A 144179-nucleotide genomic window follows, 5' to 3' on the forward strand; every position below is an offset into this window, starting at 1 on the left:
ACCGTGTGCTCTTTGTGTACATTTATTTTCTGCCGTGCGTCGCGTGTAACCTTCCTCTTGTTCGCAGCGAATGTTGATTTCATCCAATAGGCGATATTTGCGACGACCGTGCGCTGTTTCGACCTTTTTTTTTTTTTTTTCGTTTTCCTACCAGCCATGCAAAGTAGATTTAATATCCCCTGCATTGTACTCATGCGTGCACGAGGGCTCCGTGAAACGCATGGCCGATCGCGTGTGTTTGATCGATCAGATGGATTACGTTCATTGATTTAAAAATAAATAAATAAATAATAATATTTAAAAAAAAGCCGGCTGCAGCGCAGTGACAACGGTGGGCATTGTGGTGAGAGACGGCTCTCCGGTTTCACGGAGCTGACGCAAAACTTAGGACATTTTCGTTGTTGTTGTAGTTGTTCTTTGTAAAGCAGCGAGTGAATGTATTTACTTCACAACATGTGTCACATCGGTCAGTGTCCCCTCTTTACAGGTACCCTCGTTAAATTATGCCCCCCCCCTCCACTAAATAGGTTAACAATGGTGGGCGAGAGCCCGGAGCGTAAAGTTCAACAAAGTGTCGCTCGTTTCCGGTTTAAAAAAAAAACAACAAAACAAAACAAAAACAAAAGCCCCCAAAAAATAATGGTTAAAAAAAAACTTTGAAAATAAAGGATTCGTATGAATAAAGTTTTGGCCAACCTCCTAAAAAGCAGGGGGTATACTTTATTGGCATATCGGACGTCTTTCCTGGATATTTGATGTCTTGTCTTTGACGTTTATTCATTGGAAAACATTTGTACTTACCGTAAATACAACTTCTGCTTCATTGTGGAAATTGTACTTTTCTCCAAGTTGTAGTCCTGTTAATAAAAACTCAAAGTTTTAAATTTACACACCGAGTTATCCATTGATTAACATTTAGGAGCACCGTGTTCTCTTTTTAAAAAGCGACTTCACACATTATTTACTTTTTGAAAAACTGTATTGAAATTCGGTGCTATTTGCATACTCACAATGTTCAGGACACATTTCTTTCACAAACTCTAAAGTATATGAAACTTATGCTACGTAGCCTGTTTCCAGTCTGAAATGTGAAAAATATTGATCAAAACCTTTTATTTTGACATCGAGATTGAACACTAAAAGTTGAAACAAAAAAATTAAACTATTCAGTTTTGACACACTTCCTGGATCATCTATACTTCTGAAAATGGATCAACTGAAAATACTGTGCCACAGTTCCAACTGTATTCAATTACAAGTTAAGCACTACTGTTGAAATGTATCACAGTTAATATAAACATTGAAGAAGACGCAGGACAGCATTATTTTTGATCACGTGAGATTTCGTCTGTTTATTTGCTCAGCATCTAACCCATCCCTTCAAAACCCCAGGAAGTAGTAATTAATGTAAAGTTCTGTAACAACAAAGCTCTGGACAGGGGGAAAATACAATTATCCACGTATTTAACAACATGCAACTTAGTGGATATTCTCATTATTCTTTCATTCTTTCTTTAAATTCAGTTTTATTTTTATTGCATTACTTAGCCAACCAGAGATGGAATGGTGTCTCCTTCTTTGTTTTTGTCTTTCAGCTGCTCTGTTTCAGAATCACCATAGTCAATCATACTCAAGGGAAATGATTCATATCAAAGATTTAACCATTAATAAACATTTAAAAGTAGAAAGTACTCTTCTCTTTAGACTTAAAAAAAAAAAAATCAATGTTCAAAGCTAATTTCCCAAGAGTATATAGTCATTATATGATATCCATTTGTTTTGTTGGCAAATATGAATATCAAACTAAATATTTTAGAGAAAAGAATCCAAACAATCAAAATGTTTGACAATTCCTTCAAGTTGTGTCCATAGTCAAGCAAATATATTACATGGTATAAATACCTACCTGTGAGTAAATGACACACTTGAAATAAATACCAACAATGGTTCTTGATTACATGGAATGTGAGTATTTGTGATTGGGGACTTCCATTCAAATAGAATACAAAAGAAAACCTCAGCAATCCCTCATGAACAACATGCATGAGAGTGAAAAGGAAAAACACCTTTTTTTAGAGAATCCTCCAACAGCAGCAGTTTATGGCTGAAAAAGCTAGTTTGTAATTTATAAGTAATACATTCCAAAGCCAAGTGTGAATTCTCAAACTCAAATATGCTGAAAGACGTACTGTAAATCTATAAAATTATATTATCTATTTTGTTTTTACAAGTTGCCACCTTATATTTACTTATAGCGGGTACTTTTATATGCTGACAATAATAGTTTACAAAAAGTATTCATCAACAAATAAGCTCAATTGCTTGATGGTACTGTTGCTTTATGTTGATTGCTTGTCTTGAGTGTCTGTTGTTTACTGAAATTGTAAAAAAGTATAAAATTTTGGAGTACATTTGGATGCAGGCGGAAACAGAACTGATCAAAACCCTTAGTTTTTGCAGAATCATCATTTTAAAAATGTGCATAACTTCATTAAAATAGATTTCTCCAAGTCTATCACAAAGGATTGTGTCTTCTAGTCTTGGTCCTGGAAATTGACATCAGGATTTTTAATGGGCACCTCATAACTTCTAGTGTAAAACAGACATTGGACCCGAGATAGGAACTGCAGTCAGATTTGTGAAGGTGTATATTTCACACATTGACTTGGAGGAAGCAAATGTAAAGGCACTTGATCGCAAAAACAACACCAAGAAGCAAGAAGGCCGTGGACATAAACTGTCAAACAGCTTTAAACCCCTGATTATTCTGATATATGAAGAAGGAAATCCTATAGACAGAACCAGCACTCTCTGATATGCCACCAGCTGGCCTGCTTTACATTCCTGACACAAAACCTTATCAACTGTGTAACAAACCAAGAGTCTGACCATGAAAACTAGTGAAAACAAAGATGAGAAGCAGGCCTCCTCAGAGAAGTAAGTTGCAAGCTGAAAAAAAAAAAAAAAAAAGATTTTATCAACTGCCGCAGAACACTGGGTCTTCACCTGATGAGCTTATTCAAGCTTCTTCTGGGGGCGTTTCTGTCAGGCAGATAAACTTTACTTCAACAAGACACAGACAACACAGTGGAGTTCCCATCTAACTCGCCACCTGTGGCCCTTATCTGTTCCTGCTGCCAAGGACAAGAGACAATCACAAGGGGGGCAGGGGAGCGAGAATCCCGCCTTCCACTGAAGGCCTGAAGTCTCACAATGGAATCAAGCAATGTAACATGAGTTACAGTTTGTAGTTCGTTAGTAAAATAATTTAACATTGTAGCTATTCACAAATGTCAGACTGTGTACAGGTGTTACCAAATCAAAGAAAAACAAAAAACAAAAGACAAACAACAGAGTGAGGTTTAAAAGAGACTAAATAAAGTAAAATATCGAAAGTAAAACACAACAGAATAAATGTATGATTTAATATTTACCTGAGGTCTTGGGGGGCTCTCTAGTGGCTCTGGTGTGTATTTCAATGTATTAATTGAAATGTCTCTAAAACACTGTGATAAAGAGTTTATTTCAAGGTATAACATATTGAATTCATGCATGTTGATGAGACTCATTATTAGTCATTTTGATTCTATAGCTTCCCATTTGCCTGCTACTTTGCTTTTTGAAAGTATAAATATGTAGAGTTTCATGAAGACAAGTGAATGAAGCAGTGGCATCAAACATGCCTGAGGGTCCTTTCTACAATGGGAAGACCTTGCATAGTGCAGAAATCTCAAATAAAACATTAACTACAGTTCCGCATGAGAGCAACTGCGGTTTGTAATTCATTCACAGGGCTTCACACTTTTACAGTAGCAGCGAGTCGTGAAACCTGAGCGGAAACACCAGAGACACGGTCGTAAATGGAGCGTCAAAGGAAGTGAAGATGATTTTGTGAAATACTGAAGGCTTTAGATTTGTTGCACTGATTACATAAAGTGTTTCTGTATGCCACAACATCCATCCAATAGCCGAGCTGCTCATAGAAGACGGGGATTCTGCAAATGTCTCCACTGTATTTTGTTGAGGAGAGGATTGTTGAAAAATTACAAAATGTTTGAACTTTCACTTCTGAATGTTCAGTTAAAAAAAAAAAAAAGATTTAATTTGGAATGATTGTTATGGATTGATTAGTTAAACCAATTACCCACAATTTTGGATTTTTTTTTTTTTTTTTACCAAAATGAAACAGTTGGGAATTACAAAAAAGAAGAACATAATCCATCGTGATTTTTCATGTGTAGAATCTAATGATAAAGTTTGAACCTTCAAAGTAGAGGGTGTCACCCCCCCCCCCCCCCCCCCCCCCCCACCCCTTTGAATCTCGCCTTTATTCTGAAGTCAATGCGCGCGGGCTTCCTGTCACGGTGTCTTCAACGTCGGCGCGCGGCGGCCTGTTTTCTTGGCGGATGTAGCCCTCTGGCCCCGGTGTGCAACATCCGCGCGGAGCGATCCACACGACGACAAAGAAGCGACGAGATGTGGCTCGCGCAGGGAGATCCCATTACTGAGGGAGGACGCGTGTTGTAACATGGTCGAAACAAAAGCGTAAAGAAGCGACTGGCCGCCAACCCCACCAAAAACAACAACAACAACAACAAAAAACAAACTCGGCCCGGCTCCCCGTTAACCCAGTCTGCTATCCGTAGCGAGTTTTAGTGGATCTTAGAGAGCGACTCGCGTGGGAAATGGAGAAGAAAAGGTGGGATTGCACTGCTCTCCCCAAAGGCTGGAAAATGGAAGAAGTGACCAGAAAGTCGGGTTTGTCAGCTGGAAAAAGCGATGTCTATTATTTTAGGTACTAAAAACCAAAGAGGGCACGCAAAAAAACGTTACACACCGGAGTTATCGGCGGTTCGGGGGGGAGGGAGGGAGGGGGGGAGGGACGGCGGGCAGGAGCGGGGTAAAGTTTTTGGGATGAGGAGGGGAGGGTTTGTTGGCGGCGGGGCGACAAGGCCAGCCGGGCCGTGTGTGTGTGTTGCTCGGCGGGGGGGGAGCCGCGCGGCCCGGGGCCTCCTGCTCCACGAGGGCCCCGGCGTAATCTCGGTTAATATGCTCTTGTGATCATTTTTCCCCCCCATTGAAGTGAACCAACAACGCCAGATTTGTTCTCATTTAAGCAGAGGAGAAGAGCAAGATGAGGATCAGAGGCAAGAGAGGGGGGAGGCGGGTCGGTTGTATAGTTTGTGGTAGGCTGACTGTACAATCCTCCTGCTGTTGACTGTGGTGTTTGAGCTGTTGCGATACATCTGCATGAGTTACGAAGCACGTATCCACCCGCAGCTGTTTCTTTTGTTGACCATCGCTCCGGCTCCCCGGGATGTTGTCGCTCCTTCAAAGTCGAGCTACAATGTTTCCATTTTCGAAACATTTGATCAGTGTTGCCATTTCCTCCCCCACCGACTCGTGCAGGTTCTACTTTCAGAGCTGTGTTGTGAAACTCACTCAGATGTGGTTGATTTCTTCCTCATTTCACCTGAATTTTGTGCAGCTTTCAGTACGACAGGGTGGGGGTGGGTGGGTGGGGGTGGGAGGTGGGGGCTTGGGTGGAGTGCATTCATTTCACAAAGTGTTGGTAATGTGGTTTCACTGTCGTTGCTCATTTGGATGTCTACGTGTTTCGTGTTTTCCAGGCTGTTGCATGTTGTGGTTGTCCGTGTACCTTTCAGTCTGCCTTGTTGACCCGTTTGTGTTTGTGTATCTTTCTTTCTGTGTTTGTTGTTTTTTTTTGTTTCGTTTTCGTCTGCCGTGTTTCCTTTCTTGTGTGTTTGTACTTTGTAAGAGATTGATTAATTGTGTTTCTTCGTGTTTCCACCTGCCTTCAGTCCATCGGGGAAGAAGTTTCGGAGCAAGCCTCAGCTAGCCCGTTACCTTGGTAACCAGATGGACCTCAGCTCCTTTGATTTCCGTACGGGGAAGATGCTAATGAGCAAGCTGAACAAGAACCGACAGAGACTGCGATATGATAACAACAACCAGAACAAGGTGACACAAACCAATACATAATGACCAATATCTTCCTGTACAAGACTCGCGAGGTATACTGATACCGAGGCCACATTTACACATACCTGGGTTTTTACAGAAACTTTCTTCACCCCTCGACATTTATTAACAAATCTTCATTGACACAGACTCGCATATATATACCTGGTTGAGAGCTGCTATGAGCATGCCAAACCTGTAGGGGGCAGTGTAGCAAGAAGCATGAGGTCTTGATAGCCAATCACAATCCTGGAAAAAACACAACTTCACAAATTGGGATGTAAATCTCTGACGACCTCACTTCAGATGGAATCGGAGACAGAGTTTCTCTAAGTTTCCACTATGGCCGGAGTTTTCAGGAATCATCGTTTTTGGTGACTCATAGCTGCGTTTATGTGTAAATGCACGGCCCAAATACAGAGAAATATCACAGTTTTTTAAAAAACCTGGGTACATGTAAACGTGGCCTATCGACTTTACTGTCACAAATCGCGAGATTGAAATCTGTAGCTCAGAAAGGTTCAGTTAACTTAAAAAAAAACACACATCCACTGCTATGAAAAACATCTTGTCCATTTTGTAAAGCATAGTATTTATTTCTTGTGAACTTTATAACACATATAATTGTCTCTGTACTTCTCAGCAGAGCTGGCATAAGGCCTTTATAACCTGCGTCATGCTGTTTCTTGCCCTTATTTTTCAGGGCAAGCCTGACTTGAACACATCGCTCCCAGTCAGACAGACGGCCTCCATCTTCAAGCAGCCGGTTACCAAAGTCACCAACCATCCCAACAACAAGGTGAAGACGGATCCTCAGAAAGCCGTGGACCAGCCCAGACAGGTGAGTTCACACGGCCGCAAACCAGAAAGGCTTGTTAAGTCGTACTCCGGCTTGTAGTATCACGTCAATTAAAGGGTACACAAAGTGAACACAGTGTTTACCCGAGAAACTGGATGAACCAGGATTCAATTTAGTACGTCGGTTGTGGAATTGTTTGCTCTCCTGGAAGCTGCACTGGATCGTTGTTCATTTGCGTTTGGTTAAAGCCCTTGTGTTTGTCCTCAGCTGTTTTGGGAGAAGAAACTCAGTGGTCTTAATGCTTATGACCTCGCAGAGGAGCTGGTAAAAACAATGGAACTGCCTAAAGGTCTGCAAGGTAACAGCTGGCAAAAAAAAAAAAAAACACTGTTCGATAAACTGACGTGGTGGTATTTTCCTCCCGTATATAACCACCCCGTTGCTCCTCTCAGGTGTCGGTCCGGGCTGCACGGACAAAACTCTCCTTTCGGCCATAGCGAGCGCCCTGCACACCAGCGCCGCTCCCATCACGGGGCAGCTGTCGGCGGCCGTGGAGAAGAACCCGGGAGTGTGGCTCAATACTGCACAGCCACTGTGCAAGGCCTTCATAGTCACAGACGAAGACATCAGGTGAGAGGTCGTAAACAGTATGCTGATGCCTGATAACTCTGACCGGCGAGCCCGTATCTCTGGCTCCTCCGATATCGGTGATGTATGCCGCACTGAAGGGAAAGCGATGCAAACTGGCAGCATTCAGACTTCAATTAAATTACAACACTTATCCATGCAATCTCAGCAGACTAAATCGGGTGTGACACGTGTAAATGCTGCCCTGACACCGCGTTGTACATTGTTTGTTTTGGTTTTTTTTTTTTGCGGATTAGACTGATATTTGTCAGCACGCTTGCCTGTGAAACAATCGTGCCGCTTGCAGATCTCGCTGCGATCTCCCCTCTTGTGTTTTCAAAACAGGAAATAACAGCTCAGGCACAGGGAACCATGCCACGTCTGTTATCTGCTTTGCCAGTTCCTGTGATATTTGGCTCTCCACGTATACACGGAAACACAATGTAATCCATAAAAGGGGGTTGAAAGCAAGTTAAAATGAACGCGACTGCCAAATCTCAAGTTGAGCCTGCCGCTTTTTGCCATCTCTTGTGTGCACGATGTGCCCGGCAGATTTGATTCCGTTTGAATTTCCAGTTCGTAACGAGTGACCCCTGATCACTGTAAAAAAAACAAAACAAAAAAAAAACCCAACAGAACCGTACCATCTGCTCTGTGCTGACTCAGTGGCTGTTATGGGCAGCTGTAACGGCCAACTGTAACCGCTTCCTGTTGTGTTTGTGTGTAGGAAGCAGGAGGAGCTGGTGTACAGTGTGAGGAAAAGGCTGGAGGAGGCGCTCATGGCTGATATGCTGGCCCACGTCGAGGAGGCCGCCGGCGAGGGAGAGGCTCTGAAAGACGAGGGCAACAGCAGCGAAGACGTGGAGAACGTATAGCACAGGTCGGTGGAAGTGTCGGCAGTTCACAGCCTGTGGGGGAGACGTACATAAATATCCTTAGATATAAATTCAAAGCGCTTCTGCATATTATAAAGCCGGTCATAGTTTTGATTAATTGAACATAATAACTTAGAAAGTCTGGTTAAAAATGCGATTCTTGGTCCAGAGCCTTGAACAAATTGATTTAATTTTGCGTGTTGCTACTTTCTTTGTTGCAGGTTTCTACGGCGTTCCGATGTTCTTGTTCGCCTGCACACTCCAGACCGTGAACAGTACGACACCCCCTGGCAGTCCTGCCCTGAAGAACTGCCCCTCCCCCCACCCCCTCAATTCAAACCTGAACCAGACTTCTTCCAGTGCAACTTAAAGAGTTTTTCCTTCACCTGAGAGAAGAAAAGCAAATCATGTCTGAAACGCACCCATTCATAACAAACTCCACTGGATGGGACTCCTCGATTGAATTCCTGAGCCCCATTCTTTTTTTTTTTTTAAACGAGAACATTGAAAAAAAAATGTAATGAATTTTTAATTCAACAGACCATGGATTCATATTTCAGCGTTGGGTGATAATTTTATACTGAATGGGTTTGTAGTTTTTACGACAATCACCTCAAATCCAAATGTCAAGATCTTATTCCTGAGGCTGACTGGGAATGAATGTTTTGTAAGTTTGGCTTCTATATTTTTAAATGAAATTTTTTTTTTCTTTTTCCAACACACCGTTAATAATGTATCGTCTGTTCTGGTGGAAGAGCTGAATTACGTTGGTCTTAGTGCCAACCTGTGGGCGGCTGGTGTTGCTAATGTGTATGGTGTAGTTTTAAGATTGTGTGTATCTATTGGTGTGCACAGAGTCAACTTTCTATTGTTGTAATTTCAAGGAAATATTATCTTTCATGTCGGTTGTGTTGTACTATGAGCTGTGTTCAATATTGACCAAAGCAGAGATGTGTCATTTTCAAAAGGATTTTTAAGGTTCCCGACTTTCTCCCTCTGTAATTTGATCCCGCTGTTATTCGGCTGAACAGTTAGAAAACTATAAAAGTGATTCCGAAATGACGTTAACCCTCGGTTGGTTGTACAGTTGTTGAGAGAATAATGACCCGTTACTGTTCAATATAGGTGCTCACCGATGTTCTGAGACGTTGGTCTTCAAGTCTTTGTTCTTGTCGCAGCTTCAGGTCATGTTTTCATTTTTGTTCATCTGTTCATGTTGCCACACGAACTGCCTCCGTTGTAAACCTACGCACAACAACAATGACGCAGTAAAAAAATCACAGTTGAACATTCGTTTTGATGTCTTCATTTAATTTCTAAGAAAAAAAAAAGAATTTTTTTGGTTGTATTTTTTAATTCCCGTTATATGAATATTCTAACCCAATAAAATCATTGGATTCTCCCAACAATATCAGCAGGCTGATCGCGGCACAGAATGTGATTGTATTACTTATTAAAATACATCAATGTGACTGTCTTCCCACAGTGTTTGGTGTTCAATTTCTGACATTTCAGTGAGTTACGGTGAGTCAATGGCTTCTAAATTTAATACAACTTGTTAAGCGTGCTGGCAGTCTGAGTGGGAGACGGCGTTCACACAGGAAGTCTGGTGGAGGTGAACATGACCAATGCTTCTCTTTGAATCTGGTTAATAAAGTAGGAATTGAGGTCCTTTAAATTGGGATTAAAGTCTTGTCAGTCTGTTTTATATCTGATGGTGAACCTTCATGGAGCCCTGCAGGTAATTTCCCATTTCACCAATATCATTTACCTATTTGTTAAGCACATCCATACAATGTACTTTTTATATTTTAAAAAATCCCCTACCTTAAAATACTGCTGAGCCTGCTGACTTGGAGCACCTGTTGCATCTTATTTGACATCACATCAATTGTTTCGATGAGCCCTTGAAACATAAATGTGCAGACAATGGTGACCCGATCATAATCAGCTGACACTTCCTGTTGTTTGGACACGTGATTTGACATGGTGAGACTGACAATGTACAGCAGTGTTTCTTTAAAGAGAGCCCCTGCAAAGCTGTCTTTATTAGAAATACTGCTCAACCAATCACAGCATTCCACTGCAGATTAACAGTTAACCTGCCTTTATGTGAACCTGGACAAAGTGCAAGACATCGGCAGCTGGATGAGAAGCAGCTCTGCAGAGAAAGGGAAGGCACAGACTGTTCCTTGCAGGGACTGAGAGATGTTACCTGGCATGTAATTATAAATAATGTCACCTCGCACACTCTAAAGAATTAAAGATGACAACCCTGGAATTATACAGCAAGGTAAGACTGACTGTTGAATTTCTAAATAGATACTATTTTATTAACGATATAGCTAACTTTAGAACATGATTTTTTTTAGTTTTAGTTTCTTTTTATGGTAAAATAAAAGCTTAAAGTAGTTAAAATAAACAAAAACAATAACACATTGCTCATGTTGCTTGTATAATAGTGCATTTGTTTATATGCTGAGCAAGGACATTTTCAGAAAAATAGTTTCAATGCATAAATGACAACAATTTCCAATGTGTACATGCTTCTCTCTTTTTACAATGACGACAGACCTGTTATATATTTGTGAAAAATGATCGGTGAAATCTGTTTCTCAAATCGTGAACATTAACACTTATTTCTGAAATGATCTGATTGCCAATAAATGATCTTCAAATTCTCGCTAGATTGGAAATGATCTGTAAAATATACACGCGTACAACTGAATTAGTGAATTAGGCTTGTTGGTGGTAAATCATGACAAATCCATGGATACGGTTTTAGTTTTCGAGAGAGGATGACCAATGTTAATTTTTAACACAGTTTAGGAGCCTTTTATGCTGATGGGTGAAAAATGACTCAACTGGGTTTGGCCAGGAAGTGTAACGGCCACTTGAGTGGTGCTTAAGGAAATTACACATTGTGTAATGAGATCTCTCTGACCAAATAAATTTGGATTTATTATGCTCATCGATGCAGTTTTAATCTTTGTGGTTATGATTCAGTTTTGACTTTTACCCACGTTGTTTTCCTGTGCAAGGGGGCGAGCGTGTGGGTTCCTGACCCGGAAGCAGTCTGGGTTTCAGCCCAGCTCCTCAGTGACTACAAGCCTGGAGAGAAACAGCTGCTGCTTCAGCTCTCCAATGGAAATGTAAGACACAAAGGTTGACGTGAACATCAACCGTCCTATTGAAAAGACGCAACTTTCTAAATTCAAATCACCTCACTGGTTATTATGTAGAATCCGTGTTTGCCAATTCAAAGATGGCTCACCTTCACCTCCATCGACAGGAGGTCCGTTACCCTGTGAGCTGCCCCACTGATCTCCCCCCTTTGGGGAACCCTGACATCTTGGAGGGCGAGAATGATCTCACAGCTCTAAGCTTTCTCCATGAGCCTGCTGTGCTTCATAACCTCCGGGTTCGATTCCTCGACTACAACAGCATCTACACTTACTGCGGTGAGCGCTCTCGGGATGGCTGATGGCAAATGTCAAAGGAAGACGACAAGAAACGTCACGCGGGAGGAGGCATCTGTCCGGCTCCTCGTGAGATTCAGCAAAATGAGGCAGGAGACCAAGGGTTTTTAGATGGCAACAAGAAGATTCTCCATTCTGCCTCTTTGTGTCTCTGTAGCCTTGTTATAAGGTTTAAATATGTGATGTAGAACGTCAGCGATCAAGACGAGGAGCCAGCTCCCTCACAGACACACTGCCACTCTGTAAAAGCTGTTTTAGGTGTAGTGGCAGAATCTATGAGAAATGAATGTCACTCCGGTTTTTAGAGCAGTTTTGATACACGATTGTTCTCTGCCTTAAACATGACTTTGAAATGAGCATAGTTTTAGTAAATAATGATCAAATATATAAAATGTTACAGATTACGAATGCGGATTTGTTGTTAGGACGAGCGTAGAGGAAAAAAGCTGCACGATTGATGAGAAAATGTTTATCCAGTTAAAAGGAGTGATAATGTAGGATACTTCTTCTGTATTTGTTTACTTTCTCTGTCCTGTCCATTCAGGTATTGTGTTGGTTGCGATCAATCCTTATGACCATCTTCCCATATACGGAGAGGAAGTGATTGACGCTTACAGCGGTCAGGACATGACCGACATGGAGCCTCACATCTTCTCTGTTGCCGAGGAGGCTTACTGCACCATGACCAGAGAGGAGAAGAACCAGTCGATCATCATCAGCGGGGAGTCGGGCTCGGGGAAAACCGTCTCAGCCAAGTTCACCATGCGATACTTTGCGGTGGTTGGTGGAGCGTCGCAGCAGACCAGCGTGGAGGAGAGAGTTCTGGCCTCGAACCCAATCATGGAGGTAAAACTCCCCTCATAATGTTACAGACATGGACACAGAGACTGAGTCACTTTTTTTTTCTTTTTTTTCTGTTTGCAGTCAATTGGAAATGCCAAAACCACCCGGAATGACAACAGCAGTCGTTTTGGGAAGTACATTGAGATCGGATTTGGCGGAAACGGCGACATAATTGGGGCAAACATGAGGACGTATCTCTTGGAAAAGTCGAGGGTCGTCTTCCAGGTAACGTTTCAATAACTACCCTGTCTTGTTACTGTCACAAATATCTTCTAGTGTAATATTAACATTCTCAACTGGTGCTTATATGTTTATGAAAGGCGTCAGCAGAGAGAAACTACCACATCTTCTACCAGCTGTGTGCATCCAGAGATCTGCCTGAAATGAGGTCCCTCAAGTTGGGTGAGGCTCAGTTTTTGACAACCTTTAAAGTTTTTAACTTTCAAACTTCCCGTGTCCAATTGTATATTTTCTAGCCGTGCATGTAGTCTGAGGGAGAAGTGTCTCGTTTTCCCCAGATGGACCTGAGTGTTTTCGCTACACCAACCAGGGAGGAGAGCTGCAGATACCTGGGACTGACGATGTGGCCGACCTGGAGCGCACACGCAATGCCTTCACTATTCTCGGTAGATGAACACGAACACATGTACCTTAAACATAGTCGGAGAATTGACTGCCATAACCAGATGTAACAGAAAATACTCTAACCTCAACTGTAACCACTCCTACCTCGACTTTAGTCTCACGTTAAAACATGTCTCTGTATAAAACCATTTTTTTTCCCTTTATGAGAAATTTGATTTGATGTCAAATCTAAATTGGGTGGATATAATATAATGGATCCGATAAAACTAAAACTGATTTAAATTGAATCGGGCTTCCCTCAAGGACATTCCCCATGTTGTGTCTTAAATCAGATGTCAGTCTCCAAAGTGCATGCACAGACTTCAAAACAAAACTTTCCTCTCATTGGGTGTGTGGACATTTCAGGTGTGCAGGTTGACCAACAGCTGGAGCTCTTCAGGATCATGTCAGCGATTCTGCACCTGGGTAACGTCAACATCCGAGCCAGCGGGAGAAGTTCTGACAGGAGTTATATTGATGTAATAGAGTCTCACTCTTTGTGTTTTATCAGCTTTCGTCAAATGTCCTTTGCATTGCATTACAGTATTCCGTTGGTGGGTTTCTCTTCTCAGGCCGATGACCGCTCGCTGGCCATCTTCTCCAAGCTTCTCGGGGTTGAGGGATCTCAGATGGCTCACTGGCTGTGCCATCGCAGGTTGACCGTAGGAGGAGAAATGCTGGTGAAGCCCATGACCGGTCAGCAAGCGGTGGAAGCAAGAGATGCGCTTGCGAAGCATATCTACGGTCAGCTCTTTACATGGACAGTGCAGAGGCTCAACTCCGCCCTGCGCACCCAGAGAGGACGGGCCAAGTCTTTCATAGGGGTGTTGGATATCTATGGGTGAGTGCAAGCGCTCTGTCTGTGTCCGTTTTACATGTTTGATAATATGTTTGGAGTTTTGTCAAGGTAGACTGATGCATTTCTCCCTTCTGTTGCAGATTTGAAACCTTTGAGCGGAACAGTTTTGAGCAGTTCTGTATAAATTACGCCAACGAAAAGCTGCAGCAGCAATTCAACAGAGTGAGTCATGTGATGGACAAAGATGTTTCATGCATGTATTTGTGTTAACTGTCACACATTGAGCTACTTTTATGCTTTGCACAAGCCGCCATTCTCAAACTGTGGTACACGTGAGCTCCTTCTAGTGGTCGATGGAACCAAGACATATATATCTAGTTATTAACAAAATGTCTTTGAAAATATATAGAATTATCAAAATAGTATTAAACTTTGAGTGAAAACACATAAAAGATATTAGATTTATATTTGAAATAAGTGTATGAGTCGATGATCGGTCCAAGGCTAATGGTGTAAGCCTGCGCTGCTGTAAGTTCAGGTCAGTCATAATGGTTGACGGCTTAATATTTTCTCAGGTGGTACACACTGAAAAGTAGGACAAGCACTGGTTTAGAATGTTTGAAATGTTCTAAAATGTGTGACAGTTATAGAATGTGAGACAGTTCTAAAGGTCAGTCATAATAAATATATATATATATAAAATCCATTTGTGTATATTGTTTATATATGTACTATATGAACAGTGTTTGTGTATATACATGTAATGTATTTAATCTTTGAGTGTTTTAAAATTTTGCATACTGTTATAAGAATAACTGGGAATTTAAATTTACATTCATGTTTCTGTGTAGCACGTGTTCCACCTGGAGCAGGAGGAGTACATCAGAGAGGAGCTGGCCTGGAGCAGGATCGAGTTCAGTGACAATCAGCAGTGCATCAACCTCATCGAGGGACAACTGGGCATGTTGGACCTGCTCGATGAGGAGTGCAGGGTCGGTCGGATTATTGCCTTTTCACACATCCTGAAATGGTCTTTCTATAGATCTCCACTTTTGGAACTGTTTGAAGTCACAGTGATTCAGTGGTAATGAAATATGCTTTCTGAACTTCTTGTGATCCTTTTTTTTCTTTCTGATTGATCCAGATGCCCAAAGGTTCAGATGAGAACTGGGTGCACAAGCTTTACGACCAGCACCTGACCAGCACGCCTCATCCCCACTTCCAAAAACCACGCATGTCCACCAGCGCCTTCATTGTTCTGCATTTTGCTGACACGGTGCCGTTTAGCATATTGAGTTCTTTGGTAAGCTTTCAGACAATCTGACAGCAGGTTTGCACTGACGTTTGTTTTTCCTCGTCAGGTGCAATATGAATGCGAGGGCTTTTTAGACAAGAATCGAGACACGGTATTTGAGGAGCTCATTAACATTCTCAAAGCAAGTCAGGTAGAGTACATGTGTGCAAATCATTACAACTTTGACGTACTCACTTCGAGTCCATAGTGTTGAGGGTGCCTTTGTATCTGTGTGGGCTCCAGTCTGAGCTGGTGGCTGAGTTGTTTCAGCAGCTGGGAAATGTCCCTTCTGTCATTGGAAGCGTCCGCTCAGGAAAGAGAACCACCAGGGAGCATAAGCTGACCGTGGGCTTCCAGGTGATTTTACATTTTTTTTCAGTCGTACCTGGTTTAATTTCCAATTGTGTCAAATTCCCACGTCGCGTTTGACATCATCGTACTTCGTTTTTGTTTGTCAGTTCCGTCAGTCTTTGCAGATGTTAATGGACAATCTCAACAGCACCACCCCTCACTATGTGCGCTGCATCAAACCCAACGACCTCAAAGAGCCTTTTATGTGAGACAGATTATGACTTTCCTTCACAGTAAATGTCTATTGGGTTGTTATGTTTTTTTTTTCTTCCTTAAATATATTTTCCCTTCATTAGGTTTGACCCCAAGAGGGCCGTCCAGCAGCTCAGAGCCTGTGGGGTCCTGGAGACCATTCGTATCAGCGCTGCAGGTTACCCATCCAGGTGCTGAACCTTTCCATTGACGTTCCATCTTACTTCCATCAATGTCTTATAAGAACAGAGTGGACTCAGAAGGTCATGAAAAGAAGACTTGAGAATGACTTTGGCAATCAGAAAATCTACTGTTGCGTCTTGAAAACTGCCGCGAAAACAAACTCACTACCTTGACAGAAATATCAACATTCTCTGTGTATGCAGGTGGACCTATGAGGAGTTTTTCTTCAGGTATCGGGTTCTTCTTCATGGTCCTCAGAGGCTGGACCAGGCCTCAGCCTTGTGCAGAAAGGCTCTGCCTCACCTCATCACAGACCCAGACCAGTACTGCTTTGGAAAGACCAAAGTGTTTTTCCGGGCGGGTCAGGTGGCTCTGCTGGAGAAGCTGAGAGCAGAGAGGCTGCATGTTGCCGCTGTGATCATGCAGAGCAGAATCAGAGGCTGGCTGGCCCGGATCAGATACACCAAGATCCTCTGGGCGACTGTTACCTTGCAGAGATACAGCCGAGGAGCCCTGGCCAGACGGTGAGGAAAGAAATCTGTTGTTGTCTGTTTGTGTTTATTCTGTGTTCATGCCCCAAATATAACAAGATGATCTGCAATGTAAAGTAAAAACACTGCTGACATCGTATCTTGTTGTTTCTTCTAATACTTTGTAACTGTGAATGTTTGTCAAGATTCAGAGCAGATAGAACCTTCAGTGAAGTCGATTGTTTACTTTTCTATTGTATGTATTTGAATTCATCCTGAGAAACTTTGAAAGCATTTTACACTGCACTGTTGTCTTTTTTAGTCAATGAAAATAGTGTCTGTTCTTTGCATAAACAGCAGTTTCCTAAATGACCTTAAGAAACTTTTGATGTATAGCAGAGAATTAAAGATTTAAATATTTATATAACTATTAGAACTTCATCATTTTGATTCACCACATTATATATCATTTGTTCTAATTTTAGATTAAAGCACCAGACCGTTATGAACGAAATCTGACATAAAACTTCACAGAGAAGTCCTCTGTACTGCTTCTATCCTGCTCGGGGTCGAGGAGTGCGGGAGCTGAGCCCAGCTCACGATGGACGAGGGCAGCGTACACATGGACAGGCTGCCAGTCCATCAAGGAGTGATCAAATTAAATCATTAACATGTGAAAGTAAAGTTAATCTGTGACTCAATTAGCACATTAGTCCGGAGCAAGAATGCCACCTCAGAAAACAAATACCACAGGAACATGAACTGGTTTAACTTTCAAATTAGTAATTGATTGTTAACAAATAAAGCAAAAACATTGTGATGTTTTGGTTATGAAATTGCTGTTTAATCAATTCGATGTTTTCCTATTGAAACTGTGTCGTACTGGCCAGGGAATGAATTGATGACCCCTGGTTTACATAATAATTAATCTAACAAGAAAAACAACTTCACCATGGACCTGATTGAATATTCTGACGTAACTCGTGTCTCTGTCACATGTCGACAGACTGGCTCTGACCTTACGCCACACCAAAGCCGCTCTGGTTCTCCAGAAGACCTACCGCATGGTGATGGTCAGACAGCTGTTCCTCATGATCCGACAGGCGACCATCATCATCCAAGCATTCACAAGAGGCACGATAGTACGCCGCAGATACAGAGAGGTACGTATTTATTTTGCCTGATTTTTCAAATATTACTTCCACCTATCTTTGATATTGTCTTTGATATTGTCTTTGATATTGTCTTATGCAGTTTCTCGTGAAACTGTCGGGACAGTAATTAATAATCGGTAATGAATAGTTCACTTGACATCTAAGTACATTACGATTATTGATCCGAAACAAACCCTGCACCTATTTCTCAGTTATTGTCCGAGAGGGCTGCCGTGCTGCTGCAGGCCAGAGTACGTGGGTGGTTGGCGAGGCAGGCGTACAGGCGGGTGCGTGCGGCGGTGGTGTTCATGCAGTGCTGCGTGCGCCGCAGCGCCGCCAGGAGAGAGCTGCTTCAACTCAAGACCGAGGCCCGCTCCGTGCAGAAGTACCGAGAGCTCAACAAGGGCATGGAGGTCAAACTGATGCAACTGCAACTGAAAGCAGACCAGGGGGTAGGTGGTGGTCGCAGAGGGATCGAATGTTTTCAAGTCTTAACAAGGAGGAAGATCTCTCGTCTTTTCTCCCTTCAAGTTTCCTCTTGACGTGATTATTCTCTTACCTTCATCCAGGCCAGGGAGGGCGCCGCTTTGAAAGAGACCCTGAATGCAGAACGAGGGTTGCGAAGTGCTGAACTGGAGGCTCTGAAGACGACCATACAGAAACTAGAGTGTCAGATACAGGAGAGGCCTCAGCCTCAACCAGCCATCAGTGAGAAGGAGGTGGAGGAACGGAGGCGAGCAGAGGAGAAAGCTGCTCAGGAGATACTTCAGCTGACACAAGTAAGTTTCTGAACTCCCTGCTCTCTCTTTTCCTTCGTCTTCAGCTGAATATTCGTGGCATTCAAGGATTTTTTTGACTCACTTATTTACCGCCTCTATTGTCCTTCAAAGGAGCTGCAAGTACTGCAGAAAGAAAAGGACAGCCTTAACAAAGAGAAAGAAGATCTCTCTGCCTGTCTGCTGGAACAAGAAAAAGCACAAGAAGGTGGCCTTGCGCTTTATCTGAATGACTCTGTCTGTCTTTGTGTATCTCATGACTCTTAATTTTCATCGTTTCTTTGTGTGCACAGAGACTGTGAATCAGACCGTGTCCAAGGCAAGTGCAGCTCTTCAGGCAGATCTGGATGAGGAGAGGAGAAAGTACCAGGGCCTCCTGAGAGACTTCACCAGACTGGAGCAGAGATACGACAACCTCAGGGAGATGAGTCTGCTCACAGAGGTTCAGTACTACAATTCAATACACATCCCAAACGCTTTTCCGGTTAAAATATGGAGTGCTTTTACTTGACGTGTTTGTATTCTCTTCCTCCACACAGCGAACCAAAGGCCACAGGAGGACTGACTCTGCTCAGAGTTTGAGCTTCGAGCCTCTCTCTCCCTCCCCGACTCCTCTCTCACCCCAGTCTCCCACCTCACTCCCCCTGTCACCTTTCGCATCTGCTCTCCCCTCCACAGAGCAAGTCCGCAGGGTCAGCGTGACATCGCCCTCGCTGGAGAGACAGTTCTCAGCATGGCCCTCAGATACATCCTCGATGGTTAGTAGATGTAAAGTTTACGGAAAGAAAAAAAAGACATTTTCTGAATAAAAAACCTCAAAATACAGGTTGAACAAATTCACATTGTTTGACTGTGTTTATGTTCAGGAGCATCTGATGGAGAAGATGGATGTTGTCAAAGACCCGGCCGTGAAGATGAAAGGAGAAGACCTGGCTCACGCCTACGATGCCGTACGAGTCGCCAACAAGTCAGTCGGTCTCTCGTTCCTGTCAGCACGTCCCTTTCTTCACCTGATTCATATGTGGTTACGCCGTTTGAGATCTCTCTGTTTGTGCTTCAGGTTCCTGGAGAATCAGCTGCGTAACCAGCGGAGTCAGTGGGAGGAGGAGATGGATGCGTTGAGGTGCCAGCTTGCCCAGGCCCTCTCAGGGTCTTCCACAGCTGCTCGGGGACAGGTACGGTGCTTCAGCAACAGCAAACCCCCCCCCCAAAAACAGTATTTTTGCATATTTGAATGTGTCATATAATTTCTTCCTGAGTTTGATCAACTCTTACTTTCCTATAACTGGACTCTGATCTTTGTAAAACTCTTGACAGTTGATTCCAGGGCCCGAACTGTAGTCGTTATCATTCATCTTTTATGACAACTGTGGCATCATTACACATGTAAATTTCCAATTTGTTTTTTTCAAAGCAGCTGCAGGAGCTGCTGGAGGCCCGTGAACACGAGTGTGTGAAGCTGAGGAGAGAGCTGAAGGAGCTGAGGAGCTCGGTCTCCTTTAGACGGCTGCTCACACAAGGTGGGACTTCAAAGTTCAACTTCGATTTCTCTCTGTGTGTTGAGAAAATCATGTAAGATTTTTGGTTTGTACCTTACGAAAACCAGACTTCTGTCTTGGTTGCAAAAACATTTAAGAAAACCAGAGCAGTGGCATTAAGTGGAAGGTTGCCAGTTTGCCAGACACTGAACCCTAAACTACTCCCAGCGGGTGGACTGAGTTCCTTGCATAGTAGCCACTTCTATTGGTGTGTGAAAGGGTGAATGTGATTAATAGTTTCACGCTTATGCGGTAGAAAAGGGCGACATAAGCAGAATCCATTTATCTTGAGAAAACCTCAACTTTCTTTTGCTACCTCTGCTTATTTATATTCAGTGTTTTTATGAGGTACTATGCAGTAGTTTGGGTTGACGTTTTTTTTTTTGTTTGTTTTCTTTTTATAGTTTTCCCGTCGGTTCTGTCCAGAGAGGACTCCTGTTCATCTCTGTTGAAGGCGGCAGCGCTCTCTGGTTTAATGGAATGTAAAAAAAGAGATGAACCTAAACTCCTCAAAAACCTCATCACAGGTGAGACTAATCTCTACATTTTCCATTCACCCCCCCAATCACACACAGATTTGTTGTGACGCTTCTAAGTATGATGTGACTTACAACCGACTTTCACTATAACAAACTCTAACCGACAAATATGACCGCCCTCGGTCACTCTGTCGCCGTCGTTTGTGTTTTCTGTGCCACAGACATCCGCGTTGACAGCGCCCTGTCACTGCCTCCTGGTCTTCCCGCCAGCGTGCTCTTTCTATGTATTCGCCACACTGACTGCAGTGGAGACCGAGATCGTGCCCGCTCGCTCTGTAGCGCCACTGTCACGGCGATGAAGACGGCCCTGAAGGTAACCTGAACCCCGAACCGCCTCAGTGCACCATATGGTCCAGGTCCATGCAGGAGGGCAGTTCACGACTTGTCAGGGTTGATGGCCACTTTTGAATCACTTGCCTGTCTGTTTTGACCTTCCATATATGCTTGTGCAACTTCAGAGTTCAGATTTTTTTTTTGTCTCTTCAGAAACATGTTAAGGATGTAGATATGTCAGCGCTGTGGCTGAAAAACATCTGTCTGCTGCACGATCTGTTGATCCATCATTCCCAAAAACAGGTATATCTATCTATCTATCTATCTATCTATCTATCTATCTATCTATCTATCTATCTATCTATCTATCTATCTATCTATCTATCTATCTATCTATCTATCTATCTATCTATCTATCTATCTATCTATCTATCTATCTATCTATCTAGAATGTTGTCAGTCCTAATCTCAACTTAAATCTCAATGTTGATTCTTATTTTTATATGATTTGTTTATATCTCACTGTAATTTCACACACACACACACACACACACACACACACACACACACACACACACACACACACACACACACACACACACACACACACACACACACACACACACACACACACACACACACACATATATATATATATTTTAAAGACAATCATTGTTACACTAAAAGGATTCATAAAAGATGATTTACGTAATGTCAGTGAATATTTCTCAGGTTTTTTATACAGTTTTCACTTTGAAGACAAGAGTTGAAACGATATTATTAGTTTAGATTTTAAATCACAAATGGTAACAAAGATTTCTGTGCATTTCCGTTGCTCTTTGAATATGTGGCTTCCTTTTCAGAACCTTGACTCAGATGACGTGGTTCCTCTTACGGCTGACATGAACGACTTGATCCGCAGCTTGAGTGACCTCAGTATCCAGGCCTACCAGCAGCTGCTCACGGTCACTGGAACTAAGCTTCAACCCATCATTGGTACCACCGCAGTGACGACAACTGATGATGCCCGATTGCACTCCTCTTTGTTCCCCTTACCTGCCCCCTCCTCCGTCCTCAGTCTCTGCTGTGATGGAAAGTGAGACGATCCCGAGTCTGTCCGGCTCTGCGGTGAAGCTGGGGATTTCCAGGAAGCGAGCGGGATCAGACCCCAGGCCCACAGGAGGGGATTCACCGACTATGGCGTCTGTTCTAAGAGAGCTGGGAGCCCTTTACACGGCCATGACCCACCAAGCCTTTCCCAGCACCCTGTTGGAACAGGCCTTCCACCAGCTCACCCACTACATCTGTGCGGCTTCATTCAACAGCATGCTGTTGAGGAAAGACATGTGCTGCCTGAGCCGTGGCTTGCAAATACGGTACAAACAAACACACCGTGATATATACAGCTGCAGCATCATGTTATTGATAAACCACACCCAAAAATACTTCACAAATATTCATACTTAAGTACTTTGTTCTTTCACATCACCGATGAATACGATGATTGCATATCTGATTTGTTTATCAGTTGTCTGTACATCATTCTATCTTTCTGCATTTCAGTCTGCTGGAGGTCAAAGGTTTTGATTAAACTGTGACGTCTCATGTTTTAAGTTTTGTTTCAGAAAACTCTAAATCAGGTCACACAATCCCCATGTCACCTGTGTTTTGATGACTGCAGCTTAGCCTCAATGTTCCCCGTTATGCAGTTTTTGAGGAAGCCTCACATGTATTATCTTTCTATCACATTCTTGCAATAACATATTTGCCACACATTCTGCATGTGACTGGATAGGCGATGAAGCTAAATGCAATCTTGGTTAAATGTCCAACTGTCCAACCAGAAGCGGTAATTCAACTATCACTGTTTATGTACTATAGCTATATTAATCTCGCCAGCAAAGTCATTTAGATAATATCAATGGCAGTGTATAACTTCTAACATTTAATATTAGTAGACAGCAGGTTAACACACAGTGGAATTCCAGTTCCGTGAGCTTGTTATAGTTCTAAAGAGAGATTTTGAACATCAGTTCATTGCAAAGCTGATGATGTTATGTGGAAGTTAAGTTAATTTGTCACCTCCTGTTGATGTTATTGCACTCATAAACATATTACTTTTCTTCAAATTAATCAGCATTGTTGGTTTCTCTCTGTGAAATTATGGTGTTGTATTTGCTGTGTTCTATAATGAAAGTTGAATCTCTCTCTCTCTTTCTCAGTTACAATGTCACCCTGCTGGAGGACTGGTTGCGGAGCCGTGGAGTGCAGGCAGGGGGCGCTGTTGCAACACTGGAGCCTCTCATCCAGGCTGCCCAGATTCTCCAAATGGGGAAAAAGACCGAGGAGAACGCACAGGCCATTGTTCAGACCTGCACCGCCCTTTCCAGCCAGCAGGTGGATCTGGTCATCTCTTTTTTCAAAAATTGATTTTAGACAAATCTGTAGTGAGCAATGGAGGTTTTTAAAGTACATTTCATCACCTGCCCTTTTTGTTCTGGTCAGATCGTTAAGATTTTGACCCTCTACACTCCTCACTGTGATCCCGATGAGAAAGTCACAGTAAATTTCCTTCGCACAATCCAGGTACTGTGAATGGCAGTGCATTTAAAAAAAAAAAAAAAATCTTTCTGCTTTTATAACAGGGTGTCTCATGTCAGTGGTTTCTCGTCTTAGGGGCTCCTCAAAGGTCATACTGACGGACAGCCTCGGCAGCTCCTCATGGACATCAGGAGAGAGTTTCCTGTCACCTTCCCCCATGTGCCTCCGCCCGTCCTCAGTGCTGAGCAGTTAGTCATCCCAGAGTCACTCAAGATTTCCTTTCTACACAGAGCTTGAAGACAGCAAATTGACTTCAATCCCGACTTCAGTCCTGAAAAAAAATATACTTTGCAAATAATTCTTGTGAATTTAAACCCACTCTCAGATGTTCTGCGGCACTAATGTTTTTAATCTTAGTGAATCTTTCATCACGCCACATTATCATTATGTTTGTGTGTCTTCTAACTGGAGTAATCACTACCAAGAGTAGTTTTCAAAGGGTGAGACGGGCCTCCCCTGGGGGCGCTAGAGAGCTTCAGGGGGGCGTGCATAAATGTCTGGGGAATGCCTTTTCCTTGTATGTTTGTCCCCCCCCCTTTTTTTTTGGAGAAAAATAATCCAATTAAAAATAATTAGGTGAAGTTAAAACGATCTAATTATCTTTGACATAATGTATTCTAAGTCCAAACTATTAAAAATATAAGATTTTATTAAAACAACCGAAGAGTAACAGTTGTGACAATGTCAGAACGTTTAAAGACTTGGCAGAGATTTCAAATCATGAGCATTTAACAAGCAAAAGAAAAGTAATGATTTTATTGTGCTGAATGCTTTTTATTACCTATGAATCCCAAGAGACTTCAAAAATAATTGGGAATGATGAAAAAAAAAAAAAACTGGCATTTAGACAAAAATGACCACTTGGCATGAGACAAATCATGTTGAGCAGAATTTGGGGGCAGAAATGTGTTTGAAGCTTTCAGAAAATTGAAAACTCCTACTTTACAGATGAATCATAGATTTGCTAATTATTAAGTATTACGATTACGTCAAAATCATTTGTGTAGTGAAAAAAAACCCTAAATGCTGCCCTGGAGCAGCACAGTTTGACAAAACAGGAAGTGATGACAAGCTGTCTTCATATTTTATTGGAAGCAGAAACACAATGAGACTGCGATCCCAGGAACATCAGCCCCAATAAGAACAACCATAATAAAAAAGAAAACCAAAAATTAGAAACATCTCGTGTATAAAAAAATTCTCATGCGAGTACTTTGTACCACTACACATCATCAGTAATACATATTTATATATTCACACACATTTGAAAAATAGAAAAAAAACAATAATGAAATATCAAAATAAAGAAGACAACAATTGCCAATTAACATCAAATAATTATGCGTGCTGGCACAATATACGATTTTTTTCTTTTTGTCTTATTGATCCTATCATGCACCATTCCTGGAAGTCACCGGATCGGCGCCGCCGTGCAGGTGTTTGCCTCATGTGGGCTGGTCAGCCGGACAGAACAGGACAGGACAGCTCATGCATGTCTGTCCACTTGTGTCTGTGTGCTTTTCTTTGTGCTTCATCGCATTCCGTCCTTCACTTCTGTGTGCATTCCTGCGCTGTGTGCCAACCTGAGAGCTCAACACACAAACTGAGCCTCTGAAGACTAAAGCATCATTGTCAACAGCAATAAATAGATTTATAATTTTTTGTTTTCGTGGCACTTCCAGCTTTGTGTACCTGTTGTCATTAAAAGACTGTGCGTGATGTCATCTTTGAGTAATTGACCCTGTACACACGGGATTGTTACACAAAATATCTATTTATAGTTTGAGAAGGCTGTGGAAAAAAAAAATGCGTGGTTGCCAAAGAAGGATAGGATGACTCACGAACAACCTGATGCATCATTCATTAGGACTTCCCTCTTAAATTCTACACTGCAAACAATTGTGAGGTAAAATTGCTGAATAAAAGTATCTCACTGTTGTAATAAAGAATAATACAGGCATTCAGTTTGCCAGTAATTTAATGTAAATTTTACATTTCCCTTGCGTTTATAGTATAACATTATATAATATAGTACTCTGGAGTCCAGCACATGGATGTATTTCTTGATTTTTAGTGTCGCCTGCAGGCAGTGAGTTGTTCTAAAACAGAGCTTGTAAACATTTTGTGGAGTATGATGATGATTCTAACATCACTCCCAGAATGCAATGCTGCAGTTTACGGTCCAGCATTACTGTGCTTCCTAAATTGTGATATATTATCTCTACTGTAGAATAACCATTTTATGTTAAACAGTATGCAAGGGTAAGGATTTAAGTTTCCTTACAGCATTTTGTGTAATTAAAAAACAACAGAAGATAACATTTACCAAAAACCAAGAGGGAGATGCCATTTTTTGCCAGCATAAAGCAGGTGACTGGTAAATTGGATACCTGTCACTCTAAGATCCAGGAAGAAAAATATTGTCTAACAGTGTTTTCAAGACCTATCGCACAGCAGTAGACCAAGGTAAGTATCTCCAAGTTGAGTTGATAAACAATGGCGACTGTCCCAAATTAAAAGTCAGTTGAACAGAATTAAAAGAACTAAAACCTGCAACGGTAACCAGGCCATTTATGATTTATTCCTCTGCTGTTCTTTAACAACCACCCATTGCTTTTCACGGAATATAATAATCTAATGATATATGTTAGATGCCAATGTAAAAGTCAGAATATAAAGTGGCACTTTAAAAATCTTTAAAACCAGGCTCTCTGAAGAAACACAGAGGGTTTGTTGTTCATCTCCAGTGTGTACATGGCCTCCCGGATACCTCTCAATTGTAAGCTACATATCCAGATTGGGCACCCACTCACACGTAAATATGTAAGGCCCAGTCACTCAGAGCAAAATTCAAAGTCTACAAAAGAGCAGCAAACTTCACTTCACAAATTCTGATGTGTTTGTTACACCCGAGTTATTTACAACTCCCCAAAAACAACAATCAATCTCTGTCCCAGATTACGTCCCTCGGCGCTGTACAAACAAATTTCCGTCTCTAATCAGCTCAACGACAGCTGTGATATTTGGCCCATTACAATAGAGACAGCATCAACGACATATCAGACAAACACTTGTGCTGATATAATTAGAATAATAATCCACAATGTAAACATTATAAGACTGCTTCAAAATGACTCATCTACACAGATGCTTAGAGATCAGATGCATAGTGTTCAGTTGTTACACCTTGTTCCAATTATTCAGTTACCATTCATTAGGTTTTTTTTGTGTGTGTTTTTTTTTGGGGGGGGGCTCTCATTAATGGTGACCCAGAAACAGCAAGGAAACACCCTGTCCTGTGTCTCTTTTCAGAGTCCTGATCAACATAATCAACATCAACATTTCTTCCTGGATTAGTTTTTGTTCACAACGAGCATTCGAATCTCTTACAGACAAAAATAACCCAAAAACCCAATACACTTCTTTTCTTTTTATATAAAAAAAGGCATTCAGCAAAAACAGAAGTGGCATCAAGAGACATGCTGGACAGCGAATACTCAGAGTCAAAACAGCTTCATGTGGAAGTGACCATATTTTCAACTCAGTAATTGGATTATTTGAAACGGAGTGTAACTCCTGTAATCTTATGGACACATACTAAAAGACAAACAAACCAAGACCAGAGTAGAAATGTGTCACTGCGGGTGCAGCAGAGAGACCCTGTGCTTTGAAATGTTCACACTACATCTCTGTACTCCACACTGATTAGACTAAAAGACTCGACTGTAGGCCCTCTTTGAAAATGTCAGTTCCAGACCTGCTGTTGATCTGGATCTGCAGCCCTTTGGCAGAGGTCTTGCTTCTCAATCAGAGTGGTTACAGCACCTGTAGCTGGCTTATAGGGACCATGGGTGTAAAATCCTTAGTGTATTGTGCCCTCCCGTGGGTGTGCAGTGTGTGTGTGTGTGTGTGTTGTGTAACTCAAGTGACGATGCTGTCTCAGATGTTTCTCCTTTGTAAAACAGGGTCCAAACCACAATATTTTGAGTGGTGCTCTGTGAAGGCCCACCACTGGGGAATGTTTGCAGTAAAAAAAAAAAAAAAAGACAAAATAATTGTCACAGATATCATAAATGATAAATCCAAAAATAAAATTCTTCTAACTTTTGTCAGGATAGAAATATCCCTTCACCCTGTGTGATGTTTTCATTCTCCTCTTTTTTTTTGTTTCTAGTTTCTGTTTTTTTTTTTTTCTTCCTTTTTTGCTTGTGATGGCTTTCCGTGAATACAGTTGCAGGTAACAGGCAACACGGGCGGCGACATGAGGTCAACATTAGAAGAACATTACTACAAACACACTCGCGCATTGTGCTTGGATCACATATTCACACGTGCCTCCTCTTCCACATGTACTTACTGATGAATCACAGTGCTTGAAGGCGTGTTTTCATCAGATTCAGCGCTCCATACGGTCCTTACAGCGGAAGCAGTCATACAACGAACGAGACAGAAGGCATTGAGGGTGGCAGGCAGTGTGCTCTGTTACAGGGTGGACGGACAGAAAGACAGACGAGGACAATCTTTCAAGTGCCGTACGTCCAATAAAACATCTTGTATGTGTCTCAACATATGTTTATATTATATATATATATTTATTTATATATGATGATATATATAGATTTTGTTAAAATATAAATATAATCTGGAATAAAGAAGTAAACTTATCATAACTAAATAGTGCTTTTTTCCCCCCTTGGATGTGTTCCCCACCCATTATGTGGAATGTATTTGGCCGTCTGGCCTCAGTTGTTGTTTGTGGGTCAGTCGGACTGTTGGTCCCGTTGTGCTTCGGGCTGGTCTTGGCATATTTCAGCGATATTATCTGTTGGCACTTGCGGTCCCTTCGCTAAACAGGTGAAAAAAACCACGAGAGGGGCAAGAAGAGGTGGAAAAGTAAAAAAAAAAAACCGGTGGAAAGCCAACATGTCAAAGGCTACAAGATAGATCCCACCCTGACCCGTCAAAAATGAGGAGGTGTGTCTGTGTGTGTGAGAGAGTGTGTGTGTGTGTGTTTGGGGGGGGGCTATGTGCATGTGTGTAATGGCATAACCCTCCTCTTTCATTAGAGGCATACATATATAATCATTTTCTATGTTTTGATAACATTGACAGCAATAAAGTTTCCTTTTATGTGTTTTTTTTTTTTTTTTTTTTAAAGAAAATGTGTGATCCTCGGTTGAGCAGGTTGTGTGTTTATGTGTGGTGACTCTTATCTGTGCTTTTACAACACTGGATGATCAGGGCAGTGACTTGCAGCGGCTCAGGGGAGCTCAGGCAGTGTCTCGCGGTGAGCCTCGGACCGGGGGCGTGTCAGATCCTGCGTTTGCGTCTTAACTGCGGCCCTCCTCTGCGGAGCGCTGGTCGGACTTGAGCTTGACAAACTCCTTGGCCACGTCGTCGTTGTTCCGCTGGGAGAGGATGCGCAGGACGGTGAGGCCAGTCTCGTCCATGTGAATGCGCTTACCCAGGGGCAGCCAGCAGGCAGCGCTGCCCTTTGAGGCCACGTCTTTTAGCTGCAGGACGGCCATGCCCACGGTGCGGTCCTCTCGGGCGAAGCAGTAATCCTTCACACACACTTGAAGTTCGTAGCACTCGGGCCCCACCTCATTACTCAGTGTGCTGCAAAAAGAAGGATCCAACGTGTTAAGGCTTCTGCAGATTTGATCTAAGACTGGGAACTGCAACAGCTTACGTCAATAAAAACAAAAACTGTAAAATAACAGCAAGAATAATAGTAATGATAGGTAGTGGTTGGAGACAGATCACTGGCGTCATCTGGAGATAAATTAATGAAGCTAATCTTTGCTTAGTAGCATTTACACAGGTACAAGAAGAAGCTCAGTATGAACGGGTCCTACAGTCTACCTTCATGTAAATCTACAAACTATTATCTGGATGCAGTTCTGGTGATTATCAGGAGATTCTGAGCTGCAATTCTATTGGTTGCTGAAAGCTGTGCATCACAGTATCACACTGTGCAGTATAACGAGATGCTGGAGGTGAAAATGTCACTGGAAGATTAAACCATGTTCCATCTATTCACCTTCTCCATCACTCCATATATAAGAGAGTAATCCTTTATGAAACATGCTGAGTTGCATTGTCACTCATAGATTCTGCTCTTCATTTGTGTGTGTGTTTTGCAGGTTAAGTAAGAGTAACACTGTCATGTGCAAACAGGAGTATTCATGTGCATTATTGTTTGTGTTGTCCATGAAGCACTGAGCCCCCAAAAGCACAAAATGAATTGTGACGATGTGGAGTTGGAAGTGTTGATAGATGAAGCTATCAAACATCAGGTGTTAAAGTAAATAAATCAGAAATTGGCAAAAAAAAAGAAAGAAAAGAAAAGAAAAGGCAATAAGAAGAGACCAAGCTGGGGAAAAGAAATGCAATTGGAGAGATTCTGAATAGATTCCATAACCTAAGATGTACAACACAAAACATAACTTACAATAAAGTCCACAAATAAAAGCTGCAGGTTGAAAGCTGAGGAAATTCCTCTCACCACAATTAGAAACACTTCTGCTGAGGACTGAGGTGCTTTGGGCTTCATTTTGAAAAGCTTCAAAAACATTTGTAATCATAAACAATGTAAACATTATGGATTAATCTATTAGTATAAACTCTTCCAAACACTGGAAACAATCTGAGGTGTCCCGGTAGCATGAAATATCGAGTTTGGCCCATTTTTACGTGCACATGACCCTGAGGAGAGCATTCCCTCAGAGTGACAGAGCCAATCCCGCCTGACAACGAGTGAAGTCTGGATCAGAAGTCCATCACAGAACACACACAGAGACACACACACACCACCACACACACTCACATTCAAGCATATATACAATGTAACAGTCAAAGATTAATAAATTAATCAACAATTAAGTGCCAGAAGTCAGGATCAGTGTCAAATACTTACAAAGTGAAGGTTTCATTGTATTTGGGAGCCCAGCTGTTGTTTTTAGACTTGGTGGCGTACTTCCTCTTCTTGTCGCTGAGATGAGGGCCGATGATGTAGACCTCCACAAATGGCCTGAATATTCCTTGAGTCTGCCACCTCAGGTCATTGGCAGCCACCACTGACAGAGGTGGAGAGAGAAGGGAAGACAGTGGGAAGGTGTGGGTGATTGTGAGAACGAGATTCATGTGGAGAAAAATGTGTGATAATGTGGAGACGTGAGAGAGATTCAGCGAGGAGGAAATTCAGATCAAGAAATGCTGGTTTTCCCTGAGGCCTCATATTCAAGAATAAATGGATTGTTATGACTTTTCAGTTAAATTTGGCAGCTGAAAAGTCATTTGATACCGGAGCCCTGTTATGTCAGCGTTGCACTGCCCACAGTTTATTTCTGCCACTGACATCCAAACAGTTTTTTTTTTTGTTTTTTTTAAAGTTTTTAAGCTGTTTGAACGCCCACTAATTTCGCTTTTTTTGTTGAAGATTTTATTCCCTCTTGGTTATTTGCGCCACCAGATTTTTGAAGAGTTTTATTTCTAACTTATTCTGTTAACATTTAGGGGGACTCATCAGACTTTAGATAGATTAGGAGTAAAGAACCAGTCTTTCCTGCCCAGCATGCTGGAGATAATTTTGAGAAAATTCTTTTTCATTATTAATGTGTGCAACTCCCAGAGGGACAGCTTGTTAGCAATATTATATCTTGTCATGCAGATAGACACGCACCACAAGTTAGTGAGTGAAACTCCGTAATAAGCCAGACTTCCCAACTACGGATCGGTGATTACGTGGAAGAATGTAACAGTATAGTCTTGTCTTCATCACTCATGAGATCACCAAACTAAATAAATGAATAAAGGCACATGACCTGGATGTGGAATATGTATCATTTCCCTGTGTCCATGTCGACCCTTGGCGGAGGTCAGAAATCCCTGATTGTCTTGTTTCTTCTATTTCTTGCAGAGCCCTTTGGTTGTGGGACTGTTCAAAAAGGTTTGGGTGTTTTTTTATTTTTTTATTTGTGTGACATTAGGCAGTGAATCAAACCCTTATCAGAGAAATAGAATGCTTATCTACTGTATGCTACACACCGTATTGTTCTCTATATATTGTGGTATCATTATTTATCCTTGCACAAGTGTAAGAGGGTGGATAATTCATGGACTTTCTTTGGTATACTTATATAGGAACAGATCATATATGCTTAAACTAAACTGAAGGAAATTAAACAACAACACCGTTTATGTACTTCGATTATCCCCTGACTTTCTTGTCCGTCTTCCAAAGACAAAAACAAAACTCTTCTCCCGTTACCTTTGACTGTGACCTTGTGCTCCCCAGTGTTCGGATGAGTAAAAACCTCCACATGGATGGACACTTCTCCTACGGCATCATCCACACCGGAGCCTGACAGGGCAGAAAGAGCAAGAGGGGAGGCTGTTAATACCCATGAATATCAAGACATGGAGTGTTTGCCCCCCTATCACAGACCAAACATTAACAGAAGTCACTGTTCCCTCTATTTTAAACTCTCCTCTGGGTGAAAACAACGTTAAAGACCAATTCCATTTCAGAAAAACAAACATTGAAATTAACTCAAGTCAGAACCTTCCAGATGTTTGATTAGTTACTCACCACATACACATTTCATTTTGACATAACCAAAGTATAAAAGGAGGAGTCAAAATAAAGCACAGTGATCTGTTTGTGCATATGTTGTGGTCTGAAAGTGGACATTTAGACAAAGCAGCTATGAGTGGGCGTCAGTGAAACATCTGCAATAAGATCACCCTCTGAGCTGCAGAGGAGCTGTGATATATTTGCAGATAGATGCAGATAGATGTTCTTCGCGAGGCGAAGCAACGTCTCTACCAATACAGTCCGGCGAAAAGTGTTTCACTGACCTGAATGGAGTGGAATTATTTTATTCAGTAATGATGCGCATACTGATTAATTTGCAAGCAGGAGCCTTTGTAGATTTTCAGCAGCTGAAGGGTAGTAATTTTGGATACAGCAAAGATGGTAATTTGTGCCCACTCATAAATGCAGGGTGTCTGTTCGGATGCAGGGTGATTAGTAAGAGGCAGAGAAGAAGACAGGAGAGATGCTGGAGGAGTTGGTCAACCAACAGTGTGGAACCCCCCCCCACGACAAAGATCAGGTCAGGACATGCTCTGATGGATCTGGACAGGTGGAGACACCCATTTCTTGGTAAAGACGTTTACCCAAGCATGGTAAGAGGAGGGACAAGAAAGGGGAGGATCATATGCAGAGAGAGAGAGAGAGAGGGAAGCAGATTAGCTTCTCAGATCTGTGAGTGAAGGATGGTACAACTGCAGTAACACCGGCTGCCTAAACAAATCTGTACAATGTCATAAGTGACGGAACTAAACCGAAAATGTAATAGTTGTTCTATTCGCAATTATGCACAAAGAGAAGGTTTCGTGAAGAAGTAAATAGAAATCACCACCTCATGTCCTGCTGCAAATTCAGTGGTTGGTAGGAGCTGTAGTTCAAAGCAGCAGTCACTGTCAGAAATGTCCTTTATTCTCAGTAGATGAACTAAAGCCCATTTTGGGTGTAGGACCTTGAGAATTGTCCTCCGACCCCCTTTTTACTGTGCAACCTAACACCACAACTACAACAAGAGATATCGTCATGACTGCTTATCTTGTGTCGGTGATGGGCTGTAAATCTTGTTAATGATCTGCAAAACTGTTCAGTGTAAACCTGCCTTAATATGTGACTCTGCTCGAACACGCCTGAATCAAATCAAAGTGTCATCAATAAGCTGTAGATCTGACACACTTGAAAGCTACTGGATAGAGGCTTCTAATTAAATGTTTGGTTGGATATAAATGAATCCAGCAATTTCTCTGTCAGTTCATTTGTGAAACTGACAGACCACATGTATCCAGCCGAGAATGTAAGGGTTATGTGAACCTGGGTTTCCAACACAGCGGTTCTTTGTAGATGGTGGTATGTGCAAAGAAGAACATTCCTCGAGGTATTTTAAGACTTTGAAGCTGTTGGTGAAGATTATCTCTATGCGACTACATTGCATTGCATTGCAGTTAACTTTGCACCCAATATTGTTGTTAAAGTGAAGAAAAGTTTACATTATATAACGTGCAACTCAGCAGCACTAATTTTTTTGTTCTATCTTTAGGATTAATGCTAAAAAAAATGCTTGTGAGAGTACAAAGTGAATCGGATTAAACTGATTTTTTTTTTTGTAACTTTGTTCCGGGGAAACAAACCACATGTGAAAATCATTGTCTCAGAAAGAATGTAATCAAAACCTCGCTGGATTGTTTCAATATGGCTGTGACTCTTTCGTCAGAGGGGGATGGTGAAAAACCTTTTTCCTCTTTGTGGTTTTAATGCTGCATGTGAACAAGTGGTTTGTATTCACATACAATACCAGAACGATACGGCGACAGATGGACATTAAATCCCAATGTTTTAATTAGTGTCTCCACTCTGTCAACGGTATCATTGTCGCGGTGACCGGCAGCCTGTGTGTGTGTGTGTGTGTGTGTACCAGCCGCCCACTAAACAAGGTGTCTGCGGGAGTTAGACAGCAGAGTGTTCCTGGCATGCTGCTCTCTGCATCCCAGGGGAGCATTATGGGATTGTTGGTCTCACTGCCAACAGGACCAAAGAGAGCAGCAGTCATCCATCTGGCCTCGTCTGCTGTGAGGAGGATGTCCATAGGAGATGAAAAAGAAACTTTGCTGGCAGACTGGCGGGACGATGCTGCCAAGAAAATGCTGCCTTTTTCTTTTTCAACAAAAACAGCAATTAAAGGTACATATTCGGTGCCATTTTCCAAGACACCTCAAGAGAAGATGTTACATGTCAGTATTGAGGCTTGTTAGAATCATTAAATAACCTGCTGATGATTAGGGCTGACTGCAGTTGTCTTGGATGTGAAACAGCTGGATGAAACAAAAATTTTAGGTTTGCTAAATTCTTTTTCATTTTTATGATCTGCTTTTTTTTTTTTTTACCAAATGGACTTTCTGTCTATAATGACGAGATTCATTTTGATATTCGTGCTGTAGAATATAATAGAAATAATTATGCCAAATCCAGACTAGGAATACAAACATACTAAGTACTGGATTTCATGGACAGCAACATCAGAACCCAGTGGAACGAGATGATGATAAAGATGATGTGTGCTCCACTATAATAGAGACATAAATAGTTAGACAAAAAGTAAATCAGGAGATTTATCACACTTATTTGCATGGCACTTGGGAACTACATCCATAATTGTGACAGCCGTGCCTGTACTACAGTTGTTTAGGAGTCTCTCTTGTTTTCGCTTTATACTTATTAATGACTTTGTAATGTTATTTCAGTTAGAAATAATGTTGCTCACAGCCTGCAGTGACAGTCAACAATGATCAAAGTCCACTTTCAGCAGCAACCAACTTCATGAGAATGACTTCCACAGAGCCTCCTTCTCTAATCACCTGCTGTAATGTGGTTGGAGAAACTATTCACTGTTTGACAGGGCGATAATTATCTTTCCAGAACCCGTCAAGGACGTCCACCAGCTGGCGGTTCTTTTGAAGACACACAGATTTACTTTGACGGTCTTCATGAAATAATAGTCATTGTATGAATAATTTTATCTGTCTGTAAAATGGAACCGCAACAGAAAAGTAAATGTAAATGCCATTACAAAAAGAACATTTATATCAATCAAGCCTAAATGAAATTATTTGTCTGTGTGGACTGAATTCTTCACTTTACTGGAATTTATAATCCTAAAATTTGAATGTCCGAATTATAAAGTCAACGTTCAAATTCTTTCAGAGTATTATATTTCATAATCAACATCAAAAATCGAAATAAAATGTTGACATTTAAAATTGTTTTGTGTCTCAAAGGGTCTCGCAAGCTTGAAGTTTGAACCTGTCCAGAAAGTTCAAGCAACTTTTAGCCTATAAAATAGTATCATTGTCATCACGGACGTCTCAAAACTATCTTGAACTGTCTCTTTTAGGAAGTTCATAAATGGACACTCTGCACATCTGTCGGGTGTATTTTCAGGTCACAGTCCTCCTCCAGCGACTTAATTCCTTTTTTTTGACTTCTTTTGTTTGACATCTGATGACAAAATGATAACAGGACTCTGCAGAGACCCACAAGCACGTGCGGTGGACGCCTCCGAAATGTGTCATGGCTGTTTAAAGTCATTCATTTGTCTGTTCCAAGACGAACACGTGCCAAAATGTGTAATTCTACCTACTAAATACAGTGGAAATCTCTCATATGGTGCGAACATCAAGGCGTACATGTATGTAAAATTCCCTGGTAAATACTGGTTGCTGTAGTACAGTAAGACAGCAGCTTTCAATTAGTCACAAAGGAATTAATCAGTCTTCTGCCTTAAGTTATTCAGATCTGAGCCAAAATGTTATATTTCAGCTCATTCTTGAATTATTTAGTCATTCTTTGCATTATTTACCACACTCCTCTCTCCCTGACATCTTTAGAAAACAACAAAATCCAGTGTCTAATAGATGGATTTCAGATTCTGCCTTTCTGGGAAATGAATCACATTTATCCGTCTATCAGAGACGGCTGTCAGTGTGCTGGAACGTGCGCAGGGCCGCATGGAAGAGCTGCACACAAACACTGATTTAGCTGGATGCTATCTGAATACTGCATGTGGGACAGACTCAAATCGTTTCATCACTAATCTAAAGCGACGGAAATCAAACCACCGGACCTGAGGGACTGTTTCCGATTGGCTCAATCTGTGTGCGGGAGGATGAGTTGAGCACCCTTCCTCATCATTGCTCCAGGCTGAGCTGCACAGTGTGTGGGAGCTGTACGTGCGTGTGCGTCAGTTTGTGTGTCTGTGGCTGTGCGTGTGTTTGTGTGAGACGATAGATAAGAAGGAACCCTCGCAGACAAACGGAGCCAGGAGCCTTCAGAATATTCCCACCCCTCTTCATCAGCGCAGTGGGAGGGGCGGTGACACTGGGGTTGCTCTCTGTGTTTGTTCTGCACTTGGAAACAGACAATATTCTGCTTCGGCTGCCACGACCTTAAGGACATCCTCATTCAGTCACATTGCTCGACTCGGTCAACCCCCCCCCCCCCCCACAACACGTGGATTCACACATCCTCATACACGCACTCACTCACTCGGCCCCTCTGGCCTCTCTCGGTGACATCATGCTGCATCAGAATTTCTATCCACTTTAATGCATTTCTATTCTTTTTGTCTGATGTCCGCACATCATGCTTTCGTGTCTGCTCATACATACTGTCCATGGTGTATGTATTCAGCGCAGCTCTGTAAATACAGACATCAGTGTGTACATATCATGCATGAATGCATAAAGTCAGTGTTGCTATTGTACATGTGTGCAAAAAAAAAAAAATGCAGAGCGAGGTTGAGGAAGTATGTTCAGTCGGGGCATTGCATTTGTCTATTGGAATGAGTCTGAGCAGGCAGGGGGGGTTTCAGGATGCACATGGGGTGAGGGGTGGAGGGTGTAGGGAGCTGGGCTTTTGGTTTGGAGGCTTCCTCGCAGTCCTGGATGTCTCAGACTTTGAGCTCGAGTGCGACATACCCTTTTCTGGGTAAACATCCTCACTAGTGGTGAATCTCACCCCCTTCCCGCCGAACACTGGCAGGGATAGGGAGTAGACAGAGAAAGGAGAGACACGTAGAAATATGAGGTTTGAATTGAATAAATTACAGAGTAGAAAAAAAAAGAAAACAGACCAACAATGTACGAGCATTTTCCCTGAAGTTGGGGGAAACAAGGAAGCTTCCTTTTCCTCTTTCTTTTCACCATGCAGATGGCCTTGCAGTATGCAAAGCTGGCGCAGGAATACTTCCGCTAAACACATCCAGATACGTTAAGCTGCTTGGCATTTCATTAAAGTAAATATTTAGCAATCATCCACTGAGAGGACGTGTCTACCAGCAGTGCTCATTGATGACATGTTAACACCGACTTCAACAATCACGGTGAGAATTAACGTAGCTTTCTGATGTAGGTGTGTGTGAGAGCAACAGAACCAAAGACTGTGGAAAAAAACAAGGGATTAGGTGGGTTTTTTTCATTGCAAATTTCTGTCAGATCATGTAAAGAATAGTGTCTCTGGAGGCTGGCTGGCTACCGGGAGAGTCAGCATTTCAGTGCATCGAGAAAAAAAAAAAAATATTGTGCTACCACAGTCTCGACTTCATGCTCTGCAAATCGTGTGAGGTGCTGTCAAGATATGGAGCTCAGGAATTGGAAAACCCTTCCAACAACAGAGCAGTAGGAGACCCTGGCTCCTCTGACGGCACCAAGCAGCAACAACTGCCATCGGATACTACAAAATAATGGAGGGAGTTACATCTACACGCAAATTAAGCTACTGAAGACCGAAGAGGTAGAATAAAGGGAGGGGTGAGACACTGATTGAAGGTGTTTCGGGTACCTTGTGCATTCTGCGACTGGACAAAGGTCTTGATGAGTTTATCTGTGGCCTGCGTGTAGAGGGACAGGGCGTAGTGCAGAGACAGGAGGTCGGGACTCTTCTCCAAGAAAGTCTTCTTCAAACCCACACCACCGGCATGGAAGTATTGCTGATGTTATGTAAAGAAGCACACACACACACGCACAGAAAGAAAGAAAGAAAGAAAGAGCTGTTTATCATTAAAGAAAGAAAGCAACAAATGACTGAACACAGCAGAAGGTTTAACGGCAGTCAACTTCTGAGATGTTCTGATGTGGGATTTCCTGGCAGTCCCTTTGTTCTTCTGAGGGTACAGTTATTTAAACCTTCATACGTTCACGCTGAGCTATAATGATCACACTTTATATAATTTGATGATTCCTTTCAGAGAAAATGGAAAACTATTTCGAAATACTTTTTTATTCGTTTCAAATATGGCAAGATTTTATAGAGTTTTTTTTCAGGTTTTGCATCGTGAAATCATTATTCAATTGTGTTCCATGTTCCAATGATGCATCCTTACATCTCAAACAGTTATTATGTTGGAAGATGATAGAGAAAAGACGTTAACGATAGATAATTGTCAGGTGCTGCACTACTATTCTATGTATGGTAGTACAATGTTGTCATCCTTTCTAATGAGTGATGTTATTGTTTCTGTCTCTATAGGAGATACTCAAAACAGACTATACTAATATCTAAAAAAAGAATGAATTAAAAATGTATTAATGTGTTCAATCCTGGGCATGTTAGAGCCCCTGCAGTGCTTCTAACATTGAATTATTTAGGTGCTATAAAGGCACTTGCAATGTCTCGAAGGAAAGAGGCTTCATGATTTGAAAGTTTGAATTTATCTTATTTCATTTTTAAATGCAAGTATTTTTTGCATTATTATAAATATTTACAGATGGCATAATATTCACATAAACAAAAATAATAGAAAAACAAAACATCATCTCAAAGAAGTATGTATCTTCAGTCTGCCACTTATTGGTATGTATTTAAAAAAAGGTTGCAATAGCTCAGTTAAAGGATTTCCTCTTGCAATGCTGCACAAAGGAAAGTCTCATTTATGTTTCTTTGAAATCTCCTCAGGCTTTAAGCATATTTTACTAACAGATAAGAAAGGCAGCATCCGAGCAAGCTTGTTCCACTTTTGGGATTTCATGTCAATACATGAATCCTAATTCGTTGTTTTTGTAACGTACAACTATATGCCCTGTAAAACTCCTCCATGCCGACAATCATTGTAAACATTACAGTGAAATCCTACCTTGATGGTGTCCAGAGCGAGCTCGATCACAGCACACTGCTTCGGCGTTAGTGCTTTGGCCTCCTCACGAACCATGTGCTCCTTAAAACGACAGAGCGAGGAGCGCAAAACAAAATGAGTAATATGCCCACGTGTTTTTTTTGTTTGTTTTTTTGTAATATTTATATATTTATTGATTCATTCACAAGCATTGGCATAAGGTAAAAACATGTTGTACCTTCAGCTTGGACAACTGTCCGAGCTCCTTGGCAGCGTTAAAGATGAGCTGAGTTCCCTGGAAGTTGCAAGAGAGGAGAGGAAGCAAAACGAGAGAGAGAGAGAGAGAGAGAGAGAGACAGACAGACAGACAACTGTTATTATCATCACATTATGTGCAGCAGTAAACGGCTTAGTGTCACACAGAGGACAGTGACGTTTCTGACACACACATTCATAAACAGTCACTCTAAGCAGCTTTAAAGGTGTCAAGGTACTTTTCCCGTAAGTGCTGTTACTGCACTTATCTTCTTTTTTTTTAAATCACACACACACACACACACACACACACACACACACACACACACACACACACACACACACACACACACACACACACACACACACACACACACACACACACACACACACACACACACACACACACACACACACACACACACACACACACACACGTACACAAGTAGTGGTTATACAGTTGCACTGTGATGTGTATGCTAATTTATGGGACATCCAGCCTAATGCGGCTTTCTGGATGGAGCATATCCCCTCATGAAATCTTATCTATGTTCATAGCTGTAGACACGAAGTATGTTTTTACTTAGGGATGCACCAATACCTAGACCTATAATATTTTTTTTTTACCATGAGTACAAGTACCGGTACTTAACCTTTACCTACTTGCCGATACTGAGTACTGATAAGAGTACTTATTAAATTAAGCCTAAGTTCTATTCCATACACAAACAGCACGTGAAAGCTATGCGTTGCTATGAACCACCAGCGCACAGCCTCTGTGTCGATGCTACGTACGCCATCGGGCCAACTCTGCTGGTCCAAATGTCTCTGCTGATTAAGTTGCTGGTGTTGTACGAACTAAATTTCGCTATAGCTTAATATTTTGGCCGAACATAACTTTTTTAGTCAGCCTTACTTTTGTGATTCTAATTAATATTAAAGAATCTCCAAATCATGGACATCGCTCGTGCTCTGTTGCACACTGGCAACGTTGCTGAGTCACGAGATTACACAGTAATCACCGGGCTGCACCGGGGCTCTGTTTTTGAATCTGAGTACCAGTATGGGTACATCCCTAGTTTTGCTGGGTTAAGAGCATCGTGAGACAGGTTGTTATGACCCTACTGATGATGTGTTGTTCAATAATATTCCTGGTCACATGGACATTTAGGGAATTGTATTAGTTCTATGAAACCAACCAAAAAATCAAACCTATATATATCAAGTTACTGTGAGGAATTCATTATAAAAACACTTGAATGTCCATACTGTTTTCATCTTTTATGTTGAATTTTGGAATTTTCATTTGGCTAGATAATGCTCCAATTTTACACTATAGTAAAATATCAGAAAATGAGGTAGATGTGTTAGGGTAGAAGAAAAGCACAAAATATCACTGTTGGATGGAGTTCAAATTATTTTACAGTGATGTAATTTGCAGATAAACCTCAAACAGTTTTCCTCTGTGCTGTAGCGACAGCCAGTTATGAAACAGGCATGTTTTTATTATAAAACAAAACAAAACAAACAAACAAACTGAGATTGTGTTTTGTGCCGTGTTTAAATAGCATATGTCTGCATGAACAGGACCTGTGGTGAGGCAAGAAGAGCAGACATCGGTGTGGGGATTTTCACACATATAAACAGCACTATATTGAGTGTGGTGTGAAAACAAAAGTGAAAAAACAAAACAAAAATCAATATCTCCGCTGCTGTATTTGACTGAGGAGCTGAGGGAAAGAGACAGACACACAGAGAAAGGACATGGAAGAGAGAGACAAGACACATTGATCTAAAGGGGATTGAATCCTTACATCACTGTGAGAAGCACTCTTCAGCCTCCCCTGGAAAGAGAGCATGTGGTTAATACTTCAAGTCGAGGCCAGTCCCTGCTGTCTGGCTTCACTCTCATGGGCGAGATGAGAGCACGCAATCAAAAAGCATTTGCTGTTTTGCAACGTGTTGATACGAGTTGAGGACACTTATCACTGTCAAACATGTCTGTATTTGTTTCTGGTAGATTTGTATTGTATTTTCTTTTTGGGGAAAAAAAAAAGAAAACTGCAAAAAAATTCCAAACAAAACAAAACAAGAAACACAACAAAAAAAAACCCAAAACAATAATGTTTATGTCTCCAAAAAAAAAACCTGAAAGGTAGTTGAAATCACCGGCTGGTGAAGTGGAATAGTAACATAATGATAAGAGTAAATGGATGTGACCAAAAACATGTTAGAAATCTTAGAAACGCAGGTTCAGCCAATGTTTGCATTGGCTGAATTGAGCTCAAGTCAATTTTTTTGGTTTCTATGAGATCTGATACAAGCATTATACTTATAATAATATACTATGATCTGATGTATTTATCAACGAGGCTTTAGAGTTGCAGGTAGTCACATATTTCTTGTTTCTGCATTTAATTTATCAAGATTGCTCCTGTTCCATATTTAGCAAACAGACGCGAGATATTTTCTCTCTTGAGAAACAAAATTGCTAATGTTTCTTCCTAAAGCAGAACTCTGAGAAATGCATAATTCAGAACTTTAAAGCTCTATGTCATAACTTCTCTTTTACTGTTTTAACATGTTTCATGAAAAACCAGCCCTTAGGAGCTTCTACTCGCGATTCTATTCCAATATGTATCATGATTCTTATTTCAGATTTTAGTGAACTGGCATTGTTTGATAATACTCTTTATATATTTTGTTTACAGGTGCTCCACAAATTAAATGGCTGTGCAATACTCTCTGGTCTTGAAGAGCACATTATTGACCACGACATATAGGATAACGATAATTGAAAAAGAAGGACATTGTTATTACAGTAAACAAAAGATTTGTAGGTCAGATTTGACCACAAAGAAGCCATACCATAGAGCTTTAGGACATTGTGAGCATTTTCACACTGAACACTGAATACGCCTTGTTTGGCCAACATCAAACCCAAGCAAACAAAATCTTGCAAGGAAAACACACTCTCTGTATCAGGACTGCTGATAATACCACCACTACAATAAATGCTCATAGTCATAATAACAACAGGACATGAAACCAAACCGGGACAGACCAACATGACAGGTCTGCAGAGACATACAGTGTTGTACAGTATACTGAGAGAGGACTGCAGTGTTGAAATAAATCAGATGCAAGCAACAAACCCACAGTAGGAGGTGGGAGGACACAGTTCAAACAGGTAGGAAAGGCAGGACAGGTAGGGAGAGTTGGAGGGGAGGACCGGAGGAGCAGAGAAGGGGCTGCAAGTGAGTCAGGACACCAGATACCAAGCCACCGGGGGATCAGAGTCACCCCACAGAGTCCCAGTTAAAAGGACACAATGCATGAGTCAACAAGGCAACACCAGGGCGCAAAAAAAATGGAGGAGTATCACTTCCCGTTGGAGGAGAGTGTTCAGGAAGAAGAGACAGCAGAAAAAAAGGGGGTGGGGGGTGGGGGGGGCACTGATTGGTGGAGACTGCTAACAGGGGGTGGGACCTATCCAAACAAGTTAGGAATGCACCATGCTTCTGTCTTCTCAAATGAGAAGAGAAGAGAAGAGAAGAGAAGAGAAGAGAAGAGAAGAGAAGAGAAGAGAAGAGAAGAGAAGAGAAGAGAAGAGAAGAGAAGAGAAGAGAAGAGAAGAGAAGAGAAGAGAAGAGAAGAGAAGATGGGACAGGTGAGAGAATCGAGGCAGACTGAGATGCGGGGTCAGAAACGGGGGAAGATCGCAGCCACATATAGCAGAAAATCGACCACTGTGGACTGACAGACAGACAGACACGCAGGAGTGCTGTACTTACAATCATCTGTGGAGGGAGAGCGGTGGGAGCAGGATGTAATAGTAATCACAACAACAACAACAACAACCAGAGAAAAGGGTCAGTCAAGCGGCAAAGAGCCCCACATCAATCAAAAACACAAGTTTGGGCCCCAGGGCTGCAGGGACGAGGACAAATCGACGCCTGTCTCGAGTCTGTTATCTCGAGTACAGGCCCACAACTGGACAGGCAGCCACCACTAAACTACTTCACTTTGATGTATTACAAAGACAGCGTTTGAGTGTTTAAAAGCAACTTCAAATAAAGAATTTTTTTTTTTTTGTTGAGATAATTGGTAAAAAAAAAAAAAATCCAAACAGAGCTTTTTTTGCTTGTTGGCTTCTTATTTCCCCTTAAACAAACTCAAATGGACCAATATGGGTCAATACTGTGGCCAATAACCACAGATTATCACATCATTACAAGTGATATGAGGCTCTTTAGTCAATAACTAAACATAAATAACACATATATTAAAAACAAAACAAAAAAACAACAAAAAAAAACACACAAAAAAAAATAGAAACACAAGGCTGCTTTCCAAAATGTATTTTTCATTTTCAAAGTGGGCCAGATCCTTTGGGCAAAGAAAAACCTGCCACTTTACTGTGAGTTACTCAGAAATAATAATAATAGCTGGCTGACATGCTGGAGAGCAGCCATGAGCTGGTGTTAGAATGATATGGTGCAATCCTTTTTTTCTTTCCGTCTTTAAGGGTTTCATCTTGATTGCTCGGATGAATGAAGGCACTGGGGGGGGGACAATGCTGTATATCTTGTGTGCGGAGGTTGAAAAGAGGATTGAATGCCATGTAGATGTGATGTGTGATGCAAAAAAACCAGCTTGATCTTTCTTTTATACATAAGGGCCATCCTAATTCTCAATGCACACAAAATCTCTGTCTTCTTTTTTTTTTTTATGCACACTATTTGATGTGTACGGACGTATTTGTGCATGCGTGCATCGATGTGCGTTGCGTGGCTTGCACATTTCTTTTTTTCTTCTGCTGTCTACTTTATCAGTGGGCTGACAATCACGACATGAAATGTTCTTCTTTCTTTGTAAAAAAAACATGACTTATGACGGTGATTTTCAAACATAATCCACGTTAAAAACATTTGAATTCATTATGATTCCTTGTATGCGTCAAAGTCCTTAGCGTTCTTTTTGTTCGGATTCATATGACTGTCCGTGCTTCAGTGCGTGTGTGTGGTCTCACCGTTTGGTCTGTGAGCGGCGGCAGAACAATGGTCTTCTCCATGGTGTTCATCACCAGCTTCCACAGCTCCTTTAACACACGCTTCAGCACAGTCTTCTCACAGATCTTAGCAAACAATGTCAGGCTGACAGGAGGGGGAGACACCAGAGAGATAAAATAGGATTAATATTAAAATGTAGATGGAGGCAGACATGATCTCCAAAGGAAAAAACAAAAAACAAAAACTTGAATCATATAAACCCTCCCCCAGATGACTCAGATCTGGAATATGTCACTTCTTTAACTGTGTTTACAGTCAACAGAAAACAGAAAACAAACAAGAAACAAGGATGTTTTCAACGAGTGTTAAATAATTCCACCACATTGTTTCAGGCATTGGCCTGAAGAATTTTCCCCCTCGTTTGCAACCATCTCTCAGGGTTTTGTTGAAGATATTGAGAGAAGCAGTTAAAAACCGGGACCTATATTTGGATTCTGGTTTCACTTTTGTAAAACATGCAAACAAGATAACCCATCCCGGCTTTACTCAAATTTGACGAATCCTTTTTTTTTTTTAATACTGTCAGACATTAACCAAGGTTTTATTTCATCTTGTTAATATTAGATGTGAACAAACATTAATGACAAATCCTTCAGTGTATAGCAAGCTCTCTGGAATACAACAGCAGGATTTTAACTAAAGGACAGAGAATTCTAGTACGCCCAGGATTTAAATCTCTTTACTGGTTGCCTGTTCGTCACTGTATGTTATTTGATGATAAAATAGGTCACCTTTTTATGACTCAGTACACTGGCATTATAGTGTTTATAGTATTGTAAGAAATGTGTATCAAAATAAATGTATGTAATGCATAAACATACACAATTAACACCTTTCACGACTATTTTAAATGTTCTGTGGTTGTCAAAATTTAACATCATTGGTCATGGAAATCCAACAAAGTCATAAATGGTCTACTAATTTTTATGAAAGGGTCTTCTTCTATTTAAATTTTATTTTTGTGTGTGTTTTATATGTTTTTGAACAGCACATTGGCATTTAATTGGGACATTAGCTCTGTGGGTACATGAGCTCCAATACAGAAAGTGAATTTGCTTGTTGGACTTTACAGTTTCAACTACAACCTGCAGCAGAACGTTTTGTGCGATCAGCTCATGAAGCAGCTTGTTGGACAAGCGGGAGTATTTTTTGTTCCAATCGATGATTTAAAAAATAAATAATATAGTAGCAGGGTCGATACACAAATGACAAGTTTAGATGCCGCCTTCTTCCAATTAGTAGATATTATGATGACGGTGGATTGCTCTTTCAACTGAATTTATACTTACTCATCTTTACATTAAATCTACGTCTGCTGAAGCTTTCACAAGTTTGGCTTGAAAGTCAATACAATCACAAAATTGAACAATCCTGCAGACAATCAGTTGAACGGGCAGACTGACTCACTTGCTGTCCAGGAACTCCATGATTGGCTGCAGGACGTTGTCGGCATCTTGGGCCACGCTGCTGGCATTTCCAACATTTGAGGTTCCCTTCACCTGGGCCAAGATGTCTCCCATCTGCTTCACATTCTCCTCAATATGAGGCTGGAAACTACCGGGGGTGGGGGGGGGGGGGGGGGGAGAGGATGAGGGAGCTTTTGGTTAAATGCGCAGGCATATTTCATTAAGTAAATAAAGCATTCTGTCCTTAGGGTAGCAAATATGTGACTGCATGACTTTGTACCTGACAGCAAAGACCCTGCTGAGATCATCCATGACATTGTTGAGCTTCACCTGCAGGTCCTTCAGGATATCGCTCGCCTCCACACACAGCTGAAATACAAACATGAAAACACAGCTGCTGGTTAGATAATTCAGTGTGAAGCAGAAAGTGAAAAGACTGGAAAGCCACAACATTGTGATCACTCGTGGCGCCTTTTAGTGGGTGGGATATATTGTGCATTAACTGAATATTTTGTCCTCAGAATATATGCAAGAGGTGCAGGGAACATTTCTAAGTATATGTTTTGAGTGAGTTGCAAGAACCAAATTGTGATGGGCCAGTACATAAGCAAAACTGCAGCAGTATATGCCCAGAGTGGTCCAAGGAAGCAAACACAGTAAATCATGGATTGCTCAGGCTCATTAATGCATATGTTCCTCTGGAGGCCCTCCCTCTGTTGGTGCCATAAACCACAGCACACCTTCAGAAGTGCATTGAAGTCCAAACCTTGATGGGTCTGGGCTGTTTTGGAAGCAACGGGAAAAACTATAAAACACTAGCTGCCTGATCATAATGCTTTGACTTATATTTGTACAATGACAATAATTACTTCAAACATTACTTACGAGTATCTGTGTGGAAAAATAAACCTACATTTTATCCAAAGTAAAATTGGTGAAATATAGTGGTTGTGGTTGGTTGTATCAGAATATCACTTACATCTTTTCCACCCATGGCTTCAAACATCTTCTCCAACTGGACTCTCAGCTGCTGGATGTTGTTTATCAGGATGCAGGGCTGAATCACAAGAAGATGAATAAATACCCAAAGCAGTGCTCCGAACAAAATGTATTGATGTTAACTGTCTCAAGGACATTTGATCAGTCAGCTCTGTGGTTATATAAGTCTTTAACTTCTTACCACTTTCTCCATGGTGACATAGTTGGCAAACAACTTGGAGATGATATCAGCGTAGGATAGAAGTACATTGCTGATGGTCTGAAGATTGAACAGAATATAAACATCATCAAGGAATTGTAATATTTTATTTTATTAAACCAAAACTTATATTATCATTACATTTAAACAATTTACATTAAAGATCTCATTTCAAAGTAGCAATGAATCTACCTTTGCGAAGCGCTTCATGTAGTGTCCTACGATCTGCGGGTCGGGGCACTCTAGCTTCCTGATGATCTCAAAGCTCTGGTTGAGCTGGGAGAACACGTCCACCACCGAACAGGAGAACAGAGCGTGTTCTGACGTGACCTGGAACTGCAGGGCAGAAAGAAATGTCCAGGAAGATTTAGACTCGTGACTCATTCACTTGAAGAGAAGTGAGACATTCGTCAGCAGAGGCGACAGAAGCTTGCGATGAGTGACCCTTCTCACAACTCGGAGAAAGCGGATGGACCATCTGATGCTATAATAAACTGGACCTTTGATATTTTTCGCTGCTTGTACAGACCCTCAGACCAGACAGGTCGACAGCCATCCAGTGACAGGTGGGAGCTCCTGTCTGTCTCCCCGGCTGTCGGTTTGCACCTCATCTCTAATTGGCTCCAGGTGAGTGTGTGTAGCTGCTACCCTGAGGTCGTCCAGGTAATGAGGTGAGGACAGATTCCCTGCAGTCAAACCTGCCATTATTCCAAATGTTCTGCAGTAACCGAGTCATCAGTCTCTTGAAGCACATGCAAGTATGGTCCAGTCCTTTTAAAACCTTTCAAATAATCCCAGAACGCTCGGAGGCATCCACGCTACTATTTCTGCCTTTGAAGAGCACAGAGGAGGCATGTGGGAGGCAGAGTGGCATGCAGAGGATAAAACTGTTGGATGATAGCTTTGAGTGTGGCTGAGGGAGATACAAAGGACGGATTACAGAAATTCTGCCTGAACAACAACAGCGACTCAGTGTTTTCCGGGGGACTTAAAAGGACATAAGAAGAGCAACGGGAAACATTTACCCCATCTTTTTTGTCTCTCTCCAGCGCACCATGCAGAAAGTCGCGGGACACCTCTTCATTTTCATCCAGCCACTGGATGACAAAGGGCTCAAACCACCTGCGGAAAGCAAAGATATAGACATTGTTTGATAGGTCCGGCGTGTGGGCGCTTCTCCTGTATCATTTCAACTTGTTGTTGCCCGGGAGTAACGAGTTACTCGAGCATGACCACTTTTTTTCAGTAACGAGTGATCTAACGCGACTGACGAGCACGAGGCCAACTCGCCAAGCGTAAACAACAATGGAGGGAAGAGAGAAACGCACGTTTTCTAGCTGGAAATAGTCACTATTTTCTGTCAGCTTAAGATGACATTACTAACATTAATAGTACACTTTGTGCTGCGACAAAATGTTATCAAGCTTTAATAACGCTACGTCAAAATTGAAGCTCAAGCGTAACAAATTAAAGTTAAAAACTGCATACACAATGTCGTTTTTGTTTAACACATCTTGAACCTTTTCCATGGGATGTTGTCATAAGAATATGCACATTAGACACACATTATAACAATTGAATTCATATACTGAGTGTTTCAGAGTGGATTCAGCTCCTGAATCATTTGTGAAGCCACCGACCATGATTCAACTCATTATTTAGTTTTGAGTCAGCAAGTAAATGAAGTTTGAAAATGTCCATCTCTCTTAAATTTGTTCCTTTCAGAAGATTCTGTATAAGTCACAGTTATCATAACTGCTTGGATCCTTTTATTGTAAATCCAAATAATCTCTGTCGATGTTGGAAGTAGAAATTAACAATTTTGAAGGTTATTAGTATAAGAAATTGCAGTTCAGGTTCAGATGTCATCAAAAGTAGTTTCTCATAGAAATGAATACTCAAGTATAGATACCTGCATTGTACCATTAGGTACCACAATGAAGCAAAACTACATTGTTACTTGACACCTCTGCCGCATTTTAATATGAGGCTCATTCATGCAAAACTTCCGTTTTGGCATAAACAGTTTCAGGAGACATGGACTAGTAAGCACACGTGTGTGTAGACTTCCGAACAAGTTGCAAACGTTACATTTTTTAATAATATTTTTTGTTACTTTTGAGTAACTTTTGAGTTACTTTTCCCCCATTTTCCAGATGTACGTGCCAGTGCAAAAAGAGATGCTACTCACGCAGGATATTCAGGCACTCTGCTCTTGAAGAAAGGCAGGTCTTTGCAGTACTCGTTGTACAGCCACTTGACCTTGAAGTGTAGGTTCATATAATCTGCACTCTTGCACAGGCGATTTTTTTCGTGTTCTGAAAAAAAAGAAGAAGAGAAAAATCCAACAAATACATAATTCATTTGTGTTTAAGTTCTGTTGGACTTAAACATAATTACCACAAATGTACAGTACTTACAGAAGGTGACCCTGAATCTGACACACTCATAGAGTTGTTGAAGATAATCAATAGTTTTAATGTTAACAGTAGGTTGACTTACTATAGTTGTCAGAAAAGCAGGCGGAATTACATACGTTTTGCAGGAAATGATTACACATTATACCATAATATTGAGTGCTGCTTTTTAAAACATGCTGTAAAACCCACCTTTTCTCTTTGATACCATGTGAGCTGTACACATTTTATTCGATATGGTTTATACTCATCTTTTCATTGTCTTTTATATTACCCGACGTTTTCTTTCCTTTTAATTTGTTTTAACTGTGTTTGTTTTATTGTATTGTCAGTATCTTTTGCCTATCTTGTGTAAACATGTGAACTGTGTACTTTTACATCTTATTTGTTATCTTTACAGCACTTTGGTCCACTGTGGTGTCTTTAAATGTGCTTTAAAAATAAAGTAGGATTGGATTGAAAATGATAACTGGCAATAGTAGCCATTCCATTAAGCGCATTGCATTGTCTTGCTAAAAACAACATTTATCAAACAGGTCTAATGTGCCTTCTAGTCGTGTCTGTTCAGAAGCAGCATGATTGATTTGTACTTACCCTCCATTGCGTACTTCATATCCTGAGCAAACAAGTTCCACATCACCTCAGCACTGATTTTACCCACATTGAGCTCCTGGGGAAACCTTGATGGATAAGGAAAGGCTGTTTATGAGCGAGAAGATGAAAGACTGAGAGTGCAGTCTAAATAGGCAGGTAGGACATATTGGAAATATTATTAGAGTTTAAAGATTCAAAAAAAAGAAAAGAATAATCAGGTTATGTTTTGCTGAGGTTGATAGAGGGAGGGAAGATTTACCCCTTTGATGGTTGCATCTTCTGTTCGGATAACTAGTTTTCATTGCAGGTGGATCAAATTATCACAATGATTAAAGCTACTTCACCAGGAAACTGGACAGAACAATATATTTCTGAAATTCAAGCTAAACTGTCAACTCTCACACATTGAGAGTAAAACACATGCTATAAACTTTAAAAGCCCACATGTAATCTAAAACTGTATGTGATAACAGCCCGAGAAGAGGTGTTTCCATTTAGGGAGGTAGTTCCTTAAATATAGGCATGATAATGTTAAAAATACAACTCAAGGTTCCTCACGATAACAATAATTCATACTTTTTTCTATATTTATATGATTTTAGCTCTGAAAAAGCATTTTTCAATAGAGCTCCATGTTGTTTCTAAGTCTGTGTTTTATTCTAATCATGATTTATCATAAAAACAAACAAACAACCAAACAATGCTGGGAGGAAAAAAATCTCCTACATTAGGTTTCTTCTCCAACTGCATGCTGAAACAGATGCAGAATGCACAATTAACAAGCATACAGGAAATAGAGCGACATACTGGTTCAAGCAGGGCGTGTAGGAGTTCTTGTCCTCTTCGATAATGGAGACGATAAGTGTGATGAGTTTGGACCAGAAGTCCAGATTTTTGATGCTGGGTCCCTGCTCCTCTGGAGGCACTGCACCCTGCTTGGCCTGGAAAAACAGTGACACAGCTGGAGTCACTACAAATGAATAGAAATTTAAAAAACAAAACAAAAACAAACCTTTGGAGAAAGTTTTGCGGACAGAAACTACAGCACTGGAAAGAGTGTGTGATCATTGCTGATCTGTATAAAGTTTCAGAAGCCACATCCTGTCCGACCATACAGTAATCTTAATGCGAGTTTCACTAATGGTATTGTTATTGTGGCACAAAAAGCAAATTTTGGAGGGACACCTTGACTGCGTTGGTAATTGAACAAACTCATACATATTCAACATTTGCTGCTCAAACAGCTTTAAACAGACTCCGAATGTCAACTGTCTGGTTGAGTCTTTTGAAATAGCTCAAAGTGTGCTGAAAGAAAGAAAAACACTTCGCTTGGAGCCGCAGGGTGTGAACAGTGAAGAACGATCTTGCAGAGATTTCAACAAAATATAGCAACGCCCCTCAGGATGAAATGTTTTATTCAAAGGGAAAAATGCTTATATGAAATTCAACGGGGAGTGTGAATGGGGCTGGTGCTTTAATGAGGGCTCAAAGCAAGCTCTGGAATTCCTTGTTAAAATCTGGTGCAGGAGTGATGGATGGAGGAGCGTGGCCTCCTCACACTGAGAGGAAGATTGGGACGTACCACACACAGACAGATGTGTACACACACGTGAGCATCACATTTTATCTTACACATCAGACAAGGATGAAGCAGTCAACTGAACTGGGTTTCATAGCTACTCATTAAGAATATAATAAAACCTGCCTCTATTGTCAAGCCGTCATCATCATCATCATCATCATCATCATCATCATCATCATCATCATCATCATCATCATCATCATCATCATCATCATGCACTGTGCCACCATTGACATTAAGAGAAACACTTTTTGAAGATTTAGAAAATATTCTTTTTTTTTTAAATGTCACTGTACTTTACATCAGAGGACTAACTATATTAAAAAAAACACATTTTGAAATTGGACTTGTTTCTGAAATATTTCATGAAAGATAGATTTACTAATAATTTTACTAATACCTAAAAATATTAGTTAATCCAGGTAATATGCCATTATTTTTTTTAGCTACAAGTCTCCAGATTGACTCCAGCTCCATGTGACCCTGATTTTGATTGGAGAAAAAAAAAAAATGGATTGATGTTTTATTTATTTGATGTTTCATTACATGTGCCAAAATAAAGTTGAGGATTGTATTTACTCGGCAGGGGACGTAAGAGACACACTAACTTAGGCCTCTTCAGACATTCAGTCTATTGCCGTTGCTCCTTACCGGGTCTGTCTGGTACTCGCGACTGTAGAGCTCATGACAGTTATTAAAGATGTACTCGTAGGTGGAGTTGAGACAAGCTTTGACACAATCCTTCACAACCTGACTGGCTCTGGGTGGAGACTGGAGCTCCTGGACCTGAATACAGAGACACAGACGGGGACAAGTGACCGGCTGGTTAAATGACCGAGTAATAGCACTTAGAACTTGTTCCGATAATCATGCTCATGACAAAATCTCCCAAAACAGTCATTTACCTTTTTAAAAATCACAAATTTTAGGACACTGTAAAGATTCAATACATAGATCTCACTACATGGGAAACGCAATAAGAAAAGGTTCATTAAAAGGAAGGTGAAGAAAATCAAACATAGAAGAAATCAAAAAACATTTTTACATGTGGTGAAAAGATGGAAGGGGGCATTACCTTCATTCTGAAGAAGGTGATACTGGTGAGGAGATCCACTGTAGACTTGAGGTCCTGCAACCTCTCAGGACTGCTGGCTGGGAAATTATTCTGCAGTCACATGGAGAAACTCCAATGAGCCAAAACCTATGATTGCGCTTCCATTTTCGTCCAGAGTGTTTTCTTCGTGTCGTGTGGGCAAGAGCCAGCATGTTCGCACTATTTTCACTGCCAGCACCCCTCTTCTTTTTGTGTGGATGCACAGTGTTTCCCTAATGTGTCTGTGCATGTATTAGTAGAGCTGTCAATCTAATTAACACATCCACCTACTGTGTTTTACAGTTTCTCACAAAGGGAGACATACAAGGACAATAAGAATAACTCATATTTTAGACAATATGAAAAAAAAAAAAGAGTTGCCTTACTCGATACATGGACAAGTCGATCCTTAAAGAGTTGTGCAGCTGATCTAGGAGCTTGACAAATCGCTCTTTCTGCAGGATTTAGAACAAACCACAACATTAAACATCTGAAAAAAGGGTGATTAGCTTCCACATGTGTTGCATAAGCAGCTCTGTATCTGATAAGTGAAAAACATCTGTTAAATGTTTGCCTACACCAAAGTTCGATGCAGCAAAGCGGTCTGAGGCAGAAACGTTGTTGGTTGCTTGGGTGGTGTGGGCATAGTAGGCATTGATGTTGGCCAGCAGGGTGCTCATCACCGCTGGCACGCCTGGGCACATGTACTTCGATGACAAGCAGGCAAAGTGGCTGCAAATGAAAGACGGACATGTGAGCAAACACTGGATATTCACAGCATTGGAGGGCTCAGTACATGACAGAGGCATCAGCGAGGCACTCCAACACATGAGTCATTGCCCGTTTGAGGTAATGTTCGGAAGGTCTTCATGTTGGACTCACGTCATGGCCTGATAGATGGACTCCACTCCGTAACGCATTGCAAACTCATCCACGATCTCCTGGGGTGTCTCCTCAAAGTATACCTTCCATGCATCATCCCCTTTGGCATCAGGAATCTTCACCACACCATTGTTTTGGATGTCAGTGACAAAATGGAAGAGGTTCTGCAGATTAAAAAACAAAACAAAAATAGTATGAAAAGTAAAAAAAAACCATAAGGATGAATACAAATGATATAAAAACAAATTACAAAAATTGAGTGAAAAGAGCAGGGCAAAGTATAACATTATCAAATGATTGTTTTGATCTTGCTGAGTAATCAAACTATTCATATACATTTAATTGAGGGTGCAATCTCTCAAGCTGCTGTGGCTGTCAAGTGTGTAACATAAAAAGCAATAAAGCTATGTTACGAGGCGAATACAAGATTCCTTCGCAGTCATAGAGTGTTAAACCACTGTAAAACATTCTGAGTGGCTTTATGGGCACTTCTTTGCAGCAATAACAGTGGTCATTTGTCAGTTAGGGTTCAGCTAATTTGCTCTGTTGAGTAATGGGCCGAGTAATGACTCCATGTGAAGCTGTGATGGGCCTGCAATCAATCAGCAGGGTTTTCTGCACAGAGCCACAACAACCGAAGTGCATCTGGTGTCTTGGATGTGGTCCTTATCTGTGTAGACGAGAGCAGCGCAAAACTTCACAGAGTATTAATCCTAAATTCAACGAGCAAAGGATCAATTACGCGAGTACATATCAGTCAAATAAATGAACTTGTTTAGCCCAGCTCATTAGGACAGTTTGGCACAAAGATGCACTCAGGTACGTTGACGTGCACAGAGTGAGACACAGATGAGGGCTGGAAAAATAAGGTTTGGGATTCAGCAGTAATATTGAACAATTAATGCATGCTTCCATAAATGTAGGTAGTGGTTGATGTATGTTATTTGGTGTATTCTCAATTTCATTTAGAATAAATCATGACTGCATTCAAGGACTAAACTTCTTGAATAACAATTCCCACAATGAAACCGGAGCTCACTTCATGCAGACAGGTGTACTGGACGTGATATGGCGCGACTGTCTCCTCTCCCTTGATTTCTACATTGATGTGCATACGGATAGCTCCAGAAACAGCGGATTTGTCCGTGCGCTTGTCTGTGAAGAGCACAAAACACAGGGACACACTGTTACCAGGCTTTAAACCACAACAGTTAAGTTCCGTTTTTTAAAATTTTTAAATCTAAGTGCATCAGGAGAGAAATCGAACAGTAAATCTGACTGACCCAGATTGTACCAGACATCCATCTCTCCGCTCAGAGTGCGGACCTCGATGATGGTTTGACCGAGGAAGTCGTCCGACTCTCGTTTGAATTTCTGCTTCACGCGGGATTTTATGTCGTCATCTTCATCCCACACCCGGACCTTGATGCGGTCTGAGGAGTTGTGACACTCACTATGCAGAGAGAATCAGAGAGTTAACCTACTGCTACAAAACTTACTGAATTAAATCATAATCATGAATATTAGGAATTTTAACTGCTAAAAACATTTTATCCATAATGTTTATTTTTTTCTTTTAAGTTAGTTCTAGGTGATTCTCCATGGTGATTAGGGAACGGCCATATTCAAGGACGGTACCAAGGGCAGAAATTGTAAAGTTCTTTCTTCAAAGGTTGGTGAGGAAATATTACAAAACAGGAAACGTACAAGAGTACACAATAAATTCTCTAACAAGAGTCAACTGGAGGGCAAGTCTGGTGGCAGCAGGCACAATCACTCCAGCTCCAATAACTTATCTTGAAATTGTTGCAGTAAAACTTTTTAATGGCTTGTTTTGGAAGATGAATCTCTGTAAAGTATGACAAATTAAACCGATGAAAAAAGTATTTGATGTATTTTTCCACAAATGTGTGACTTACAAATTAAAAGTCTCCTCCCAGACAGGGTTGAGGTTGCCATATATGGTCTTTGTCCTTTTTTTTGTCTTTCCCACTTGGACGGTGACATATGGATCGCTAGAACCGGTTTTATCCTTGGCCTGTAGACCCTGGGCACACAACACTGCGAAGACAAAAAAAAAAAAAAACATAAATGTGTGTGTGTGCACATGCAGACAGATGCCTTTTCCACTCATCTGTCCTTCTGCTCTACTGCCCCATAAATGCCACCTGTGTTCCCTGCACAAAAAAATGGCAGCTTGTCTCTCTTCATAGAAACAAGCACCTGACACACGCCGTCTCCCCTGACGTTGATGCTGACCGTCATGGCCAGTTCCCTTCAAAGTTACTGTACTCAGCACCCTCTCACCTGTGATGCTGATCTTGGCCGACCATTTAGATGTACCGTCCAGCACGCTCTGTTTGATCTGCTTCATTTGGGTGACGTGGGTCGCCTTGACAACAGCGAACACTTCCTGAATGAGTTCAAAGATTTCCGGTTTGTTCCTCTCACGGATCTTCATGCGGTCCTTAAGAACCATAATGATGTTTTGGGTTCGGTCCTCTGCACCATGTTTAGAGCTTTTCTCTGCAGCTCCTGGTAAGCAAGGAAAAAAAAAAAAACTGTAAAGAAGTACATTCAAACCAAATAGATGCAGAGTCCAGCCACATAGTGGTGCAGTGGGTAGTCGTTTTGCCTACCAGACATTTCCATGTCAAATTTGCATGTGCATCAGTGAAATTCTTTTAGATACGCTAGTTAAACCCTGCAATCTAAAACCACATGTTTGAGGTTGACTATGGACAATGAAATTATCCATACATGTGAGTCTATGACTCTGTCATTGTTTGTGATGAACTGATGACCTGTACTTCGCTCACAGTCAAGTGGGATCTGCTCCAGCACCCTGTACCTTACTTTATGTAAAGCCGTACATGAGATGGATGGATTGTATGAATACAAGAGATATAATATGAGAAAGACTTGATGAAAGACCCTTCTTATTATGAAGAGAGAAAAGGCATTTAGGTCTTGAAGAATTTGGCTATATTTCATGAATGAGAGGCGGACATATTTTCAAAGCTATTATAATTTTTTTTTTTTTTTTTTAAAGTGAGGCGGAAGGAGACGACCAGATGACAACAAAAGACAAATGAATTTTAATATCCTCTCAAGAAAACATAAAATAAGGAAGGAGGAATGGAAGGAAGAAGAGAAGAAGGATGACTCTGTGCTTGGCACTGACAAGTAGACATCATCGATGAAATGGTACGGTTCACACTTATGAAAAAATAGCACTGACAAAGCAAGAAGTCTAAAACATGAAGTCAGCAAAATGAGTTTTATGCCACCTCGTCTTTTCGCTGAACAGCACATACGTACAAACAGCTTTAAACTCACAATTAAAAGCAAACTGCTGGTTACACAAGAGCAATATTACATCAAGAAAAATATATTATGATGTGAAATCTTTAAATGGCTACTGATGAATAGAATAGAATAGAATAGAATAGAATAGAATAGAATAGTATAGAGTAGAGTAGAGTAGAATAGAAAAACGTAAATTCTTCATTGCTAAGAGATGACCATATGATTGATTACAAATTATGCTATTGGAATTTACGGACATACAGCCACACTGGCTTTGACTAACATCAAGATGAGCCAACCCACGATTTTAAAAACTGGCCAATGAAATACACAAGTTCAGAAAAGGTCCAACATCTGAGAGCACCTTTGGCCATTGCATGCTCACACACCAACACTACTATACTGATCATATTAAACGAGACCCACAGAATATGACAAGAATAAACCTTGATATATTATTGTGAAGAAGAGTCACCATGATATAACACTAATGGATATGCCACAACACAAATGAAACAGATGCAAAAGGCATACAACCATTCTGCAAAAATAATTTCTCATCAACCAAGACTCACTTAAACTACAAAAGGTTCGCTCACTTCCATTGTGGTTTTTGTCTTTATATTGTCTATTCGAGCTTAGGTTTAGGCCAGATTGAATCTTAATTTATTTCAAATCAGTCAAGTATTGATGCGGAAATAGGTTAAAAAAAAACAAACAAGGAAGATGACCAAACAGATTTCTTACTTTGGAGACAATCAGCATTGAGTAGATCCTGGCACTTCTCGTGGCATTTGACTCCACACTCGGTACAGCGCATGCCCTGGCGAGCAATACCCCACAGAAGTCCCTCACACTCATAGCAGTAAGTGGGTGTGGTGGCGGTCCACACCTCGAAATTGTGTGGAGTGGTGCAGGAGATGGGATATATGAGAGCCTGGAGGGTCTTCTTATAGACGTGACTCTTCTGCAAGGGCACAAAAAGAATACGGTCAGTGCTGTGAAGCCTTTAATCTGGAGGAGAGCTTTTTCAAACGTGTAGCTTCTACACTCAAGATAAAGGTGGACTGACCAGTTCTTCATTGTGCAGGGTGCTGGACGTCAGCGCTGAGGTGATACCGGCCTTCCTGGAATTCTGGACCAAGGACTGTCATTGTTTCATAGAGAGAAAGGGTCAGTTTTTCCTCAAGTCTCACTTTAATATCTTTTAATATCAAGACTAATATCTGAGAAGTCTATGAGGCTATGCGTATCATTACAATCACGACTGGCACAGTTTTCTTAGTTGCAATAAATGACAGCTGCAGCACTTAAAATGATTTGTTTTGTGAAGAAGATCTGTTTGCACATATTAGGAAGGCAATGCAATCTCACAACCTACTCAAGGTATTTCTAAAGGAAATGTTATTTTGGGGACTCACCATGGCCTGTGGTTATGATACGATGTTGGGAGTAAGAGAAGAGAATTATTATTAGAAAAGCATTTTATATATTTTTGAAGACAGAATATTTAAAATTGAAAGGAAATTAAAGAACTACTGAGAAAAGCATAGATGCGTCGATAGTTGTTGGGAAAGTCCCCGTTACAACTCGAGCAAATCATTTGATATCTGAATGAAACAATTCTGGGTGCGTATTGAGCCAGTGTCCTCCCTTGTCCAACCAATTACCTGAGGCACACTGACAAGCTGAGAGTGACTACACACAAGAGTAAAACAGAAAAATAACCATGTGTGCAGCTGCATGTGTCTTCTTGTCATTGCTTAGGGGCTGCTATTTATTAATTAATGAGAACAGTCATTTGAGCTAATTACCTGTTTGTGCAGCAGCTTTGAATGGACACGGAGTTTAGCTTGGCAGCTGAAATGAAGAGTCGGGGCTTTGTGTTCACTGTACAGTGTATTTCTGCATTAAAGCTATGAATTGGAAAATATTCCTGTATGTTTTTTTTAACTATTTGTATATAAGAATAACCATTGTGTCGTAAACAGGAGACATAAACCAGCCACCAGGTACCCCTGGTTATCAATATTGGCCTTCTCTGTTTCCTGGAATATTTGTTAATAGATCAAAAATCATAATACTTAGATTTTTTTTTTTAAGTATTCCTTATTTAGTTTTTTTACATTCCTGTTTTTCTCGTATCTCTGTGAATTACATCATATGTTGTGAGATGTATTTTAAGCCTTATATGCATTCATGAATGTGAATTTTAGCTTCTCAGCAAAGTGCTAATGGCTGCGGCTGGAGGAGGTGGATGTACAATGATTTACATATCCCAACCTCTGCTAAATTATTTTTACTGTCGGGGTGAATAAAACTCATCTTTATACGCAAAATTGTCTGAAATATGAGCATCCAGAGCTCTATAGAGAATAAAAAAGGACTGGGGAAATCCTGCTTCTGGGATTTATTGTGAAAAATTAAATGCATCTTCATATAAATTCCTGCCACCGTTGGACTTATTACACCATTACTCAGTTTTTGTAAAAACACGGGCACATGTAAACATGGCCTGAGGCACACTTTTACAATAATACTTCTGTCTAATAAATATCTTGTCATGCAACACCTGTGAGGTGGTTGGAATATCTCGACAAAGGAGATGTGCTCACTAGCAACGATTTAGACAAATTTGTGAACAATATTCGAGAAAAATAGGCCTTTTGTGAACGTAGAAATAGTCTTAGATCTTTGAGTTCAGCTAGGGGAAAATGGGAGCAAAAACAGTTGCATTTATAGTTTTGTTCAGTGTACAAAGAAACACATTATTACGTATACGTATTGTATACGTTTATTTTATAGTGTTATATTCCTAATAGTCAAGAAACATGGGTGAAGACGGCAGGGTGGGGTAATAAAAGGTCAGCAATATGACGGCGTCAATCAGAGGAAACCTTTAACCCATGCCAGTTGCCTCTCGCTTTTGTAGCTCACCCTGATTGGCTTGAACAGCAAAAAAAATGGTCTATTAGTAGAGTAACTGCTTTGTAGAGAGTTAAAAGATACTGAGAATGGCTCCTAAAAAAGCTTAACTGATGTAGGATTATGCCAAAGAACAAAAGGGAGGTTAAAGAAAGCAGAGGAAAATAGAAGTGGCTTTATGGATGAGTACTGAGGGCCAAACTGAGTGATAGATGGACTTGGTATACGTGAGAGACTAAATCTGGAAAATATAAAGAGATTAGTGCAAACAACTCACCAGATCTCTGACCAGAGGCATAGCTTTCCTTTTCCTGAGATCTGGCATGCTGTCAATGCTGTACAAAGCTCCACCCATCCTGGAGACAAAACATGCACCTAGCATTAGCTTCATATCACTGCTGTTGCTGTTGCAAACTTGAACTTGGCTGCCATAAATCAATTATAGAACAGATGCTTTCAGACATTAAAGCCATGGACAACAGATATATTTGTAAAAGCCGGAGTAGTGTCAGCATCATTGTTACTTACCCTGCTGATAAAAGCAAAGATGCAATCCCAACACTTTCTCCTCGAGCCTGTAGACATAAAGAGATAGAAAAAGCAGGCAGAAACATGATGCACTGACATGAGCAGCTTGAAACAGGGGAAGCATACTGTAATAGTTGGTGATTTTATTTGATCTTCATGTTAGGAACTATAAAATAAAATCTCTTTCATAGGTTTCACATTGAACCATTACAAACGGCATATATTCTCAGAATTTACTATTTTTTTTTAAAGTAAAATCACTTGTATAAATTCTAGATGAAATAAAATGGGGCAAAATAAGAAGCGTGGTGTCGCTGAGTTGTATCTTTCTTAGTCAGGGTGGCGATTATTAGCGGTGGGCTTGAATGAGACAGTAGTAGAGGATACAGCCAGATGGTTATCCATATAATCACTCTTTTCCTTCTATCTGCTCTATTATTGAAAGCCATCTTCATTGTCTACTTGCTTTTTCAAATAATGACACGCAGCACTGATACTAACGTCACACTGAGGCACAGAAATAGTCCAGTTTGATAAAAATGCCAGTTCTTGAAAATGAAACATAGCAGGCTGCCAGAGACTTCCTATGTGATTATTGGCTCTCTGTAAATATCTATAGGCTGTTGCCTACTATATAACTCACATGGAGTAACACTGGCCACACCCACCTGAGAGTCTGCTCCTGCCACGGGTAATCAGAATGGACAACATGCAAATCGCTACGAGGATGGTAAACAACTGAAAAGAAAATCATGAAATGGCAAAAGAAAACAAGGGATAAAACGAGACTATCATATAAACACAACACAATACTAACCAGAGCTGGGACAAAAGACAGGTTAACAAAAAGGGGGGGAGGGATACCGGCAGAACATGCAGGATCTGATGCAAGAAGTCAGCAAATATGAACCAAGCAGCGATAAAGAAAATATGTAATATCCAACATGACGAATGCACACGATCACCGAAACATACACGCACGCACGCACGCACGCACGCACGCACGCACGCACGCACGCACGCACGCACGCACGCACGCACGCACACACACACACACACACACACACACACACACACACACACACACACACACACACACACACACACAGTGCTAGGCGGTACCTCTTGAAGTTGAAGTCTCACTCTACTGAAAAGTCGGAGCCAGTTGGCCTTGGCTCGAGCAGGACCAGGTTCCATTATTTCCCTCTTCGGAAAACTGTCATCACAGTTAGAAATAACAATGTTACTTGCAAACTGATTGCTTTGTGTATTTAGAACAGATATGCTACATATACACATGATCAAATTTCAATTATCCAGAATACATTTGGAGACCATACTGAGTGAGATAATAGCAGTTTAGCGTGTTGTAAATTCACTCTGAATGATAAAATAAACAATGTAGTTGTCCAAAATGACATTTGTGTTATGTTAAAATGTACTTTCAAAGGCTTTGGGGTCTTGATCATCATGACCCCAAAGCCTTAATGGATCGAGAACACATTGCTTGTCCCTAGTCCAACATAACATCCTGCAGCTATGATTTTTTTATATATCAGTGTGTCAGGGCAGGAGGCAATTCCATTTTTCCTTAGGATCAAAAAAAGTGTATCCACCTGAAATAATAGCAATCATAAACCCTGTGTGGATTTATTTTTGTCTCTGTTAAAGTGACAAATGCACAAACTGTGTTCACCTTGGGACAGGCGGTTCCTCTGGTTTCTCTTCAGGAGCCGGTGGGACGCTCTCTACTGCTGGAGGCTGCTCCAGGGGCAAAGGCTCCTCCAGACTGGGCTCAGATTTAAACACTGGCTCCAGAGGCTTGGCGTCCAGAGCTGGAACCTGTGACGTGGTCGTGGGTGTGGAAGCAGCTGCGAGAGACACATCCTGCTGTGGAAATGTGAAAGGGGGCTTGGTGGCCTCCGCCGGTGGCAGCGTGGTGTCCTGTGAAACGGGCGGTAAACTCGACTCTGCGCTCGGAGGCTGCAGCTGATCCTGTGCAGCACGCTGCTGATACAATGACGGCTGCTTCTCCAACGGTGGCCTGGTGGAGGACAGGCCATCAGAGGGGGGCATAAGGGTGGGGGCGGTGCTTGTGGGTGTGGGGGTGTAGGGAGGCTCCTGGTCCTCACTGAGCGTGACGTCCAGTGGGTACATATCTTCATCTTCTTCATAGGGCATCTCTTCCTCATCTTCATAGTGGTACTCGCCTTCTTCTGGGTACATGCCTCCCTCTTCTTCTTCATACAGCGCTCCCTCTTCCCCTCCATCTTTAAGATAACCTCCCTCATCGCTGTAGACGCCCTGGTTGTCCTCGCCATCCCAGCCGGGAGAGTCTTCTTTGCCATAGCTGACCGAGGAGTGGCAAGAGTGGTAGGAGTCGTTTTCGTCGTAGAACTCTGAACCTCGCAAGCTTTCGCCGTCCTCGGGAACAAACTCTTCGCTGAGCTGAGAGCTGCCTCGACTCAGCTCACCTGATGAGGCGTAACGGCTGTCTGTCGGACTGGAGAAGGAGACAGAAATATGAGTTGGATGAGCACAAACACATATTTAAGAGTGAACCATGAGGGTTTTCACTCTGGCACAATAAAGAGGGGGATGTCAGAGAAGTAATAAAATAGATTGGTTGGTACCAGGTACACCACAGCTGAAGCCAAAAGGAAAGATTAAAAAAAAAAAAAAATAATGAAGGACTAGAGGAGAGGCCAGTGTTGAGTTTATATAACTTTTCATCTTTTCAGTGGTTGGGGAAGTTACAATGGATACGAGATCACAAACAGGAAATGTGCAAGACCAAAGCACAGTTACAATTACATTAGGACACATTTTTATGATTTGTCATCGATAAGCTCATTCAATGAAAACAAAAATCCTGAAGAAGAAGGCACTTTAGCAGCCTGGCTGGACAAAAATATTAATTATTTTGGAACAAATGTGTGAATAATATTTAGTGGCTGTGATGAATGAGGCTATCAGACACCAAGACAGACCATGAGTCAGAGAGAGATTTGAGACACAGAAAAAAAAAAAAAAAATCTATTCCTTTAACACGCTCACACGCACGCTTTCCTCTTTTGTTACAGTCATGTTGGTACAGCAGCAGTGAAAGAGAAATCTGCATTATAGCCTTGGACTGTAAGCCAGAAGGAATACACACTGAAAATGAATGGACACATAAACTCACAGTTACAACACCCCCCCTTTGTTTTTATTCTTCACCTATTTTCACTATCACTCTCTCTCACCCTCAGCTATCACAAAGGCTAACAGTGGCAGTGACAGACACTTGCATAAGGCTTGAGCTTGAATACATATTTACCACCCCCACCCCACAAACAATACAAAAAAAGATTTAAAATATCCCAACAAAATAAAAATGAACGTAATCTGTCTTGCCCTCTCAGTTGGGGCCTCATTATTGAGCTGACACCCTCCTGCTGTCTCTCAAGGGGAAATGAAATGTGTATAATTACCAAGTATGGGACACCCAGAATAAGACAGGGCCCTCCTTAATGTCTCACATACAGCTTGAGGCTGTAATAACCAGCTGTCATGACAACAGATGCACACACACACACACACACACACACACACACACACACACACACACACACACACACACACACACACACACACACACACACACACACACACACACACACACACACTCACACAGACTCACAGAGGTATTTCCACAAACTCCGACTGATAATTAACCTCTCTGTCTTTCACTTTTATAACACAGCACACACTGACACACATCCCATCAGTCACCCACACACGCATGAAAACAAACCGCTGCACGAAACCTCTAACAATTGAAGACAAGTATGCGATAACGTATTTGTGATTCTTAATCAAGGACAGAGTAAAGATAAAGATAAATACAGCACCAATAATTTTCCATTTGAAAATAAAATAGAGAAGATAGAATAAACAAGGATAGGGTAAGAGCGCATGCATGCAAAAGCACAGCGAGCGAGGAGGACGGGACAAGTCCACCACTGACGTCACAGCGAGACGGAGTCACAGGCTGGAGCAGGAGGAAGAAGAAGAGGAAAAGTCGGAGAGGAGGTACAGAGACCCACCTATCGGACAGCGAGTGCCTACTGTCTAGTGAATACTGACGACTGGTGCGACGGCTCGACCCTGAGCCTGAGTCGATATCGCTGCGCCCGTTGGTGGCCGAGTCTAAACTATCATAGCGTCTGGTAAGAGGAGCGGGGGTGGGGGGGGGGGGGGGGGGGGGGGTGGGAGGGGTGGCAGGAGGGAAGGAAGAGGTAGGAGAGGAGCATCAGTAGAGCTCAGAACAATTCTTTTTACAGAAAGTTGTAACCAAACGAGGCTGTGTTCTTCCAGGCTGAGGATGAAATGCTAAATTTGTCTCTTTAATGTACCATATGACCACAGAGATGCTTGGCCAGGACGGTCTCTAAAACATCAAACGCCTCATAGTCTTTCTTTGAAAGATAATTAAACATTAATACGAGTCAGTAAAGTTTTTACACTCTGCCAATCTAAATCGAATGACTGGAAATGTGTATTTGTTTTATAGTAACATAATATCATAAAGTAACAAAGGTTGCTTTTGTAATTTACTCTAAAATCAGATGAAGAAAGTATTCAGTAAAGGACTGAAATGTACAGAATATGAACTCTAATATCAAGCAACCCTTGTATAAATTGTGAGCCTATTCTTTTAGCTCTCACTTTGGTTTAAAATGTGAAAATGTATTTTGTCCGTTCAAGCATTACCAAATGTAACTGTCAGAAGATCCATTTGAGATTTTCTGAGAAATATGTGACTTTCATTCCTCTGCAGCCATTCTAAACACATCTAAAATGCTTAGAATGATGATTGTGCAACCAGGAATATAAATCCCAATTTAATCATAAAACAATTATGAGGAAATCATTTAAACCCGACAACCAGCTTTTGTCTTCCTATTACTTTGTTGATCCATATATGGTATAAGACAAGACTTTTCCCCCTTAGAAACAGGTTTTAAAAACAGAGCCATATCACCCAACCATCATGGTATTCAATTTAAACATGGAATTCTTTGCACATTGCTGTAGTCCATTTTATGGACACATCACAACTTTTCTGCACAGCGTGGAATGCATTTGTTCTGATGCTCTTAAAGTTGGTGAGATGTTTTTTTTTTATGCACACAGACACCCATAGAGAAAAGAAAACCACAGAGGTCTACGTAATACATGACCTGTATACAAGAACTCTGTGCCCCAGCATGCTTGTATACTGAGGCCAGGGTTATTCTCTAGAGGGGAAAGCACAGTGGGACATGTTACCATGTATAACACAACAAAACAAAACAAGGCTGTGTGGGCTTGTAGTCTCGGTAACAAATGCCACAGAATCCACATGAAACAATCACATAAGAACTTTATGTTTTTTTTTTCTTCAAAATGGGGAGACTGATGCAACAATAACAGTTTTGTTTTTTTTATTCTTACTTTAATATCAAACCTCTCTGTTTCATACACATTATGAGTGCTATGTGTGGATGATAGACACTAAGCTTGAAAAAAACAACCCCCCCCCCAAAAAAAAAACAACAACATTTTTGTCGTTTGTGGCCAATTGATGGCTCCAGTGTGACTGTTACCTCATGGCTCTGTGATCGTAGTCCAGCTCGTGCACATCTTCATTGAAGGACTGCCTGCAGTGCTGATGCCTCATGGGATACTGGTGCATGGACGCATTGGGCTGAGAGGTGGTGTAGTAAGGCGGCGGCATGCTGTTACTTGTCTCGCTACGATAGTCGCTGTCCCTGTCATCGACTGCGCTGTCTGGGTCCTCGTCTGCTTAGATGAACACAGTGGATAGAATAGGGGCGTGAGACACAAACAGGTTTGTGATTTTGATTAATAAGACAAAAAAAAATCTGATTAAGACTGTGTTTTCAGCTTGTCTTTTTTTTTTTTTTTTTTTTTTTACTGGGGCTGCAAAAAGCAAGTCATTGCAACTTGAGTTGTACAGTTGGCAAATGTTTCACATTGAAGGCCCTTCCTGCCAAAATGAACATCCAAAGCCACGTCTCCCATAGTCTAAGTCAAGACTCAATGTGAATCCCTATTATAGCTATTTGATCCTATTTTATCTTCTTTTATCTCAGAAATGGAGATGTAGAAGGATTTGGCTCATGTTTGAAAGATTGAACTTTAAATTATTATTATTTTGTTTTTTACATCTTTTTATTTTTAATTTATTTATATTAACAGAATAAAAGCAAATATGTTACCTACAGTGTGTTACATTACAATTAGGTCAGGACACGTGGAGAAACATACATGCATTTTTATATTGAGCTTATGGGCTCTGAGAAAAAAAACCAACAATTTTGTGATGGTGTAATTACAGTATGTTAAGTGAGAGCTGGACAATGATTACAGTGTAACTCCAAGTCATTAGCGGATGCACATAAACTTACTCTGTTGATCTCCCCACAGACTCCAATTACCTGCAAAAAGATAAGTGTTTCAGAACGCAAATTAAACACATTGACAGTATGAAAAGAAATGCAGAAAGGAAATGCAAATTGCTGTAAACATTTTAACAAGCCAAAAGCTTTGATGCACATAGGAGAGGCATATCAGAGCACATACATGAGTGCATGTTTGAATAAACTGAAAGGCCATTATAGAGCCTTCAGTGAAAAATTCACTCTTCTGCACGTTCATATCACTACAGTGGACCACTATTCTGCCATTACGTAAACTGTTATCAGCAGGACACAGACACAAGCACCATGGAGATAGTCAAACCCTGCGCTAGCATATCTACACTATGCACACTTGTGCACCTGCTCAGACAGACAGACAGACAGACAGACAGACAGATGAATAAGAAGTCAGTGACACTCACAGCACTGTGTGGTCGGTGCGTGAAGTGGTCGCTCCTGTTCCTCCTGAGAGTCATACCGAGGTGGAAAACAAACAATACAGCAATTAAGAAGGAGAAGATTCAACTGTTAACAAACAATGAACCGCTGAGAAAATTCTCCTCACATCTTGATCTCTCATTGCATTGAGTTGCTCAAGTTTCTTGGCCCAGTATCTGGCCTCCTCCTCGGGGATGTCTGCAGCACAGCAAAAATACAGAAACTCTTACTCTTCTGAGGTTAGAAAATATAGTTTGCCGTTACAGCTAAAAAAGAAACAAAGAAACAAAGAAAGATTCCAATAATTGAAAAGTAGACTGATTTGTGAGTGGTTTTTGCCCTCATAACTGAAAAGCTTTAAGCATTTGTTTAATTTTGGGACAATAATGGCCTCCAGATAAACAAATACAGCAAACATACAATCTTATCAAATAGTCCTGTGTTTTCAGAAATTAAAAGATCGACATAAAACGCCAAAAAGGCTTGAAACATTTCAATCCTGTGTACCAACTGATTAATTGATGAGTAACGCACAGCGTGCAGAAATTGTCAGTTTATTCAGGAACACATTGAGCTATTTTTGTTTTAAAAACAGAAATATGGAATCGTACGGATATCTCTTTAAAGGTGTCTGGTTTGTAGTATTGATGTCATATTTTAAAAATATCCTTCTCTTATCTTTGCATCCAAATTTTGACAAACAGGAATATTATGACTGAAAAAAGTATCTATAAAGGATCATTGTGACTTGTTAGTGCGCTTGCTGTGTGTGTGTAGATCAGGAAGGCCAGACCTAGTGGCAGTTCGAAGCGCGTGTCTAGCAGCAGCCTGTGAAAGGTCGGGTCTTTGGTTCCACAAATCTCATTCTCAGCCATGATCACATTGGAGTCCAGTGTCAACCATTGACCTGGACCCTCCTGGAAAAGACAAACAGGTACAGAAATATGACAAAACTAGCAGTCGTTATATCATAGATATAGGTTTTGGCACACATTTGAATTCTCTCTCTCTTCTTCATTCGTATGACTTTGCACATTATAGATCCCTTGACTACTTTAAGTTGAGGGGTGACTCCTCCAGTGTACCACGTGTAACAACTAGCCTGAGCTGGACGTGGTCACAAGTTCACAGTGATAAATAATCTGTTTCTGATAAATACTGACCACTACAGGCCAGGAACACTTCCACCAGCAGCGGTTTTGAAGATAGTCTGACCAAGTCGTAAGGCCACCAAATTGTTACCCGGTTCATGTTCCCGCTTCAAACTCAACACATCTTAAAACAAAATGTTCACTCTCTGTTTAACATGTCCCACCTACTAACAGGTTCCATGACACGATGGTCCCGATGTCGAAGCTTTTAAATATAAGCTCACACATATAATAATGTAAGACGCAAACCAAAACAGACAAGTTCTCATTGGTCATAATAAACAGACCAAGAAAATGCAAATCATGAGGATTTTAACATCTTTAGTTTGATTTGAAAAACAATCACATAAATCTACTGTCTTCATATTTTCATCATTCGGGCTCGATGATTAGGGTTAGTGTACAGTAAGTGTAGCCAATGAAAGCTCAGGTCTGAGCCAGAGAGAGAAAGGGAGGCTGTACCTCGTTGGACTGCCGTATGTTGCGCAGAGGCATCCATAAGGTTCCCACCATGGTGTCCCAGATCAGCCCTTTATTCCACACCTCCACTGTGAGACCCAGATCCAGTCGGTTTATTTCACTGTTCCAGAAAAAGAGAAAGAGAACAAAATTAACAAGATGCAAAGAAATGACTGGAATGATGCAAAACACTGTAAGGGGAGGGGAGACGACGTTGTATGTAGAAGCTTTTTAAGTACAAATGCAGCCTATTCCATCAGGAGCTGCATTCAAATCCGTTGATGGATATGCACCATGATTTAATCGGCTGAGAGAAATGAGTCATTCAGCATGATGAAAAGGAGTAGGTGATTGTCAACAAGGCTGCTGGCAAGATATAAGAGACAGCACAGATAGGACATCAGCAGGGACTATCTATATTTCTGCATGGCAAACAGCAGTGAACTCAATGCTTCCTTTTTTTAAACAGACCAGAACTCCTATACAGCACAAAAGGCATAATGCCACGACTATCTAAGAATAATGTGACTACACATCTGAGTGGCACATTATCAGGTCACTGTGTGTCTTGCTGTACCCAAAGGCTTAAATGAATCAAAATCTAATATTAAGCCTGGGGGAGTTATGAAAAGGGTTTCCTGCATTTCCTTGTGCGCAGAGAACAAGTAACTGACTGATATAAATGAGAGGCTGCTGGTTGAGTTCATACAGTGGGTATTGAAGTAAAATCGTGGGAATCAGTAATACTGGAACACTTTTCGTCAGGTTTGTTTCGCGCACTGTTCCTGAAACTGTCCACTGTTGATGAAGCTTGAATGGGGAGAAACCCTGTTGTCCAGGTGTGCGAACTCTGCAGGAGCAGCTTGAACATCAGCAGAAATGCTACGTCACCTACTCACTACCCAGTGGGAGGGAGAAATATAGGAAAAGGAATGAAAAATAACTGCTTTTTAGGAAATATAAATATTACAGCTGACCCTGATGCTTCAAACTGGATAACATTTTTTTGAGTTTGAAGCGATGCCCCGTGGTGAAGGCGCCTTTCTGTTCAAGGGCACTAACTGTATTAAAGCCTCATTTAATAGCATTTTAAAATAATAAGTATGGATCATGGTGGTTGGGCAGTGAGTGCAGTTGCTTTGCAGCAAGAATATCTAAGATGTGAAACTGGGTTCGGGGCCTGTATATTCTCATGTATATTAAGCATCTGGTATTAAGATTATTACAATACAGCAAAATTGTTAGAAAAATTCCACTTTATTCTTTAATGTAAAATTCACAAACTTAACAAATTCTTATACCTTTTACAATTACATGTATGTTATCAAGGTATTGCATGAGTGAGACAGTATTTCATTTCTTTTTATTAGCTAAATCTATTCATGTACTGTTAATGAATGAAATATACTTGAGTTGAAGTAGTACTACCATTATTACCACTAATACTCTATTACCCTCAAATCATCATCTTGTTCTACAGCTTCACGCCATGGTATTATGATTGTACTTCTTCATTGGTGTTTATTTTGTATCTTACCACATTACTAGCAGGATAATGGCATCACAAAGGCCGGAGGCCCATATTTCTGATCCTTAAGGCATTTTGATTTGTTTTTATTTGGAGATGCTTGTTCATTGGTCAGTCAATGATGGGCAAAACCACAATTATTATTGTTTTTTGTTCATTGTTTTGAAACCATGGTCTGATAAAAAGTAACACCAAAGATAGGATAACAACACTTATTACCATTTAAGGCCAAATGAGCTCAGAGAACAGAGCTAAAACACAGGTTTCTTCAAATGTAATCAATGAAATAACAGAGACTCGCCATCTTTACTCTCTGATTCCACTTTTTTCTTTAATAGTGTTGTTTCTTTTGAGAGCTGAAAAAATTGTTTTGTTTGTTTCTCACACATTTTTTTCCAGCTTTCTGCATCAATCTCCACATCATGTGAGACATCCATGTCAAAATTCAACTCTCATATTATCAACAAGGTAGATTCACCTCTCAAAACTTTAAAAGCAGTTTGGGTTTGTCAGGTTATTGCAAATGTCGCTTACATTGCTCCTGATGTCACAATCAATCAGCTTCAAAGATAGATTTTGCTGCCACTCAACAGACAGAATTGCAGCTCTAATATAATTGAGGCAAAGCTTGCTTAAATAAAGAGCGAGGAAGACGCAATAGAAGGCAAGAGGCACTCACAACATGAAGTCCTGCTCCCAGCACGGCTGACTGCCGCGCACAGCGATGGTTGTGCTCTTAACATTTTGCACCTTCAGGGTCACGTATGTGTTAAATTTCTCTGTAAACAGTGAGATGCACAGTTACGGTGGTTATAATACTGTAAATGTTAAACGGCTAGATTCAGAGAATGAATGTTTATCACGGGTCACAACACACCTTGGGGTCCATCGAGCTTTCCTTTTTTCACTGCACATAGAGAGAAAAAAAAAAACAAGGTATTAGTGACATTTCTCATACAGATTTTAAACAGTTCACATTCACTTGTTCCAAATTTAACTCAGTGAATCAGCACAGGCTTTTTCTCAGGCTTGTGCTTAAGAGTGTCATGTGACTTTCATCTTTCGCACAGCTTGCCTTTAGCTCCTATGCATGAAAGTATGGTTGGCTGGTGATTGACAGCAGTTTGGCATTTTAGAGCAATAGTAGGGGGTCTTCAGTTCTTGGCCGGGGACTCCTCTGTGCTCTTTGGGCAGAATGCCAGGATCTCATACTGAAAGACCACATTTGTAAGTCAGCCTTTGAAGGGCCAGAGGGACCGTTTGTACAGGTGACACTGGGAGAGGAGAAGGGAGGGCTTGTCCCTCATCCCTTAATGTATGATGCATGTTTGTTTATTGCTGTCAACAGGAGACTGATGGTGGATGAAAGAACAATGCTCCCGCTACTCTAACACTAAATGTAAGTCTACGCCAAGGTGCCCACTGACAGTCCCTCCACACAGTATCCTCGGCGGGGCCCAAACTGTAGCTTAAAACCACAGTGACGTAAAAAGAGTCGACATTATTCATTCAATCGTGCAGGATCCTGTGTTCAGCAGTTAGGTATTAACATTCAAAGCTCCTGAGCTTAATCTCAACAGATTGCCTCTTTTCACTCGTGTTAAAATTTAACAAAGACAGACAAAGAACAAGCATCATTTTAAATATACCTCATTGAACCTCCTCAGCATGCATTACAAATATTCTATGTGACAAAAGCTCCAAGATTACTGTCTCTGTGGTGCATGACTTGTGACTGATGTGTATATTTGAGGAAATCAGGGTTGCAAAAGTGAAGAAGGAAAAAAATACATCCTGAGTCATTTTCTTAGTCACCGACAGTGGAGTGAATTTGATAATCATTGTGGACAAATTGGCTTCTAAAAATAGCCTCACCCCAGCAGCCCCGTGAGATTTTACTTATAACTTAAATATCTCTTTGAGTCATGAAGCAGGTACCAGAGTTGGTGGAGTGCTGGTGCGTGTGCCTTTTAGCCAACTTCAAAGTGAAATCCTTTTTCAGATATTTTAGCTGCTGACGACGCAGTCACACCACAGGGGTGAGAGGAAGGTTTATTTCCATAAGATGCATTCAAATGGGTGGTTTGCTTTCAAATAAACAGCAACAGACTGGCGCACCTCAGCTGCACCCTTGATAACATTTACACTTCTTCGTACCATTAGCCAGTCATCGTTCTCTCTCTCTCTTGCTCTCTCTCTCTCTCTCTCAATCACTCGCTCCCCCTGCCATGTGGAGAGTATGCACGTGCACTCCCTTTCTATCTCTTTCTCTCGTGCTCCATTAATCTCTCTGTGGAGCCGGATGCAGGCAGAGTGAGCTGCATCCCCAACACTAAAAATAACCACTTCAGTGTGACGGGGTGGGGGGTGCTGGAAAGAAGGAAGACAGTCTTGTGTGTGAGGGTGTGTGTGTGTGAGGAGTGGGGAGACACTTGCTAACAGGCATACAACTAAAACCCACATTGCAGCAGTTACAGCAGATAGGAAAACTGAAGGGGGTTTGCTAAAAATAACCGCTACATATTTTCTGCAAACCCCAACAGAAAATGTTGAGGTGCTGCCACAGCAATTACAGGATCTCCTTTCCCCTCAATATTTGTTATAATATATTTTGTTTCATTTTCCACATGCTTTCTCAATCCAAACTCTTTAGCGCAACGACATTGACTGATTTCTTCAGTTAAAGTTGCAAATTCACAAGAAAAATAAAAGAATGTTATGAAATATCCGTAGGAATTTGGAAGAAAAACATTTTAGTGGAGAAAAACTTTCTCCTGCATAAGCAGTCCACGGAGACCAGAAATGGTGTGATACAAGGGAAAGACCCTATTGAGCGTGATTTAATCAATTTTGGATTTTTATTTTGAAATAATGTCACAGTGAAATTCTGAACTTTTAAAAGTCTTGCACCTTTTGACTTTACAAAACTGGGGTTTATTGTTTGGGGGGGGGGGGGGGGGGGGGTTCACAGCATTTCAACAAAGGATAATAGGAGCACTTATAAAGACAAATCAAAGCAGGTAAATTAAGTGATTGCTCTTGTAAATCATCTCTGACTTTATAATATCAGGCACTCATCTCAGTCTTTCTTTCTTTTTATCAATTCAATGTAATTGTTCCTGAGTAAAAATAATAGTAGATTAATAGAATTTCATATTATATATGCTGCGGCTTTTATCCACATGCTCCAGATTTTATCCGATGCTGCTGTGACAAGGAAAGTTTTCAAATAAAATGTCACTGTATAGTAATGTTCATTTACAATAAAGCGCTTATCCATCTAGTATTTTTCATTTCCTATAATGACACTAATACAATGTTATTGTACCTGTCACATAATCTTACACAACTGCAGTACACCAAGAAAAACACCTGAGTTGGGCTGTTTAGAGTAAAAGCACCCAGCTATCAATGATTGAATACTCATATCATTCTAATTAAAACCTCTTGTAAGAATTGAAGTGTATGTAAAAATATAGTCTCGTGAAAAACAGATGGGGAATTAGCTTATACATCATACCGACTACTACAACACTGCATGCCCTTTAAAAGCTGTGCTCTTACATATAAAACGTCTGTGTAATCTATATAAATTCAGACATTAATGAGAAAAAAAGCCCAAGGCTGCCACTTTTCAAGCATTTTAAGGCAAGGACTGGCATCTTGCTGCAGGGTGCGACAGTTATGAGGGTCACTGGGTATGAATATGCTTGCTCAGCCTAAATGGCTCAGTACATCACCATCACGGACTATATCGCCCAATATGAGCCACAGAAATAAAGCCTGTGTGTTTGCGCGCCTGCCCAAATAAAAGTATTCATGATCAGATAATACTACATGGTGACAGCGACCACACGTGGACAACCTAATCTCTTTTGCCTCTCCATTCTTCACAGTCGCCGTCAAAAAAAAATATAGTATCAATATAAACATTGCTGCAGGCCAGTAACACAGTGTGTTCAAACTAATGAGGAAATGCCAGCAGAGACCTAAAATACCACAGAGGTTGCCATGCCAACAAAGCTTCAGGACATAAAGGGACCACCAACAAGCCCAAATCTCAGTCCTGACATCTGTGCAATCAGCTCCAGAACGGGCGTCAAAAGAATAGCAGCCTCTTCGCAAACACTACAAGCCTGCTCCACCTCCTCACAAAATCTGAGGAAGAAGCTCAGAAGTAATTACTTTTGAATTGTTTCTTCAGCGCTCTCTTAGAAACAGACACTGTATTATTGATGCTATTATATAATTCTTTTGGAAGCAAAAATATGACTTTCCCTTAGTCCTAATTGAACTTACAAAGATGTGTCTAAATGTATGCATGTACACCAAGTTGTGATGCATACTAGTCATTTTGTTGGTAGTACTCTTAGTATAGTTTTATGAGTCACTCTTTACTGTGATTTCATTAAATATTCTGATCTTCATTGCCTCAAATCATTGCCGTGGACATTTTACCTTATAAACTTTCTGAATATTGAACCAAACTCTAAGTATTATTGTTTGAAGACAAAGTTTGAAGAAAAAAAACAACTTTTAATCCTGTGAGTAGCATATAATCTACAATTGATGTTCAAATAAATTCAAACCAATAGTCATAGACATTTTCCTGACAAAGTTGGATATGGGAATGCTACATATAGAGTAGATAAAAAGAGGTCGGTGGCATTTTACTCCATTGACAGTCACTTTATTCTCCTTCTACTCCGATTTATTAAAACCATCAATCAGCAGTCATTTAGCAATTTTCAGGCACTAAACTTTACCCACAGTGTTTTGCAGTTGAGTAAGAAATTAACAAAAACACACGTGCATAAACAAACGGTTTGGAGAAATTGAAAGGGAGAGACACATGCACGAAAGTATAAAAAAGTAAAGCTCAAGAAAAAAATAGAACCATTGGGGTATGACTCACTCTGCCAACCCAGCCACAGTATAGCCACCAGAAAATAGTATTATCAAGGGAAGAGTAGAAGAGTTAACTGAATAAATATCCAAATATAAGTTTCAAAGGTTTTTTGTTGTTGTTGTTGTTGTTGTTTTTTTTTTAATTATACATGACAACTCATTCAAATGAAGCTCCTCAGTCATGTGCAATAAATATGGAGATGTTGGGAATTTTTTGTTGGAGAAGCTCGACAGCACAGGAAATTCTATGCACTACTAGTTGAAATGAAAGCCTTAATTTCACCAAGCATATTGAACACATCTTTCCTTTCACACCGTGTCTCTCTAGTGTACACGCACACCTGTGCGACAGAGTGACAGCTCAGGATCTGTCACTGAATCACGGATTACTCCAGACAGACGTGAGACGGAACACCACGGACGTAATGGGAAAAGGTCAACTTCACTGTCACAGCCATGTATGTGGCAGTGTGTGGAAACTTGATTAACAGGAAAACAAATTGACTATTGTAGTAGATTGCCCTAATTCCAAGTCTTTGCCAAATCAAAAATAAAAAGCCATAATGCGAGCTCTCCACACCCTGTAGATATTTTTTTTTTTTTTTTTAAATAAACCGTAAAACACTCACGAACAAGCTGACGGTGGATTACAGCTTGCTTTACTATGTATGACTGAGGTTGCCAGAAGCATACACCTACTCCATCAATCGATCCAGTTGAAGCAGTGCCAGGTTTTGTAAAATAAGCTTGGGCTGTCATCAGAGACAGCAGGAGTGCAATATATCTGTGTGAATAACAGTAGTAGATAAACTGACTGTGGATATGCAAAATCGATTAAGATAACGAGGAGGATAAATCTTTGTTGATAGGGCTATAGCAGCTTATTTTTTTTATTTTTTCAAAAAACATATTTTTCAAGATGACTTCTATAAATGACAGATATTAACATTTTTATCCGCACCGGTGAAATCCGTCCAAAGAGTGGGACTATCTGGACCAACAAAAACTGCTCACACCAGCGGACAGCAAGTCGTGCCAAGACATGAATGGACTCTTCCTCTTACCTCCAACACACAGCAATGACATTTCTTATCCGAGCCTTTGGTCGAGGGTCCAGCTCCTTCACCAGATTCCCGATTGGCAGTGCGAATCTGTGCAGAATCCAGTCAGGGGATGAGCGGCTGCGGCTGGAGACGAGAAGGAGCCTGCCGTTTCTCGTTTGCAGGACCGGGGCCCGACGTGAGTCTTGACAAAAAAAAACAAAAACCGGAGACTGTGCACGTGAAGGATGAGCGCCGGCGTCGCAGTCCTCTCTCGTCTTTTACGCGTCTCTCTGTGAATCTGAGTTTCCGGTCCCCCTTTTCCTCTCAGCTCTCGGGAAACCAACACACAGCCATCTTGTTCAGCTTCAGCACCACCACTGCGTGGAAAGCTCCTGGCAGTGACGTCAGAGCGCGTGGTGGTGGGGTGTCAGGGCGGAGGGTCTCAAAACGACTCATCGTTAACTCCTCTCTCCCGACTTCTCACATATGTACCAGGAAAACCCATGGCGTTTTTCAGACAACACCTAATAATAGCAACAATAAATAGTTTATGTTTCTATGCAATAGTCAAAGCAATCACATATCTTGAAGCAAATGTGAAATGGCAAAGATTACGTCCACTGGGTGGCAGTAATTCTTAAAAGTTTCACTTGCATTTTGCTTCAATTGAACATTGAAGCCAAATCTAGCTAGATCTAGCTCTCACGGAATTACCAGTTTCTACTTCATGAAACTGGTGCATGCTGCACCTTTTTCTGAACAAAAGTGACATAATGCACTATCTTGTGGTAAAAAGTGGTATTGGAAGAATCAGGGGTTTCAAATAGAAAAAAAAAAGCACAAGAGATTTCTGTTCACGGGTGATATCAGCGGATCAATGGTTTATCTTTTACTGTACACTCGAAATTATTGATTGCTTGAATGCCACGTCTTAATATTTTGAAGGTGGCTCTGAACTCCATTCAGAAAAATGACAAGAAGCACAACAGCAACTCTGACAAATAATGGATCATAACTACATCAGCGCCTCCTGCTGGACCAACGTGGCTAATACAACATCCCACTTCAGAAAGATCAATTTATCCGGTTTGGTAAATCAGCAGCTGCAACTTGGTTTGCAGCTGCGATGTGAGTCAGAGCATTGATTGACTTGAAGCTCAGTACTCTCACCTCACAGTGAGAATACGCCGATTTGATTTTGCATGTTGTAGGTCCATGCAAATTTTTGTCCAAATCCTCTTGCAATTCAAAAATATTAAACTATGTCAATTGAAGCTACAAATGGTCTGTACATGTGAATCTGTGCTTGTCTCCATGCTAGCAGTAATGAAAGGCCAGTCTGTAGGTCATCGTGACCATAACTTTAAGCAGCTGTAGAAGATGGACGGATGTTAATAAAGTCAGACACTAATACATTTTTGAAAATGGTATTTCAGTATGTTTAATGAACAATTGAAACAGTAAAAATATACAACTCTGACAACATTTGAGACCATTTGTCCTTTCTAGAACCTGACATAATAAACGTAAATCTAAGCCTATAACATGCAATACCCCATTTCCCCCCATTTTAACACTATATAAATGTCTCCCACCAACCAAATGTACAGTTGTGTTCAAAATAATAAGAGTCCAACATGACTAACCAGGACAATATTTATACATTGAAAATGATTTACCAGTTGAGTCAAGTCAGAGAAAACAAACTCAGCATTCATGATATGCATGCTTCCAACTCTGTAATTGAATAATCAATTGAAAGATGCATGTTCAAATTAATAGTTGTTCATATTCAAGTTCAAAATAATAGTGTCGAGTTGAATCTGAGAGGTCATCCATTCGGTCTGTGAAAATACAGCTGTCAATCAAGTGTGGCTCTTATTGAAGGATGAAGGCAACACCTTGCCCATGCATTTCGTTCAGGAAACCCGAGACAACCAGCCATTGTTCAGAACAGCATGCTTTGATTAAAATGTTGATTGCAGAAGGGTAAATAGATAAAGATATGCAGAAAATGACAGGCTGCTTAGGTAAAATGAGCTCCAATACATTTAAAATGGAAAGCAAAACCAGAGACACGTGGAACAAAACAGAAGATTAGCCAGAACAGCAGATTGAGCCTCAGCAAAGTCGCACAGTTTTAAAAAATACACGCTGAAGAAAATACAATTATCCCCACCAAAAAAAAAACACATTTACTGGACTAATGAGAAATGGAGAAAGATTTTGTGGACTGAATAAAGTAAGTTCTGTTTTGTTGCAAGGGCCACAGACTGCTTGATGAAAACCCAAACACTGAACTCAAGCCATGGGACACTCTTGAGGACAACAAGGACTGGTGGTGGAAGCATGTTTTTACTACAGAGCTTGGCTTGTTCATCACATAGCAGGGATCATGGATCAGTTTGCATATATTATAGTGCTTGAAGAGGTCATGCCGTCTCATGCTGAAGAGAAAAGTTTTTCGAAGAGACAACGACCCGAACACACCAGTAAGTGTGCAGCATCTTAGTTTTGGGCCAAGAAAATCCCTGGACTTTAATCACCTCAATGTGTCACTGTCCATTAAGCTGCTTCTCACTTTTATGTAACTATTAATAAAGGTGTACGTAATTTAATCTGAAAAACTTATTGGGTGACATCAGAATTGCTATTTCTAAGGCAGAACCCCCCAAAAAATGCAGATGAATTGTGGGATATTTTCAGATTCTGTAAAGTTAATTAAAAATGTAAAAACTCTTTCTCCATGGTTAGAATATAATGTGCAGCTTTCACAATTAATGGAACTCAAAACTATTGTCAGGCTTTTGAGCTTTGCTCACATTTTCAAACACGGCCACTATTTTGAACACAACCGCATTTTCTTGTAAACTCACAAATACTCTTGTTGCATCGGACATATCAAGAAACTGCAGATATAAAGCTATGACAGTAAACATGGTTCTTGTTGTATTTTTTTCTGAAACAGGCCAGTGAAAATTAACTTAAATCTGCCGATTTTCTGGAACTGTAGAAAAAAAAACAACCTCTCAGCACTTCCTCACTGATTTGCATTTACAAAAGACAAACACATGCAGAGTATTTTTTATATATTCTAAATAATACATAAACGTATAAACAATAAGCGAGTAGACCTGGGATGTCAAATAAATGGCCTACGTGTGAAAAGCAGCCCCTTGTAGATCCATTTCAGCCTGCAAGTGTACCTTGTAAAGTATGGGAAAAAAAAGAATATTCACTTTTAATTTTGTAACAGCCTCATTGCTGGCACTGTAGTGTCAAGTATCAAAACAATACTGTGAGGCTGGGATTTTGGGGGAAAAAAAACAAAAACGCATGCTGTATAAGTCATTTTCCCTGAGAAGAGAGAGCCGTTTGTCCACGTGACAGACATGATTTTAGACCTTTGAAAAATAAAGTTAATGGTTGATTCTTCGAATGAAAAAAAAAGAACAACAACCCCAAAACAATTCAAACAAAAACAGAACCTCAAAGACCGTAGCAGCCCTAAAATGATTTTTAAGACATCAGGCTATTTGCACACGTTGTAAAGATCTTAATGCTATAATTATCTTTTTTCTTTGAAACGTTCAACCTGTTCATTTTAAGGGTAATGTTGCTATTGTTCTGCTGGTTTGGGCCACTGCAGTGGAAAAACAAGTTTGCCAGCTCCGATGTAGTGGGTTGACCTCATGACACTTACACGCCGCATCGCAAGGCATCAATTTGATTTCGTACCAACAGGCTGGTCACGTGACTCTCTGATCCGAGACAAAATAGATCTCTGAATGATGTGCCCTCATAACTTCTCGCTGAAAATGAATGAAAGCGTGCAGTTAGAGTAAAGACACAGGCACATACAGCAAATCAGAGCTGAGTCTAAAGATGTTCAACTAAGGAATCTCGAAGAGAACAATAAAGCTCAATTAAAAAAAAAGAAAATTATAAATTTTTCACAGCTGAGCAACCAAACTGTTGGGTCCCCCCCCCACATATAGAGGCGTAAACAATGTACTTGTTTGTAGCAAGTACTGAAGGTTTCATCAACAATGCATAAATTAACACTGAATATGTTTGATATGTTACGCTGAATTGAAAATAAATGTTTAAGCATTCATGAATATGTGCTTGTGTGTTGCAAATATTCCAATCAAACATAAAAGCTTGTAGAAAAAATGTGATGCTCCAAACTCCAAACATTCAATGATGATACCAAGTAAACATGATTCATCTTGTTGATGTCATGTTGCAACCGATTTTTATTGAATGCAAATGCTTCATTAAAAGAGAAATGCTCCAGCAAATGCATGCATGCACGTGGGAATTATGTTTCGGTGACACCAAATTCTATATCAAGGTATATTGAAAGATTCAGATGAAGTGCATGTTGTAATACTGCAACAACATTTTGTAATTCACTCCACATTAATTACCTGTCCAGGTGAGACAGAACCTCACAAAGTTGGCTGAGCAAAGCATGATGTTTGTGAGGGTTACCCTCAAGCGCTCCATTGAGTCGAGTCAGGTAAGAGTCCAGGTTTCCAAGAGATGCGGTCTCGCCAGTTCCTGTTAAAAAAGAAAATTAATTAAGATCTGCAAACTTTTCAACTCTCCTATAAGATATAACCATTATTATTATTATAGCCGGAAATACAATACATACCAAATGTATGTAATAAAGTAGCCTGAGTACTAATTTTAATTTAATCTCTTTATGCATTATGTATACATGAAGAAAAAACAAAACAAAACTTGGCTTGTTTACCATTTTTTCCTCCGTTGACTGATGATCACTGGTTCAGCCAAATAAAAGTGTACAATGAGGCTAAATAAACACAACTATAAAAAGTAGCGACATCAGATGTAAAAAGAAATAAGGCCCATTACAAAAACATATGTTAGGACAAGCTCTTATTTCTGAAAAAGATGATATAAACGCTAACCTGGCAGCGGGACTGACGAAAGACTGTTTACTAGTGTGTGTTTAATAGCCAGCAGGTGCTGGTGAAGAGCCTGGGTACGCTTCTCGTCCTGCCCCAGTTCGGCCTCCAGACGCTCCTTAGCATGATACATATCTTTAATGTGCCGCTGCAGGACGGCATTCTGCTCTTCGAACTCAATGTTGGCCTTACGAAGACGGCGCAACTCAGCCTCTCGAGCTAAAACACAAAAAAAGAAAAACAATATATTTTTGGAGGACAAAAGTAGTGTCATGTTCTAAAACATTATGGCTCGAGGGGGGAAAAACAAAAAGGACCCGTCTGCTCTCATTCCGAGCCACAATGAAAATACTGCATGTTTGTCTTATTGTTCTGAAAACAGACTGCTTAGCTTATTTGGTTACCTTTATTCTGGTCGAGGAACTCCTCTGTGAAAATGGGGATATCAAATCTGCTTGGGAGCTCTGAAGACTAAAACAGAAACAAAACAAAAAAAAGCACAAATTAAATAATTCTCTTGTTGATATTCATGTCAAACCACCTGTCACGACTGTAAATTGACAAAGAAGTCTGGGTTTCACGTACCTTTGTTAGTGATGCTCCTGCACTATTGCTGCTGTTGATCAGTGGACTGTCCTCTGAAATAAGAAAGCAAAATGTACACAAAATAACAATAATAATAATAAAAAATAAATACATTTAGTTTGACACTGTTGCAAAGTAAACACAAGAGACAAAGAAAGAAATGGAGAGACCTCTAATAAAACAATATAAATGAATGAAAATACAATACTCCAAATCAAATCAAAAGTGCTGTTTAACTCCTTGACGGTGAACAATAAAACAATATTCAAGATTTTAGAGGCAGGTAGCATAAGAAGGACACACATGTGAACTTTGTGACTCACATGGCACAGAGATATGGGGAATCAATGAAGAAGACTCTTTGGACTTCTGAATAACCAGAAGAACTTTTACCTTTTTTAATCCTTTTGTCTTGTATCTTAGCACTGGTGAGTTGGTACGCCTCGGTCTGCTGATATTCTTTCAGCTCCTGAGCATACAGCATCTTCTCCCGTTCTGCCTCATCCAGATAGCGCTGTTGGGGGAAAAAAAAAAATGTCGTAACTGAAGAAAACGTTGTTCAAGTCAATGGCACTTTAAGGAATAGCTAGAATTTTGTGAGAAAGATTTGATGGAAATATATTGGTATATGAAAAAGAACAGGCACATATCAGTTATTTTCCATCACAAAGACCTGCTGATAGAATTTATATAATTACACAACCTAATTTTGCACTTTTGGGGATCATGTTTGTATTTCATAAAATACGTATAAACAGAGAACTACCTGTTTGTCATTTTGGGCTAATCGTGTCCACTCTGCTCCGAGCCTCTTGGTGATTTCTGGGAAAGGTAGTTCTGGATATCTTGCTCGCATGTGTTCTCGACGTTCATTCAGGAAGCGAACGTATCCGGTCACTGGTGCCTTTGGACCATTTGGCAGGACCTTCTTTCTCTTCTTTCCTTTTGGCCAGCCTCTTTTCTTCGGCTGTGGAAAAGAAGGCACAGTCTTCATAAAGGAAGAAAAGAAGAAAGATTGGCGGAGGCAGAAGAAACTTGTCAGATTTACAGTCTCCATGGTTGGCATGTAGGTCCAAGTCTCTTTTGGTAATGGAAAACAACTACTGGACATACTGGTCAATACCAGTAATCCTCTCTTCACTCCCACAATCACGTGGAGGAGCTTGATCAGTGACAGGCTGCTGTCACAGAGATCCAGAGAAACTCAGGAAATCCTTTCTCCTGAGTCATTAGACTGAACAACATGTCAACAACAGCTGGTTCTGTCACACTCAGTGTGGGTGATAAACAGGCACATTATTCAGGCCCTGAATCTCACTTTATTACAACACCAGTATTACTTGTGCTTGTTGGCCTTTTCTACCAATCTCCTCATATTAATTCATACACATTCCGTTTATAAGACAAATTAAAATAAGATAATCAAATCCTTCATTTGTCTCAATGGGGAGATTTTCACTGTTGCAGCAGCAAGTGAAGAGTAATAAAACAGTAACATCAAGCATGCATGATGTTGGTAGTGATTTGAAATATATTAGCTTGTGTTATTAATGCACAGAATGAATTAATATATTGCACACAAGAGAACAGTAACTAAAGTGCCGTGTGTCAAATTGTCCAGATTTGGGGGCATTTCCCGAAACACAGTTTTAACCTCCATTTACAGCACACGTTCAGCTTCGGGCAGAAAGCCGTTGCGTTAATGGACCTTGTCAGCGCCGTTGGCTTTGTTTGTCAGTTCATGATGGACCGCTGGACGGATCACTGCTCACCTCTTCTTGTGGTGGACCCGCTGCGTGTGACGGTCTGGGCTGCTGCGATGCATCACTCTGCTCCTGTTTGATCCCTCCCATCATGTCCGTCCCTGTAACTGAGTGCTTTCTGTGAGCAATGAAGCAGGACACAATGTGAAAGAGGACGTCAGTTACTAAATTAAATCCAAATTCACTCATGGATGCTGCTTCATTGTGCTAAGGGTGGTGCTAGCAGCTCGGTGAGGCTAACGTTATGTGGACTCGCACACCGGAGAATAACCCGCACAACAAAGGATATCTCACTCTCCGGGTGGAAAACATATAAATAGATGAGATGGACATTCATACGCTGGATGTTATTTTTTTCGCTCACGACAGTAACTGCTCTTTCCACAAAAAAAAATCCACTTTTTAGTTGAACGCTTTATTACTCACCGATAATGAATCCTCCGAGCAAACAGGAAGAGCAGTTTGCCTTTCACATGATTGGTCACAAGCGTCACTCCTGATTGGCTAGATGAGGACGTCGCAGTAATAAGCCCCGCCCCTTTATATACATCCAAAAAGCACCGCACCTACGTATCAAACTATAATTTATTTAAACAAAAACAAAACATAACTATGCCAGCATGTTATTCTGCACATTCACATTATATCTTTTAATTCATCATGTTAAAAACTTAAAGCGAAACTGCAAAGCAGGACAATCCTTTTCACCATCCCCTTCAAACTTATCAAGACGGGAAAAAACACAAAAGCTGTACTACTGTTAGAACTGCGTCAATTTTATCCAATTACAAGCAAATGCAAAAAATGCACACAAAAGTATAAAATGATCTCAACCTTTCAACTAAAAACTACCTGCTACTACATGTAGCCACTTATGGTTTTGATAGTAACATATTGAGTTACATAAAGCATCCAAGACAAGTATTTGCAAATGGTTACTTCCACATCCGCTGCTTATTGATCAAGTCATTTAATGCTTGGTGCAGTTTTTAACCGAAAGATTCATTTTCCACTGTCTGCGTTGGCTCCTTGAAAGAGCTTTGCCCTGCGCTCACTCAATACTGGTTCCAGCGCCCTCACCCGGTCACAATGTGTACCTACATCGCTTGAGCTTTCGCATCAAATTCACTTAAATGTCAACAACTTTTGCCATTATTTGAAAAGAACAAATCCATATTGAAATGATGAAATTTCAATTTATGACCCATGTTCTTTGATATTAACAAATGTAAAAGGTAATGCTACTTTTACATGATTTGTTTCAAGTTTCTTATCCAAGCTTGCCTTCAAGTAAATAGAACAGGATTGGAGCTCATGGTTACAAGCATGTTCATGCGTTTCAATTTACATTTTTATTTTTAAAATTCCAGTACATTGAGTTTGAGTGGAGACTGTGTCAAGTGTTTTTTGCGAAACAAAAAGCTTTTTTTTCCATAAGCATGAGATGTATCTATAAAAAAAAATTCAAAGAACCATTGATGCCACAACTCACAAAATGGAGGTTTCACTCTGGTCGAGCCTGTAACTGTTTAATCTGTCTTTTAAATGTCTGGGAGAATGTGACAGACTGAGCAAGGCTGAAAACAAGAGTACAGACTAACAGTCAGACACGATCATCAACAAAACAGCAGAGACACTCAACTTTTTATGTACTTTTATTTATCGTTTACACTTTTTGTAGTCGTTTCTTCTTTATTGTCAATCCATTTGGCAAACATTTGTCACTGTATTCTGTACAGTCCGGTCCCGTGATGTAGGCTTAAATTTGATGAGCAAGAAGGAATGGGACAAGAGACGTCGGGTCCAGGCTTTTACAATTTGTCCAGATAGTTCTCCAAGAGTGGGATACCTTCTTTGAGACCCTTGCGTTTGCGTGTTTCTGTGACGACAATACCGGGCTTGGTAACGGCGTCCATCGGGTCTCCGGGGAGGATCTGCCAATGGTCGAACACGCACTGTGGGAAGGCCTGACCACCAGTGTTTGAACGAAGGTCGGCTGTGAAACCTGAGGATGGACAAAGCAAATCATACATTATAAATCTTGGTAGGACAAACACACAACCACAACTGGTCAAACAACCCATATAGTTGAAAATGCTAAATATGTCCATTTATAATATATTTACAAAGTAACTATGAATTGTATAGAAATGTAGATTAATCCCTCAATTTTTTTTTTTACAAATTTGTCAAAACTGCCTGAGTTTAAGATTAAGGCATGAATGCCTAAGGACTTACCGAAGGACTCATTGACGGGCAGGTAGGCCTTGACGACATACATAGGTGTTCCAAGAACCCTGCTCTCTTCAGACACATGACCACGTCTCTTGTTCAGCACACCATAGATCCCACCAACGGCGACTTCAGGACACTGGAGTGGAGAGGAGGAAAAAAATCAGTCAAATTTACATTTGAACACTAAAAATACTTTAGCACTAGTGGATAAGCAATAGTATTGATCTGTGTAGAAATTCAATTCAGCAAGTTAACGAGTTCTCACCTGGATCTCCACCAGGTAGACTGGCTCCATAAGTCTGGGCGCTGCTGTGAGCTCACAAGCATACAAAGCTCTGCGGGCTGTAGGGATGATCTGGCCACCACCACGATGAATAGCATCTGTATGCAGGGTCACATCATGGATGTCGAAGCGAACGGCACGCATGTTTTCTTCACAGAGGACACCCTGAAAGACAAGACATGTGAGAACTATTTATAAGTGTTCAATTTCACTACAAAAGTTTGGAAATTGTTGTTTCTTGCATAAGTTTACCTCCTTCACAGCCCACTGGAAACCAGCCACAACGCTGTCCTTGATCTCATTAAGGTACTGCACTCCCTTGGTAACATCCACCAACAGGTTAGGACCAGTTCCATCGGGTCCGAAGCACCAGATCTTCCTGGCCTCACCGACGTCCCACTCGAAATGATCGGCAAGGTAACGAGCACGGGTCTTGAGCTCCTGACGAGCGGAGATTTCACCCTTTTCGATGTCCTCGGCCAAGCCATCTTGGAAGGGACGAGCCTTCATGAACAGCCTGTTGTGTTTATTTGGCGACTTTGACAGACACATCACGTCAGATTCTTCACTGACTGTCTCTCTGTAGGACACCACAGGGTCGGATTTCTACAATAAAAAAGGGAACATTTAATATTGATCGTCTCTGGAAAATGAAAACGAAAAAGAAAAAAAACACAGAGAACCCAAGTGAGACAGCTGATTATATCTGTAGGAAATTTCAATAAATCACCTTGAGTGGAATGCAAGCGTGATCCTCTTCCAAATCCTTGAGACAGATCTCCAGATGCAGCTCTCCAGCTCCAGCAACAATGTGTTCTCCAGACTCTTCAATGATGCACTGCACCATAGGATCAGACTTTGACAGACGCTTCAATCCTTCCACCAGCTTGGGCAGGTCGGCAGGATTTTTGGCCTCCACTGCCACTCTTACAACAGGGCTGACACTGAACTTCATCACTCTCATGTTGTGAGAATGCTCGAAGGTGGTGATGGTTCCGGTCTTCACAAGGTACTGGTCAACTCCAACCAGACCCACAATGTTACCACAAGGCACATCCTCAATGGGCTCAGTGTAGCGGCCCATCATCAAAATGGTCCTGGACGGGAGGGAGAGATAATCAGACATTCTGAATGTGTACAAGAGTCACATCTTATAACCAATAACTCAACACATGAAAAAACTAACCTCTGGATCGGCTTCAGGTACAGATCCTCCTTCTTTCCAGGAGCATAGTTTGGTCCCATGATGCGCACCTTGAGGCCAGTGGACACACATCCAGAGAACACACGGCCAAATGCATAGAAGCGACCCTTGTCACTGGTGGGCACCATTTTGGAGATGTACATCATCAGGGGCGCCTTCGGGTCACAGTTCTTGATACCTGATTGACAAATGGATTAAGAGCCCCAAATTTAACTACAGAACAAAGCCATCAATCACTTTCTACATTCCTTAAACCTTAAAATGGGCAGTTGTTGTTATATGAGTCGCATGCCGAAAGTCCGCAAAACATAGATGATGGGGAAAGGAGAAAAAAAAAAAAAAACACTCACCAAGAGCAGCGTCATCATCTGGGGGTCCCTCATAGAGGAGCTCACAGCGATACTTCTGGGCAGTGACGGGGGAAGGCAGGTGAATGGTGATCATCTGCAGAAGAGCTTCTCCAGCAGGCAGCCAGCGACGCATGACAGCCTTCAGGAGAGGCTTACCCTCCTTATCTTTGTCCTCAGTGTCCAGCTTGATGTCCATCTTCTGGATGAGTTTTTCAGTTTCTTCCTTCCTGAAGTTCATGATTGCGTCGAAAACCTACAGATGTTTTTTTTTTTTTTTAGCTGGTTCCAACTTGATAAATGTCAACATGTCTCAAAGACCATCTCTGCCTGCTCAGGTTTGAGTTTGTCATCACTGATTAGTCAGGTCAAAGTGAAGAATAATTTCAATCATCACTTGCAGGCAGTATCCTCGTTTACTTAACTCAAATTTTACCAACAATATTTCAACCAATCATAAACTTTAGTGCCTTAAATATCTAAACATGTGCCGTTACCTTGAAGATGGGATCCAAGACAAGGGCGCAGAAGGTGCGGGGATACTTGGTGCCATCAGGCCCCACCGCAGTCTTGACAAACTTTCCAGATGCATTGTCAAAGTACCTAAGATAATGAATGCAAAGATGGTTGAATCATTCCATTCTGAGGGCACATTCATTACACTGGATGTCAGTAAACCCACCCAAAATTTGATATATATAAGAGGGCCAAAATTGCAGCCAATCTGGGACCCAAGTTTGAGCTACAAAAGTAAAATTACCCATGTCCCTGATGGCACAGGATAGTCTTTCAGCAAAGACATCCATTGAAAACTATTTTGATATCACGGTGCCCTTGACATGCATGACATCAGCTTCATTGGCATCAATAGTTGCTCCAGACGCTATGTGTGTGTACATATGCATTTTTGTGTATACAGCAAAGGGGCATGGACTGATGGAGCCTCTTTTCTCATTGGAATGTTATATGTATATGTTGGTAACGTACAGTGGCCTAAGACTGGTAATAATACTGTAAAATAGTTGGAGCATTATAACAAAATAAGACAATAAATAGTACAAACATTCATAAAATAGTGGACAGCTAATCTTGACCATATAAATGCAATATTCAAAGACAAAGTCCCGTGAAGCCAATTTTCACAACCTTGATTCATTTTAAGTAATGACAAATTGTTTAGATATTCCATCAAGTTAAGAGGCATACAAACTGGTGTCCCAATCTTTTCAGAAGTGGGGAATACTTGCTGAAATAATCCAGAAACAGACTTCAAATTCATCAAGCTGCACAATTACTAAATGTGAATTTAACAACTTTGTTTAATACTGTAGCAATTTCCACTTGAGACAGACCCATATTCTGCTTCGCGAGGTCAATGTTTACATTTAAGAAACACACCTGTCACCCCACAGCTTCTTCATCATGTCCTCAACCTTCTTGCAGCGTTCAGCTGATGTCATCTGGGCATTTCCCTTGGCGGCAAACTTGGCAGCATACATTTCAGCAAACTGCTTCAAGGTGAAAGCCCAGCCATGGAGCCCAGAACCAAAGCCAACGGTACCAATGATTGGATCAATCTGTAAGATAGACACGGCAACATTAGAATTTACATCTTGAGTTGCATTTCGGTAAACAAATTTAATCAGGTGCAAAACAATCAAGTGTGTCAATCAAATTATTTTATTTTTTTTACTGATATTCATTCCCAAGATAAACTTTGTTCTGCAATGCCATACAACGTATTTTCTTCCCAAATCACCTACGTAGATGCAACATTCACTCGTCTCTTAAGACTTACCATGATTTGACCCATGGGACCTTTTTCTTCGTCCTCTCCGTAAGTGCAGATGATAACGTTGACGTTCTCCACAATACGCTGGAAAGTCTGGTACAGGTCTTCAGGTTCAAGCTGCAACTCCAGGAGAGCACGGTCCATCTTGTTCATCATCAGGACAGGCTTGATACGCTCACCAATAGCCTGGCGAAGCACGGTCTCAGTTTGCACGCAAACGCCTATAAGAGAAAAACAACATTTCAACCCACAGGATAGCAGTATTGGGAATTCCCAGTATGGTCCAATAGAGTGATTATTGAGACAAATTATAATGAGCTTTGTCCATGTTCCCCTTACCAGACACACAATCCACGACAACAAGGGCTCCATCAGTGACACGAAGGGCAGCAGTTACTTCAGAGGAGAAGTCCACGTGCCCAGGAGAGTCGATCAGGTTGATCAAGAAGCCAGAACCGTCCCTGCTTTGCTTGATGAAGGCCAAATCTTGCTCACCCAGCTCGTAGTACATGGAAATGGCTCTGCACATTCAGAGAAATGTATGAATTCCAAAGTGATGCAATACAATGCCAGAACTTTCAGAAGAGTTGACATGACAGAAACAGTATGCCTTAGACACAACCATAGACTAAAGATATTTAATAATACACTTAAAATATGCATATATACAAGTATAGTCCAACATGGAGTTGTCATTTCAACAGTAGACATGCCAAACATACAAGACTATCAAACACTGGGCAAGTAGTATTCAGATGGAAAAATGTCCCAAATCGGACAAATATACATTGCTGTTCCATTCCAGCAGCAGCTTTTATAGCTTTGTATTGGATGACAAGCAATGCTGAAATTCATTGATGCACTAATAAACTTGAATCGGAGGCCCCATTTGGACTACAATGAATTGAAAACCAGTCTTTGTGTCAAGGTGGCACTATTTTCAAAACAATTGCCACGTACGTGGAAAGGCAGAAAACAATACGGTCAGCACATAACAAGCATGTACTTTATGCAACCAACCACATGTGCATAGAAGAATGCCAAGCCAACATTCAAGGGCCCTTGCAATGTTTTAAATATATTCCACTTTCAGCAACCCAAAATGCTTTTGTCATGACAACGAGCCAAAACGTTTTAACTTGAAACTGTATAAATGAGAGCTAAGCTCCAGAGAAAAACCAATAAAGCATTTAGGTATAACACAGCAACAGGCAGGACGATTTTTATCAAGGACCTGGACCGGAAGTTTGATGTGTGACAGTAACTGAAAACTTTACTAAAGTTTAACAATTCTGAATATCTATAATATACACTACAAGATTAATAAACTCATCGGAAAACTGCTCCATTCCAGATGCTTCAAATCTGGTATCTATAAACATAAGTACATGGCACCCAATTACCATTGCAACTTAGAAGGATGAAATGCCACACGATTCAACATGTAAACATTTTGTACACATGAGAAAAAAGGTCAAGCCAAAATACTCCACAGTTGAACCTTTTCCATACTGGACATAGCATGAACATCTATGATTAAGATAACATTTCAACCTCTCACCAGTGAATGTATAATCAATTTTGATTAATAAAATCTAAAATGCCACCCCTTAACTTAAACCTAACACAATCCTCATTTCCCTTTTTAATTTAGTCAGATTAAAGTCACTAACTTGATAATGAAAAAAAAAAGAAGAAAAAAAAGCGCTAATGCATGAACTTGCTAACAAACATTTAGCAGTGAAAGAGAAACAGTTTTATTTAATGGGGAATGAAGCTTACGTTGACTTGATGGTGATACAACGCTCCTGCTCATCTTTGCGTGTATCCGTAAACCGAGTCTCTCCAGCACGCGCGGAGGCGATGATACCGGCCTTCGACACCAGGGAGTCCGTCAGGGTTGACTTTCCGTGATCGACGTGCGCAATCACAGACATGTTACGGATGTTTGCCTTCTTGTCCATGATGGCACGGATCTGGTCAACGGTGAAGTTCACCTAAACAAGAAAAGGCAGAGTACGATTTAAACACGGTGGGTCTCATGACAGCCTAGCTCCTCACTGGATCACGGGACAGAATGCCGACTTTCTGAAAACCCCGATCGCTTCTCTAATCGGCGACCAGTGTGACACCACGCGCAATGCACACAAGAGTCCGTAATATCAAGCGAAAAAGACTATTTTCTTTTTTATTTCGTCTTCTCATACCGATTGGTGCCCATAAGCGCTGCTTACGTAAGATAAAATGCTCCGCATAGTCACCCTGGGCGGCGGTGACCGCCATTATCAAATATGACGTTATTGTTGTCTACGCAGGGCCCGTGAAAAAATGCAGCGCTTTTCGCCGGTCGCCAATAAAATATCAACGCCACAGCCGCCCTCCCCTCTATCCGGAGGCACAACACGACCGACAAACTGTCGGTAGGTCGACGTTTCTAAGCTTTAGCAACCATGATGTGTCGCTAGGAATAGGCCACGTGTGCACTTTCAGAACCTGCTAAATGCTAACCTTAGCACGGCCTCGAAGCCGGTAAAATATTCCATTATTTAACGAGGAACAACTTCTAAAAACCACACCGAGCTCCGTACCATGGCACGTACACGAAGAACAAATCCCAAAAACATCAACGAAGACGATTATTTATTTTCATTTATCGCGTATACCACTTTATTCACTTCATTTTGCGGAGCGCCCAAGTCGAGCCTAGTTAACAATGGGTGAAAGTAGGGTTGTACCCAGGACAGATCAGTGTCCCGATACATATTTACAACGAACTACGAGCGATTTAATGAGGTTACAGGCCGGGATGGCCGCTGTCAACGCAGGCTCAAGCCGCACCGGCACTCAACGCCAAGCCATAAAGTCAGCACGAAGTTACGACATATAACGTGCGTATATACATAAGACACAGTTACTTCTTTGAAAAGCCTAACAACTGTTTTCCAACATGTTTTAGTGAACACACAAGTTGTAGCAGGTCCCAACCACTCCTTTTGGGTTGGGGCTAAATTTAGAAAAGAAAAATGTCGCCGGTGCGAATCGAACACCGACTGCATACACGGACACGGGATTTAGACTGACCGAAGAAACAATAACGTAGTATTTACATCACTAATATCAAGGTAAAGGAAACGTCTATTAATCAACGCACCGATCGTTAGTAACAGAATAATCTGCGACTCACCATTTTTGCGGATGGTTTTGGATTCTCTTGGTGGAGAAAGAGATATTTTACACTGCCCACCTCACGAGGGCATAGGCAGGGAAGAGGGCGCTGACTACCGAAGATGAAACTTTATACGTGTACGTCCGGTTTGACGTCACGACGTGGTGACGTTGCGACTCGACGTGTTTGGGTCGTACCGACCTGCTCGTGGCTTTCTGTGGCGCAATATACCAAAATGTTTCACTCAGAATCAGTTAATTGTTCTCTCATGCTGTCTTGACTCGTATTTATTTCCACATAATCCACACAAGAGACCAATGCCTTCAACAACAATACCTAATTTTAAAGCTAAAGTGTTGTGAGCGAGATTGTTTTGGACCTTCCAAAAACGTCACTTCCTGTTTTGCATCACACGTAATGTGCCGACATGTTGCTCCGTTTCAATTTAGACTATTTGGATTTATCTAATATTACTACCAAAACTACTCATATTCACGATCTGTTAATTGCAGCTTGTTCAACACACGCACCAGTTTGACCTTTCCTCACCAAAGCCGATTCATGCCGTTTGAGTTCGTATTGTAGCTTAGCATTAGCATTAGCGTGGGTGACGCTCACTCCCATTCTGTCTTTAAATTATTTTTCTTGCTCCGCGTATTTAGTTTTGTCCTACTCATCGGCCTCATCCACTGGTTATTGTTTAAGTGTTTCACAGTTTTTGAGCATAGGAGAGCGACCCACTCAGCGACACACCCGCTGGGGAAAAGATTGTGGTTATCGGTGGCTCCGAAGTCCCAAACGTGAAGTTGGAGATACCGGGGAGGGCATACACATTATAATTCTGATAACTTTAGATTGTCTATGAGGGAGGGGACCACGGATAAGTGAACACCAGGGAGCAGATGAGGACATTATGGAAACTGGTGGCGAAGAGTTAACGCAAATAAAGTAAAGATAATATGATCACCACAACAGCAGATTACATCAAATTCGAGCCCACAAAAGTTATTTTCTCTGGCCCCTTTCTCTGCCATAGACCATATCCAAGCTACATGTTTATGTCGTTATTGTGGGTTATGAATAGCTGTATTTACAAGTATATAATAGTTAAACTGAAAGTGAAACTGTGTGCCATGATTCTGGTTTGTGTATTGTGTCACTCAAAGTCATCTTGATTTGTCTTTCCATTTTGTTTTCATTATGTATATTACTCTTGTTCCCAGAGGCTTTCCCATGTTGTTGTTGTTGATAATGCTCGGTTTAGTGTTTATATTTCTTTCTTGATATGGTTCTGTTATCAATGTTTGTGTTCCATGCTAATGTTTTATGGTTGTAAAGCATAATGTTCATGTTTGCATTCGTGTTCATGTCATCCTTCATTTGTCTCACAGGCCTTTCTGTATGGAGTTTGCATGCTTTCTGCATGCATGGGAGGTTAACTGGTGATCCTAAATTGCCCCTACAGGTGTGAATGTGCGTGTCCTGTGATGCACTGGCTACCTGCCCAACGAGTACTTGGAAAGAAATGGGTGGAAAAGAAAACTACTTCTTATTTTGTCAAGACACACACTTTGTTTTAATTATAAACCTCGGAGTAACATACACTAATGCCTTTTTTATTTCATATGGTTCCCAACAACTTTTAATTATAATATATCCCTATATTAAAGTTTGAGTTTTATCCTTCAGCAATTAGTGAACCAGGCAAGTATGAGAAAGCCTGATGCTGCTTTGTGTCCCTGTGCTACCTGTTCATGTTCACTTACTTTATGAAGGACCTCCTTTAAGTTGGTTGTGGTACCAGTGCAGCTGTGCAAACAGACATGAACTGAGAACTACTCATGTGATTGGCAGTTGAAAGGGAGAGCATGTGAGCGAGATATGAGCTGGCCAGGTATGAGCAGGCATCAGTTTCTGGTTGATAAAGTAAATCAAACTTAATCTTTCCTGTGTTAAAAAAAATGCTTAAATCTGTATGTCATATAAAGAAAAAAACTATTGTATAAATACTATGATTATCACATATCATGCAATACTAATTCACATGGAGTTTGTCATCATTGAAGTTTTACATTTGAAATGTAATTAGACACTGAGGTACAGAACATCTGAGAGGAAACTGAAGAATGTAAATGTAAAGAAAAACATTTTATCCAGATGATATTTCATGAATTTGCAAACCAAGGCCAATAAAAATGAGGTCAAGCTGTACTTGCAGCTGTGGGAGAGAAATCAAGTTTTTTTATACATATTGTTTGTTGTTCATGCTCCCTAACAGACTGCCACAGTCATAAAGTACTTACATATGGCAAAGATAACTGAAATATATGTGTGAATGTGTGTGTAGTTGTCTGTCTGTTTGCACTGTGGTGGACTGGTGACCTCTATTAGGTGAATTCTGACTTCACCTTGAGGTGGCTGGAACTGGCTCCAGTGACACGCGGCCCTGAGCTGGATAAAACAATATTAAAGATGGATGCATTGAACTTGGCTATCAATATTGCGTTGGAGTACTCAGAGGCCAATAACGTTGTTTTTAATCTTTTTTTTTTGGTCAAATTTGTTGAGGTGTCCATTTAATTTCATTTTCAATTTACATATATCACTAATAAAATTACTCAATTTACCAAAATCTGAGTCACCAGATTCACTTGACAAAATAATTTTTATGTCTTTGCTGCTGCTCAATCAGGGTCGCCAAGAATTTCCTCTGGGGTATCCTCACCTCCTAAGTCACCCATACAATTTGTTTGAATAACGTTGAAGTTAAGAATTAATATATGGTGTAAAAATCCTTTAGTAACTAATTTGAATTCAATGTATATTTGTTTCTATTATTACAACATCTAAATAAAGAACAATTTAAATCATGTCCATCACAAACATGATTCAATTACATATTAGTAACTGAGAAAATTATTACTATTGATAATAGACTTGTCAAGTTGAGTTTCCTCTCATAATCTTAGACTGAAATGCCGGATGTGGCATTTTGTTTTACCCAACAATATTAATCACATTGTATATATCTTAATTATTGGAAGGAATGTAGAAAGAACGGACTGGGTGTAATGATGAAAACCTTTTAATGTAAGGATTGTAGCTGTTCACTGGCTGGATCAGCTTCAATGGCACAAAACAAAACAAAACAAAACAGGGTTTAAACATTTAAATTTGGGAACCAAACATCACATTGACTGTCATATGACCCATGAAACTGAAATGAATGAGTAGATTGAGTATTCAGTATATTTCCAGCAGATGGCACTCATGCGCCATATTTGAGCACGCACGTCCTCGAACGCAGTCACAACTGTATCGTGAACCTTTCACACTATGTTTCTGTCTATATATTACATTTGATGTGTTATTGGAGTAGTCAGCCATGTGGCAGTGTAGAGTTTTGCTCACCTCTGATTTAATTCCAGGTTTGGCTGCATTACAGAGTTTACAGGGTCTCTCTCTCTCTCTCTGGATCTGTTTTTGCCCTTTGATGGCGTTTTTGACAAGATGTGAGTACCATACCCACTGAGCCACTGGTCCACTTTGAATCGAAATTAGCTCCAATTTCATGCAACTCAAAATAAAATTTAAAAAATGGTACATGAGGTAGATTGCTATTTGAAGAGTTTATTTGCTCACAGATCTTGGTTTATTTGCCAGAAAAGCAAGAGTGGTGTAACCGGGCAGCTCACCAGTCTGCATTGCATGGCTATCACATAGAGATCTGCATAGAGATCTTCTCACCCTGGACACGGACTATTCACCCCTCTCTCCTCAGGCAGGAGGCTGCGGTCTATCAAGACCCAGAGATCCCGCCACTTGAACAGTTTTTTCCCCACCGCCGTCAGACTCATGAACAATACAGAGACTTAATGACTCAGTACAGACTGTAACCTGCTCTATTGCACTAAGATCCACTGCACCACTTATCACTGTATCACTTTTTATCACTCCATCACCTTATGCACCGTAAGTAAACCCATCCTGTTGTTCCTGTTGTTCTATGTCCATTGTTGTCGTGTACCATATTTTACCTCTTATTTTTAGCTTATTTATTTTTATATTCCTTTATATTTTAAAGCCTTATAGCTTAAAGTTTTTAGCTTTTTTTTAATCTAAACCAAGTGTATATGTTTATATGTTTAATGTTGCACATCTCACCAAGAAAAATTCCTAGTTTGTGAACCTGTTTACAAGCAATGGCAATAAAAACTATTCTGATTCTGATTCTGAATTACTCATGCACATATTCATATAAATTGACTATTCGAATTACCCGATTAACACCAGAAGTGGAATCTAATGCATTCAAAGAAAACCAACACAATGTGTTTGTGTATGCAGTTTGCATGTCAAAAGATCCAGGCCAGATGCAGACCAGGGTCTTGGGAGAGGAGAATGTTAACTGCACCACTGTGCCAGATACTGATACTGCAGAGCATCCAAAATGCATGCATGATGAAAAGTACAAACTAAAAGTCAACCTGTACTGAATCGTGGTAGTTCTGAACCTTTAGTATCAGCAACACCATTGTCTCTTTCTTCACACTTATGATACAAGTCACTATGCTTTAATTTTACTCCACTGTTATTCTTCAACTGCTTCTCTCATTATTGGAAGAAAAAAAAACCCTCCCTAAAAGCCCTTAATGTGGCAGTGAACACAATAGAGTATGACATGTTATTGTAGTTACAACTGCATAACGAACATAGACTCTCTTACAAGACAAAGTGTTTGGAGGATGAGTTAAAAAAGAAAATCCAGTTTGCATTTCTATAAGAAGTAAACAATGAGTACACAATTTTCTCCAGAGGAACACAATGAATAAAAAATAGTGTTCACTCATTCCAGTATGAGTGCTGAGTCTCCAGCAGGCTGCATATAAGAATCACATTGAAATGTCATCTCCAGCCTCACATTGTGGTGAACTGCTTTTCTGGTGCCTCAAAATGATATTACATGATACAGTTCATGTCACATGTTTTCTTTTTCTTCTCTTTTCTTTCTTTTTTTTTCTTTTTTTTTTTTTTTTTACCAATTTACATTTAAATGTTTGTCTTTCCTTTCTTTCTTTTCTTTACATTTGTATGTTCATTCATTCAAAGAACCAGATTTGAAAACAATTAAACTTATTATGGACCAGATCCAATGGCATGTACAGGCCGAACATAAGCTGAACCAATCACAGAGCCTGAATAACCTCCATGGACACAAAGGATGTGGTGCAAATTGTGGTAATTTATTGCACCTGAGCTGATTGTCCAGCTTTTTGCTGCAGCTCTCAGTGTGCTGTCATATCTGAAAATACTAACGCAGAGTGACTGGCAGGATAGAATGGCAGGCAGCTCAGCTTGAGTAATTGACTATGGATTGAAATGACACCAAACGTATAGAGTGGCATGATTCCTCCCAAGACAGCCATATCTTGCCTGAGTCTTCGTCTTGTTCAATGTTGAATCTCAAAGCTGTCTGGATTAAAACCTGTGCATATTCTGTTTCTACTTTATGTAACAGAGTGGGACAGATGTGTGACATGCCGTATCCAAAAATTTGCCTTGGTATGATCCTCAAAAATGCATATGGGAGAGAGAGAGAGAGAGAGAGAGAGAGAGAGAGAGAGAGAGAGAGAGAGAGAGAGAGAGAGAGAGAGAGAGAGAGAGAGAGAGAGAGAGAGAGAGAGAAAGAAAGAAAATGTTGTTTCAAGATGAAGTTGAAGCTCAAATTGACATTCCAGCTGGAAGTAAGGCAAGTCTGCAGAAACTTAAATATTGTGTATAACAGCCATCACACCAAATTTGTGCAAAGTATGCAGGCAGATAAATGTAACATCTTTGGTAATCTTGATTTTCAAAAGAAGTTGCAATCAAACACACAATTCGCATTACTGCACTGGCCGTACAACAAACTACAAGTGATCTCAGCATAAACTGAGTTTTAAACAACCTAAGAAATCAATATTTTGCAGCCTTGCCATGGAGCAGCTTAAAAAGATAAAATGTGTAAAGATATTGGATTAATTTATTTCTTTTGATAATCCCAACTCCAAATAAATTAAGTCTATGTGTAAAAAGCAGATAAAAGCATTGTAGGATTATTTGCAATGGACAACAACTTCGACATTCTATATTCTTCTTCGCAATACTACAATTCAACACTAGTTTTCTGTTGGTGAGCGGTTCAAGTCAATAATAAAGGGGTATGAGATTTGCAAATTGTTGCCTCCTGTCTTATACCACTTCAACACAATTGTCCAAAACATTTTAGAGACAAGGTTGCATCTCAATAGAGAAAAACTTCATCTGTCATAGGAGCAGTAGTCTGTCAGATTGTGGACTAGGATCAATCGACTGCATATTGCTTGAGGGCCCTGCCGCCACTTTGACAATGGACAGTGGGATACTAGCAGCTCAGCACTCACTGAACCCACTGCTTTAGACCTGGTGGTCTAAAACAAGGACAGAGAGTACATTACCGACAGTAGATATTCTATGTACTATTGTAAGATAATCTGTCTCTTCATCTTTGGGAATAACAATGAGTTATTCGATGTCGCATCAGACTGTAAATTTGTTTTAATCTGTACACGTATCACAAGCCCACTGTGCACCTTTCAGCAGTCAACACTGAGAGTGTAGACATATATAGGCATTGCAGGTGCCTATATGTGTTTCATACAATAAGATAACACATGTAATGAGTTTACTCGGCTCTTATGCAGCGCTCTCGGAGAAGATTCAGTATATAGCAACACAGTTTATTGCAAGGTCAGACAGGCAACATCTAATACAGCAGTGATAAATGGCATAAGTTATGGTATCATGGTGACAATGCAGAAGATGTGGATTATCACATAGTGCAGGAGGGGATAGTGAAGTTGAGATGAAAACAAAGTGACAAACAGAGCTGCTTAAAACAAGACCAAATGGATTTACCTCCCCAACAGGTAAATATTCATACAACAAAAATATGCTATAAGTAGCAGAATGACAATTAATGTCACATTTAGTGACCATGACAAGGGTTCGTCAGACATATTTCCCAAAACTGCAAAGTTTTTTACATGGAACATTTTTAGCTGTTGTATCCCGACAAACTGTACTTTTGCTGCAAATGATTCACATTTTCTTTTCTTTATATTGTGTTGGTTTCAAAGGAACCATTTAATACAAAGAAACAAAGAAAAAAGAAAGAAAGAAACAGACAGACAAACAGACAGACAAGAAAATAAAGTTTTCATAAGAATAAAGCCATGGTGTCAGATTAGCGTTGTCCGCACTGCAGTATTGAGCAAGGTTGATAATAAATGTCCTCCCACATACTGAACACATCACACATTGCAATTTAGAATGAACAAAGATGCAGCAGCGGCTGTCTTTCATTTATATTCATGCAACTTAACTACTTGTCGAAGTCAGTGAATTCACATCAGTGCTTGCAAAAGTAATCAAACAGACCTTTCTTGTAAGATAAAATACATTTTGGTGTCTTTTGCCAAGGCCAGCACAAATATGCTTAAGATGCTTGAGCTGCTTCAATAAAGAACCAGCATTGTCCTTTCTATTTGGAGCTGAAAAAATGATTTCCTTAACCACAAGGGAAAACTGATAAGTCAAATGCAAACATGGACTGTTTTGAAACATCCATCCATCCATCCACCCATCCACCCATCCATCCATCCATCTTATTTCCCGCCTCGTCCGTTTGGGGTCGCAGTGGCAGCATATAGAGCAAGGAATAACAGAAATCTCTCTGCTTTGCAACTTCCTCCAGCTCTTTAACCATCTTTCCTTTGGACATGACCAAATTATCTTGACCCCCCCCCCCCCCCCCCCACATTTCAAAAAGGAAAGAAATCTCATTTTATATCCAATTATCACTGATTACAAAAGAAATGAATGATCACCAAGTTACATCATCAACTTCGAAGCAAACCATGTATGGGTTGGTGGAGGCTGTGGCTCAGTTGGTAGAGTTGTTGTCTCTCAGTGAGCAGGTTCCAGGTTGGATTCCCCCATCTCTCCCTGTCCATGTGTTAATGTGGCCTTGAGCAAGACACTGAACCCCAAATTGTGCTCAGTCGATGGACCAATAAGTGACTTACATGGCAGGAACCTCCACTGGTGCGTGTGTGAATAGGTAAATGTGATGAATAGTATAAAGCTCTTTGGAGCTGTTCAAGCAGAGGAAACGTGCTGCATAAGTGAAACCTATTTACCATCTCACCATAGATAACTGTATCAGTGATTTTCCAATGTGATTATGTTCCAATTCTGTCTATTCTATGCAAGTAACCAAGTAAAAACTGCAGCATCCCTGCAACTCTACCACAATTCAGCCGTTGTCTCTCATCGGTACAACATATTGTACTGTGTAAACATTCTCTATCAACCCAGCTGGGGGAGTCTTATCACAGATCTCCATCCTGTCCACTTTGCCTATAATCTCCTCTTCACCCCTCTTTTCATACCTTCCTGTGCTTTGTGTACTCAAAGCCCTGTCTCTTCTTGAGCTCCACTCCCTCATTCCCATCCTCACATTTGCTTAGTTTTATAGTTTTCTCAGTCTAAAATTCTCCTAAGTTAAATTAAGACAAAAGAAAATATGTGGTGGAAAAACTTATCACTAATTTTATTAACAGAAACAAAAAACAGAGTCAAATTAAAAAGATAAATGGATGCAAAACCAGAGGTGTCACAGTTACACAAGTATGAGACTATATTGCATCTATGTGTGAATAGACTTAATGTAATTTACTGATCCCTTCTGGGAAATTATTTCTCTGCATTTAATCCATCTTATTCATGGTTTACCTCAACTACACATGCACAGTGGACTACTGCAGTGCATTGCCTGGGGAGTGACTGGGGATCAAGGGTCTTGCTCAGAAACCCACAATGATTACCTGGCAGTGAGATGCTTTGCTTATCCCAGCAGTAGTTGACTGCAATATGAGGTGAAAAATGTCCTGGACTCAACCACCATTATTACTTGAAACAAAGAACATGCAGCATGAAAATTGGATTTGAGGAGAGACCTGGGCTGGCATACTGTGATTCATGCTCTATGAGATGGGCTCAACCTCTCATACCGCCTCAATAAATTGATAGCACTTGTTAAATACATGTTCAATTCAATTTAAAACTCTCACGTGGGGGTAATCATTAAGGATTTCACGTGCTCATAAATACTGTAAGAGAGATGTTGATAGGCTATGGAGTTGCGGATGAGTTAAAATGGAAAAACCAAAGCAGCCAGCAGGAGTTTTTTCCTCCACTTTGCGTATTATGTAAGTGGTGGCTGGGTTTCTGAAAGGTGAGAATTAAATTCTCACCACTGATCCTTGTCTTGATGGGAATTGTCCTGTATTGTGACTATACACAGAAGTGACTATCAAAAATGTGTGTGCGTGCATGCCTGTGTGTGTGCATCTTCAGATTTTCTTATACATAATGAAAGTTCTCTTGTGGTCAACATCATTCATAGTCCATCACTCACAGTGACATTAGAGGTTTCCTTTGCAAAATTGGTTGCTTTTATTCAACAGAATAAAGCAGTGATGTCTCATGCTGCAGTAGTTATTGTTATTCTTGTGTGTTCTTATGTCTCCAATGTAGAAAGCAGAAGTCTAGTCAGCCTACTTTTTTGCTGTTTTTCTTTTTTATGCACAAATGCACTGAATTAAACTGCTGCCATCTTTTTTTTGTCTGTGGATGTTCTTCTTTGCCTTAATGAGGAAAAAAAGCAACAGACATTACCTGTGTGTTTATTTGGTTGAACAGGTTTGTAATGTAGGAGTTGTCATCAAATTACAAGGTCTCACAGATTACATACTTTCTATTTGATTACTAATTAGTTTATATGCAAGCAATACACAATATGTATTCTCCAAGGCCATCACAAAATTTTCAGTTCAAAGTATCAGAACAACATCCAAAGTTTTTGGAAAAAATGCCAAAACAAATACTGTGTTAAACTGTTTAGTCTAATACAATGCTCATTCATTGCCTTATACATTATTGAATTGTAATTGTTTGCAGTGGGCCTAACATTATGCACATGCTATTGCTGTATCACCTATCAAGAAATATTAGAAAATGATCATTTAAAAAAAAATAGTTTTGCAGTTTATTATTCATAATATCCTTTCCATCTATTCATTCATCCATCTAGCTTCTTTCCTGCTTATCTTGTTCAGGGCCGCTGGTTGCTGGAATTATCCTACAATACTTTCCATATTTGTGAAATTATTGTGGAAGGCTATTAATAGCCGTCATTGGTAATAATTGTCCCATTCTTTGCTTGCGCAGTGACTGATGGATGTTCACCTCATAGGAGAAAGACTTTTGGTTTTATTCATCATGTTATATTGTTTAAATTCTATTAATCAGTTTTTCCTTTTTTTTATTATAACAAAATCATTTAATAATCTATTTAAAAAAATACATGTCTTATATCACATACATACTTGGTCAACAGGTGATAGGAGATTTTCCATCTTTTGTCATAGTCAGGTGAGAGGGACAGTAAGAGAATGGAGGTGGAGGAGTAGGCAGAGAAGACAGTGGGAGAATTTAATAACAGTGATTGTAATGCTGTTGTTATGCCATAGAGGTGAAGACTGTGATTGTATTAATGGCAGCCGAGAGCAAGATCTGACAACTGTTGTCTTATCTAACGTTTCTAGTTTGTGAACATTTGTACATTTGAACATTAAGTGGCTGTAGGTGAACAACTCTCAAGACCACACAAACATGAAAAGCCCGGAATTTCTAAATGACTGGGCACAGCTGGGCTGTCTGTCAGGACAAGACACCCTGAGAATGGCTTTAGTGAAATGCAGCTGTGCCATTGACAAATTCACACCCACAGTAAGCAAAATATCACTTGTCCATCAAGTATCTTTATCTAAACAGTGATATATTTTGTTGCTAAGCAACACAGTGGCATGCCATGATTGTACTGATCAACCATGTAGGAGGTTTTATACATTTCAAGACAAACCATTTTAATGTAACATGGGATAACAAATAATGGATCCTGCTGTCTTCATTTTGATTCCGATCTTCTTCTTCTTGTTCTTCTTCTTCTTCTTTGGTTAAGTGTTATTTATTGCTACAAAGAGAGAATGATTTTATCTCCAACATTGATGAAAACAATTCAGCAGAGGCAAATAAATCGACCCCAGTAGAAAGAGGAATACCACTCCATCCTGCCCCAACCTCTAACAAAATCACATCTGGAAAGCTACTGATAGATTCTATCACAGACAATTTCGTTGAAGGGATTATAAGTAAATAATATATAAAGGGGTGTAGAATTTTGTCAATAGTACCACCAAAGTTGGAAAAAGATTGAACAAGCAGTGAGTCTCATGACCAGAAGGTGGTTTTCTGCGGTGCAGTGTTAACTATTTGTGGTGAACTGAAATATGTTGACAGGCTGACTTTAAGTCAGCTTTTGTTGACAATAAAAGGGGCTCCAACGCAAGATGTGGCACTCTGTTGGTTGACAGCAAACCTGCCAGACCCATCACATTTCACTACAGTGATTTTTGAAACGTCGTCATTAATGTATTCAGTCTTTGCCACTTCTACTCACTTATAAGAGGGTTATTTCGAGGGTATGTGTTTTGTGCTGTTTTGCTTTGCTATCTGAACAGGAGGCATACCCAAGAGGATGACTGGTCTGCCAAGCAAAGCAACAACGCCACAGCAAAAGCTGAAGCAATTCCATTTTATTTGACAATGTCTATCAATATGAATCTTGTCACATCACTTCAGTCAGCACCAGCATACAATAGGCACCTGATAATATTTTCACATCTCAGTTTTTAGCATTTCTAAGCCCTTAAAATATTTTAATCGAAATTTTATATAATATATTTAGTATGCGCAGGTATATCTAAATACATGTGAATAATTGTAGACTTGCAAATAGTTAAATGATGAACTAATAGTTCATAGAAAGCATGTGAATGTAATCTAGGATTTTAAAGGATTTGCACATTCTTCATATTTTTCACAACATTTCAGGATGTGAGTAGTATAACTGCGGTCTACAATACCTTGGAAATAAGACATGATTATGGAAAAAAACATTGTTCTGTTATACCTGCTTTCCAGTGTCTTTAAATTTGTCAACAATCAGGCTAAAACCAAATAATTGAAATAATAAAGCTGAAGTGGAATCACTGACCCCTTTTCTTGCAATTAACATCATAACATATATGTACCCTCCTGGGAGGTGAGTTATCAACACAAAGCATGGTAGCCCCAAAAGCAGACTCGCAAACAATAAACGGTTTATTCTTGGTCCGAAAAGGCAGAAGTGTCCAGTTGGGGACGAAACGAAACAAACTGACACTGACAACAGCGGGAGGGGGTTGAAATACTGTAGGGAGGGGAGGACACAGGTGAAACTCATTATGGCACAGATTGGAGCATACAGAGGAAGAGGACAACAGGATAATTGGAAACACAAGGAGCAGACGCAGACACAGACACCGACACTTGACAGTTATCAGCTCCTGTCAAGGTTGACTCCTGTCATGGCACTGAGTAAACATTATCTCCACACTGTAAACAAGCATTCTGCAAATTGACAGTGACACTGTCAGACCTGCTGTGTGAGTGGAAACAATTGTAATTTATTTCAAAAGTTTGCGTTGAGTGATTATTTCATTGTTGGTGAATGTATGCATTGTATTGAACTGAAATTTGAAAGAATTTTCAAAACTTTTGATCTGCTTTCAACAAATGGTTAATGGTGAAACAGGTATGCCAGAGCCTGGTAAAATCAGTTTACCAAAGGTAATAGTCATTTGAAATTTTAACAGCACAAGTTACAATCTGCTCCTGATTTTTAGCAAATGTTCCCAATATCTACCCATCTTATACACCACTTTATTCAAGTAAGTGGTGCTCTTCATGAAATGAACATGTGCTATCACCATGATCAATATGGTGATGAGTTGGGGTCCTGGGTGAATTTTCAGTTTGTCATCCAATGACAAAGGCCGGAAATGTTTCCTATGATACTGTGTCAAATTTATCATGTGGAATGAAATTTGCACTTGTCTTTCGTGCGACAGGAAAACACATGATAAGAAACACCTGTGGACAATTGATTTAGAGCAAACAGATATAGAGAAAATCAGATAATGTCATCAGGAAGAAGATAAGAGTTTTATCACTACGCTGCAATGTGAATAAAATGATTGATTCTGAGTGTGGCGCCTCAGGAGATGTGTATTTATGGCATATGCCAGTTAAAAAAAAAAGCAAAAGTTTAGAGCATCTAATAGCAACGTAATTTATTATTTAACACACAGTAGATTAGCAGAAGCCAAAATTGACTATTGACTTTGTATTGTGTTGAGTATCTTAAAGGTATAGTAGAGGATTTTCTTCTTCCGGGTGGATCATCAAAATAACTGGTCCTCCCAAATGTCAATCATTCTGGTGATATATGACGTAAGCCCGTCGTACGTGCTCGTCCCTGCGCGCAGCTCACTCCACACGCCTCTCATTATGCCGGTGGCTGACCCGACGCATTATTCTCGGACATTTTTACACAGTTTCACCCCCTCTGGTGCAAATCTTCTTGTAAAGTGAGCTTATGTGAGCGATGCCGACTTGTGACTTGTAAACAGAGCGTGCACGAGGAGAACTGGGCTCGTGCATGTCTCTCGCACGCGTTTTAGTAGGCGTTCCGTCCCGGGAGCAGGTACAGCGTTGCGCATGCGCATTTTTTTCAAACGGTGGAGAGGGCGGTTCTTTCCTAAAATTCCTGAAAATCCTCCTGTATACCTTTAAGTGATTAGATGTTTTATAAGAATGCTCCTGCCCATCTTTCCAAGATAGCCTTGTTTTTTAATATCTGGTACGTTTTCGGTATTACTGTGGGTTTTGTGGTTTTGTCAGTACTGAGAGCTCTCGGTTGAAATGTGTGATAGTGACACTGATGAATCTTGTCTGGATGGATTGGATTGGATGTGCATGCTGCTTTGTAGTAATAGTTAGTAAGGAGATGCAAAGCCAGGGGCAGCCTGATGGGAAAGTACACAGGCAGTTGTCAGGCCCCCTTCTTTCTCGACATAATGTTTTGTGTTGAACCTGTTTTGATCTTTTCCTGATTTATTTTGTTACTCTTTGACACTCACCTGTCTTGTCTGCTACACACTTGTTCTTCCTGTTTGTCCTCCCTCTGTGCCTAATTGTGTCAATGTGTTTCAACTGTTTCAACTGTTTCTTTCCCTCCCCAGCGTATATAAACCCCCTTCCCTCATGTTTCTGTGCCAGATCATCATTGTACCTTTCTGTTGTGACATCCTGTGTCTTCCCTAGTGTTCCTTGTTGCTTTACCGTGCTCTGGACTATTTACGTTTCTGAACTATCTGCTCGTGCACTGTCTTAGCCCTGGGAATGCCCGTCTGGGATAACTTTGTCTGATTATATATCTAATAAACTCTTTGAAACTGAGGAAAAGGAGTCTGGTTTTGTCTGTATAAAACTACACAAATGCTTTGACTGAATCAAAGCCAAGACTGATGGGTCCACTTTCTTGGTGTTTGTCAGGATTCAAGCAGCAGCATTTTGAATCAGCTGTCTGATAGATTTTTTTTCCTTTTATACAAAGTCCAGGAAATACACTGTTATATAGTAATCAAGTCAATTGAAGAAAAATAAATTGATCATGTTTTTTAATTAGAGTCAGTCTTTTAACCTGTGAACTTGCTTTTTAATATGACTCGTCAGAGTCCATGCGTGCACCAAGATAACTATTTTACAAAAAACTTTATTAGAGTTATTTAATTGACGTAATTCTGTTGTTAATCACATTTTCAAGGTTGAACATTTGATGCGGGCAGAGCAAACATCAGTTGGTTTGCAAATGAGGTTCCAGTCATATTCAGCAAAATTTGTTTTTTAAAATTTCGATAGAAAAATTATTTCTTTGAATAACTGCAAAGATTGCTGTTCCAGTCCTGAGGCAATAAAACTGGTCACTCATCTAAACATCTTCTCAGAGAAATGTGTCTTAATTCAGCAGCTTTTGAAAAGCCTGTCACCAAATGTATTTAACTGTTTTTATCTTCAAGGTAAGAAAACGAAAGATGTTTTTGGTGCAAATACTTGTTACATTAGATTTTGAATTTGAAGTTATATCTATCTATTTTGACACCTCATATACCAGCCATATCATTAAAAGAAAAGCAGGAACATCTACTTGTACTAAGCGGCTGAAATCTCACTGTCATTAATAATAAAAGCTTCAACACTTTGTGTTGAGCTCACAGAACTCCAAAAAAACAACATAATTGATTGTGAGAAAATTATGGTACACAAGACAGTAATATATAACACATGAAGTCAACATATTTTATAATACAAAAGAAAGGGTCTTTTCATGGTTAATGAATCATCTAATTCCATTAATCACCGACGGTGTGTATTAAGGTATACTGCGCAGAATACATGTTTGGATGTACTCTGCTCAACTTTGAAGCTCGGCTTTCACAGAGTACTAATAATGTGTCTAAAATGGGTCAGCCAGGATTTAGGATACATCACATTAAACTCTGAAGAAATGCCAAGGTGTAAGTGTTGCAAGGAAATTTAAGCCTTTCAGAAAGAGGAGACCAAGCCGTGTGATGGCAGCATCCACGGCCCCCTTTAGCTGAGTAAACAAACTGCAAGAGATCAATGTGAAGTTTTCTACTTGATTCTCTTCTTTGATTTAATTTCAAGTTTTTTTTACCAAGAAAGTTAAAGTCGGCACATGAAAATATAAAATCGTGATCGAGGCATCACTCATTAAATTGGAAAACCCTCACTGAGAGGCAGGCAAGTTACAAAAATTCCATCGACTAGTTGCTTATTTTGAAATTCCGCATCAGTAACTAAAAAAAAACAACATTAAAGTTACTTGCAAGTATTTGTGCATCACTTTAAATTGTTTCTTTCAGTTAGGGCTGCCCTAAAATGAATAAGCCAAAAGCATTAAGTCAAAATAAGTTAAATGGTGGGGCACACAAGGTCTATTTTGAAGGAATCAGTCATTATGACGGTCAAGTATCGTCAGCTGTGAGTTCTACTCTGCATGAAGACAACAGTAAACAGGTCCTTGAGAGGTAGCTTTTAATAAGCACTGCCAGTACATAACAGGGACTGTGGAGACATCAAGTTACGGCTAACTCAAGTGCTATCGACCTATAAGAGAAGTAGACAACAGAGAAATAATAGCACCTCTGCCACTGGACAGCCATCCAATCGTTATCTACATTTGGGCCTGATTCCCTCAGATCCTGTATAAAAGGTATTAAATTGTAAGCTCATGTGAATAGATGTGTGCTTGATCTTATATTTTTATTTTGGTGATTAACTCAGGATAATATCATCATGTGCATTAGGATCACTGAAAGTGTTTTCATGCTTTAGACTCTGTTTCCATGACAATTTTCTTCTGGAAAGTGCATCATTTATGTGATACTATAGTGTTGGGCATGTTGGTTGATGAAGTTATCAAAAATATGTGAGCGTTACACCACATAAATCTGTAATAGGCAAACAAAATAAAAAAGAAAAGGAAAAATGCGGTTTGACTTTATTTTTCAAATTAAAGTTCTTGTTCACGTTAAGCTAATTTTTCATGCATTTGGGCAAATTGTGGCTGATCGTTTGGTGACTGTATACGACTTAGTTTCTGTTGATTCACTTGAGATTATTTGATTGAATTTGATTGAATTTTACTTTAGGTGATATGATCTGCTGACTTGATGTGAAGTGGGCTAGCACATTTTTATTGGGATTTTAAATCTTGAGCACTTGACTTGGTTTGATTTGGAAACTGGGGGTGAGAAGTTAGCGCAGTGGTTTGTGTGCTCATTTCATCACAACAATTGTGTGTGTTTGAATTCTATTGGAGATTTCTTTGTGGAGTTTTCAAGTTCTCATCATATGTGTGAAGGTTTTTCTCTGGGTACTACTGGGTTTCCTCCAACAGTCTAACATCATGCAAATGAATTGCTGGAAGGTGTGAGTGAGTGAGTGAGTGAGTGAGTCTCTGTGTTATGTGATGCAGTCTGCCTTCATCCTTACTCAGATGAGATCAGCTCCAGCACCCAGACAACACAGTGCAGTGAGAATAGTTAACAGGCACACAGAAAAAGACCTTGCAGTGTCTACTCCTACTACTACTCCACTGTGCAGCCATCAACTGTTCACATTTGACAATAATAAGGAATGACAAGCTCATAGAAAATTCCGTTGACATGATTACGTTCACCTTGGGTTTTTCTTTCAATTGAATTGAATTGAATTGAATTGAATTGAATTGAATTGAATTGAATTGAATTGAATTGAGTTCTCGTGTAATTCTGACAAATGTCATGGTGTTAAACTACCAAATGATCTTATTATTATCTTATTATCAACTCTGCTTATAGAAATGTATTTATGTAATATACATTATCCTGAAGTTACTGACAGAGCACCTTTTCACAAGAATGGCAAAACATTCTCAAAAAACACAGAATGTAATTGTCAAGACTTGAAGAAGTTAACTGGTCAAGATTTAAAAAAAAAAAAGTAATTCAGCTGTTGTCAGGGATCTTAATCCCTGACAACAGCTGGAGGTCGGACTTAAGGTCGGAGGTTCGATCCCAGTCTACACTGGTCTATGAGTCGAAGTGTCCTTGGGCAAGACACTGAACCCTAAATTGCTCCCAGTGGTCGACTAGTGCCTTGCATGGCAGCTCTGTCCCATTGGTGTGTGAATGTGAGCGTGAATGGGTGAATGACTGATATGTAAAGTGCTTTGGGACTGCACTCAGTGTGGTTGGAAGGCGCTATATAAATCTAGACCATTTACCATTTACCATTTAATCATAAACAATGCTGACTTTGCTGTAGAACATGAAACAAACAACTGTTTCAGTGACCGGTAATTAATGGTAAAACCAAGCAGCTGAAGTAATGGAGAGGTATGTTAACAGTGAGGCAAAGCTTTCTGTTTACTTATCAGTCCACATCGCCACCGTCGTCTTTGGTCACGACCAAAAGATCGCAGAATACAGCAACCAAAATTAATTTTCTTCACAGGATGGCGGACCTCATTGTAAGTGACAGATTGAGGAGCCTGGCCATCTGGGAGTAACTCAAAGTAGAGACTCCACATGAAAAATTGAAAATGGTTTGATTATCTGAATGGGATGCTTTCTGACCTGGGAGCAGTTCAGAGTGTCTGCCTGATGAGGTGGAGTGAGTTTAGGAGGAACAGCATACTGATTATACTACATAGTGGATGGATGGATGGATGGATTAACTGTTCAGTTCGGGACTTCTTTCCTTGTTCCTGTCATGTTTATACCAAGGACAGGTTGCAAGAAATGTAATTTAGAAGAAATGAAAGCGTTTTCTCAGATGAAATGTGCTTTGATGTTTTAGTGAATTGCAGTCAGTGAAATTATAAAGTGTTCACAAATTCCTTATCCTTTGTCATCACCATTTAAACCAGTCACTTCTACCAGCTTAGCTCTTGCCTTGTCTAAATACCACCACAATTATTTCCAGATCGTTATAAGGAAAACGTCATCATTTCTCATTTCAGTGTCAGCCTGCCTTTTGTGTCCTACTTTCTATCCTCTATAGCTTTAAACTTCTGTTTTCAGTGTATTTTAGGCAAACCTGACTTACATTCATAAAAGACAGAGTAAGTGTTAGAAGAGGACACCATGTCTCACACATTATCATAGCCAGAGGGTTCAATTTTCACTCAGCCAAGCAGCCAGCATGCATGCAGGCACCAGCCTTGACAGACTAAATAGCAGTTTTTTTATGTGAAACTTACCAAGTACTGTAGATTTCTATGAATAGCAAATAACATTCAATGCAAGGCTGTACTTTACACAGCAATTTCAATCTTCTTATGAAAGGCTCTCAGAAAAATTAAATCACTCAACATTCAGCTTGACACATTTTTCTTTTTTTTCTGTGCCAATGCACCTCTTCATTTAATAGGACATATAGGTTATATTAGTCTACTCTCACTGGCCATCAGCTATTATGTCAGTGCCTTCTTTAATGAAACTCCTTCAGGTGAAATTAACACATTGTCCGCCCAGCGCACTGTGCTTTGACAGGCATTGATTAAGTACCCCCCCCAATAACAATGTACAGGTCAAACATGGCAAAAATATCACGTTGTCAGTTTAAGCAGAACTTAATTAACTCTCACGCTCAGAGAGAGATGGTCTCAGAGGCAGCTTTCACATAAGAGGAAATTACCCTGGGCTTCCCAGGAAATGTTGCTTTAAACAGTAGCTTCAAGTGGTATTTAAATTCTGAGGTAATTTAGTGGCATATCGATTGACCTTCTTGTATTTATATAGGCTCTGAACTCAGATGTGTATGAACTTCAGTAACTACCATCAGTATGTACCAAACCTTTACTGTCGTTGTAACTGCCACAGCCTCTAATTGGTTATGTATTACGATGCAGCCAATTTTTTTTCTGCGTTTAATGCTCTGTCTCTGGTCAGGTCATGGAGCTATCTGTTAACTTTAGCATTCTCCAAGCTGTAGACATAGTAATAGTGGTGTGTTCAGCTTAAAGAAGAGATGAAATCTTTCTTAAGGTGCTCAAATGCAACCATCAGAGACAAAAACAGTGGGAGGGGGGGGGGGGGGGGGGGGGTGGGTTGCTCAATGCCCCCAGAAGCCACCCTAGAGGGGGTGAAGAAAAACAACTTTTATTAGTAGGGGTATGTGAACCCATCCCACATTTTCATTGGTGCGAACTCATTGCTGTCTTTGATTCATATGTGAATAGTTTGTGTAATACATGTCAGAGATTGTTGCAAACTTTTGACACACATGAGCAAAAACATGTGCAACTTTTTGAAAGGAGCAAACAAGCAAAATTAATATGTTAATTGCCCCCGGGGCTTCAACGAACTGCAAAGTTTTCATTTGAAAAATGAGCCAACACGAATGTTGATGTTTGTAAATCCAATCACATGATTGTCATGTCAACAAAGCTAAAAAGAACATGAGCACCACACCGAGGGTGGAACATTTTTTACTGTACAGTAGTATTCTACAGGTTTTTGTAAAATTATAATAATATAATACATATAAAATGTATAAATCCATTATTTATAATCATTGTCGACAGACGGCCGCACTATTATTCTCAAGGGCTTGTTTTATTTCTTGCTGTGGTTTTCGTATTTGTCATTTCAGAAGAAGACAGACTGGTTTGATAGATTAGATTAAAATGACAAAAGACTGTGATCCCTCTTTGTACATGCAGGTTGAAGCACCAACTGAGCGCACATCGCCGATCACCAGACAACCAATTTCACTCCAAGTGACAACAGGAGGGATGCACAGAGTTAGAATTCCTCTCCAATTTCACTGGAATGAAATTCTGTTCCACGACATGTTTCGACCTTTGAAGGATGATGCTATTTTTATTGACTGGTAATCCTTTGTATTTTTAAATATGTCAGAAAAAAACAAAGTGTCACAGAGAAGAAGAGACCAAGAGGCAACTTGAAGCTGCATATTGGACCATTTTGTACAAACAGATGCTGAGTATACAAGCGATACAACCCCAGAAGTGAAAATACTGGCCCTTAAAATAAACATAATGAAATGGATTGCAAATAACAGCAGTAAAAAAAAAAAAAAAACAGGTACAAAAACAAATAAAAAAGCAAGTAATTTTCTCCAATATTACAACATTGTTGGCCTCATCAACAGTCAAAAATACTCCTCACACGAGATAGCAAGAGTTTCTCATCATTTTGAACTTCACAAAGCCAAAACTGTTCAAATTGAAATTATTTCCTGATTGATTGATGCTTTGTTTGTCCAAGTTTCACTGATTCCCCTGATTGGCTGTACTGCTCCGCTTTCGCTGCCTACATTATTTTGCCTGCTGTCATTGTCATTTCTGTGTGCAGCTGCAGTCTGAGGAAACCTCATTTGCATCAGAAAGTAATTCCCACATTTTTATTTTCTGCTTGTCGAGCAATGGGTGAAGAGAAGGTGAGATGGATTTTTCTTTCATCCTGCTGACATCCCTATTTTATTCAACAGCACCAAGGCTGCAGTACTTCTTCACAAGAGTTTATGCTATGATATGAATTATTTCAAACTTGTTTCATCCATAAAATTCAACATTTTGTATATGCGTTTACACATTTACAGGTTTTATGTAAAGATTTCAAGTAATTGTGATTTCTTTTAGAGTGGAATTATGTTGATTGCAGAGTTGCAGTAAAAACACCAACCATGCAATAAGAACTGTAATAATAATAAACCAGTGGAGATATAGACACAAAAGTCCCACCTCATTTTTATGCCAGTCCACATCCAAATAGTTTTTCTTTCTGAGCTGACCTTCTTTCATCTTCCCAGCCACTGAATGGTCTCATGATCTCCCCAGCTGAAATGGAGCTGGACATCTACAGCACAGTAAGCTGATCTAGTTTCTCTCAAGGGAGATATGAAAGAACTCTCAAGACGCTATTTCAGCATTTAGTGTCTCTTTAGGCTTCAACTAAAGTGACACTTGTGTCCACTGCATTTATTTGAATGTTCCAGCAATGGCATGTTAAAGGTTTCTTCATCAAACATCCATGTTTTTCTCAAGTAGATATGCAACACGGTCGTCTCCCTTCCTCTGTTAGACAGTTGTCAGTTTGTGATTTTGATCAAAAATATTGATGTGAGTTAGGAAAAACTTCAGATTCAACACACTTATGACCAATAGATGTAGTAACACCATGTATGTTTACTGTGAACTATACGTAAACCACTGGGGAAATAATTGTTTTTGCAGTCAAACCATGGATGGATGGATGGATGGATGGATGGATGGATGGATAGATAGATAGATAGATAGATAGATAGATAGATAGATAGATAGATAGATAGATAGATAGATCCTGCTGAGTGAAGATAATTTAAATGTGTTTCTCAAACAAGTTTTATGATAAAGGTTTGGCAGCTTCGGTTCCTAAATTTTTTTTATCAAAGGCCGCAGCAGTCATATTGCTTTTCAGCTTGAAAGAAAAACCGAGTATGTAGCGCAGTATACACACGAGACAAATACCAAGGACAACATATAACCTTCAGCTTTAATCACATGTAAGACATAAGATAACTCCCCAGCACTCACTTTAGGTGAGGCATGGGTGTTTGTGTGACTGTCTGTATGACTGCTTTTTTCCTTCTTTCTAGTCATCCATTATCGCAGGTATGAAACCGTTGAAGTGTGTGAGCACATGGACTGGCATTTTGAGAGCACATCCATCCATCCATCCATCCATCCATCCATCCATCCATCCATCCATCCATCTTAAATACCCAGAACAATTTCCACCACAGGAGGTTCTAATCATTTTGGTATTTTAGTTAATCTGTTGTTTCTTCAGACCAGGAGAAATCAGCAGGAAAACCACCACAGCTGCTTGAGAAGAATATAAGAAAATGACCTGAGATTTTAACTAAATGAACACAGGTAACAGAATTTTTTCTGAGCAAACATTTGTTTTCTCGTTAAAATGCGGTTAGTTAGCCCATTACTGTGGGATAATTATAATATGAAGTTACATGAAAGAACATTGTGTTCTTAGTTACATTTGTCATTCGTTTCATTAGCTGTCTGCTCAAAACCAACCCCTGAAACGCTCAATCAATTTGAGTCGGCTTTTCCTTTCATTTGTTCATATTTTTACTTTTTATCCCTCCTCATTTAGTTGTCGAAATTGTTATGGTTTATTCTTCTAAAAAAAGTACTTTGTTGCATTTTGTTTCAAACATTAAGTAGAACATTATTGTGTATTTTTGGTATATTATTAATATTGCAACAATAATAGATTATTACAGTAAAACTTCTCATGATGATCTAAACCCAGCTCACATTTCTTATTTGTAGGTTGCCAGTTCTCACGGATTCACGTTTTAAAAATGGTGAGAACTATTGAAGAATTTCTGAGAGTCAATGAATATATGTTCATCACTGCAATGGCAGGATTGTGATTTCCTGTAGGGCTTGCTTGAAGCTTTTTCTCATCACCATACCTGTATAAACAGTGTGATAAGCAACAGATTAGTAATTATATGAAAGCACACATTGTTTATCATGCACTTACAGACTTTGTGGCTTTCAGCATGCAGCAGGTTTGGTTGCTTATTATTAAGCTCAACGTTGAGCTGTTTCCTGGGCCATACCATTTCATTTCAGTTGACAAAAGAAATAAACAGTGCTGAAGTTGGGATGCGCTGTCATTACCAGCCCGTTGTCAGTGAAGGACGTCAGGGATATGTGAAGTTGCTTTGTTGGATGCTTACTTTATGTTGACTGTTGGAATTACTACCTGGAAGAATAAGTATCTTCTAATTACATGTGAAATGCAGTTCCCATTTACAGATCATCACTGTTAAAGGAGGTTTCTAATACTTGATTTTTAAATAGATATATTAAAATAGAGCACCAGCACAGAGGCCACCTAAACCAACAAGAAATAGAAAATAAAAAAGGGTTGGAATGAGCCCCACTTGAAGTCTGTCTGTGTGCGTGGAAGTGTAAATTCATTTATGTATAAATACCTTTGATCATTCCCCTTTTACTGCTGTACCATCGCCATGTTGACATTTTTGGCTTTGAGTAAAATTGTCTTGGCATGTATTAGATGGATTGCCATGTTACAGACTTTCCTGGTTTCCTGATGATGAATTCTAATAACCTTTCCTTTCCTTGACTTTTCCCCAGGCACCACCTTGAGCTTGACATTTGTGATTTAACCCCCTGGGTCCATGAAACTGCCTTGCCATCCAACTTGATCTTTCTATTATTATCTGTAAGATGATAGAGATTCTACACCACCAAAATATCTCCACGAGTCACTGTCTTCTTTTTTACCTGCTGAACCAGGACAACAGGTGTGGTTTTATGCAGCGCGTCTGCTTTTTTTTCACATGCGTATTCCCTGTGGCTCTCCCTTTTACACCGATAAATGCTCCACCAGATTTTGTATTACTGTCCATTTGTCTTACATAAAAAAATGAACTTTTACAGAAAGTAATGAAAGGTGAATGTGTTTTTTTGACCATTGGCTGTTTATTCTACCCTGTTCTGTTCACTATCTTGTATTGATATTTTTTCATTTGTTTCTCTATTTGGGTGTGGGACTTATATTGATTACAAACCTCTATTCTAGTATAAAATGTAAACTTGTGAACAGCAGCCTTCAACAGCAGCCATTAGCACTAGTCCAGGCAGCAAATACATCTGATGCCCCTTGAGCATAAACACCTTCTTATCAGTTTAACCACAGTATAAATACAGCAAGTTTGATGTTGCCTAGAAGTCAACAGGAGTGACAAGATGGCAGACCATCCATCTTACCATTGTACTACTGTCATGTTCAAATATTCCCTTGAAGATTCAACAAGCTCAAACTTTGGTTAAGTAGAAAAAAAATCTATCTATCTATCTATCTATCTATCTATCTATCTATCTATCTATCTATCTATCTATCTATCTATCTATCTATCTATCTATCTATCTATCTATCTATCTATCTATCTATCTATCTATCTATCTATCTATCTATCTATCTACAAAATTACAAAAGAAAATGCCACAGACATGAGCAAAGGTTACCATGTTACTAAAACTGGAAATATTAGAACAAGATAGATCGTGGCACTAAAAAAAGACCAGTTGCACAGTGGGTTAGTCACAAATAATCACAAAGATATGACACATACAGGGTTGAAACTGCCAGTCCCAAAAACAACAACAAAAAAAACAACTTATGCCAGCATGCATTTATGAAAACATACATCCAATCAGCAAACCCCCAATCATTAATTCATTGCCTGCTTTTGTTATCATGCCAATTATTCACAGTTGGCTTCTGCTCAGTTGGTGGAATCACTGTTGTAAATGAGTGCCAGCATCTTGCAAATAGCTACATTGATGGATATCCACGTTTTATCTTTTAGTTTTCTTTGAAGTACTTCACAGCATTTGTACCTGCAGAAAATAACCTCCTAAGTGAGCCAGTGTTCCATCAATAACTATTCATTTTACTAAGGTTTGAACAAGACAATTTCTGTCAGATACATAAGCTAGAGGAGCATTTGTTATTTTTCTGCCTGAACACTGATACTGTGAAAACAGCACTGTTATTTGGGTGGTCTGCTTGAGGGCCAAAGAAGCAAGTTGAATCATGGGCCAACAGAAACCCAATACATGCGGCACGCATTTTTTCCCCAGAGAGCTTCAGTGTTCAAAGAAGCATGCAACACTATGACAGCATTTTGCGAAAAACGCTACATCTGAAGTTACTATTAAATTGCCATAACAGCAAATTTGGCAAATGGCAAATGGCAAATGGTTTCTGACATATTTTAAGATGCTCAACTGAAAATCATTGCTCATCTGACTGTGGAGTTACTTGAAAACACAAAACATGCATGCAAGCATAGTATGTATGTATGTATGTGTAAGTAGGAGTTGCAGCTATTCATGCATGGATATGCACATATTGGAAAAAGAGATTAGTTGAAAATAAAGGTTCTAAATACTGCAGATAATTTGCACTCACCCTCCAAAAACATTCACTTTCATGGTTTCTATGTGGGTGGCAGCAGAATATGTGAGCAAGGTTTGGCAGCTGAAAATGGTGGAAATGTCCTTTTCTGCAGGGATCACATAATCTTCCAAGAAGACTCTGGAAAGAAAAGCATGCATGAAGAGAACGGAGACGAGCGTCAGCCTTCAGGACTGTGTGTTGCAACTCGATTCTAATGAGACCTCTTATTCGTGAGAAAGGTAAGCACATTCGGTTGCTGTGGAGCAGTAATTTGAATTCCCTGATGAGCTTCTGATGGCATGATGGGCTTACAAAACTGGATATGAGCACAAACAAATCAGACCATTCATAGATAAGTGGACTCCAGTGACATGTAATTCCAAACGTGACAAATATATCCATATTAAGGAAATTACTTATTTAGAAAGCTTTCACAAGCATTAAATCAACCAATTAGGACTGGTGTATGACCAAAGGACCTTTCAGCCTTATGCAATATTTAATTAAAACAGATTATTGAGATATATTTCCAAAACTTGAAGATTAAAAAAGCAAAGCTGTAAATGTGAATCTGCATATTAATATAATGAGACACAAGCAGGCATTGAAAGAAAAACAGCAAAGAAATGCCAAATTGGAGGGAACATATTGTAAAAGATGTGCCAGTGTCCCACAGACTATTCCCATGTGCTGCCTTCTTACACTGAACAAATAGTTGCCCAGCTGTAGCCTCCCAGGTCTTTTCAAAAGCTGCCTTGTTGGTTGCCTGACACATATGGATAGTTGATGTAACTGCATGGGGCCTCCATCAGCAGGAGCTTTTGATGGCTCTTACAGCATTAACACACTATGTGTCTCCCCTTCTGAAATAACCCCTCCACTGTTCAAAAAGTCACACCGAGCTTTCCCGTGTCGGCACTTGTATTCAGCTAGTGAGAATGAATTAAATATTCTGGAGTTGCAAGTGTTTTAAAGCGATCATTAGGCCTCGGGAAAAGGTCAGCACCAAGGGTGTCACTCAACCTTCTACTACCACTTCCGGTCTCATGGGGAAACCCAGATGTGTATTGATTAGGCAGCCCGACATGAATGGCTGTAAACAACATGCTGAGGAATCTGGCTGTAGACAACACATAAACTCCTGGTAATGTAGTGCACTTTAGCTATGTCAGGCGAGAGTTTGTAATGATTTCAATTCTAAGAGCTCAGAAATAAAAATCTAATTTGTCAAATATAAATACAAGTTCACAGACTGATGCGCTGCCTTGGCTTCCCTGTGAGTCAGTCAGTTCTTCATGTCCCTACTGGCGTGCCTTCCCGTGTTATTGTCAGAAGTTGTTCCACTTCCTCTCAGGTGTTGATTTTTTTTTATATCTATTTGCTCTAAATTGAAAGTTATTTCTGGGTTGCTCCTGACTGGTTGCAGGCCCCATCATATGCACATCATTTAGACCTATCCTGGTGCCTAGTCTATAAAGAGTCTATACATTTATGGAAGTATGATGAAGCCAGGAAAAGTCTCTCTACAGAGCTGCTTCCATACAAAAATGTTTTTTTTATATACATGGCTATCTAAATATTTTGTAATATAGGTCAGCTGCAATAGAAAAACAGCCCAAATAAATTCTCTTTTCTCTCTCAGGCTGCTGTGTGGGGAGAGCATATCTATTCAGATGACGAATGCTAAACAACTGCCCTGTATGTGCCTTCTCTGCATTATCCTTTCATGAGCGCTTTATGCTCAATTTTTATCATTAGTCATTTGGCCATTCGCCAGGATGCTTGCCAGTTGTCACTGGAGAGAGAATGATCCAGAACCAACTGGCTGTGCAGAAAAAACATGCCGAGGGTTCAAATGTTAATCAGTCATTTTAAATTATTTCACAAGGCGGTTGCCATTTTCTCTAGTGCACAACTTGGGATGACACCGCTGCCAGAGTTGTAATGTAATGGATCACTACAATTTATTATTGTATTGAAATAGAATCTTCAGATGTCTGCACTTTGCTTGAATATTTGAATTCCCCATGGGCGCTTTCTGTTTTGAGTTTGCATATTTCTTAAATGAGCGTATGGGTTGTTTTTTTTCTGGGAACTGGGTTTCTTCACACAGTCCACAAACATTTGAGGTTAATTGGTGCCTCTGAAATATCCAGGGTGTATGCTACCTTTGCTTAAAGTCAGCCGGGATCAACTACAGTGCAGATCACTGTGGCACAAAAGATGGATGAAAGGATTTATCATTTACAAAACCTTTTACTTTTATTCCCTGCATTTGAAAACCTCCCGGATTCACACAGATATTGGTACACACATTTCTGCAGTTTATTATCCTTACATTCGCAAAATAAACTTGGAACATCTTCCACGCTCTGTGAGGACATTCGGGGTTACAGTGAAAGAATCAAAGTGTCTGATGGCAACAGTAATCCATAATCCATGAAGTGAGAAAATGATACGTTTAGGGATATTCAAGTTACACTGATAATGGTTGAATGCCTGAACACCATGACACAAGTTGAATCCTAATATCCCTGTCAAGTTAATGACTGAGCTGGCGTCTCTATATTACAGCATTTGTCACGATGTGTGCGTGCATGCGTGTGTGTGTGTGTGTGTGTGTGTGTGTGTGTTATCCCCCATTACTTCTACCACTATTTAATAAAGTTAAAACTTTGTTCAATTTTTACGTTTTGTGTTTCAATATATTTAACAACCAGTATAATTGGACTTTTATTTCAGTGAAGTTGAATTGGTACATTTGTGGGCACAAGTTGTCACAATATGCAGTGAACACCAGTCAGGTCTAATTAAGATGAGCCAATTATCAGTCAGGGTGACAGATTCATCTCTAGCACTGCAGAGAAACTTGCTGTGACTAAAGTAACGCCATTACAAGGAGCAGGACAGAAAGAGTGAGAGAGATTGAGTGCACCAAAACATTATTTCAGAAGAAAAAAAAAATTATGAGCTGCTGGTCACGTCAGTAATTTTCAGGGTGTTATTGACTTTCTGATAACAGCACAACATAACACAGCAAAAGGCTTTTCATAGTAACTGTTGTCAAATTCTTTGGTGTGCATTAATTAACGGTTGTGAGACACTGTTTTTTTAACCTCTGCACTTGTTCTTTCCATGCTCTACTGTTGGCGTTATCACCATACGTACGTTCATAAGTAGCCGATTTTGGGGGCCTGGATCAACAATCAATACCCTCCTACTTGTCTGTGCAGCATTGAAATAGAAAGCTGAGGAGACTCACCTGTAAACAACACTTTTTTTTTTTTCTTTGAAATGGTGTTTGAGTTAAGGTCACATTGTTCCATTGGAGTAGTTCCCGGTATTTTATCAACTTTTTTGGAAAATCCCCACATTGTCTCGCTGGAAGGACTCCCATCTCTGATCTTCAATTTGCTGAAATATATCAGTGAAATCAAATACTAGTGGTCATGCAACCACACCTGCATGGCCATAAAAATGCAGGAGTCTTCAAATAAAAACACATATGGATATGGCCTACAATTTAGATATTTGTATGGTTTACTTTGATATCTCACAGCAAGAAAAGGTTGAGGTTCAGTTAAAAGTCAATACATTTTTGTTGAGGTGACAGAGATCATTGGAGGGAGCTAAACATTTTCTTGCTGTGAGATGTCAAAGTAAACCATTAAAATATCTACATTCCAGGCCATATCCATATCCATATATATATATACACACACTTTATCTCTGTGTGACAATGACATCTCTGCAAACCATTGTTCATGAATTCCATATTATCTCTTTCAAAGAGATTCTGCAAAACTCAAAATGAGAAAATGAAATGCCATTATTAAGAGAACATTGAAGCAAGTAACTATCAACTGCAGCCATTGCGCAGTACAACATTAATGTGACTCAGGTGAATCTGCCGCTTACGGCACTTTATCTCCCTGTGTATGTGTTCTGAAATCCGACTGTGCATGTCCCAATTATCACTGCTGGTTCAAGTTGACAGATTTTAATTAAATATTCTTTTCATTTCAGTTATGTGTCGGTCACAATAGTTTTCTACAAAAAACATGAGATATTAAGACACTGAATATTTCCATTGTGAATACAAACAAAAGCTTTACCTAACCATACATTATCACGGCAGTATTACCAAGTCATTGTCACTTTTTAGCACAAGCAAACAAGAACATGAGCAGAAAATAAAATGCTGGTGTTTGCACTACTGGGCCGTCCACTGACAGAAAAAAAACTTTTTTTTTTCAATGAATGAAGGTCTGTTGCTTAGTTGCTGCAGGCTTTCTTGAAAATCTAAAATATTCATTATGTTTTTTGAGGATTCCCACATCTGGAGCTATGAGCAATCAACATCTGAGTGTGTGTGTAGCTGTGAAGAATCAATGCAAGAGAAAAGGAGAAAAAACAGCAAGCATGATGTACCTTTGGCCAGTGTATGTGTTTGGCTTATATCTGAGCGCCGCAAGATTTCTGGAATAGGGACAAAAGTCTCAAATGAATCTCTTCCACTCTTGATCCTCAAAGATGCCATCAAGGACGGAGCCGGCTGTCATTCAGCTGCCACATAGTTCTCCTACTGAGAAGTCGAATTATAAGGACTACATTCAGTACTTGTGACCTTCTTTGCCTCTTTTTTTTTCAAAATTCGAAGTGCTCAAGTCATTTTACCAAGACAATATGCTAAAAGAAAAAAAATTTATTGCAAAGCTGGTTTTTTCTATTTTTCCAATTTTCCCTATGAACACGTTTCAATAGATTTTTTTTTCATTATTTCTTTTTTTTTTCATTATTCAACCACCAGTGGCCTACTCTTTAACAGTTAATGTACTTTTCTGCATGACAGAGAGTACAGTTGCACAAACGCACAGCACACACAAACACAGCAAATGCTCACAATAAAATGTCTCCCTCATACAGTTTTTGCATACTGTCTTTAGATCTTGCGCGCGATATACATGTTGATGATGCATAAAGAGGAAGCAATATTGCTTGTCAGAAGCATAAAAGAGTGAAGTAGAAATCCATTGCGCTATAAAAACATTTGCTGAAGAGCAAATCTTGACAAGTGCAGTCTAAATTGGGACATGTCCCATCATTTAGTCCATGATGTTGTTTTTGAAATAAAGTAGATAAAAAAAAAAAAAAAAAAATTCTGTTAAAACGAAAGCAGCTCAAGATTATTTACACCATAGGCCCATGTTTGCAGGTTCTGGTCAAGGTGCAGCTCTGCCACGGTTCAGATGTCTCTCTGCTCTAAGAATCCTCATTGACAATAAGCTTCTGCGGAGCTTTACATAATTGCATTCCTGTGAATTAAGAGAGGTCTTCAATACATATCCAAAATGGTGCCTGGGTCATTTAAGACAAGGGATGAGAAACAGTGGAATATGCTGAAGTTCAGCCCGCTACACATCCATTTGGACCAGCACGAGAACAGGTGGGGCCTCCGCCACTTTGGCCTTGCGACGCAACAGATGAGTCAAACTCCTGAAGGATGGTGTGGCGTGGAGGAGGAGCTCCTTGAGTCCTGCACGAAACTCACGGCGAATCAGGCAGTAAAGTACTGGGTTGAGGCAGCTGTTGGTGTGTGCCAAGCACACGGTCAGGGGAAAAGCGTAGGCCTGGACATTGTAGAAAGCCTTGCTGAATGGCACGAGATCAAATTTAATGAGCACGCCCCAAAGTGTCAGTGCCTGATTAGGAAGCCAGCACAGGAAGAAGGACAGAACCACGATAACTATGGATTTGGTAACTTTGGATCGACGATTTTGCCGGCCCTGCATTACTTCTGGGCCAGCTGCACCTGCAATCCGTCGGCTGAGGATGAATCGCAGTAACAGTAGGTAGCAAACGGTGATTATAATCAGAGGAATCACAAACCCCAGGAGAACTTTTTGCAACTGGTACAACCCCAATAGAAGCTGTGGATCCCAGCTCCCTGAGTCCGGAAAGCGCACCAAGCAAAGTTCCTCATCTGACACCTGGGCGCTGGTGGAATAAATGGCATGGGGCAAAGTGGCCATCAGAGAAACAGCCCAGATGCACAGGCTTGTCCACTTGGCCCTGGCAGCCGCTGTCTGACGACTGTGCATTTTCAGCGCAGATGAAATAGAGTAATAACGTGCCACACTCATGGCAGTGAGAAAGAAAACACTCGCATACATATTCATGGTAGTGACAGAGCTGATGATTTTGCACATCACCCGACCAAATGGCCAGCGGAAGTCCAGAGCTGTATCCACGGCCCAGAAAGGTAAAGTGAGAACAAACTGGAGATCTGTGATAGCCAGTCCCATCACAAAGCAGTTGATGGATGACTGCTTCTGCCTGTAACGTGAGTGTAGCAGATAGAGAGCCAGTGAGTTTCCCACTAACCCTAATGCACAGACAAGAGAGTACACACACGCTATCATCACACGCACCACTACACTGGAGCTGTCTCCTTGAAATTCCATAATAGATTCCTTGGTGAGGAGCTGCAGCCAGCAGTGCAGCGACAGGTTGCTGGTATAATCCCCACTGTGATTTCCAGTCTTGTCATCTTGAAACATTTGCTGCTCACATGGCTCAGGAGCCAGTGTTTGCACTCCAGTCTCATTAAGCTGCATGGCGAGAATCTGTCTCATCAGAGAGCAGCCTCAAAGGGGGAAAAAAGTTAAGACGGCTGCTGTGTGCAACTGAAGAAGAGAGAAAAAGTTTGCATTGTTCTTAATTGCAGCGTTCATGTTGCATTCGAGTCAAGTTACCTCCCACAGAACCGAAAAAAAAAGCGATCCTCTGCCGCGTTTTACCTCCTCTGATTTTTCAGCGAAAACTCGCAGCTCTCAGCGCAGCGCCGCACCGGTTTATAGGATCCGCGGGAGCGCGCAAAGCTCAGTCACGCGGTCGACGCGCTTGGCTTCACCAAGTGAATGATTGGACGGGAGCGCATCACAGCCAGATAACCGTAGCCACATCAAAGTCTGACAGACTGGCCGTCAGGGGTGAGGCGTGATGTGTTTTGACGTACCAGTCGCACCACCTCCACAATCGTACTTTGCGATGATGTTTTCTGAAATATGCAGAGAAATGACGTGTGTTGTGAATTGTGACAGTATACCAGGCTGAAGCACTGTATACATCTATTGAGACCGTAAAGGACAAGCATCAAGGACAACACACTGCATGTTATATCGCGACTCCCCCAGGAAGAACGAAGCACAGAATTAATTCATCAGAATGTCACCAATATCTATGTTAAAGGACTTTTCAGACATTATTATTATTATTATTATTATTATTATTATTGAAACTATTGAAAACATTCAGAGAAATGCAATGATTTAAAAAATACCTTAACAAGGTATTTTCTTTCGTTTTTCAAACAACGCCCTTTTGTTAATTTCATGAGCAAATATTACCTAATTTTGAAATTTGGCTTTGGAAAATGGGTCAGGAACAGTGTGTGTGTCATAGAGAGCGGGACAGAGAGTGAGAGAGCGAGAGAGAGAGAGAGAAAGAAAGAGAAAGAGAGATAGAGAGAGAGTCAAAATTAAACACTTGTCAAGTCTCCTCCTGTTGCAAGAGCAGAAACTGTTCTGACACTGAAAGGCTCTCAATCACATAATATTGTTTGCTTAAGCAGTCGAACAGGGCAAGGGGAAGAAAAACAAACAAACAAAAAATAACAAAAAAGCACTTGTCAAGTACTGAACGTTTATGTATATCTTTATATCATTTATGTCTTTCATATTACTGAAGAAACCTATACACTATCAGGCTATCTCGTGTTATACTACTAGCTCTTACTTGCCTATTGCACACAAAGCTATACAATTATGTGATTCAATCTGTAAAATAATAGGGAATAGGTCTACTTCATTACTATTCATCTGTTGGTGGATACTTACTGAAATTACATTTTTATTGTTGCTCTCCACTGAGCCCTTCAGAGCCATGCAGAGCTCTGGATGCATGACTGACCCGCCTCACCGAAGTAAACCCTCATTCATTCCAGTGAGAACACCAGTCCTGAATTAGGATCAAAGCATTCATTTGAGAAAGGACAATAATCTCTCCTGTTATATGTATAGGAAGATAATCTTACATAGTTTACAAAATACCTAAGCAGTTCTTAGATATTTTAATGTCCTGGTGAGATCAAAAACCAATACTGTGAAGCCTTCTTTGCTGTTATTCCAACAAACCGACTAACAGACTCCAATTCATCAAGACCTGTGAAGCATTAATCGCCAAAGTTCACTGAACATGTCACTCCACTGCTTATGTAATTAGCCTTCCTCGGTGTATTACAACACATAAACTTCAAAATCCTGTTCACTTTTAAAGCTTTCCACAAACTATACAGCTCATAAATCCCTGGGAAATAGCCATACACATAAACTGTTGCTACAGACTATTACCCTCAGCATAACAGTTGTGCCAGACATTTCCTTTTTACTGCCCCCAGACAAAGAGAGGAAGAAACAAGGAAAAGACAAAATGAGTATCAAGGGGGGGAAAAAGGGACAAGATATGTAGATATAGCTTTATTGTCATTCAAGACATATGCCTTTAGGTGCAAACAAGAAAGAAATGTTTCTGCACAAGGCTCAAAACTAGGCTTTTTAAAAGGTGTCTAAAAACAGGAACAGTGAAAGTATGATAATGAACTGGAAATAAAAAACAGACACACAAGAACAAAGCCTTAACCAAATAATTAAGACATCAAACTGCACAAACAAAATACATCTTGTAGGACAAAGCTAGAATAAATCAAGTGAATAAGCAGTTCTGTTTCTTGTTGCACTTGTCTTTTTTTCCTCAGTGTCTGAGTTTATTCATGACATGTTCTGAATCAAAATCAATCTATACCAGAGCACCAAAATAAAAGGTTATCACTTTGATGACAAAGGGAAATTTGAAAGAAAACATTTGCAATGAAGTTACAAGTATTCTGAAAATGAAATTCTGAAATATGACTATATTGTGATGACAGTTTTTGTCATCGAGTATTCTTTTCAATGGAGATGTTATTAAAGTATTGGTGAATGCAATACCTGGTTGTTTTGCTTGTGTCCTCTCTGATATATGACAAAAGGCACATTCAGAAGGATGGAAATTCATTACAAAGACACAAAGAAAGACAATCACATGCATATGCCCGTATGCAATGTAATCAGAGAGTAGATCCCGTGTGCACATCCTGGCTCGGGTGCCTTTTTGTATGGAGTTTGCATGTTCTCCCTGGGCCTGAGCAGCTGGGCCTGCTCCAGCACGTTGTGAGAAGCAACACAATTAAAAAATGTTTTAAGTATTCACTTGGTGCCAGTTGGCATCATATTACACCACCTGTTGAAGCTTCCAGGGTTCATTCAAGCCGAGGGTGACTTCAGGTTTATAAAAAGTGATCCGACCGTCCACAGAAGACTGGAGGAACAATTCTCATGAGAATGAGAACTCTGTCACCTTGAGCTTTCGCAAAAACTTCTCTTCAGTGTAAGTAATCCCTCTGTGTTAGTTTTCGAACAAATTAAAAAGACACGACAGCATGGGTAAAAATAAATAAATAAATAATCTGCACACTTTTAATCCTCTGCGACCCACTTCTTGTCAACTTAACACTCCTTAAACCCCTAAATGTGCAAGGCTCTGACAGGATGCCTGGTTTAATGTTCTAAGCATTCAAATCTGTGATGAAGAATAATTCTACACACGCTGCTCACTAAAGCCTCTGACATTTCATAGGTTGCGTTCTGAATCACTTCTAATCAACTGAGTTATGCAGCCGTGAAGGGCACCTCACATTAACTCTGTAATACAAATGTGAATAAAGTCATAAGTAATTGCTTGGACTGACGCCAAATAATCTGTTTGGCATATCGTCAATACATTTATTATTTGGGGGGTTGTAAGGATAATGCAGTGTTGTTTACTTTAGCTGCTGGTGTCACATTTAAAGACCCAGATCAGTATCCCAGGATTGTGTCACTTTTGGAGAGATAAACTATTTGTACAAATGTGAATACAGTGATTTGTCAAATTCTAAGAATGGTTGATGTCTCATGTCGCCTCAAGGAGTTCCTTCAACATTATTAAGCATCCACCAAGTCGCTCCACCGTCAGCCTGAGGGGTCATGTATTCTTTATCTGGGTCATTGATCTGTGGTATTCAGATGCTTCACAGCACCAGAATTTAATCATCCAAATGTTAACATAAATTTTACATCGTTTTAATAAGTCTGATTTTTCTTTTTCTCCTGAATGATCCCAGCTACCGTAATTGAATCACTGCTATCTATCAGACCCATGAGAATGTATTTCTTGGTTCATTCACATGACAAAAATATTAAAAAATTGGTGATTGATTAAATTGACATGTTGAGTGTGCTCTGAGGTTTCGCTCCTTGAATGAATGTTGTCCCAGTGGGGCCAGAGGTCATATCTCCTGAAAACTGACAGTCCTGGGGTATGCTAAGACATATGTCTTCCAGTTCAGACAGTTGGCCTGAGGCTATTAGACAGAATCACCTTGAGATTGAGACCTTGAGAGAAACTACATGGAAAAGTAATTTACCTTAGCATGTCATCTGTTTGGTTCATGTTTTGTTCAGACTGTGCATTTGGGATGTAATTCCACAATTGAAAATTCAGCTAAGATCAGAGAACCTTTTTCATAATCATAATGAACTGCCTAAAGCTCCAGTTGCAGTGGGTTGAAAGAACTTGCAACTGGTTGGAGACACACAAAATAAATCATAAAAGTGACAAAATAGTGACAATTGTACTTTTGAACACACTAAATTATGATCATAATTACTCATGAATGTGGCACAAGTGTTGCAAGAATCTTGACCCAACTACACACAATTTTTGGTCAAATCACCCTGGACTTTTCACATATGTGTAATAATAATAATAATAATAATTACTCCTACCCCTCAGATAAAATTAGCCAATTAACAATTTCTTACAATTTTCTTCCAATGAATGCATGTACTCCCCAATTACACAACAGTTGTAATAGTTAAGAATTTTTGACCATGCAAATATAATGTTTCCCAGTCCAATAGATATTAATCATAAAGACACTGTGGGATAAAGACCCCAACCTGCATGAAGATCAGACTGAACTGCTGAAGTCTCATTCTTTGACTTCTTTCACTTAGAATCTCAAATTGAAGAGGAGAAATATGTCAAACAAGATTCTCTCAAAATTCTACCCTGCAATGACACTAAGTGGTGGTTGAACATTTCTTCAGGAAGCTCATGAACACGTTTCTCATTATGGAAGCAATGTCACAATAACTGATGTGAAACCCAAAGAAGACTTGTAGGCGTGCACCGCTAAATGTCTGCCAAGGTGGACCAAGCAACAAACCGAGTCGACACCATTTGAGTAGTCAAAGACAGGTGCAGTGTCACAAGGGGCGTTGAAATCTATGTTTTTCATTATTGTCATATGGAGGCAATATAGCACTTATGACGACAGCAATGGAACCTGAATACAAAGGAGTAGTCAAGTTCACATCACATCGAGACAGTGATTCTCTGTTGATGACAACAGAGATGAATGTCAACACAATTGTATACAATACTGTGATATGCATCATGTTAAATTCATTGAAAAAACAAAACAAAACAAGTTTAACATAGGTTTTAAAACACAGAAGGATTTTGGGCTGTGCAGGTCGAGTTGAGCTTTTTAAGGGCTTAGCTTGGCTAGAGGTTCGCTGGCTTTATAATAAAAGCCTCAGACTCCTTCAAAATTAAAGTCCTTGTTTATGAATACCTTAAAAATTTATATTTAATCAATATTAAAATGGGCCAGAGGCCAAGATTGGGCCGATCCTGATGTGCCAGACGGGAGGCCAGAGAATGAGGTCCCGATCAAGACTACTTACAGCATTAATTTCCTTTTCCTTTAGTGTTCTCCTTATCAATCGACCTGTGAAGTACTTTGAATTATACCAGTCTCATTGACTTTGTGTTTTTGTCATCCCTTTAGGACAAACATCACTATGCACAGTGAACTCATTTAAAACACACCGCATGCCTCTTTCAGCTTTATCTTCCTCTGAAATGCACTCAAGTGTCATCACACCTTACTTGACTACATCATTTAATTAATACTCCATTACATTTTTAAATTCACAAAAATCAATTTAAACTAAATCAATCAAATGTGCAAAATATGAGAATGAAAATGTATTCCCCGAGCATATCTGAATAAGACATGAATCCACGTATATTAATAAATGACGTTTTAAGTTTGTAACAGGTTTATGCTAACTATATGTATAAACTATCTGGATCAGAGGGAGTCTTTTTTAAGTCACTAAGATTAATTGCATTTAACCTTCAGTCTATGTATACAAGAGATGGTTTCTCGTGCTAATGAGTGGATTAAGCTTGAGAGGCCAAGGATCAGAAACATTGTACAGAGCTGGTATTAGGCTGGCTCACACATAGAGAAAAGATGACAGCGAGTGGCAATTATAGAAAAATTGTTAACCTAATATGATCTTTATTGTAATGTGACTCCAAAGGCTGGAGTCCTGTGACTCCAGCCTTTGTGTCTGCACTGTGCGTTTGCTCACCTCATATTAGAGAACATCAACAAACGACCATCTTAACAAGCCTTTCTGTGGGGGCATTGGAGCTTCTTTTCACTTCTGCTTTGCGGCCTGGACTTAGTTACAACACGTTCCCAAATTCAAACAGGGCATTTCGTTTAACAGTGCATGTCAGTAACCTCGACTTTGCAATGTTGTACGACCAAGGACTTTCCCCTTGCAGCTCAATTTCACCCAGTCACTTCACTCTATTAGTGTCATACCACAAAGAACACAAAAAAAAGCCCATTAGTAAATTGGAAATGAAGCTGTGAAGTCTCTTTGAAAGATGCTCAGTCTTTCCAAATTTCCCTCATGGCTGATCAAACTCAGTGGGAGCCGATGTGTAAAGCCTCACAGGCTCTGTGGGGATCGGCTTAATCAAAGCAATGCATTAGGATGTTCATTAGAGACTCTTGCACTGATTGGAAACAATGGAAAACACACCAAGTAGGGTAGAAAGAGCAAAGACTATCAGTGAATATCAGAAAAAGGGGTCAATGATGGGTCGCCCAGTTTAGCACTTCATGCGATTTTGTTTCTTTTTAGACAAATAAAAAAAAATAAAAATCAATTTGGCATTATTCTAATTGCTACTGTTAGAAATATGGCTTTTTTTCTTGTTTGAAATATGCAAATTAAAAAAAAACAACAACAATGAAAAAAAAGCCCTGAGCAAAGCCAGCATGAATAAACTAAAAAATGACCCTGATCAGGTTTCTAAGATCATAGAAACAAAATGAATTAGACACACAGACTGATTAAAAGTCACTCATGAAGGGAGATCTGAGAAAAGCAAGGCTTTGTTTTATCTGTGAACCAGAAGACATTTACAATGTTCAAAATATGAACAGTTTATAGCTGCAACTGTAAAAGCCATTGGCCATTAAATATGCTTTTAATTGATTTCCATAGAATTGATTTTGCCCTCTGGATAAAAGGGCGTTTATTAGTTCAAATTGGATTAAATATGCAGAGCAGTGGTAAATTAACAGCTGAGCTAAATAGTGAAAATGGCACTGCTATCGTTTATTCAGTTATTGTAGGTTTATTATTATGCATATTTTGTTAGAATGGTACAGAACCTTAAAACAGCTATAAGTCACAGTTTTTGTAACCAGTTTCTGGACATTCACTATGAGCTTCATTTTAATGAATCTAAAGTAACTAGACCGTAGCCACATTTACACTGTCACTTGGACGAATGCAGTTTTACTGCAGATGAGACACTCTTTGTTATTAAAACACTGTGAAACATGAAAACCTACATTTTGTATAGTGTCAGTGTAATACGTCTACTTCGGGCTGTTGTATTGTCGTCTGCTGACATAAACCAAATGACTTTACTGGGAGGAAATTAGGCTTCTCTTCTTCATGCTGCGTACTAAAGTTTCATTGAATGAACTGTAATCTGTAAAGTCAATTGTCAACAGTCAATACATTTAGTCATAGATTTTCTGCAAAACCATGTCCTGAGTCTTTACCCTGTATGCAATACTAGACCCGTGACTGTCAACCTTTCCATGCCACGAACACCACCATACATTGCTTTTTACTAAAAATAAATAGAGTGAATATCTTAAAAAAAAGAGAGAGAGAGAGCCAGACTGTTCATATTGTAGGTGAACAAGCCAAGACGGTCCCTTGTTTGAATAAGTTACTGAATACTGGACAATCACTTGAGTTTTTGGGCTGTTTACAAAGCAGGCTTCATTTTCTGTTCAAGTATTTGGATGGCCGCGAGTGTTGATGAGTTTGTTCTGATAGCGAGATCTAGAAATTACCAGCATCTCAGTAAAGCATGTAGGTGGTTTCCAGGTTTAGTTTGTGATGAGGCAGCTTTATATACTCATGTTGGGATGACGACCCACTGCATGACTATTGCAATAGATTCCTTCCTTTTGACCATTTTAACTGTGAACATCAGCTTTGTTTTTTTGGTTGTTGCCTTTGAGTGTCTATTTTATCTTGAAATAACGCTTGAGCTGCTTTTGCCCTATTTCTGTCTTCTTCATACGTTACAGCCTCCTAATCTTCTGTGGCGACTTGGTTGCATTTTGTGCTTGGTTGCTATAAAATATCAAGAGGCTTGTCCTTTACTTCACTGAGCTTCCCTCCCTTCTCAGTTTCCATACATTCATATGTCACATTACATGTTATTAGTATTATCTTTCTCCACGCAATCTCATTTCTGTACTTGACAGCAGGATGTTTGAAGGTGGAAAAGGGAGTTTGTTATTTCTTCCTCTTTCCCACATCTGTGCTGTTTGCACTTGAGTATTTGTCTGCCTGTTGCTCACTGGCTCTGTTCTATCCTTTCCTGACTGGAACAACAGAAAGTGGTTACCTCTGAGTTCGGTTCTGCAGAAGTTGCTTCCTCGTTAAAGAATTTTTCTTTTCCATCAACTTCTATACTAGCTGAGTTGGTTTTTCTCTGGAAAAATGCCATGAGGCACCTGTGTTGTTATTGGTGCTGTATCAATAAAATTCAATTTAATGTAATTGTCTGGGATTAGAAAGGAACAACATTTAAAGAAGAGTTGGTTTACGCTCAAGTTCTTTGAACATAAAATAATTCATTAACTTAAGTTTGAGTTTTATCTAATTCATTACCTTAAGTTAGAAGAACTTGATTCATTTAGGTGTTACCAATTGAAATAATTGGTTAAGTTGGTATAAGAATTATTATTATTATTATTTTTTTTTTTTTTTTTATCAACCTTGACCTAAACACTGACTGCAAATCCACACAGGCACAGGAGGATCATGCAATCTGAAGCAGGGAGACTCTGCCAGCCAGAAGGTTCGTATCATGTAGAACATGTTATGATACATTATGTTACCGTATTATTTTTGCTAAGTCTAAATATGAATGAAAAATGTTAAACTTAGTTATTTTCTGTTGCTGTTTTGAGTCAACATAGGTCAGAGGGTTTCCTCTGTGGTTCTTTTCATCCTGGAACTGAATCTCCAGCTAGTCTATAAAGATAAGGAGGTGGTAAATATCATCATCACCCAATCAGCCCTCCGTTTTGGTGAAACCCAGTCTCCAACAGCAACAACAGTACCGTCTTCATTCCATCATTGCGTGGTGGCAAAGGACGTACAGAAGGTGAGTAAGTGCACAAACATCATGGATTCATGCAAACATGTCAAAAAGCCATTTACTGAGTAAGAAGTCAGACTCTTGAGATAAGAGGTCATCTCTCCCACCTTTGACCCAGTTTTACCGTCTCCCTCTCTGTGAACTGTACTTCCACTGACATCAAATCTGTAATTGCCCTTTGAGAGATTACACATGAGATCTTTCCAGTCCGTACTGGCAGAGGAGAGGAACTGTGTCCTTTTTAATTATTTACTGCTTGAAATCATATGAAGATATAAAACAGTTTTTTTTCTGGTTTCTTTTATTTGAGTCACTTTCATCCGTGAAAAAAAGGGTTGCAGTTCTGCAAAGAAAAACACTTTGATGCATGAAAAATTATGTCTTTAGAATAAAACTGTACAGACCATCAGAGTTCTATTCACATAGTTTTTGACATACTGAAACAGGAATATATACGCACATCCTATCAAAGCCAGAAGGAAAAGCATTCACACTCCAAGTTGGCGGCCAATTTCAGTGAAATTGAAATACATATACTGATATAAAAGAGTATCACAAATGAAGAGATAATGCATTCAGACAGAATTTGTATTAAAGGCAAAACAAGAATTATCCACTCTTAATCCCCCTGTCTACTGTGTGTAAACAAAAGTCCCTGATAATTCCCTGCTCTACTATTAGGAGAAGAACGATTTATGTGCCGCAGGTTCCATCATTTCTCTTACATGTCATCAGCATGTGGTCGCAGCCCAGCAGAGCGGTGGGGATTCAAGGTCACAGTCGCTATGTGACCAGTAATTGGGTCCACATGGAATGGACCGATCGGATCTTCCTGAGTGATGTTTAGAGACCCGGACTCCAAACTTGACTGCTCTGGGTTTACTCCCAGCTTCTCCATCAGCGCCGTAATATCTTGCAGCCGCTGCTCTCCTGGTAAATGTCGGTGCAGAGGCTCTGATTCAGGTTCGCTGGAGAATGGCGAGTCAGTGACATGTATCACACGGGAAGCCTGGAGGTCCTGCAGGGACCGTGACTGGACTGTGGGAGGATGAGGGATGGAGAAAAGTTAAGAAAAATAAACGAATAACAGGTCATGCTTCTGTGGGTACAGAGCTCAGCTTATTATTGACTTTTTCTTACCTGGCGCACCCCAGTTGACAAGTGTGTGTGTGTGTGTGTGTGTGTGTGTGTGTGTGTGTGTGTGTGTGTGTGTGTGTGTGTGTGTGTGTGTGTGTGTGTGTGTGTGTGTGTGTGTGTGTGTGTGTGTGAGCACATGCTCGAGTTCATGACACTTCAAAAATATGTAAATATGTCTATTATCGACATTTGCAGTCATTGCAGGCCGAGCAAGACAACACAAAATAATTTCAGAAAGTTGTGTTTATCATTCTGATCATCAAATAAGTTTCAATCCCATCAGAAGCTGCAAACAGAGCAATAGCTTTAATAACGTTGATGATCATACATGGCCTTACTCCTCTGTGCACTACAAACAATCTTTCCAGATTTACGGCAACAGTAAATTCTTGAACAGGCTGAGCATGGTGAGAGACTCTGCAGATGAGAACCTTTCCTGCCATGAGCAAGAACGGCTGTGACAGAGAGGTGCTGGATTAAGTGGCAGGTGGCTCCATAAGGCCAGGCGGTAGTGAAGGTTACTCACTTCTGACTGGACTGAAGTCTCCTTGGCTGACCTTGGTGTCAGAGAAAGGTTTGAGACTGGGGAATATGATTAAGGAGAAGGACAGCAGAAGCACCTATAAGGACAGAAAAGTGAAAAACAGAGGAACACAGACAAAGAGAGTTAAGTAAATGACAAATGGGTTAAATGCGCTAATGGAATTGTGAGTAAAACATGTATTAAGCTTGCAGTGATTCGAGGGAATCGTAAAAAACATGTCTTATAATATAACAGTTTCTGATATTCATTTTTACTTATTAAAAAAATGAAAGTTACCCTCTCCTCTCAGATATTTCGTTGCCACAAAGTTTCCACTTGAGAAATCAATAAACAATTAGTTCATGACAGTGTGTTTCGCATTATATGGACTGTCTCTCTTGTATCCTTTGTGCTGTCCATTGTACACATAAATACAATGGTGTCTGTGGGTGGCTAATCCAGCTGTAACAGTTGTTGCTGTTGGCACGCAGTCAAGGTGCTTTTTTTTTCAGTTTATAATGAATCATGTGGTGTGTTTGGGGTGTTTATTTATCTGGCGAGCACAGATTATTGCCATACCAGCACACATGTCCCAGTCTGGGCTGGCTTGTTAGATGTATTCATGACCAGAGCCTGCAGCCGGCGCAGCTGTTCCATTAGTGACCTGCAGTGAGGAGTGGAGAAAAAGAATGAAAGACAAAGAAAACAGAGAAAGAAAACACAGCTGGATTAGTGATGGTTTGAGGAAGCAAGAGGGCACAATGCCAGAAGCAGTTTATGAATGGGAGATTTTTCTACAACATATATTAGCTAAAATTGTCAGAAAAATGAATGTAGGGAATGAAAACACATTTCCATTTTAAATGGACTCACACGTTGCATTTCTCCAGCTGAGACACTTTTCTCTGTAGCTCCTGGTTGTGTGCATTGCAAGCAGCCATCCTATATGAGACAAATACACGAGGGAGCAGACCAGAACCAGGTCAAATTTCTCAGAGTAAGAAAAAAAATAATCAAATGCACATATCTATACTGATGCCACAGGATATATAACAACTATAGAATGTTATAAATAACAACAAAATGTCACCTGGTGATTTGATGTGACAGGGTTGTGATTTTGTACGTTTTTCTTTACTATCACTCTGACATATTGTATTCATACTGCAGTAGTGTGGCATATTTCCCAAAGCAAAGCATGGCTTCAGCCTCGGATTAAGTTTCTCCATATGCTCAGAAGGTAACTCTAAAAACTCACTTGGAGTCATGTAAACAGCCCCTCCTCATAAATACATTCCTGTCACAGCGGCTGATTGCAGCTTTTTGCACAAAAAGAAAATACATCACAACTGTGAAATCTTGGGGCTCTTCAACCATTGCACCAATAAGTTTGTTTGAAACGTATAATTGTATACAGCCAATTGTGTTTTACATGATTATTTAGACAATGAGTAATGCATGCTTTCAACTAACATGTCCAGAGAAGTGAAAAGCATGACAAGTGTATCAATACATTAAATTAAACTCTAAAATAAATTGTCAAATAATCGTCTTGAGGGTACAAAAAAAGTGACGAAATTGCTCTCTTCATTAAAAAGTAATTTTCTGTTATTAAATTTGCAGTTATCTTGCTAAAACCTAGAAAAGCACCATGAATACTCATTGACACGCTTATGTAAAATACAGCTGCTGACCTGCTCTCCAGCCCATCGATGTACTCCTTCTTCTTCTTCCTGCTCTCCTGGGCCGACTGCTTGTTGCGAATCTTCCGCCGTATTTTCTTCAGAATCCTTTCTTCGTACTGATTGACAAGAGAAGAAACATTTCCATTCTGTGCTTCTGTGGAATAAATTATTGGAGCTGATATTTTCATTACTTTGGTATTGATGGTAAATTACCTTTGTAAGAGGGAGCTGGTTGGGCAGAGTGACGCCTTCCTTTGCTAAGAGCTTCTTCTCATCTTCATTGAGAATCAGCTCCTGAATGGACTTCTGGGATTGCTGGGTGGGCTGGTGGTGAAATATTAATATTTGAAACATTCTGATTTAATTTTATTTCTGACACACCTCTTCTGCCACTTATTTTCTGTCTCTAGAGCTGCACAGAAAATAGAGTTAAATGATGGAATGCTATCAGGCTGCTTCATCAGTCTTATTTCATGGTTACCTCGAAGCAATTATGTCAGGGGAAGTTAAATTGCATCCTGCAGCACTCCTTCATCTTATTAAACTGGGTTGAGAAGCTACGTTCAGTATCAGCAATGAGCTGAGATCCACTCCTCTGTACGCCCTCAAGTTTAAGAAGCACCAATAAATTATTCTGCCCGTGGTGAGCTTGACCCGACGATAGAGATATCCTCTTGAATGAAATTAAATCTCATGGTCATGTCTGATTATGGCAAAACAAAAAGGGATGTCATAATATGCTGAGAAAATATAATAAGTTAGAACTTGTTCAAAAGTACACGCACACACACACACACACACACACACACACACACACACACACACACACACACACACACACACACACACACACACACACACACACACACACACACACACACACACACGCGCACACAAATCAATACAACATGAGGATATTGGGGGTAAAGGAGTAAAATTCTAAATCTTTTTTTGTTTAATGCCCCTAAAGAGGTTGGAAATAGGTTGAAAAGATGAGATCTGAATCTTTAGGCTGTCTCTCTTCAGAAAGAGTGTAAGATTTAATTTCAAAGATTCGTGTTAATCCTTTTTAAACTTTATCAAGACCTTAAAGTGGTAACAATAAACCAGTTAAAGCTATTTGGTTTATTTTGTTTTTCATGATCTATAATAATTTGTCAAGTGAAAAAGTTACATTTCACAGCTTTTAATTTAATCTTTTAACTATTTAATCATATATTTTGTTACAACGTTTAAATGTCTATTAGTTTAGAAGTGAAGAAATTATTAAATTATAAAATATGGGCTAAATTGGTGTTGAACAAAGGCTCGCAAAGCACAATATAATTATTTTTTTCATTTATTGTTCATTTGTTCATGTGTTTGCTTGTATTTTTAAGTTGTGTATGATTATTTAGTCAATAATTAAATTTTGAGTTATTTATTATTTTTGAGTTTGTCTTAATGTTTGGCCTATTTGTCATTAATTTGACTTAATCTTTCATTTGTTCTTCATCTTCAATTGATTCTATATATTTCAACGTAACCAGGAGTCATATATTAGACAAGACAATTCACTATAACAGAATCCGGACGAAAATGCATTTTGTATTTCTCCTTTCCGTTTCATAAAACAAGTCAAAGCTGCCTCAAGCTCAGCTAATCTTCTTCACGTCAACAAAAGGTGAAAAATTTTATTTGAATTATAAAACCTCACATCAGACAATGTCATCAAACAATGAGTTGTGTGCAAGTCGTACACAAATGAATACAATCTGGATGCACTTACAGGCTCTGGCGTGCCGTTTAGTAGCAGATCTTTGACAGTCAGCGGCAGGCCAGAGGACATCTGTGGTCTATGCACACCAGAAGGGTATTGCATAAGCCTCATTTTGCCCATTGTGTTGCTAAACTCCCAGCCATCTGCATCAAAACAGACACAATAATACACATAAGAAACAAACAAACGAAGTTTCACTTGGATTCGTGTCAAAGAGCCTTAAAATTGTCCTACAAACAGTTAGCCTGTTTTCTGTATGTTTAATTTTTTTGTTTCTTAATCGAAAGCAACATGTCATTGTTTATTTTAATACTCTGACACACAGTCAGAAATAATCAATGATATCCTTCTTATTACCTTCTAAAATCCGGGGTTTATATGTTGGAATACTAATCTCAGAAGTATCTCTTTTTATTAATCATTTTTGGTCACAATTAATGTTAAACACTGCAACATTTAGCAATGTAACCTTAATTAAAATAAATAAACTGTAGACAAGACAAAATATTAATAATGACTACAACAAGTTGATTTAGCAATTACATTTATTGTAAACAATGTAAACGATATTCGTCTTTCAATTCATCGTCTCAACTGTGGGCTGTGGGAAGAGGAGCTGATCCAAGTTGAAAATGGGTGAAAACACAGTGAAACACATAATCACACACGGTCACATTCACACTATGTGAGAATCATGACTGAACCTCCAATGATAAATCTTCTGTAAGAAAAAAATAGGGGTCCCTTCCTGATGAATTTAAATACATATTTTCTTTTAACTTGATTATCTTGAATTCTATTTTCCAAAGCTTTTGATACTTCAATTAGATAAGATAACAACCATAGGTTTATCAAGACCCCAAAACACAAAATATGATTTTGTCAAGGCTTTGATGGGTTTGTGTAACTCACTCAGATCAATGGAGACGTTAGCTTGTTGTCCTGCATTGAATTGTGGTTTTGCACCGAAGTACTGCGTGTCCTCCGGTGGGCTCTCAGGTCGTTGAGGACTATCCATCTGGTCTGAGGGAGGATCCTCACTGATCCCACTGTCACTAGGACATGGGGACCAGAGTGGTGAGGTTGAAACAGAATTGTTTCCACTCAGGAGAGCGTTGAGAAAGTCATTGTCAGCCTGGTTGGGCGGTTGTTGCATCTATAGGGTGAAAACCATTAAAAAAAACAAACAAACATTAGTCTCTCTGACAACTTGGCAGATTATAAGAACTACGGAGGACGTCAAGACAGAAGTATAGATAGATAAAACAACAGTCACACGCACATTTGGTTCCTGAACTGGCCAGCCATAGTGGTTGCCACGGTGCGCCGCTTCCTCGTGACGGAGGATCCCATCATTTTGATCAAACAGCCAGTCAAGCAGCTCATCGCAATCACAGCCCTGAAATGAGGCCACGGCATTGAATAACGACAGAACACTTTGTGTTTGACTTGGCAAGCTTTTAAAGGCAAAAGCAACAAGACTATAATTCGCAATTCTCTTTGAACACACTGTAGTGTACAAGATAGTCCTCTGTACTGTGTAGATATCAGTCCCAGAACAAGACATTTTCTACATGCTTATGAACTGTTATTCCAAAACAGGTATTTATGGATAGATACATACATAGCTTAAACACCTAATTATGTATTTTGGATTTGCTCTGAAGCGTGAACGTAATTCTGTGGGACTTCCCAATGGCCTTTGTCACAGAAACCCAATTTTATAAAGACAAGTGAGGGAAGATTATTTAGATATTTACCTGATCTGAGTACTGCTCCATAGCTCCTTGGTTGAATGGTACAACAGCAAACCCAAAAACAAAGTCGAAATCCAGTCGAAATATCCAATTTACTTTGTTCCCCCTTTCCTAAAGCGTCTCCGGTGCAGCTCTCAGCTCTTCTTAGGTCCAAAGTTCAAACTCCAACACAACACACCCAGCTGACTTCAGTTTGAGTTCAGTTTGTCCCCATTGGCTGTGAAGAGATAACCCAGAAATCTGATTGGTAACGAGAAGGACACAGTTAAGAAAGAGAACAAGTTTGTCTGTCTGGAAACTGAGAACACAGAGTCTCCAGGAAGATGTGCAACATTAGAAGGGGTTAAAGTCTGTTGCTTTCTTTCTTTTTTTTCTTGCTAGTTTATTGACATAAGGATAGGTCTGACCTTTGGCTTATATTTATAACCATGGCACATGACCAACACAAGTCAGTCAACAACAACAACATGACAACATATTTAAATGTGAAAAATCCACATGCAATAGATCTGCTAGTTTGAAACGTAAATAATAAAAAAAAACTGTAAGTAATTTTTGACACATAACTTGGGATATTTCTCTAGATTACTGGTTTTGCAAGAGAGACATTGTTATGTGGAATAATTTAACACAACCTGGAAGATAACAAAATGCCCAATAAATAGGTTATTGTCATCAGAAAAGAGTTTTGTCAGATTTCTTTTTAATTTACAGATTTACACCAGCGCACAGAAAACATATCACTGAGTCTTTGATATGTTTTTTAAAGTATAAATTATTGCTGTTTGTACTTTACTGCAGCTACGGTACGGACCCCATTTGAGGGGTTGTGGCTAAAGTGTTAGGGCGAGTTGCTCCCCAATACCCGACCTCCATAATCAATGTGTCGAAGGATTCTTTAACAAAACACTGAAGCCCCAAACTGCTCCTGATGAAGGCTATGCATCATACTCAATACAATGCTATTGGTTTGTGTGTGAAAGGATGAATATAGAGAACAGTGTTGCCGAAATCCCAATTGATGAGCTATATACGTGAGGTCCATTACCATTTGATTTGTGGTCGGATAAAAAGCATCTCATCAGATGAGTTTTCTTTTCACATGTGGATAGAGGTTTGTGAAGTCTTTTCGTTTCACAGGTTTTTGGTTTCACAACATTTTATTCCAGGAATTGTATTTGATCGTGAACAAGCAACACGTATTATGCAACTATTGGTAGATCCAACTACAGGAGCTCATGGGCAAAATAATAAATACTGGTCGCTTCGAGGGTCAAATATATGACAGTCATATTAAATTATACTTTACACGTGTGATTTTAAGTAATGAAAGGACATTGCTCATTGACCACATTTACATTTTCAGAATAGCAGTTTACCTCACATCTGTGTGTGTGTGTGTGCCCGGTACAATTAGAGCTTGACGTGGGGGGACCCATAGTGACACAACAGGCCAGCGGCCCCCCCGGCCCATTGCTGCCCGTGTACCCAGGACATTTGGACAGTTTTTATGTAAAATTTGTCCTATCACTAAAACCCAAAACCTCAAGCAAGCACATGAATTAATCATCTCGGTGGAGACTGCAATATTGTTAGGCTGAATGTTAAGAGACAAAAACAACAATATAAAGGTTTTTGTCGAGCGCTTGCAAGCAAACCGTGTTTATTTTGGATGAAACGCGGTCTCTTCCTGCTTCTAAACGTTGTGCTAATAGCTAAACTAGCCAACTGCTGGCTCCACATAATTACCATAGAGACATGAAAGTGGATTTGATCTCATCCTCCAACTATGTTAATCAATAGGAACATTTCCAAAACCCTTTTTTCTTTTTTTAAAAAATCTTTGGGCATCTCATTAGTATGTGACTCTGGTCATCGGTATAATCTCCACCCGCTGCCATGGAAATGTATCTTCCTGCTCACTCTCATACCATCTCTCACAGATGCAATGCAAGAATATGGATTTATGTCAACCCCAGAAGCCATCACCATATCACTTCATGATACCTTAGTGTTTTGCATTTAGAGAGAGCAATATGTGTGTTTGATTTGGTTCGTGGTAGGGAACTAAAATCTAAACCATGAGCTAAGGACAGAATAGAAACAAACATTTGAAATATCAAAGGGAATTTATATGCAGCACGCAAATATCCCAAACTTATTTGTAAGTAACTTACAACAAATCAGCTTCAGTTGTTTAGACCGAGCAATGCATTTTATAATTAAACAGCAGCAACTGAATGGGGAAAATACAAACAAATATGAAAATCTTGTGAAGTGCACTGAGATGTGATTGAAATTATAAACTCGCTGTCAATGAAGACACAAGACATTGTGAGTGTGTCTTGTCAAGACTTGTCGACTGGATTCTTACTGAAAGTAACATTACGTAATGGTTATTGCACTGTTATCTGATAGAAGATGGTTCCAAAGGGCAAAAACTGTATTATAACACTTGAAACTGATTTGAAAACCTCAGCTTCGTCCAGTGTTAATGAATACAACATGTACAACACAAACATGGAGTGTGCAAAACAAAACTGCAAAGATCAGGTCTGAATTTGTTGCACTCTGCATGTTGCTTATTTCTGCATCCTTGGATGGAGACGTGCGTCTCCAATTGCCTGAATCATTTGTCTATCTTTGTTTCTGTGAGTTTGTTTACCTCAGGGACCTCAAAAGGTATATAAGCAGAAGCTGAGCTCCCGTTGAGGGCACTCATGCTGGACAAGCACAAACTAAATGAAACACAGGTTTAGGAACAAGAACTGGATTTCAGTCATGAAAACATTCATTTTGCATAGAACAAAAACATCAAATTGAACTTTAACAGCAAGTTTGAAAAGCTGAAGAATATATTGTTTGCTTATGTTCCCACTATAACAATGTGGGGAAAATCACCATGAGATGAAGTTGGGGGTCGACGCCTGCTCAGGAAATATTCTACACAGCATAAACTGGACATCAGAAGATATAATTAAGTAGACTGGATAACACATAACACTGGATGGTAAATAAGATGAAGGTCCTGAATGTTAGCTTGTGTAATACAACTGCCTTCTGACAAAGAAAAAAAAAGAAAAAAAGAATAATGTCATTTTGTTGACGCTCTTCCTTCGAGCCATAACTGTGGGTAGTAAATGGTAGCTTCATGTGCACAAATGCAAAGGATAGAAAAGACTTTATATATCTCCTTTTGGCAACTAATTTGTAGCTTTGCAGTTCATACACAAAGCCTCAATTTCTGCAGATAAAAGAAAACCAGAGAAGCATGAACCAATTTGAAGGACAGAAAAGCAAAAATGAATAGATAAATACCGATAAGTTATA

The 144179-nt window shown here is 40.0% G+C and overlaps 7 protein-coding genes across 7 annotated transcripts; 2 read left to right on the top strand and 5 right to left on the bottom strand.

The window, feature by feature from the left end:
* The first annotated feature begins 4478 nt into the window (after positions 1 to 4478).
* On the top strand, positions 4479 to 9760 carry mbd3b (methyl-CpG binding domain protein 3b). The gene is made up of 7 exons (XM_080505842.1): positions 4479 to 4795; positions 5823 to 5982; positions 6686 to 6823; positions 7049 to 7139; positions 7234 to 7411; positions 8136 to 8288; positions 8505 to 9760. Exons 1-6 carry the CDS (start codon positions 4686 to 4688, stop codon positions 8281 to 8283), a joined length of 825 nt encoding a protein of 274 aa, XP_080361968.1. The 5' UTR covers positions 4479 to 4685; the 3' UTR covers positions 8284 to 8288; positions 8505 to 9760.
* A 789-nt stretch (positions 9761 to 10549) lies between these two features.
* On the top strand, positions 10550 to 23636 carry LOC308137526 (unconventional myosin-Va; the record flags this gene model as incomplete). Its single annotated transcript, XM_080506279.1, has 34 exons — positions 10550 to 10576; positions 11325 to 11435; positions 11576 to 11744; positions 12307 to 12608; positions 12687 to 12830; positions 12926 to 13007; positions 13124 to 13231; positions 13596 to 13708; positions 13802 to 14070; positions 14169 to 14250; positions 14880 to 15020; positions 15173 to 15304; positions 15390 to 15473; positions 15566 to 15679; positions 15781 to 15878; positions 15970 to 16056; positions 16252 to 16572; positions 17525 to 17681; positions 17885 to 18124; positions 18242 to 18451; positions 18563 to 18656; positions 18742 to 18890; positions 18988 to 19206; positions 19315 to 19415; positions 19509 to 19623; positions 19863 to 19968; positions 20391 to 20513; positions 20687 to 20838; positions 21012 to 21101; positions 21662 to 21794; positions 21877 to 22174; positions 23021 to 23195; positions 23304 to 23384; positions 23475 to 23636. The coding sequence occupies 34 exons, from the start codon at positions 10550 to 10552 to the stop codon at positions 23634 to 23636; spliced, it is 4989 nt and encodes a 1662-aa protein (XP_080362405.1).
* A 5093-nt stretch (positions 23637 to 28729) lies between these two features.
* On the bottom strand, positions 28730 to 76389 carry unc13a (unc-13 homolog A (C. elegans); the record flags this gene model as incomplete). The annotated part of the gene is made up of 41 exons (XM_080506696.1): positions 28730 to 29018; positions 30319 to 30478; positions 31672 to 31764; positions 37822 to 37969; positions 39113 to 39193; positions 39330 to 39386; positions 41161 to 41190; positions 44379 to 44502; positions 45826 to 45972; positions 46105 to 46193; positions 46804 to 46881; positions 47005 to 47082; positions 47215 to 47358; positions 48048 to 48144; positions 49214 to 49340; positions 50034 to 50119; positions 50841 to 50974; positions 52267 to 52401; positions 52691 to 52780; positions 53095 to 53163; positions 53287 to 53440; positions 53591 to 53754; positions 54630 to 54745; positions 54874 to 55043; positions 55510 to 55651; positions 55898 to 56125; positions 57647 to 57866; positions 57972 to 58046; positions 60102 to 60180; positions 60353 to 60399; positions 61475 to 61568; positions 62049 to 62855; positions 65983 to 66178; positions 66808 to 66837; positions 67242 to 67284; positions 67385 to 67455; positions 68051 to 68174; positions 68871 to 68988; positions 71075 to 71174; positions 71273 to 71302; positions 76368 to 76389. 41 exons carry the CDS (start codon positions 76387 to 76389, stop codon positions 28730 to 28732), a joined length of 5286 nt encoding a protein of 1761 aa, XP_080362822.1.
* A 1476-nt stretch (positions 76390 to 77865) lies between these two features.
* Positions 77866 to 84071, bottom strand: hmg20b (high mobility group 20B). The gene is made up of 9 exons (XM_080505855.1): positions 84061 to 84071; positions 83644 to 83752; positions 82638 to 82838; positions 82265 to 82385; positions 81872 to 81924; positions 81691 to 81757; positions 81290 to 81505; positions 80780 to 80912; positions 77866 to 80158 (listed from the first exon to the last, which is right to left on the bottom strand). The coding sequence occupies exons 2-9, from the start codon at positions 83725 to 83727 to the stop codon at positions 80146 to 80148; spliced, it is 888 nt and encodes a 295-aa protein (XP_080361981.1). The 5' UTR covers positions 83728 to 83752; positions 84061 to 84071; the 3' UTR covers positions 77866 to 80145.
* Positions 84072 to 84971: 900 nt separating this feature from the next.
* Positions 84972 to 92814, bottom strand: LOC308137348 (elongation factor 2b-like). Its single transcript, XM_080506000.1, has 13 exons — positions 92680 to 92814; positions 91278 to 91492; positions 89835 to 90016; positions 89502 to 89716; positions 89102 to 89280; positions 88201 to 88306; positions 87707 to 87959; positions 87339 to 87534; positions 86883 to 87249; positions 86405 to 86758; positions 86135 to 86317; positions 85873 to 86005; positions 84972 to 85639 (listed from the first exon to the last, which is right to left on the bottom strand). The coding sequence occupies exons 1-13, from the start codon at positions 92680 to 92682 to the stop codon at positions 85446 to 85448; spliced, it is 2580 nt and encodes an 859-aa protein (XP_080362126.1). The 5' UTR covers positions 92683 to 92814; the 3' UTR covers positions 84972 to 85445.
* A 30880-nt stretch (positions 92815 to 123694) lies between these two features.
* Positions 123695 to 124897, bottom strand: rxfp3.2b (relaxin family peptide receptor 3.2b; the record flags this gene model as incomplete). Its single annotated transcript, XM_080506872.1, has 1 exon — positions 123695 to 124897. The coding sequence occupies one exon, from the start codon at positions 124895 to 124897 to the stop codon at positions 123695 to 123697; it is 1203 nt and encodes a 400-aa protein (XP_080362998.1).
* A 9812-nt stretch (positions 124898 to 134709) lies between these two features.
* creb3l3a (cAMP responsive element binding protein 3-like 3a) lies at positions 134710 to 140873 on the bottom strand (the record flags this gene model as incomplete). The annotated part of the gene is made up of 10 exons (XM_080505779.1): positions 134710 to 135026; positions 135652 to 135745; positions 136228 to 136312; positions 136522 to 136590; positions 137343 to 137449; positions 137547 to 137657; positions 139102 to 139235; positions 140005 to 140248; positions 140375 to 140491; positions 140853 to 140873. 10 exons carry the CDS (start codon positions 140871 to 140873, stop codon positions 134710 to 134712), a joined length of 1299 nt encoding a protein of 432 aa, XP_080361905.1.
* Positions 140874 to 144179: the final 3306 nt, after the last annotated feature.

The sequence above is a fragment of the Blennius ocellaris genome (assembly GCF_963422515.1).
Source record: "Blennius ocellaris genome assembly, chromosome: 12".
Classification (NCBI taxonomy): Eukaryota; Metazoa; Chordata; class Actinopteri; order Blenniiformes; family Blenniidae; genus Blennius; species Blennius ocellaris.

Excerpts from the sequence above, each read along its gene's own strand:
- LOC308137348 (XM_080506000.1), bottom strand. Across the intron at positions 89,717-89,834 it reads TGTCGTGGATTGTGTGTCTG|GCGTTTGCGTGCAAACTGAG; the intron begins GTAAGGGGAACA and ends TTTCTCTTATAG. Across the intron at positions 86,006-86,134 it reads TCTACCTGGTGGAGATCCAG|TGTCCTGAAGTCGCCGTTGG; the intron begins GTGAGAACTCGT and ends TCTCCACTCCAG.
- hmg20b (XM_080505855.1), bottom strand. The coding sequence starts at position 83,727 with ATGATGGGAGGGATCAAACAGGAGCAGAGTGATGCATCGCAGCAGCCC. Across the intron at positions 82,386-82,637 it reads TAGCCCAAAATGACAAACAG|CGCTATCTGGATGAGGCAGA; the intron begins GTAGTTCTCTGT and ends TTCCCCCAACAG. Across the intron at positions 81,925-82,264 it reads AGACAAAAGGATTAAAAAAG|AGGACAGTCCACTGATCAAC; the intron begins GTAAAAGTTCTT and ends TTCTTATTTCAG.
- mbd3b (XM_080505842.1), top strand. The coding sequence starts at position 4,686 with ATGGAGAAGAAAAGGTGGGATTGCACTGCTCTCCCCAAAGGCTGGAAA. Across the intron at positions 4,796-5,822 it reads AGCGATGTCTATTATTTTAG|TCCATCGGGGAAGAAGTTTC; the intron begins GTACTAAAAACC and ends ACCTGCCTTCAG. Across the intron at positions 6,824-7,048 it reads CCGTGGACCAGCCCAGACAG|CTGTTTTGGGAGAAGAAACT; the intron begins GTGAGTTCACAC and ends GTTTGTCCTCAG.